Source organism: Odocoileus virginianus, chromosome 7 (genome assembly GCF_023699985.2).
Source record: "Odocoileus virginianus isolate 20LAN1187 ecotype Illinois chromosome 7, Ovbor_1.2, whole genome shotgun sequence".
In the NCBI taxonomy this organism is placed as follows: Eukaryota; Metazoa; Chordata; class Mammalia; order Artiodactyla; family Cervidae; genus Odocoileus; species Odocoileus virginianus.
This window is the reverse complement of record NC_069680.1, coordinates 4,537,508-4,680,731: the sequence shown is the minus strand read 5'-3', so window position 1 is coordinate 4,680,731 and position 143,224 is coordinate 4,537,508. Positions and strand designations below refer to the sequence as shown.

Sequence of the window (143,224 nt, the reverse complement as noted above, 5' to 3'; positions counted from 1 at the left end):
TTATTTCACCCTTTCTGTGTTGAATGATAATTACTTGAGTTATAGTTCTTTGTGTTGACAGTAATTTTCCTTTAGCTGTAATGACTTATCTTCTGATTTCTGTTGCTCCTAATGAGAAGCCTATCTAATTGTCATTATTCTGTTAGCTTTTAAGACGTTTGTCTTTGATATTCTACAATATCACAACAATGTGTTTAGGTGTAAACTTCTTTTTATTTATTCTCCTCAGAAACTCAGTTGTATTCCTATTTAGTAGGAATTTTTGCATTCAATACTGGTCAATTCTCCACCATTGTATCTTCTTCATATACTGCTTCTCTCTTCCTTTGGAATTTCTAATATTTCTATTGTACCTTCTATTCCTCATGTCTCAACTTCTTCATATTTTCCCTGACTTCAAATGCAGCTCTATGAGCTACATTTTGGGTACTTTTGAATTTGTCTTCCAATTCACTAACTCTCTTTTGAGCAGTGTTATCAACTGTTCAAACCTTCCATTGAATTGGTTTTATGTAAATATTTTATTTCTAGAAATTCTACTTGGTTCTTTTCTGACTCTTCTTTTCCAGCATGTCTTATTCTTGCCTTTTGGATTCTGTTCTTTCCTTTTTTGAGGGAACATTTTAAAGTATTTTCCATATTGTTTTTATTGCCTATACAGTTATTAAAATTCTTCAGTGTACTGTGTTTGCTGATTCTCTTTCTTGTAGTGGTTCATTTATTCTTGTGGTTTGTAGTTTTTGATTATGAACTCATCTCTAGCAAAACTTGGTTTCTGGAGAAGGCTAACCTGCCCTTGGCCCTGGAGGAGGAATCATGTCAAAGTTTTGCCTCTATCGGAATTCTATGGGTTTCATCATTTATGGACCAGTTTGTTATTTTCTTGAATTAAGTTTCCCACATCTTGTGAGTAGTACAAAATTTGCAGTGTGGAACCATGTTTGGCACAGACTTGGAGTTCTAATTTTTCACAGATGACTCTTATTCTACCCTCAGCCCCCCAAAGATGACAAGCTTCTCTACTGAATCCTTATCAATGAGTGGAGTTTTCTGGTTCCTGTTGCATAGATAAATAGCTCTTCATGGTTCCTAACTTTATGAAGGGAGCTCATGCGGAGGTTTTGGGCTTGCTATTCTATCCTCATTACTATTAAACTCTAGCTCTTAGGACATATTACTGGCTCTAAGAACTCTGTGAAATCCCCCTGGACACTTTGGCTCTGAGTTTTATTTTTCATTCCTGGCATTTAGGCTCTTCCATTTATTGCTTTAGAATGTGATTATATACTTTTCAATTATTTTACTTTATATTTTTAAAGTTTATCATATATACAATTATAAAGTTTCTGTTTCTAGTAGGGGACGTTTTTCATATATCAGTTCAGTCTGTGACATTGACCTGAAATCCCCTTACATTCTTGTGCTTATGATCCAGTCCATCTTTTCCACTAGGTTATAAGCTCTTTTAAGGTCAGAGTATTTATTATTTATATTTTTATACTATTCAAGTACATAACCCCATTCTCTTAACTGAGTAGGTCCTCAGAAAATGTAATTTTTCTTATTATTTTTACTATCTCCAACCTCACTGTTCAGGAATGAGGGAAAATCAGGTTCTGGATATGCTATGAGCATTCAAACTATACAGTCAGTCTGTTCAGCCTTTGGCATTGCTCATTTGAATTTCATTATTCATGAACAACATCTTTCTCAATCACCTTCAAGGACAATTCATCATCTATTAGACCAGTGTTTCTCAAAGTGCAGGTTGCAATCCATTAGTAGGTCAAGAAACCAATTTAATGAAATACAATAAAACAGAAAAAAAATACCAAGGTGCCTCACATATGTAAGTGTAGGTACTGATTACAGAAACTTTATTTCACATTTGTATGTGTGTGTGCACACATGCACACATGCATATACACACACTGGGTCACCATGCACAATGTATTTCAATCTGTAAGTCAGGGTGAAAATGTTTGAGGGTCATTAATTAGACTTTTCTGAGCCTCTACTCAACCTACTATCCATTTCTAGCAGGCCCATCTTCAAGAGCAAAAATTAATTGCAAGACCTATCTTTTCCATATGAAGTTCTTCTGCCCCATTGAGGAGGGCAGGTTTCACAAAGGCCCACACTGCCCTGGACTGGAAGCCCCACAAGTGGTCAAGAATACCCAGTGTGACCTATGAATCACAGATATTCTCTGTGCTCCAGGCCCCTGTACTTCACTCCACTACTCCTATCAGAAGTCTGGACAGGCCTTTCAGCTGATGTTTAGCAGGCCTTTGAGACCCTTAAATGCAATTATTCTAGGATCATGACCCTAGACAGCTCCTTGAATGTAGTTCTCAAGGCCACCATATAATATCCACCTGGAAGGACAACTGGGCAATTACTCCCCTGCACTCAACTCCCGGGGAAATTACCATCTGGAGAACTCCCCTGCAGTCTAGAAGGTAAAAGTATCAGATGTAAAGACTCTGTTTGGAGCATCAGCATTATTGAGAAAGGCCCCAGTACTTGTTCCTTCTCTGTACCATTCTGAATATCTGCAAACCACACAAGTATTCAACCCATCTCATATACAATGATCCCTGGCATGAAGGGATTTGAGCCTCACTTACTTGCACATTCAGCACATTCCAAGGTTCCAAATTGAAAGAAAGAGCCAGTTATCTCTAAAAATCAGACTGGCATTTTTTGAGCTCCTACTATGTGTCAAACACTTTTACAGGCATCATCTCATTTAATCTTTACATCAACCCTATGAGGTTAGTATGACTATCCCCATTTTATAAATGAGTGTACGAGTTAGAGCTGTTAAGTAACTTGCAAGAGGTCACCTAGCTAGTAAGTGCTTTATGAGCTGGGATTTGAACTTCAGTTTGGCAGACTCTTGGCCTGAACACTTAACCACTATTCCATACAGTTCTCAAATCAAGCCCCTCTGCCCCTGCCAGTAAAGACATAGACTCCAGGACTGACTCATACAGACCAGTGCTTTCTCTGCATGACTGGCCTAAGAAATGAAATGATCAGAAGTGGATGCCTGTTCCCTGGCTAAGTCACTGTGTCCTTAGGTAAGTTACTTACCTCTCTGAGCCTCAGATTTCCCATCTATATTAATAGTTGGACTATCTCCTTCAGAGAGCTGCTCCAAGGAAGATGTAAAATAATGACATGAAAGTATTTTGTAAAGCCTAAGTGCTATACCAATGAAATATCTTATACAAAGCCATATAATTAATTAGCTGAATGTGTCTGCATTTTTCCTGTTGGATTAGGAGCCCCTTCATTGGTTCCAATTGCTTTTCAAATGAAATTCAAAATGCCAGCTTGGCATGTGAGGCCTGCATGACATGGTCCTTTGTTCATAGTTCCTTTCTCAATGTATTCCAACTTTACTGGCCCCTCTGTTTTCCACCTCAGGGCCTTTGCACATGCTGTTTTCTCTGCCTAGTACATTTCCCACCTCTAGCCACCGCTCTCTACTCCTACTTTGCCTAACTGCTCATCTTGTAAATATCAGATTAATTTCTTTGCAACAGTCTTAACTTGACTATGCAAGGTCACTTTGGAATACTTTATATGGCATCGTGAGGATGGCTGTTTGCAGTTTAATAGTATCTTCCCCATTGAAAGGGAGGCTAGATGAGAGCAAGGACCATTTATATTTCAGCAAGTCCAGTATCCCCAGCACCTGGCAAAGCACTTGGCACAAAGTAAGGGCTTCATGGATATTAATTGAACATATTCTGAAAATCAACAGATGTGAACAGAGACTGCTTTACTCATATTTTATCACCTATTAGGTGTGCCACGAAGGTTTGATCTGCTATAACCTCTTTAGACTGGCATCTCTGAGCATGAGGCCCATAGGGTATAAACAATTGTTGCATAATAAAAAGGAATCTGGGGTCAAATAATTTGGGAAACAGAAGGTTAAAGAAATATAAACAGGATTTTAACTTCTTTAAACCACAATGCTTCTTAAAATCATGCATGGGTCCTTCAGAGACAACAGTGCAAAGCTGAGTCCCCAGCCCAACCATGATGCACACATAGTATGAGTGAGAAATAAACTTTCCTTGTCTTAAACTACTGAAATGGGGGGCTGCTACAGCCACATACGCATCTATCCTGACTTATACAACTTCCACATACAGGTTTTTTTTTTTTAATTGGAAGATCCTCAGACATAGAAAGCCAGGAGGTTTCTGAGAACCCAGGAACAATGAGTCCATTGAGAAAGTAAGTAGCTAGATGAGTTGCACTTGCTCATTCACTAGGGTCAGGAGGTGAGAGTCATTCTGTCCCACCCATGGTCAGAGAGACAGAACCATTCTTATACAGCAGATGAAAGTTAATGGGTAGTAGGTTAGACTTTCAAACTATGCATTAAATAAACAATATTTACTGAGCACCTAGTTCATAACAAACGCTGTTAGGTGCTTGGACTACAGCAGTGAACAAGACATAGCTTCTCAGGGATTAGAGCCTAGAGCAAGAGACATATAACAAGTCAATTTCAGTATGATGTTTTGAAAGCTAAAAAGGCACCCAACACAGAGGAAAGGAAGGCACCCAGCATAGATGTATTGGAGAAGTTTCTTGCAAGAGGTGACATCTGAGTTGTGATCCACAGGATAGTTAAAAGGTATCTAGGTAAGAAAAGAGGGAAGGGCATTCCAGGCAGAAGGAATTAGTTTCAGGAGGTGAACAATCTGCTCCAGACCATGGGAGGGATCCAGCAGGAGACAGTGAGGCAACAACGAGCACACTGCCTTCTTTAAATAACAAGGCAAAGGAGACACCAGACCCAAGCACCAGTCAGGAACCTGAGTGAGGAAGAAAACTAGCTTAAACTTCAGTCAGTAGGAATGCTTTAGGTAATGGGATTTAATAGGGCAGGGAGAAATGGGCCTTAGGAGGTAGAGCAGAGCCTCTTCTAAGGATAAGTCACCCAAGAAGCAGAAGAAATGGCAACGGTTGGAGAGAAGGAAGACAGAGGGGACTGAAATAGAAGGATGAGCCAAACCTTGACTCTTCTTCCTCACTAGGAGACTAGGTCTCTAGGAGACCAGTGGCTTTGAGGTACATAGGTTTGCAGCTGGCCAGGGGACAGATGCTTAGGGATAGCAGCTAAGAAGGAGGCCTGGGGAAGAACTGAGCATCCCCCTACACACACACCCAGCCTCGGTCAGACCATAGTGCCAGCCTGAATCCATCATGCTTGATCCACCCAGAGCTGAGGTGAGAAACAAGAAGGTGTTTGGCCCATAAGCTACAGCAGCCAAATTCAGCTTCTAGTCCAGGCATTGAGAGTCTAGCTTTGCTATTTTCCCTTCATTTGGTAATTAAGATTTTAAAATTCTAGGCAGATTCAGTTGAAATAAAAGGTAGAACTGAACTTAAGGGAGGCCACTGGTGATGGTGGTCAGAAGTCTGGACTAGATAAAAGAGAGGTGCCCCACATTTCCCAGCACCAGATGTAGGCCTCCTCTAGCACCTTTGGTGGGTCTCCCCCTCTCCCTAGTCCTCTAAGAACAGCTAACGCTCTTCTTCAGAACCCCTCTTACCTCAAGAAACTGCCAAGGGTGAACCAGTTGGTCTTTGAGGGATACTTTTGTGACTGTAGAAAAATATCTCCCAACTTCCAACCTTACCCTGTTCTCTGTATACTTTCCTGCATTCATTCCTTCATCCATTAGATATATACTGGAAATAACATGGGCTTCCCAGGTGGGTCAGTGGTAAAGAATTTGCCTGCCAATACAGGAGACACGAGTTCAATCCCTAGGTTGGGAAGATCCCCTGGAGGAGGAAATGTCAATCCACTCCAGTATTCTTGCCTGGAGAATCCCATGGACAGAGGAGCTGGTGAACTGCAGTCCATGGAGTCACAAAGAGTCAGAAACAACTGAGCAACTGAGCATGCAAGCACACGGAAATAATACAGTGCAGTACATAAAAGCACAGATTTTGGAACTGGACAGAAACTCAACTTGACCACCTAAAAGCTGTGAGAACTTATAGAGCTGTTGCACTTAATTGAGCTTCAACATCTTTACCTATAAAATGGGGATCGTACTTTCTTTAGGTAGGATTAATTGAGATATGTATAGAAGCATTTAACATGATGCCTGGCACAGTAAGCACTTGATAAGTCTTAGTTATTACTAAGATTATTAAGTTACTGGTATTATTAAAATGGAACTTCAACCTGCACTTACCTGGCTCACTGGCTAAAGTGACACCATCAATTCTTTTGTAAAACATACTAACATTCATGGCTCATCAAACCTTCATGGCTAGGAAGCTGTACACTTGTGACCCCCCATTGGGTTGAACTGCATGTTTACCAAGAGTCATTTGTTTTTAACTCTGCCTATTTATGCCAGCTGTGCCTATTATTCTTATTATCTAATTTAAATAAATACTACATAAGCCATTAAAACATGAGTGCAAAACTAATGTTGCTGGGACTTCCCTGGCAGTCCAGTGGTTAAGATCCCCTTATAATGCAGGGGACGTGTATTCAATCCCTGGTTGGAGAACTAAGATCCCACATGCCATGGAGCAACTAAGCCCATGTACCACAACTACTGAAGTCTGTGTGCTCTGGAGCCTGTGCACTGTAATCAGAGAGTCTGTGCGCCACAGTGGAGGATTCCACATGATGCAAGCAAGATCTCACATACTGCAACTAAGAGCCAATGTAGCCAAATTAACTTCAAACAAAAACAAAAACTAATGTTGCTGTTTGGAAAGTTTCCATAATGGCAAGTTGCTAAAGAATTTTGTTATCAAATTTGGTATGGGTGACACAACTGAAAAAGAAGAAAAATTATTTAAAGTCTAAGGCTCTGCATTCAGATTGTTTCTCTCTTTTTTTTTAAAGTTTCCAATCCATGTGAAAGAAATCAAAACTGAAAATGGCAGTCAATACATTCTGGGTATAACTCATGCAGGAAAGATGATGGTGGAATGCTAGCTGGCACACCCATATACAAGGAAAGGTCTTAGCCATACATCTAAAAAAACTACAGAGTAAATAGTCTTTGTTTGAACTCAAAAATAAAACATTTAACGTATGCAGAGGCAAACTAAGAAATGATCTCAGCCTTCAAGAAATGTATGGTCTGGAGGGGGAGACAGAGAAGTAAGTTATTAATCATAGTAAATTGTGATGCAGGTTAATGGAGCAGATGGAAGGGGATACCTAACTTGGGCAACTGTGCAGAGCATTCCAGGAGGGGGTGGCTCCTGAGCTGGCTCTGTCCTCCCTCACATCTGTCCCTCAACTCCTTTCATATCTTCCTCCAACATAAAAACCAGAGACTTGCCCTGCAGCTTTGCCCTATGCTTCCTTGAATTTCAGGTCCCGTATTGACAGAGTCCCACAGAGTGTCACAGGGAACATGGCTGTCCTCCCTGGTATGAAGGAAGAACCCCAAGGATCAGAGAATGACTTCAGACCTACCATACAGGCATTTATTTAGACTTACTTTGATTCTGTATATGTTTTCAGCTGTGCCTTATCTTCCAGGGTAAGGTTTACGAAGGGCTTGTGTAAAGTAGTTGCTGACTTTCTTTGATCATTTTAAAAAATGTATTTTTATTTGTTTATTGATTTGGCTGTCCCCGGTCTTAGTTGTGCCACACGGTATCTTCAGTCTTTGTTGGGGCATATGGGATCTTAAGTTGTGGCATGTGGGATCTAGTTCTCTGACCAAGGATTGAACCCAGAGTCTTTAGCCACTGGACTACCAGGGAAGTCCCACGTTGATCATTTTTTAAAATTAAACTTTTTATTTTGAGGTAATTCACATGCAGTTGTAAGAAATAACACAATACTCTTTACCCAGTTTCACTGAAATGGTAATACCTTACAAAGCTGTAGCATAGTATCCCACGATCAGGATATTGATACTGATAAAGAAAAGGTACAGAAAACTCATCACAAAGATCTCTCATCTTGCCCTTTAAGCCACACTTACTTCACTCTAGCTCTCATTACCTCCTTAACCCCTTACAACCACTACTCTGTTCTCCTATTTTGTTCAAGAATATTATACAAGTGAAATCACATAATTTCACTTGTATAATATTCACACAAGTGAAATCACCTTTGGAGATTGGTTTTTATTTTTTTTAACTTGGCAAACTTTTCTGATGAGTCATCTGGATTGTGCTATGTATCAGCAGTTCATTCCTTTTTATATTGATGAGTAGTACTCTACAGTGTGGAGTGGCACCCCACTCCAGTACTCTTGCCTGGAAAATCCCGTGGATGGAGGAGCCTGGGAGGCTGCGGTCCATGGGGTCGCCAAGAGTCGGATACGACTGAGTGACCTCACTTTCACTTTTCCCTTTCATGCATTGGAGAAGGAAATGGCAACCCACTCCAGTGTTCTTGCCGGAGAATCCCAGGGACGGTGGAGCCTGGTGGGCTGCCGTCTATGGGGTCGCACAGAGTTGGACACGACTGAGGCGACCTAGCAGCAGCAGCAGCAGCATTCTACAGTGTGAATGTACCACAATTTATTTCCCCACAGAAGAACATTCACTTATTGAAAGACAATTGGGTTGGTTTTGGTTATTATGAATAAAGCTGTTACGGACAATTGTGTACAGGTTTTGTGTAGACATAAATTATTATCATTTCTTTAGGATAAACGCCTAGGATTACAGTTGCAGGGTCATATGATAGATAGATAATTTTAAGAAACTGCCAAACACATCTCCAGAGTGACTATATAATACATTCCCACTAGCAATGTATGAGTGATCATTTTTCTGCATCCTTGCCAGCATTTGGCAGTGTCACTTTTTTTTTTTAATCTTAAGCCATTTTGAAAGGTGTATAATCTCTCATTGTGGTTTGGTTTTGCGTTTGTTTTTGTATTACCTTGAATATCTTTCCATATAATTATTTGCTGTATGTATATCCTCTTTGGAGAAATATCTCTCTTCAGGTCTTAAGTCCATTTCTATTGGATTGCTTGACTTTTTTTTTAATGTCAAGAATTTGAGTTTCTTATATATTTCATATACCTATCATTTGTTGGATATATGATTTGCAAATATTTTATCACAGTCTGTAGCTTGTGTTTGCATTCTCTTAACAGTCTTTAACAGAGCTAAAGTTCTAAATTTTTATGAGGTTCAGTTTATCAATTTTTCCTTATATGGATCACGCTTTTGGTGTTCAGTCTAAAAGCTCTTTGCCTATTGAGATCCTGACAACTTTGTTTTTTCCTACATATTTTAATTTTACATTTGAATATGTGCTTCATTTTGAGTTCACCTTTCTATAAGGTGTGAGACTTAGGTTAAGGCGGTTCTTCTTTTTTCAAGCCTATGCCTTTCCACTTGCTGTAGCACCATTTGTTAAGAGAACAATCTTTCCTCCATTGGATTGCTTTTGTACCTTTGTCAAAAATCAGTTGGACACAACTGTGTGGTTTATTTCTGGATTGTTTACTCAGTTCCATGATTTGTACCTGCTGCTGCTGCTGCTAAGTCACTTCAGTCGTGTCCGACTCTGTGCGACCCCATAGACGGCAGCCCACCAGGCTCCCCCATCCCTGGGATACTCCAGGCAAGAACACTGGAGTGGGCTGCCATTTCCTTCTCCAATGCATGAAAGTGAAAAGTGAAAGTGAAGTTGCTCCATCGTGTCCGACTCTTCGAGACCCCATGGACTGCAGCCCACCAGGCCCCTCCATCCATGGGATTTTCCAGGCAAGAGCACTGGAGTGGGGTGCCATTGTCTTCTCCAGGATCTGTGTCTATACCTCTACAAATACCTTACAATCTTTGTTATTGTAGCTATATAATAGAACTGGAAACTGTACAGACAAATTCCTCCTTTAAATTTATTAAAATAAATAAATTTATTCTTTTTAATAATGTTTTAATTATTCTAGTTCCTCAGCTTTTTTACAAACAAATTTTGGAATAATTTGTTTATATTTATTAAAAAATCTTCCTGGGATTTTCATAAGAATTGTGTTAAACCTGTATATCAGTTTGAGAAGAATGGACATTTGTAGTATATTAAATCTTCCAATTTGTGAATATGATACATCTTTTCAATTTTTAAAAAGACCCTCTCAAAGAAAGAAATACAAACATACAAATCCTGCGCATGTTATTTTAGCTAAATGCTTTCAAACTGTGGTGCTGGACAACACTCTTGAGAGTCCCTTGGACTGCAGGGAGATCAAACCAGTTAATCCTAAGGGGAATCAACCCTGAATATTCATTAGAAGGACTAATACTGAAACTGAAGCTCCAGTATTTTGGCCACCTGATGCAAAGAGCCAACTCACTGGAAAAGACCCTGATGCTGGGAAAGAGTGAAGGCAAAAGGAGAAGAGGGTAGCAGAGAATGAGATGGTTAGATAGCATCACTAACTCAATGAATCTGAGCAAACTCTGGGAGATAGTGAAGGACAGGGAAGCCTGGTGTACTGTAGTCCATGGGGTTTCAAAGAGTAGGACACGACTTAGCGACTTAACAACATTTCACTTATTTTTGAGCAATTATATAAATATTTTAAATTTGTGTCCATATGTTCATTGCTAGTATATTTTTAAAAATGAGTTTTATATATTTATCTTGTATCCTGCAACCTTGCTAAATTTACTCATTAATTCTAGGATATTTTAAATTTTTAAAAAATATTCTTGGGATTCCTTAAGTAGACATAATGTCTTCCTTTCTCATCAATACAGCTTTTCTTTTCTTCTCTTGCCTTATCATCCTGGCTAGAAGTTTAAGGAACATGTTAAATTGGAGGGGAGAGTGGATATCCTCGTTTTGCTCCTGGTCTTAGGGGGAAAACATTCAATCTATCACCATTAAAAATAACGTTAGCACTAGGACTTTAATGGATGCTCTTTATCAAATTGAGGAAGTTCCCCTCTATTCCTATTTTTCAGGGAGTTTCTTTTTTTTTTATCATAACTGTGTATTGAATTTTATCAAATGACTTTTCTTTATCAACTAATATGTCTATGTGATTGTTCTTCTTTAGCCTGTACATAGGATAGAATACATTGACTGATTTTAAAATATTGAACCAGACTTTCTTGACTGGAATAAACTCCAATTGCTTGTCATATAATTCTTTTTATATATTGCTGGATTTACTTTGTTAGACTTCCCTGGTGGCTTAGATGGTAAAGCATCTGCCTACAATGCGGGAGACCTGGGTTCAATCCCTGGGTTGGGAAGATCTCCTGGAGAAGGAAATGGCAACCCACTCCAGTATTCTTACCTCGAAAATCCCACGGACGGAGGAACCTGGTAGGCTATAGTACATGGGGTCGCAAAGAGTTGGACACGACTGAGCAAGTTCACTTTCACTTCACTTCACTTCACTTTGTTAGTATTTTGTTGAGGATTTTTGCACATACTCATGAGGGATATTGGTTTGTAGTTTTCTCTTTTTTGGATACAGTCTTTGTTGGTGATATCCAGGTAATATTAGCTTCATAAAATTAATTGGGAAGTGTTCCTCCCTCTTCTGTTTTCTAGAAGAGATTGTGTAGCACTACATTCTTCTTTAAACGTTTGGTAGAATTCCATAGTAAAACTGCCTGGGCCTGGAGATCTCCTTTACAAGAGTTTTAAAATTATTAATTCAATTTCCTCAATAGTTAGAATGCTATTAAAATGATCTGTTTCATATTGGATGAATTGTGGCAGCTTGTGTTTTTCATTGTGTTTAAGAATTGTTCATACTACTCCCTCATACATTTGATGTCTACAGGGTCTGTAGTGGTATCTCCTGTTCATTCCTTATACTGGTGATTTGTCTTTTTTTCTTTGTTGATTTTGCTAAAAGTTTGTCAGCTTTGTTGATCTTTTCAAAGAACTAGACCTTTGTTTCATTGATTTTCTCAGTTTTACTGTTTACAATTTCATTAACCTCTGCTCTTATTTCCTTCTCCTGTTTGTCTTATGTTTATCTTGTTTTTCTTTCTCTAGATTCTTGAAGTGAGAGCTTGTAAAACTGATTTGAGACTTTTCTTCTTTTCTAATGCATGACTTCAGTGTATAAATTTTCCTGCCAGCACTACTTTAGCTGTGGCCCATACATTTTGATTTATTGTATTTTCATGTTCATTCAGTTCGATGTATCTTTAAAGTTTCCTTCGAGATGTCTTCTTTGACCAATGGATTATATACGAATGTGTTGTTTTATTTCTAAGTGAAGAGTTTCTTGTTATATTTATGTTATCATCAGTTCTGTTTATAAAAAATTTTATCTGTGGTCAATGGACACACCATAAATGATTTCAATTCCTTTAAGTTTGTTGAGGTTAGCTTTATGGCCCAGGATGTGGTCTATCTTGGTGTATGTCCCACATACACTTGAAAATAAGGTGTATTCTGCTGTTGCTGGACAGAGTGTTCTGTAAATGTCAGTTGGATTCTTTTGGTTGATGCTGGTGTTGAGGTCTGATTTTCTTTCTAGTTGTTTGATCAGTTATTGAGAGGGGATGTTTACATTTTCAACTGTAATTTTACATTTGTCTTTTTCCTTTTAGTTCTATCAATTTTTGCCTTAACGTATCTTGCAGCTCTGTTGCTTGGCACATACACACTTAGGATTGTACATTTTCCTGACGGAGTAACCCTTTTATCACTATATTACACCCCTGTCTCTGGTAATTTTATTTGCTCTAAAGTCTACTTTATTTGATATTAACATAGCATATGGACTGATATACATATGAAGTCCTGCTTTTTTGATTAATGTTTTAATATTTTATGATAATGTTGTATGATCTTTTCCATCCTTTTGCTTTCAATTTGCCTTTATATATAGGAGATATGTTTGAAGTGAGCTCCTTGTAGACAGCATATAGTTAAGATTTTTAATCATTCTGTCAATCTTTTAATTTGTATATTTATACCATTTATATCTAATGTAATTATTGATATATTAGGTTCTGCCTTTTTATTTTCTGAGGATTTTGTGTGTATTCTTTTTTTTTCTGTTTTCATCTCCCTGCCTTTCTGTGGTTTACTTGAGCATTTTTTTTTGAATTCTGCTTTTATTTTCCTATTATGTTTTTGAGGGTATTTCTTTGCATAGCTTAAGAAAACACTTGTCTCTGTAGGTATTACATTATATTTGCAAAACATCACAGTCTACTGGTGTCATCATTTTACCCAGCTCGAATGAACTATAGAAACTTTACCTCATTTTACATTCTTTTATCCTCTCTCATTTATAATATCATTGGCTTAAATACATCCTTTACATACATCAAACAGTTATAATTTTTGCTTCAACAAACACATTTTAGAAAACTCAAGAGTAGGAGGAAAGTCTATTATATTTACCCATATTTTTACTTAGTACATTCTTCCTTCTTGATGTTCCAAGATTCCTTCTTTTATCAATTTCTTTCTTTTTGAGAATTTTCTTTAGCCATTCTTTTAGGATAAGTCTGCTAGTGACACATTATCTTCATTTTCCTTCATCTGAAAATATCTTGATTCCCCCTTCATTTCTAAAGGATATTTTCACTGTATATTCTAGGTTGACAGTTCTTTTCTTTCAGCACTTGAAAAAATGTTGTACTACTTCTTTCTCATCTATATGGTTTCTGAGGAAAAATCCACTGCATTTGAACTGGTTTTCCTCTATAGGTAAAGTGTCATTTCTCTCACTTTTTTCAAGAGTTTTGTCATCAGTGTTTAGAAGTTTGACTATGATATGTCTTGCAGTGGGTTTCTTTAGGTTTATCCTGTTTGGAATGTACCAACTTCTTGAATCTGTGGGTTTGTACCTTTTGCTGAATTTCTGGGAGTTTTGGCCATCTTTGAGTACTTTTCCAGCCCTGCTCTCCTTCTTTCCTCCTTCTGGGGCTCCAGTGACAAATATATTAGACCTTTTGTTATAGTTCTGCAGTCTGTTTTCAGTGTTTTTTTCTCTATGTTGTTCAGATTGGGTAATTTCTAATTGTCTATCTTCCAGTTCACTGATTCATTCCTTTGCTCTCCATTCTGCTTTTGAGCCCATCCATTGAGGTCTAAAATTTGTTTGGTTCTTTATATTTTCTATTTATTTGCTAAGACTTTCTATACTCTGGCTTAAATTTTCTATTTTTTCCTTTGTTTCAAGTATGTTCATAATTGTTCATTGAGACATTCTTGTGATGGTTGCTTTAAACTTTTTGTTAATAATTCTAACATTTTTGTCATCTCAGTGTTGGCATCTATTTAATGTCTTTTCTTTCATTCAGTTTGGCATCTTCCTTGTTTGTGGTATTATCAGTGATTTGTTTTTATCCAAACTTTAACACTTTGGGTATTATAAGACTCTTGCTTTTATTTAAATCTTATGTTTTTGCTGTCTTCCTCTGACACTTCTCCAGCTGAAGAAGGGGGAGAACACTGTTTTGTAACTGCAAGGTGGAGTAGAAGTTCAGGTTCTCCACTTTGCTTCTGATCTGATTACTGCTGGATGGAGGTGAACGTTCCAGCTCTTCACGAAGCCTCTTCTGATACATCCCTGGATGCAAGGGGGTACTTTGCTACTGCTACGCACATGGCTTCCATTGACATCATGGAGGCATGAAAGTTCTAGCTCTCAGTAAGCCTCCTCTGATACCACCCCAGTGTGGAGGAGAAGTGTTGCTTTATTGCTGCTGGGTATGGATGAAAGCCCAGGCTCCTCATGTGGTCTCCACTGATACTGTGCAGTGGAGATGGGGAGCTTGGTACCACCGGCCAGTATGAACTTCCAGGCTCCCTTCTTAGCCTCCTCTGACACCATCCTGCAGAGGGTTGGGATGCCACCTTATGGACTAGTGAAGGTAGAGGTATAGACTCAGCAACTGCCCTTGCTGGAATAGGTGAGAGGCGGATCTTAGGTTTTTCTGTGGCATTTGGCTGGAGTTGAGCAGTTTTTGTCTATAAGTTGCCTTCCTAAGCTGTCATTTTCCTAGTTCTTTGACTAAAGAGAGCAAGCTTTCATTGGAACTTAAAAAAGAAAACCTGTACTTATTAGTATTTCTGGGTCACTGCCCTCTTTAGCTCTAGGTCTGGGATATATGAGGTGAGACAAAAAGAAAACTCAGGGAACTAACCATCATGTTGTTCCTCAGGTTTCAAGTTCCCTAGCTGATCTGCCTTCTTATTTCTACTTTTCAGAGTTTTCTGATGTTTGCTCTATGTATTATGTCTAGGAGTTTTAGTTGGAAGAATGGAAGAAACTGGGGAAAGTATGTCTACTCTGCCATCCTAGGATAGAAACTTCTCTTTGATAATCTTAATACTCATCCATTGGCAGAGACTTCAGGACTATATAGTCACTGCGGTGTGGCAGAAGTATGTAAATTATGGCTCTTATGTATCAGGACCTCACCACTTAGGGGAATAGATAGCCATTTTTTATTTAGTCTGGCACATAGCTAGGAACATGGTTTGGAATCCGATAGGACTGGGTCCCAGTTTCAGCTCTGCCACTTCCAAGCTCTGTGCCCCTGGGTAGGTGAGTAAACCTCTCCGAACCTCAGTCTCCTCACTTATAAAATATGGGATAGATTAGTACCAATCTCATAGGTTGTTGGTGGATTAAATTAAATGAAACAGTGCATGTACATCACTTTGCATGGTGTCAGCATATAGCAAGTACTTAGTAAATATTAGTCGGTGTTGTTGTCATTGTTACAAAGGCAGGCTGGGCCAAGTGTAATTATACTCCCTCAGTCTGGTCCTCTCCAGACAGAGGAGGTCCTTTGGCTCCCTTTGTGCTCACTGCCTTTCTCTCCTCCTTGATCAACTGTGGGGATCTTTTAAACCTTGTGAAGGGATCTGGATGGATGCCGCACAGGACGAGGAGAGAAAATAATGTTTATTCCTTGTTTTCACTTACTCATTCCTTTATTCATGAATTCTTTCAGCAAATCTTTGTTGAACAATAACCCTGTGCTTGGCACCATAAGGGGAGCTCATGATCTAGCAGGATAGGCATCTGAGTAATAATTTGAGGTAAACTCTAACTGCCAAGAAGGATACAATTAGAATACTCTGAAGTTCAGAAGAGAGAGAAATCACATTTGGATGGAAGAATCAGGGAGGAGGATTCGTGGAGGATGGCACATCAGAGCTAGACTTCAAATAGGTAGACAAAGAGAAAGAGCATGAGATGAGCAAGGAAACAGAAATCTTTAGAAAAAATAGTGTGTTTTTTTATTGGCCAAAACAACTCTGAAAAAGAACAAAGTTGGAAGGCTTACATTAATGAATTTCAAGACTTAGTAAGATATAGCAAGACAGAGTGGTACTAGTATAGAGACAGACAAACAGATCAATGGAGCAGAATAAAGTTCAGAAATAAATGCTCAATCGATTTTTGACAAAAGTACCAAGGCAATTCAATGGGGAAAGGAGAATCTTTTCAACAAAAGATGCTGGAATAGTTGGGTAGCCACACACGCACAGACACACACACACACAGAGCCACACAGACACACATAAAATTAAGCTTGACCCTTACCTCACACCACATATAAAAGTTAACCTGAAAAGAATAATATATCTAGTAAGAGCTAAAATCGTTAAATTTCTATAAGAAAATGTAGAAGAAAATCTTAATGACTCTGGATTTGGCAAGGACATCTTAAATATGTCCGGAAAAGTGCAAATAATAAAAAAATCAATAAATTAAACTTTATCAAATTAAGAATGTTTGCTCTTCAAAAGATATTGTTTAAATAATGAAAATGTAAGACATATATATACTGAGAGAAGTTATTTGTAAAACACATCTAACAAAGCACATGTGTTCTAGAAAATATAAAGAACTTTCATGTCTCAATAGTAAGAAGACAACAATGCAATTTTTTAAATAAGCAAAAGATATGAACAGATATTTAACCCAAGAAGATAAATGGATGAAAATATAAGAACCTGAAAAGCTGCTCAACATCATTAGTTATTAAGGAAATACAAATTAAAACCACAATGAGATACCACTACATACCCACTCGAATGATTAAGATTAAAAAGACTGATCATACCAGACATTTGTAAAGATGTGGAATGATTGGAACTCTCATACACTGTTGATGGCTGTGTAATATGGTGCAACCAACTTGAAAAAGTCTAGCAGTTCCTTCCTAAAAGAGCTAACATACTCTCACCACATGACTCACTTCACTTCCAAGAGAAATAAAATCACAAAGATTTTTACAGAAATGTACTCAGCAGCTTTATCTGTAATAACCCCAAACTGGAAAACCAAATGTCTATAAACTAGTGAACAGAGAAACAAACGGCTATATATTCATACAATTGACTAACAGTAACAAAAAGGAATGAACTATTAATACATGTAACAAATAATTATGCTGAATGAAATAAGCCAGAAACAAGAAAGAGTACATATTTAATGATTCCATTTACAAAAAAATCTAAACAATGCAAACTCATCTATACTGACACAAATAGGTTAACGGCTGCCTGGGGATGGAAGTGGAGGTTGAGGAGAGAAAAAGAGGGATTATAAAGGGAAACAAGGAGTTTGGGGGATACAGATATGTTTATCTTCATTGTGGTGCTGGTTTCACAAGTGTACTCTAATATCAAAACTTATCCACTTGTTCACTTTAGATATGTGTGGTTTGTTGCATGTCAAGTATACCTTGCATAATGCTGTAAAAAATATTCTCAGGCCCTCTGTAGGCCTACTGAATCAGAAACTGGGAATAGGTCCAGCAAACTGTGTTTTAACACTCTAGGCAATTCTAATGCACAACAAAGCCTGAGACCCGTAATTTAGGCAATAAACTACTAGCAAGTGCTTGAAATAATGCTCTGGACTGGAGTATAGACTTGAGAGTCACCTTCCCTCATAGCTCACTTAGTAAAGAATCTGCCTGCAATGAAAGAGACCCCGGTTCAATTCCTGGGTCAGGAAGATCTGCTGGAGAAGGGATAGGCTACCCACTCCAGTATTCTTGGGCTTCCCTTGTGACTCAGCTGGTAAAGAATCTGCCTGCAATGCAGGAGACCTGGGTTCGATCCTTGAGTTGGGAAGATCCCCTGGAGAAGGGAAAGGCTACCCACTGCAGTATTCTGGCCTGGAGAATTCCATGAACTGTATAGTCCATGGGGTCACAAAGAGTTGGACATGACTGAGTGACTTTCACTTCACTTCCCTACTTGGAGGTCACAGCTGAAGCTATAGGATGAAAGGATTTAGAAAGTAAAGAAAAGAAAGCAAGAGGGACTAAAGAAACCTACCCTCAGGAAGTGGAAGGGAAAGAAAGAACAGGTGACAGAAGCAAGGAAGAATCTGCCTGAGGTTGGAGGAAGAACTAACAGATGCCAAGGAAGGGATTTTAAGATACAGGATGATCAGTAATGAGGATACCAATGTGGTATCTTATATTTGCAAAAGTGCTATCCAGTTTCTAAATTGTTTTCACATATTTTCAGTGCATTAACCATGCCAGGGATGAGCAGACAGACATCAATAGTACTATCCCTGGTAGGCAGCTCAGTTTACAGGGAAGAGCCCAGGATTTGGAGTTGGACAGATCTGGGTAGATTCTCTAGCTCCTTCACTTACTCATGTGTCAGTTTGGTCAAGTTTCTTGAACCAAGTCTCCATTTCCCTGTTTTCAAAATGGAGATAATTCTACCTACTAACCAGGTAGAATACTTGTGGTTTGTATAATAAAATGCCTGCTTCAGATGACTTGCAAATTTGTTCATTTCTTTATGGCCTCCATCTCATGATTCCTCATCTTACAGATAAAGAAACTGAAGCCAAGAGTGGGTGAGTGATATATCCCAGGTCATAGGACTTCATTTGGAAGTACCTTCTTGGCTTGAAACCCATGGGACCACTAGACAGGCTCACAGATGAGCCTCAGTGGGTATGAAACTCCTGAAATCACATGTAGACTGAATGTGAGTGTGTGACACATGTTCTTCTTGGGGCAAGTGTTCATTATTTACATTGTACCCACAAGGGATCTAGGATCTAAAAAGGCTAAGAATTTCTGCTCAAAGGTCAGTTGTATTTATTTTTCCCTAAATCCCTTGATTCATGCCTCCCTATATACTTAGCTAACCCTCTTGCCCTCACACATCTTCCGTCAGGACATAATTTCACTATTTCTCTGCTGACTGACCAGTCTACAAACCAGGAAACTTGCTTCCTGGTCTCACCTCAGATGGTTCATTCCCTCAAGAAGGAGCTGCTGATTCCCTGCCCCTCCAGTCAGTACCATCCATCTGGTACAGAGAAGGACCCAAACATGGATGAGGATCCCAGCTTGAAGGCGCTTCTGGTCCAGTAGACACATAGGAAGGAATAGAGGTAACTATGACAGATACAGATGAGAGGAGGGCACAAGCAGAGGTCATCTGGAAAGACTGTATTTGGACAGCCTCAGCATGGACCTTGGTGAATCTCTCCATCCATATATCTGTTCATTCAGAGATATACAACCCTCAGCTTCATCTTTACTCTTCAAACTACCACAACTTACCTTCCAACCACCACTCTGATGATATGCTTTCCTCAGGGTACATCACCAGGAACCCCTTACCCTCTTCCATAGACTCTGCCACTTTCAATGTTGATGTTTTCTCTGTGATAATGAGCTGTGTTGGCTGTTCCTTGGGGGTCTCTCTCCTCCCTTGGCTTTCCCGACATCAGCATCTCTTTCTTTCTTCTGCTTCTCTGAGATCTTTTCTGTCTCACTCCCAAGTTCCATCACAGTTCCCTCCGCGGCCATCTTCATTGCTCTTTCTCCGGGTCTCTGCCCATCCCAATCTAGCCTGTAATAGCTAATAACAACAGCTAATCTTCACCAAGGGTTGCCACATCCCAGTTCTATCCATACTATCTCACTACATTCGTACAATAACTCTAAGAGGCAGGCACTACCATTGTCCCCCTTCTACAGAGGAGGGAATTGAGGCACAGAGAGATTAGGTCACTTTTTAGGAACATAGCTAGCAAGTGGCATGTCAAGATTATTCTAAAGTGCGAATTTTAATTATGCCCCACACTGTCCTAAAATCCTTAAAGGCCCCCCCACCTCCTTAATACTCAAACTCAAATTCATCCCCCTGCCCTCCACCACCACTTGTACTGCACGGCATGTGGGATCTTAGTTCCCTGACCAAAGATCGAACTTGTGCCTCTGCATTGGAAGCGTGGAATCTTAACCATTGGACAATTAGAGAAGTCCTCAAAACTCAAATTCTTTACCACAGCAGTGCAGAGCTTCAGATCTGAGTCCTGCCTACCTCTCCTACGTCAACTTTGTCTTTGGGTTTCAGTACATGCTGTTCTTTCAACTAGAAACTCCCCTTTGCCTACATGTTCCCCTTCTTTTTTTTTTTTTTTTTTTGCCTACTTACACTTCTCAAAGCCCAGGAACTGTCTCATACACAGAAGCCTTCCTTCATTGTGTGAGTGCCCTGTCCTGCCCAGCTCAGGGAGGTGACTTAGCAAACACTATAATGTGCTGCCCGATCCCTTTCAGTGAAGGACTTACCCCAGTTGCTGGGAGTGCTTGCGGACAGTCCTCAGCTTTCTGTTACCATGGGGGAATGGCCTCAGGTGAGGAGAGCTGCCCAGCCTGAGGTCACACCCACTTCCGGGACTACTTGTATTCCATGACCCAAGAGTAGAAAAGGTAGAAAAGGGTAGAAAATCTGGCCCCAACTTGGGGAAAAGTTCAAGGGCCATTCTATTCCCAGAGGGGCCCAAAGGGTTGGCCTCTGCCCAGTCCTGCTTCCTTCCTCTCCCTCCAAAGGTTTTGACCCCAAGAGCTTCCTGATAACACTCTGTGTATTAATCTCTATCTCCGAATCTGCTTCCTGTGGAAGCCCTCAGTTCTTACGTCTCCCAGTTAGGCTCCCTAAGGACTCAGTGGTCCAGGGTGAGTGCACTACTGGAGAAAGGCAACAGTCCTCATGAACCCCAGCAGTGCAGCTCTTTAAATGCAGGGCAATAAGTGGCAAAACCCTGTCTCCATTGATCTACCTGGTCATGGCTTCTTTTTTTATTTATTTTTTTTTCATTTATTTTTATTAGTTGGAGGCTAATTACTTTACAATATTGTAGTGGTTTTTGCCATACATTGACATGAATCAGCCATGGATTTACATGTGTTCCCCATCCTGAACCCCCCTCAACTCCCTCCCCATCCCATCCCTTGGTCATGGTTTCTTAACCAGATAATTCATCTCCAGGTGGACCTGGATTTCCTGACCTCAGGCAAGGCATTAATTTGGTGACTCTTGCTGTCTTCCAATACTCACCTGACCCTCACCCACTGGGAACCCCCAAATCATACTGTGAGGCCAGCATTGATTTCAGAAGGCAGAGGGTGGGGATTTATGGCAGGGAGGCTGCAATCCCATGTCACACACTCTAAGCACTCTGAAAACAAGCTATTCATATTTCTCAGTCAAGGTAACGAGGACACCCAAAACACCAGCATCCCGATACCTCATATCCTTGAATTGCTAACTCCAAATCCTAAACTCTTGATCCACAAATTAAAGAAACATCACAGTGTCTTGGAAAAGGCACAGCTTTTGAATCAACTAAATCTGAGTTCAACTCCTGAATCTTCCCCGTACGGGTGATGAGGCCTCTTGCAAGTCACATCAGTTACCTAACACCTCATCACCTTGTTCAGGAAACACGTGTGGTGACAGTTCCATATCACAAGGTTTGTTTTTGTTTGTTTTAATTGAGACTCCACATATAAGACCCTCAGCATACTGAGGCTGATAATTATCTTCCTCTATACTTGAGAATTCTGAATTCCTAGAGTCAGAGCATAATAAAGTGAGAAGCAGAACTCTCACTTTTATAGTATTGACTATATGTCAGGGTTCCAAATAGGAAATGGAGTATGTCAAGGCTGTATATTGTCACCCTGCTTATTTAACTTACATGCAGAGTACATCATGAGAAATGCTGTGCTGGAAGAAGCACAAGCTGGAATCAAGATTGCTGGGAGAAATATCAATAACCTCAGATATGCAGATGACACCACCCTTATGGCAGAAAGTGAAGAAGAACTAAAAAGCCTCTTGATGAAAGTGAAAAAGGAGAGTGAAAAAGTTGGCTTAAAGCTCAAGATTCAGAAAATGAAGATCATGGCATCTGGTCCCATCATTTTATGGGAAATAGATGGAGAAACAGTGGAAGCAATGTCAGACTTTATTTTTTGGGGCTCCAAAATCACTGCAGATGGTGATTGCAGCCATGAAATTAAAATACACTTACTCCTTGGAAGGAAAGTTATGACCAACCTGGATAGCATATTAAAAAGCAGAGACATTACTTTGCCAACAGAGGTCCGTCTAGTCAAGGCTATGGTTTTTCCAGTGGTCATGTATGGATGTGAGAATTGGACAGTGAAGTAAGCTGAGCACCGAAAAATTGATGCTTTTGAACTGTGGTATTGGAGAAGGCTCTTGAGAGTCCCTTGGACTGCAGGGAGATCCAACCAGTCCATCCTAAAGGAGATCAGTCCTGGGTGTTCATTGGAAGGACTGATGTTGAAGCTGAAACTCTAATACTTTGGCCACCTGATGCAAAGAGTTGACTCATTGGAAAAGACGCTGATGATGGGAGGGATTGGGGGCAGGAGAAGAAGGGGACAACAGAGGATGAGATGGCTGGATGGCATCACCGACTCGATGGACATGGGTTTGGATAGACTCCAGGAGTTGGTGATGGACAGGGAGGCCTGGCGTGCTGCGATTCATAGGGTTGCAAAGAGTCGGACACGACTGAGTGACTGAACTGAACTGAACTGGTATGTCAGGGACTGTTCTAAGCACCCTTCTCATATCAAATCAATCCTCTCAACAGTCCTGTGAAGCAGGTGTTAATACCATTATTAATCTCATCTTGTAGATGGGGAAATGTGGCTCAGAGAAGCTAAGAAATTTGCTTGAGGTCACACAGCTAGGAAGAGGTGGAGCCAGAATTACAACCCAGGCAGTCAGGCTCTAGATCTCTGCCCTAAGGGTGGAAGGAACACACTCTACACACAGTAGGCTCTCAAGAAAGCTTGTTGATGTTGAGAAGAAAGAGGAGGAGCAAGGGCAGTGGAGGAGGGGAGAAAGGAAGGGTCAGTGTCTGGGCAGATAACGAGCAAGGTTGAGGGAACACATCAAGGGCCATAACCCAAAAAACATACTAGGGCCTCTTTGTTAAAAGTGGAACTGAGAATATGAAAGGTCAAGGGGATGAACCAAGAGCCTGCAGGAGCCTGGACTCTGACCAGAGCAGAGAAGAAAGCACAAGACATGGTGGAAGAATTTCTTGATGATGATATCAACCTAGTTGGAGGTCAGTGTGCACGTATACAAGGGGAGGCACATGAGGCATGAGGAGAAAGCAGAGGGGGAGGACATGGGGAAAAGGAAAGGAGAAGAAAAGAAAAGAGAGAGAGAGGGAGAAAAAGAGAGACAGAGGGCAGAGATAGGAGAGAAGGTAGGGGAGAGGGAGAGAGTGGGCAGGACAGGGTAGAGGGACAGAGAGAATTTCTCCCAAAAAAAGAAAATTACATAGTTTTAGGAACAAGGAAGTATCTAACAAGTGATAAACATAAACATGAGGGTCAGAGTCTGATTGTATTTCCAACTGTCTGCTGCCCAGTTTGTTTCTCTGTCCATCTCCGTCTATCCATCCATTCATGTACCCATTTCTTTTTGCTTTTAAATTTGTCTAACTAGCCATATATCTACATGCCTGAGGTTTGACTACCTGTCTGTCTTTTGTCCATCTGCCCCTTTGTTTTTCTGCCTGTTTTTGATCTAACTATTTGTCTGCCAATTTGTCAGTTGATTTGTTTAGCAATTAGGATGCTTTGGGCTGCAAGTGACAGATGGCCCTACCAAAAGTGGCTTAGATGATTAAAGAAATATATTATCTCAGATAACAAGAAGTTTGGGGGCAGGGAGATTCCTAAATTGGTTAATGTGTCTCTGGGGGCATCGTCTGGCACCCAGATTTTCACAGCTATCCTCCGCCATCTCTGGCACATCGGCTTTTGACTCAGGAGAAGCCTCAGGGTTTCAAAAAGGCTGCAGCAACTCAACACATTACATCTTCACACAGCAAAGTCCAAAATCCAGGAGAGAAGAGGGCATATCTCTTCTGTGGGTCTTTGTATAAGTTTGAGGTAAAATTTCCCCAAAGTTTCCTTAACAGACTTCCTCCCACATTTCAGTGGTCAGACTTGTATCATATATCCATTTCTTAATCAATCTCCAGCAAGGGGAATAGAATTATCACGAGTTTCCTGGACCAATTAAGAGTCACCTCTGGGGCAAGGGAGAGATTCAACCTTCCCCAAAGCACTTGGTCTCCAAGCACCAAACAAAAGAGTGGGTTCCACTAGGAAGGAGGGAGGATGGAATATGGGGCATGGCTATTGGGGAGGCCCATTCTATATGGTGAGCTATATATCCATCTTCTCTGTGCAATCACCTGTCCATCTAGCTGTGTATCGATTGGTCTGCCTGTCTGTTGATCTGTCAGTCACTCCTGGAGACTGCCTGCCTATCCATGTCAGCCTGTGTGTCTATCTGTACACCTGTTTATCTGTGTCTCTATTTGTCTTTTGGTCTGTCTATAAATAAATCTATTAATGAGTTCGTGTGTTTACTCAGTATGCCTATCTGTCTCTGTCCATCCATCCATCTTGAATTTCTGTTCACTTCTGCCCTTCTCTCCCTCACCTGTCCCATATTTTTAAAATGGATAGCTCATTTCTCTTTTTCACCACCAGAATAACTCTTGAAACTCATCACTCTGGACAAAGCACTGACCACAGGGCCCACATCTCCTAGCAAAAGAGACAGAGGCAAGGAGAGCCTGCCTGAGTTCCCACCCTCCACACTTCATGCTGTATACCATCTTCCCTCTTCCCAGGTCCTGCCCAGAGACTGGGATGCTCATGGTCTCTACCCATGATGATCAGGTCCTTCCTAAGCTATGTGATCTTCCAGAGTGACTTTGTTCATTCATTTGTTCTTGAATGAATATTTATTGGGCACCTACTATGTGCCAGGCCCTTTCTTAGGTGATGGAGCTACAGAGAGGATACTTGGTCTTGCCCCTACAGGGCTTACAGTCTATGTGTAGACACGGCCATACACAGCCACACTTACACAGGCTTATACACCATAATGGATGCTCCCATTGTGTGTAGACACAGGTTCTCAAATATACATTTAAAGACAAACACAGCCATACCCAGGCCTTGCTAGCCTCTGCAAACATTTGTTGAGCCTAATATGTATGTGGCACTTAAGTTAGTCCTGTTCAAAAGCACATCTTACACACACACACACACAAGTATACAGTTACGCATTTTACTGCCCTGGGACCCTGATAGCAGGACACAGGGAAGTGGCACAGAATTACTTCTGTCCCCACATCTAGTCTTCATCTTGAATTATCACTTTTTGACCATCAGTATCCCCTGGTACAAAAGGAACAAGACCTGGCCCAGGGATGATCTACACCCTCTCGTTCTCTTGAACCACTCATGTTCATTTATGGTGTAAAAGTTGCTTCTGATCTGTCACTGGGAGCACATGTTTCCTTCCTCCCCTCTCTACCTGTCTGGTTCCCTTCATGTCTCCACCGAGACTCCCCTGACAGTGCTCCTGCTTTTGTGTTTCCCTTCAGAGTGTGACTGTCTCTATCTTTGTGTGGTGTCTGAGTATTAGGATACAGTGTTTGAATTTATGTCTGAGTATACATTTCAGCTGCTGTGTATTCCTAAGTGTGTCTGCTGTGGGTCTCTGCATGTTCTTCTCCAAGAGTGTGGGTATGTATACACACACACACACACACAAGGGCGCACACTTGGCTCCCCTAATATGCTGAACAGGCCATTACGCCTCTTGCATGTGGGGCTGGGGGTGGGTGGGGAGGAGGAACAGAGGGAGGCAGCAGGATTCTGTAAGAACATTAAATCCCAAATAAAGTAGAAAATATTTTTTAAAACTACCGACTTCCCGTTTTCTCCGAAATGGAGTGAAACGAGGCTGGTCCCGAGGCAGGGGCTCCGCGGGGCCAGCCACTGGAAAGGGGCAGCGCTTTATTTTTTATTTTTGTAATAAGAGGAACTGAATTAGAAAAAACGGGGAAGGAAGAGCAGAGTCAGATTGTTAAAGGATTCAATGAGCTGTGGCCAATGTATTCGAAAGGTGCTTAAGGCAGCAGAGCCGCTCACCAAACACACACGCGCACGCACACACGCACATACACTGTCACACACAGCCACACCACGGCACCACATACCGCCACCACACTCACGCGACTGAGACAAAGGCACATTCAACCACACTTGCATTGGGACACGCACCGAGACACACGGACACGCAAATCCATCCCCGCACACCCCCACACGGCCACCGTACACTCCAAGAGGCACCCGTTCACTGCAGGTGCCAGGACAACTAACTCAGATACACCCCGAGACACAAAATCACCTACTGCCAATGGATACATGGGATGACGCAGATACCTAAACACGCACATTCATGGTCACACACAGACACACTCACCACTCTTGGACCTACACAGATATTTTACTACAATTAGCAAATACATTTCAAACACCTGTATACTCCCTCCCACAACAGTTCATTGCAAATAAAGTTCACACTTACTAACACACTTGTTCTCTCACCCACGCACCCACTATGGCCGATACCCACCATGACACTCAGGCCTCCGGACACACCCACACCTTCACACACAGTCACCCAGCACACCCCATGTGCAATTATTAACAATGACCCCAAACATTTATAGAGAGACTTACAGTTGAGCATGAGCTCAGGGAGATTAAACGAACTTCCCAAAACCACATACTAACAGGCCAAGCCAGGACGAGAGCCCTGTTTAAAAATTTAAGTTGCCAACAGCAGAGAGCTGAACAAACACAAACACACAGGGTCTTGGTCTTGCTCACACGTTCTTTTGAACTCAGCCTCACGCTCATTTATGTAGCTGGTTCAATTTCTCACACAAACACACACATACACACTCCCACCTGACAGTAACCTGCATGTGCTGTGCCCACATTTGTACACACGGTCACCCCCTTCTACCCGCCTTTCTGGTTTTCTGTCTCTCCAGCTGCTTCCTAACCTTGCCGTCCCTGGATAGTCTGAGCCAAGGTGTTTAGGGGACAGCGTTTAGGGCATGAGCCTGGCTCTTCCTCTCAGTTACACCTCTGATGGCTTCCCTCCCACCCCACCAAAAGCAACCCCAGCCCCTCCCCCAGGGCCTGGGAAAGGTGAGCTCTGTTTCCCTTCACCCCAGTCCCCCCGCACACTCTAACCAGGGGGACATTAAAAAGTGCTGACAGGGCAGGGGAGAGGCCACCTGCCTGCTCACCAGTCGGGCCGCTTTCATCTCAGCTGCCTCCTGCCGCAGCCGCCACCCTGGCCTTCCCTCCCCCGGGTCCCTCTTTATTAATCTGGCCTCGTCTGGCCAGCCCAGAGCCGCCTAGTCGCCCCTATAACCCCTCTCCCTCCAGAGCCAGTGGGGGAGGCTCCAGCTCCCCAACGTCCCAGGGCCGCGCCAGGCGGAGGCTCCATTCCTGCATCAATCATCCGGGGGCCACCAAGAATGCCTCCAACAGTCCGGGAAGCTCATTCTCCTCCAGATTTACGGCGGGAGATGGGGGTCTCCCATGGCCCCCACCAACACACACACACATCACACACCAAGCCTCACCCGGCTAGGCATGCTTGGCATACCCTGACAGTCCTACATTCACACTGCACAGCCACACATCCACACCCTCAACCACACCCACTGTTGTTATATTGAGTGACACACAACACCCATGATGACAGTCACATACAAGGACACCTAGGGGAGACATACACCAATAGTCATGGGGTAACAAAGCCACCTGCAGTAACCATCATTAAAAGCACACAGCCAACACATTCACACACAGGCACCCACACATGACGACACAACACACCAACATCACACATGAGGACATGCTATCACCCAGCTTATTGGTTGCCCATAATGATAATCAAATGGTACCTGGCTCAAGTGTGCGTGTTCAGTATTTCAGTTGTGTCCGACTCTTTGTGATTCCATGGACTGTAGCCTACCTGGCTCCTCTGTCCATGGGATTTTCCAGGCAAGAATACTGGAGTGGGTTGCCATTTCCTACTCTAGGAGATCTTCCTAACCCAGGGATCAAATCTGCATCTCTTGGCGTCTCCTGCTTTGACAGGCAGATTCTTGGGCATTCACTAACTTAATATTTATTGAATGAATAAATGATACAGTCATAGCACATTCACACACTACACTGCACACATATACCTTAGAGCTGAAATGCATATGCCATAAAAAATGGAAACAAACTCTGCTAGTACCACCCCAAGCAGCATGTAACTGAGGTCAGAAAAGCAGACAGAAGAAGATGGAATGAAAGGAACCCAGCTGGGACAGAGTAGGGCACAAGTCATTCAGTTACTTTTGCAACTGGAGACAAGTTTCTGAAACACAAATCTAATTCCAGTACTTCTCAACAGCCTGCACTGCCCCGTCTTGGACACAACCCGTCTGCCTGCCCAGCCACAGCCCTACTTCCTACGCTCAGGTCACATTGGCCTCCTTTCATTCCTCATCCCACTCAGCTCCCTCCTTCCACTGGGCTTTGCTTACGCTGCTGCCTTCACCTGGAACTCTTCTCTTCTCTGTTCTCCTAGTTTACGTTCAGCTTTTGGCTTCAGGTCACTTCCTCACTAGGTTAAATCCCTCATGCTGTAGACTGAATGTCTGTGCACCCCTCCAAATTCATATGTTGAAATCTAATCCCCACATGATACTATCTGGAGGTGGGGCCTTTGGGCGGCAATTGGTGCCCTTATGAGAGGGACTCCAGCAAGCTCCCTTGCCCTCCTGTAGTGTGCAGACCCAGTGAGAAGACAGTCATCTATGAACAAGGAGGGGGCCCTCAACAGAAACTAATCCTGTTGGTGTCTTGATATTGGACTCCCCAGCCTCTGAAACATGTAAGAAATAAATTTCTGTTGTTTATAAGCTCCTCATTCTATGTGTTTTGTTCTAAGAGCCCCAAAGGACTGAATGACACTTATAAGCCCTCCTTATTAAATTGCTGATCTCTCCATTATGGTGCTCTTCACAGATACAGTTTTTCAGTTTCCACCACTGGACTGAAGGCCCTATGAGAGCAGAGTCTGCTTTTGCTTTCACTGACTCCCAGGACTGCTACCTAATAGTCCTGAGGGCCTACTCTGTACCCAATGCATAGCAGGTGCTCAATAAACATCTAAATGACTGAATGACAAACACAAAGTACATAAAAGAACACTAGAGGGACAGCTTGGCTAGTTAATAAATCCTAGAATGCCAGAACTGGGAAGATCATGGGGAAATCCTGAGTGTTTGCTCTTGCTGTGTGACTCTGGGCAAGTCTCTTCATCTCTCTGGGCCTCATTTCTTCACCCGTAAATGAAGACATCAGAATGTGCTCTGTGGAGCTCCAGGGGCTCAGGAATACCCAAGCTGCTGTGGGCAAGGATGGGAGCGAAGGTGAGCAAACTTCAGCCACAGCATTTCTGCTTTTATGTGTGTGTGTGTGTATTTAGAATTGAAGTTTCTAAAATTTAAAATAGTCTTTGAAATCCCTGAACCAGGTGATCTCTAGCTGCCTTCTGGAATATTACAATACAACAGAAGCAGAATAGCTCCAAAACAGGAAGATGCCAGAGCACGTGCTGCTTTTTATCTGCAAAATCAACAGAGGAAGTAACAATAAGAATTGAATGAGCCCAATTGGTGGAGGATTCCTCGAGGAGAGGAGTTTTCAACATCTTTTGCTGATTCCTAAGTCTGGTGACAGACTCAGAGACCAGGGAGTTGGTGGGGGAGGGATCAAGGAACCATTTCTCAGAAGGGACTGTGATCAAAGCAACATACAAAAAAAGGCAAGTCCTGCCTGAATAGGACCAGCAGAAGACAGTGGGGGAGGGGCAGAAGGGCACAGGGTGGTCCACAAGCTTTCTGAAAAGCCCGCATGCGCTGTGGATGGCAAACAGGAAAGAACTCTGTCTAGTCCCCTTAGAGGAGCTGGACTTTATCCTGGAGAAGGGAAGGCTGAGGGCACAGGAGGTGAGAGCCGCTGAGTCGGGAGGGCAGGGTGAAGCCAGATAAATCAAGAAAGCCACAGGACATAGGCTGTTTTTCTCTGTGTTTCTTGAGGCATGGAGAGAGGAAATAATAGCTTAAACTAGGGGTTAAAAGAGGAGCAGAGAAAGGCCAGAGAATGGGAGCCAAGAGAAATCTACTACTTCGTACCTGTGGTGGGGGTGGTTCTTTGGGAACCCCTCAGCTCAGAGGAGTGCTCCCTCTCCTACTCCATCAGCCTCAGTGTTTCCTCTCTCATGTACACCCCCTTTACAACCTGCCTCGGGAACCTCAATTCTCTTTTTCCTTGAGTTCCCAAACTTCTCCAGCCCACCAACCATCCTTCCTTTAGTGGCCCTTCTGCCTGTCTCTGGCCTCCACCCTACTGCTGTCCTTAAGTCACTTGCTCTGGAAGCAGCCAGCCCCAGGCCTCTTCTCTGGGGTATCTGGCGCTGGTGATGCCCCCCTGGAAGCTTTCTGCCCTCTCCTAGTTCTCCAACCTCTCTGATTCTCTCCCAGAAACTCTTACCTGCAGAAGGGGCCAAGGCTCAGTCTGAAGGTTTTCAGTGCTTTCCTCTCCACACTCTCTTCCCATGACCAACTTATCTACAAGCAGGACTTTAAATTCAACTAGCAACCCCATAGGAATGACCCTCAAAGGGGCCCATTTTTATATGTGTATTGAGTGTACTCAATAATATGGATTAATGACTCCCAAATCAGTACTTCAGTCCTGACTTTGTACCAGCATCCCCAGTTCCTCACCAGATATCTTGTTCCAGATTCCCCATCACTACACACTAAATTCACTGTGACCACCTGAGTCCCAAACCAGCTCACCTCTCCCAGAATTCTCTCCTAGGTCATGTGCCTGCTAGGTCAGGTTCAGCCCACTCTCCATTCATGCATCTTCACACTGGGAGTTTTCCTTCAAGTGTCCCTTAGGTTGCTGCTTATTCGCACACTTCAGCCCCAAATCTAGTCCAATTCATGTCTTTCCTCCAGGGTTTGGTCCAGATTCTCCCCCTCTCAGCCACTGTCTTCCCTGACTGCATGAGTGGTCTCCCTAAGTATGCCATGCTCTCACCCAGAACCCCATGGGTTTCCATTTCTCTGCTCAGTGTCCAGAGCCCTCAGTCTGACCTTCTGGGATGTGCTCCCAGCTTCCTCTGCAGCCCTAACCCTTCCTTTCCCTCCAGGAACACTTGCCTCCAACAGAGTCTAATTCTCCCCAGCCAGGCAGATCTTCAAGCTCCTCCCGACACTTGCTCGAGCAAGCTGCTCCCAGTCTCTGGAACTGCTACTCTTCTGAGGAGTTAAATACCAAGCATCCTTTCTAGCTAAGTTTCTCCTGCACATTCTCAACTGGGAAATGACTGCACACTGTTAACACTCCTGATTCCATCAAAACCCAGAAGCTCTTCCTGGCCACATCAACAAAAACGTCCCTGGTTGAGAACCACTGGGACGATACGGTTCTCTCACTTTTCTCCCACTACTTGATCCTCTCTAAATTACCTGTATGTTCCAAGATCTTCCTTCACTTTCCTAAAAGTCCTTAGCTTCTTGCTGGAGGCTATCACGATTAATGACAAATATTAATAATGATGGAAGCATCCTCTTAAGTAGCACTTTCTATGTACTAAACCCTGTTTTAAGTCCTTTACATATATTAATCTATTTAATCCTCACAAAAATCTATGAGCTAGCATTATTATTATCCCTACTTTTCAGATGAAGAAAGTGAGGAAGATATTAATTTGTTCAAGGTCACTTACCTAGTAAGTAGTGATTAAAAGGCACAGCAGAAAGCATATGCTTGGGAATCAGAAAAACCAAACACTTAACTCTGACACCAACTGGCTGTGTGACCTCAGCTAAGTTACTTCCCCGCTCTGAACCTCAATTTCCTCATTTATAAAATAATAATAATAGCATCTACCTAATTCATGGAGGGGTTTCCCTGGTGGCTCAGTGGTAAAGAATCCACCTGCCAATGCAGGAGATGCAGGTTCGATCCCTGTCTACACCTTGGCTCTTCCCAGTGTTTGCTCAATCTCTTCCTCTTCAACAGCTCCTTCTCCCTTGTCTTCTGTCCACAGATTTACTCCTCTCCCCCAGGCTAACAAAGCTTTGCTGCAGCTTGTTTTTCAGACTACAGCCCAACTCCAGCCCTGTGTATATTTCTCAAAGGATAACCTACAGTGGTCTACACTTACTGCCCCATTTCTTATCCACCAACTCACTCTTTTAACCCCTACTATTCTGCTGACCTCTTAATCACCAACTCTAAGGACCTTCACTGGTCTTCACCCCTACCTCCTGTATCAAATGAAGCTACTAGAGTTTGATCTGTGATTGCCCCTCCTGAGTTCTCTCCAGCTCAACGACTTCCATTCTCTGGGTTCCATTCCTGCTTCTTTGAGCAGTGCTTCTCTGGATGGGATGTATGTTCACACCTGGCCCTGGAAACCTCTTCTGTCCTCTGTCTCCTGGGTGCTCTCAACTGCTCCTCATGCCTCAACCCTCACCATCCCTGCTGTGAACCCAACCCCCAGTGTCCTTCCTCTGGCTTCCAGTCTCGCCCCTCCCGCCACAGCCAGACCACTCTGTCTTCCTCACTTACTCTGCTCTGACAGTGGTCCCAGCTCTCTAACCAAGGTGGTCTCTCTACTGTCTTCCAAACCTCAGATGGATTCAGGCTCCCCTACAGACAGATGCCTCACCCTCTCATCCCAGTATTTTTTGTTTCCTTAATTTTCATAAAATCATTGAACAAATGTAACTAAAAATAAATTCCACCCATTTTAATGTGTAGCTCCAGCTGCCTGGCTCTAAGGAGCCCTCTATAGGCTCTCATCTAGGTGTTTACCAGCAGAACCCACAAACCCCTACCTTACTCTACCGAGTCTCCCCTTTCCCTAGGTAACGCATGAGTTGTCTCCCACACCATGCTCTGGGATATCCAAAGGCTTAGAAAGTAGAGTGTCCTCACAAGGTCTTTCCAGGACGAAACTGAGGGAGACTGCATCAGGTGGCATCTAAGATCTCTTCCAATTCCAATGCTGAAATTCGAGGGTTCTTTCTAGAATTTTCCTCTGGGAAGATCTTCAGAGCTTCTGTAAGGTGTTTTCAGTTAGCAGACATCCTCATGTTCATGAGTAGCCGACAAGGGTGCCTCCTTTTGGCGAGTTGAACCCCAAGAGAAACCAGGCAGGTTAAACATTATTTTGTATGTGAAGGCAGGGGAGAGGAAACTGACTGGCTGAGTAGAGACTGACTCCCTCTCCTCAAGTCAGTCTGGAAATTCAGGGAAAGACTTTTCAAAATCTCATCACATAAGCTCACCTTCCCCTCCCCATTCTCTCGGTCTCTCTCTCTCTCACACACACACACACACACACACACACACACACACACACACACTTAGCTGGTACATTATGGGAGCAGAAAAGTTCCCCCAGAAGCTTAAGGAGCATTCACCTCCCCTCTTAGAACCAAAAAGAGAAAAGTCAGAAGCCTGGGCTTAATGTCTCACCATAAATCACGAAGCATGACTGCCCCCGTGGGGCTTCACTGAGCATCACAGTCTCCACCACTTCATCTTCACGACCTCATCATGATATAACAAATCTGCAGCTCCAGCTTCTCAAGAAAACGCCAACGTACCCCAACCCACCCTCTCCGCTCCTTCCCCCCAGTGCACTTTGATCTCATTCCCTTCAACAACACATTACATTCAGCATTACAATACACCGACACACACTCATCGCTCTCCAACAATGCCAGTACCCCAGCTCCCCCTATGGCCCTCCTTATATCAGCCTCCTCAGGTCTCAAACACCCATTCTGGGCTTAAACATTGTGTCCCTGTCCCCAGACCCATCCTCCTCCTCCCAACATCTTGGCTAAATAATCTAGACAGCAAGACTGTGTACTCTTGATCGCCACACTGTCCTTGTGTGCTGAGAGACAGAACTAATGCATACTAGGTAGTCTTGTATGTTCTAGGTCAGTTTCTCAAAATGCCATGGACATCGGAATCACCTGAGAAGCTGACTGAACAGATTTCTGAGCTTCATCCAGAACTACCAAATGACTGCTGATGGAGCCACAAATCTATATTTTCAACAAGCTCCTCTGGTGATTCCTGTAACTGTTCAGAATATTGCCCTAGAAGCCTGACTCATTCAGTCCTAACAACTCTATGAACTTGGCAGTGTTATTCTACTTCAAATAGTTAAGGAACTCAAGACAAACAAAACTTAGTTTGGGTAAACTGCGAACAGTCAGTTAGCCAACCCATGGCAGGGGATTTGGGTTGGTCCATGACCCCACAGAGATGAAGCTCTTGGTGCCAAGGAACCCTCCTGCCAGAGAATCAGTTCTCTGCACCCTGGGCTCCGTGCCAGGGCAGACAAGAGGCCGCATGCACAGTAGCTCAGGCCAGAATGCTCAGCTGTAACAGGAGCCACACCTGAATTCCAAGTCTGTTTGTCTTCTCACCACACGGGAGCCCCAGGCCAGTCACACATCAGGAGAGAGGCCCCGCGGGCTCCCTGCAGTGGGGAGTGTGGGAAGGGCAGCTGCGGCCTTGCAGCTCACTTGGCTCCCACTGTGGACTCGGGATCTCGGCATGGAGTGAGGGCGCCACGCTGTGACAGAAGTGAGGACTACATGTCCTGGAGAAGGACGCTGGGAACGTGCTGCTGAGGTCCAAGTGTACAGATTCCTTACTGCCACACTGCCCCGTTTCTCTACCTGCTCTCACACTAACCCCGTCCTAGATCCCTTCTAAGTGATCCCCAATTGCCCGACTTCAGGAAATCCGGGATGATATTTGCAGGCCAATGCTCTGGGTACCCATAGGAAGTGAGGAAAAGTAGGTCCCCATGTGTGTGTATTAGTTGTTAAGTCGTGTCCAACTGTTTGCAACACCAGGAACTGTAGCTCTCCAGGCTCCTTTGTCTATGGAATTCTCTAGGCAAGAACACTGGAGTGGGTTGCCATTTCCTTCTCCAGGGATCTTCCCAATCCAGGGATTGATCCTGGGTCTCCTGCATTGCAGTAAGATTTTTTACTGTCTGAGCTACTATGGAAGCCTCCCAAATAGCAGAAAAGTGCTCCAGATACAACCGTCTTTGCCAGGGGTCACTCCTGCCCTTCATCCCAGAACCTCAGTACCACAGAATTTCCGGAAACTTTCTGGCAGTATTCAAGCCTAATGCCACACTGGCTGCTTGTTCAAAATATTCTCTCATTTGTCACTGACCTCCTTAGGAAAATGGACCTCAGAATTGGACCCAGTATTCCAGAGGTGGCCTGACAATCTCAGAAAGCAGTGGGGTAAGCATTTCCCTTTATCTGGCTGCTCCTTTTTGGTTAATGCAGTTTGTGATTGTATTTGAGGTTTTAGCAGTCACATCACATAGCTGACTCATATTGAGTTTGCAGTCAACTAAACCCCCCAAGTCTTTTCTTCATGAACCGCTGTCAAGTTTGGTCCGCCCCCATCCCCCACCCAGTACTTATGTCATTGATTTTGTTTTAACCTAAGTGCAGGACTCTACATTTATCCCTGTTAAATTTAATCTTGTTGGTTCCAGCCCAGTGTTCCAGCCTGTTGAAATCATTTTGAATCCTGACTCTTTCATGCAAAGTATTAGCTGCCCCTCCTAGCTCTATCACCTGCAAAGTTGATAAGCATGCCGCCTTGGTCAGTAGTCAATAAAAATGTCAGACAGGACACAGGCCCAGACTGAGCCCTAAAGCATACTGCTGCAGACATCTTTCTAGTCTAGGCTGATGTGGATCAAACACCAACCCTCACTGGGTCTCATTTTCACCAAGTTTCATGACCATTTGGTTCAAATGTTTCTACTATGTCTACAGATACTGCGAGATGCTGCTGGCTGCACCGCTGGAAATTTCTCCTGCCCCGGGTCCAGCCCCACCATGGCCATGCCCTCTTTCTACGCTCCTAACCTCTAACATCATTTTCTTAACCCTAACTCTGGGGGACTGCAGAATTCCAATCGTGCCCACTCCTGCAACTCTTAAGGTGTTAAGATGCATCTAAGCGTCAGAATCTCCCTGGGTGTCACCAACTATTGCTATTTCCTATCTTATCACCCTGCGCCTCCTCTGTGACCTTCTCACACCCGAATTCTCTCTCTTCTGCTGCCTTCTCCTCTGTCTACAACTAGGCTTGCTGGCCTCCCTCACCTAAAAAGCCTTCTTCTGTCTGCCTCCTTATAGTGATTGGCTTCAGCCTCCATCCTTCTCTTGAAAGTGAAAACACTTCCAACCTCACCTTTCATGTTTCCTGAACCTTCAACAGTCCTCCATTCCTTAGCTGAGTAATCACACTGCCCAGTGAGTGAGCAGTGATGGCAGAGATGGGTTGGGATTTGGGAGTCTGAATCGGAAGATTCACAAGCAAGCCTGACAGACCAGGTCTAGTCAGCTATGGGAGCTTCATAAAGCAGAGCCTGGGAACACTAAACCCCAAAGCGAGGCTGTGGTTAAATAACCAAGGTAAGCAGGAAGGTCACATTAACTGAGACGTGAGGTCAGAGCCCAGGCAGATTGGGCAAGAGAATATCTGGAAGCAGTCTGGTTATAAATAAGAGCAGCAAATGTGGAGAAGTTTGAGCCAGGGAACTTCCAGTGTATTTCCTCCACAGGCTGAAGCCAGCCATAGGGTCACGTGGATGGGAAAAGAAGACCCAGCCAGGGTAGGGATGATGAGAATAGAGAGGCAGGCAGGGACTGCACTTTTCCTGAGCCCTTCCCTCAGCTACTGATCAGCTGTTAGGAACCTTGAAAAATCTCTAGTTCAGGGTTGACATGCAAAAAAGTCAGTCACACAGGTCACAGAAGTGAGATAAACCAGGTATTAGGTACCAAAATGAAGAGTGGTGACTGGCAAGCTGGAAGGAAAGTGCCGAAAGTGGTGGTAGCTACTCAGCTGGAGCCAACTGTTGTCAAATGGGAAATGTGATTTAACTGTTGCCAGATCTTCTAATTTTCCAGAGAAACCATTTTTGTTTGATTTTCAAGTTTACCCTAAATGTTGCCAACCAACTTCAAAAGCTTTCAAAACCCATGTCTGTAGCTATGATGTGACCCATGGTGGCCATTTTAACTGCTGCCAGTGCTTGGAGAACGACTAGTACCTGGAGAGGCTGAGTGGGTGGGTCTGTTATAATACTAATGCTACATGCAGTTTCCCTGGGAGGTGTCTGATACTTTTGTGTGTAGGGATACTTTTGTGTGTAGAAAATAATTATCCAGAAATTACTTTGATTTTAAGAGTAATACTCAATTTTCAAAGTTCATATTCAAAATCCTAGTTCTTGCCTAAGCTGTTAAGCTCAGCTTACAAATCTTATTGTTTATACAACAAGGAGTTATATGTAAGGTTAATATATTTTATTTCCTTAAGTACTTCACTTATCAGACTAAAACAAACCTTCCCAAGTACTTATCATATCACCAATAAATCACACTAATACAGCAAATCTCAAATCATTTCAAATCTTCCAAAACAACAGAGACTTGGCAAGATTTCAACTTAAAATTCAAGCCTAAATAAATTATTCAACACTCTCTAGTTGGTATTATAAGGCAAACCTATCAAACTAAAAGGAAAATTCTCCCTCTTGTTAAAGGATTTAAAAACAAACTGCATAGATTCCTTCAAGTAAACATAGTAATGCTGCAGGTTCCATGTTCTTAAACATGCCTATCCTTTATTATAAGTTCTCCAGAGTTAAAAGATGCTTTCCTGTCAAGGAAACAACTGATACTGCCCCATATATATTTTGGAGGGGGCCTTCTCAGATGGTTAAGACGGTAAAACAACTAGAAACACTGATTGGGCTACTGACTATATTCTAAAAAGGGATCCAGAAATTCCTTATTGTCTCTGAAAGCCTTATCACAGGGCCTCCATTACCTAATGAGTTGGTCCCCAGCTCATATCCCTGAGTTTGGTGTGCTTCAGTACCTACTGCATTTTCTCAGACATCTTGAACCCCACCTAGGTTGTCAGATACCTTGTTTAGGTCGTGCATTTCCTCGGCTCTGAAAACACTTAAAAGGCTTTCCATCTTGAAGATTTCTGCTTTCTTTTTATATTCTTCCTTTCTAGAAAGACCACAAGTTTTAGAGGTATTAAGATAACAGTAGCTGAATGTAAGACTTCCCTCACAACTTTGATTTGCAGTCACAGTTCCTAAGGTTTTCCTGGCAGAATTCTGATCTCATCCATAGCTCACCGACCTGTCCCTGTCTTCCACTCCGCACAGCCTCCTCATCGACTGACTTTTCCTTCTAGCATTCAGCACCCACCTTTTCTTCAAATTCATTTCTCAACACCATGGTTTCTTCACCCACCCCCATGCCAATGAGATGACCAAAGGACCCCTACTCCAGCTCCAATATAGCAGAGCCCTGCACTCTTCTCCCTAAATTCTTTCTCACACTCCTTAGGGCAACTGATCTCATCCTAGAAAAGGGAATTCTGATATTACTTGTTCACACTAAGGCATGGACAACTGAGTTCCTTTTACACTGGGTAAACTAGACGCTTCCTAAAGGGACAGTAGGGAACTGAGAACTTCCAGATGGATTTAAAAGGCAGAGGAACCAGAGATCAAATTGCCAACATCCGTTGGATCATAGAAAAAGCAAGAATTCAAAAAAACATCTACTTCTGCTTTATTGACTACTCCAAAGCCTTTGACTGTTTGGATCACAACAAGCTGTGGAAAATTCTTAAACAGGTGGGAATACCAGAACACCTTACTTGCCTCCTGAGAAATCTGTATGCAGGTCAAGAAGCAACAGTTAGAACTGGACATGGAACAACAGACTGTTCCAAACTGCAAAAGGAGTATGTCAAGGCTGTATATTGTCACCCTGTTTGTTTAATCGATATGCCGAGTACATTTTGTGAAATGCTGGGCTGGATAAAGCACAAACTGGAATCAAGATTGCCAGGAGAAATATCAATAACCTCAGATATGCAGATGACACCACCCTTATGGCAGAAAGCAAAGAGGAATTAAGCCTCTTGATGAAAGTGAGAGGAGAGTGAAAAAGCTAGCTTAAAACTCAACATGCAAAAAACTAAGATCATGGCATCCAGTCCCATCACTTCATGGCAAATAGATGGGGCAACAATGGAAACAGTGACAGACTTTCTTTTCTTGGCTCCAAAATTACTTCAGATGGTGGCTATAGCCATGAAGTTAAAAGACATATGCTCCTTGGAAGAAAAGCTATGACCAACCTAGACAGCATGTTAAAAAGCAGAGGCATTACTTTGCCGACAAAGGTCCATCTAGTCAAAGCTATGGTTTTTCCAGTAGTCACCTATGGATGTGAGTTGGACCATAAAGAAAGCTGAGCACTGAAGAATTGATGCTTTTGAACTGTGGTACTGGAGAAAACTCTTGAAAGTCCCTTGAACTGTGAGATCAAACCAGTCAGTCCTAAAGGAAATCATTCCTGAATATTCACTGGAAGGACTGATGCTGAAACTGAAGCTCCAATACTTTGGCCACCTGATGCGAAGAACTGACTCATCAGAAAAGACTCTGATGCTGGGAAAGATTGAAGGCAGGATGAGAGGGGATAACAGAGGATGAGATGATTGGATGGCATCACCAACTTGATGGACATGAGTTTGAGCAAACTCTAGGAGTTGGTGATGGACAGGGAAGCCTGGGGTGCTGCAGTCCATGGAGTTGCAAAGAGTTGGACACGACTGAGCAACTGAACAAACTGAAAGTAAGAGAAAGGAAAGAAAAGGGAATTTATATTTATTGGGCACTTACTAGGGAGGCTTTCTTGATAGCTCAGTCGGTAAAGAATCCTCCTGCAACGCAGGAGACCCTGGTTTGATTCCTGGGTCGGGAAGGCTACTAACTCCAGTGTTCTTGGGCTTCCCTGTGGCTCAGCTGGTAAAGAATCTGCCTGCAATGCGGGAGACCTGGGTTCGATCCCTGGGTTGGGAAGATCCCCTGGAGAAGGGAAAGGCTACCCACTCCAGTGTTCAGGCCTGGAGAATTCTATGGATTGTATAGTCCATGGGGTCGCAGAGTCGGACACGACTGAGCGACTTTCACGAACTACTAGGGAGGTACTCATCACCGAGTTGTTTACTTGAGGTGTCTCATTAATTCCCAATAGCCAGTCAAAGGGGCCTGCTAAGAAAGCAAAGGTCAGAGACAGTATAAGTAATCTGACCATCTCAGCACTGGGAGCAGTGAAACTGATTCAAACCTAATCCATGGAACTCCAAAACTCAAGACCTTTCTCAGCACACTGTTTTTCCTTCTTAAACCAAAACAAAATCCTTACCAGACCAATATTAGCAGAGTGAAAGTACAGTGTTTTTGTGGGAAACAACATTGCTTTACTGTCTCCTGTTGAAAATGCGAGAGGCTCTTACCTGTGAACTCCTGCAATTCTATGACCCACCACTCTGGGAAAGCTCCCTAAACCCCGACCCCAATCACCACCCAGGTAACAGACAGTGCTCAGTTTAGATAGCATTCTCACATATATTGTCCCATCAACAAAAGGAGGCAGTGGACACTGTTAAGGAAGAGGAGACTGAAGCAGAGAGACAAGTGTGCCTGAAGTCACTCGGCATATGAAAAGGACATCTAAGAGTCACACGTAGGTTCATGGCCCCTGAACCTTGTGTTCCTTCCACTTAGCCACACCGTGTGGTCCAGACACCCTTCTGCCCCACTTCCTTCATTCTACAGGAATGGTAGAATGTACTGGATGGTAATCTAGAGCCTAGGTCTCTGCTTCTGTTCCTTAAAACCCCATCCTAGCCAAACCATCTTTGCCCCCATCTCTGCTTTTCACAGACTTCATCTCTTTCACAACCTGATCTTTTCCATTTTGCTTCCCCCACCCCAATATATCTGTGATTCCACTTCATGTATTGAGAGTCAGGGTAGGATCAAAAAAGCCCAGCCCTCCAAGCACTAACTAAATACTGAGTCTTCATAATAAACCATTTTCTGAGTGCCCATACTGAATTGAGTGTTTTTAAAACATCATAAATGGGACTTCCCTGGTGGTGCAGAGGCTAAGATTCCACATTCCCAAGGCAGGGGGCCCAGGTTCAATCCCTGGTTGGGGAATTAGATGCCACATGCTTCAGCTAAGACCCACTGCAGTTAAACAAATATCTATTTTTTAAATCATGAGAGAGTAGCATGGAAACATATACATTACCATACGTAAAACAGACAGCAAGCGGGAATTCGCTGTGTGATGCAGGGTGTTTGGCCTGGTACTCTGTAATGGCCTAGAGGGCTGGGATGGGAGTGGAGGGGTGGGGGAGGGTTTGGGAGGGAGGGACATGTGTGTGCCTGTGTGGCTGATTTGTGTTGATGTGTGGCAGGGGCTGGCACAGTACCGTGGGGAAATTACCCTCCAATTAAAAAAAAAAAATCATCACAAACGCTCATAACGATGTTGCAAACCATGTGCTATTTTCAATCCCTCACAGGTGAAGTGGCAGAGAGAGAGATTATAGTTAGGAAGTGGACAATAGGGATTTAAGCCCAGGAGTCACATCCAACGCTTGTCAAAACATCACATAAGGCCTGTGAGAACAATGACTGTACTGACTGCAAAGTGAGTGGGGTTTTGCCCCAACAAATCAAAAGCTCACTATTGAAAAACTTAGAGGGAAATTTAACAAGCCCATGTGCTGCCTCTAGATGAACACAGCAGCTTGTGTGTCAACCTCCTTGCCTACATGCCCCTGCCACACCCACCTTAAACCTCTTGTGCCAGCAACCCACACACTTCCAGTGCCTCTGATTCCCTTGGTGGCAGCAGGTGAGGTTTTTTATTTTCACTGACAGTGTGTTTCAGGTATTTTTAATATAACTGAAAACAACTTTCACAAGATCTTTCCCCAGCAATGGCAGTATAGTAGATTAGAGTCCTTGTTAAAAATAAGTTGGAGATCACCAAGAAGGGGTGCTTAGTTGCTCAGTCGTGTCCGACTCTTTGTAACCCCATGGACTGTAGCCTGCCAGGCTCTTCTGTCCGTGGGGGGGCTCTCCAGGCAAGAACACAGAGGTGGGTTAACATGCCCCTCTTCAGGGGATCCTCCCAACCCAGGGATTGAACCCAGGTCTCCAGCATTGCAGGCGGATTCTTTACTGTCTGAGCCACCAGGAAAACCCAAGAAGGAGTAGTAAATGGTAACATGAGCAGGAAATTTATGCTCCCATCTCTGCTCTGCTCATGACCTGACAACCAGACTTTCTCTAGGAGTAGTGGCAGGACCTTTGTTAGAAAGCGAGATGGGAAGAGAAGTAAAGGCTCTGAGAGACAAGGCTGGGGCCAATGACAAGTAAGTCTGAGCTATGGAACATTCACCCTGCTGAGCCTTTCTTTACATACCTGATTTCATGTAACCCTGACAAGGTAGGTAATTTATACATATATATATGAAGTTTCAGACAGTGTCATTTGCTCAAGGTCACATAAGAGGACAGACCTAGGATTCAAAGCCAAATATGCCAAGTGTTCATTCTCAACCATGACCCTGTATTGCACCATACACTACACATTCAAGAGGTAACAGAACCTAGCTCAGAAGTAGCTTGGATTTGGAGATAAGTAGTAGAGCTTTCCTGAAGGGCAGGACTGACCTCAACGACCAAGTAAATTAATTTTAAGCAAACTGAAAAAAACACAGCAACATTTTCTGTGGCCAGAGAAAAGACTGTCAAGGTCCAGGGTGAAAGACTTCTAGATGTGACTGCAAATTGACTACAGAATGGCCTGCAGTCCAAAGATGGCTTGGTACCTGCTAGAGAGGTCTTCTTCACCCACAGGGCTGGAGACCAGGGTCAGGTGCAAAGGGATATGAGTGGCTCACAGTGGGGAGGGGCGTAGCAGGGGGTGAAGGCAGAACCTAAGAGATCAGTGGGTATCAGTGTGGAAAAGGCTGAGCATTCCAGGCAATCAGAGTACATCTCAGGCTGACACCCAAGTACTGGATCCAGCATTTCTTCCGGGCAGAGAGGCAAGGTGTATCTCGAAAGGCCAGAATGCAGTCTTCTGAGAAGGCAGTGATGGGGTTACAACTGAGCAAGTCAAATCCATTTGCACTCCAGGACAAAGCTGGGCTGACAACCAAAATGATTTTCAAAGGTTTCTCTGGCTAACCAGAGGGTTTTCTTCTTTTGGGGGTCTACTGTCTAGCTCCTTCCTAGAAGTGATTCCTAAAATGCTTAAACATGGAAGAAGAGAGTGTTTGCTTTGCCAACTGGGAGAGAGAGAAGACAAAGTAGAAACTTAAGCCTTTCACTTCTCCCAAACCCAGGCTGTCTTCCATGAATCAGCTTAGACTATGTGACTTCTTGCAGGAAGCCTGTGAACACCTGAGCCTGTCAGGTGCTTCTCCTCTGCAGACCTGACACCAACTGCCTGCTTGATGGCCACGATGAACTGAGCACACGTGGGCAGAGACGAGCCCTGGGTCTGGAACAGAAATGCTCCAGGGGCTTCACAAATGGTAGCTATTAAAGATCTCAGTCTCATATTTTTCTGAATTCTCTTCTGAATGCCCTCCTGTCCTAGAATAATCTTCACACACATAACTTAAATACATGAAGTAACATTGCACCAAGGAGGCCTGACTTAGCTGCTGCAATGTTTCATGGTGTAAGGTTGGCAACAGCTTCTTCAGGTGTAATGGACACTCATCCAGCTGCTTTCAGCTCTGAGTCGAAGGGGAGCATGCACCTAACATCTTCTCACGCCGGCCCTGGGCTGGTGTAGAGGAAAAGTCCTGCTGACCAAGCAGAAGGCATCAAATTCTACCGTTTCCCTCTCTCTAAGGTGGGTTTAAGATACCAAGGCTCTTCTGTCTCCATAGCAACATAAGCTTCTCCAGCATATTTTATTCTTCCTTAATTTTCTTGAGTGAAGGTATCACTAAAATTAAGTTTCTGAATAAGTCATATAAAAAATACAACCACAACTATCACAGCCATTTATTAAGTGCTTGCCAGGCACTGTGCTAAAGCTTTACAATCATTGTTTCCATCAATTCATCAGCCCTGAGGTAGATATTTTCAACACCCACTCCCTCTCCCTACACACATATCATTAATAGTTGAGGAAACTTGAGGCTCACAGAGGTCAACTCAATCAACAAGGTCCAGCCCGGCCAGTAGGTAGAACTAGAGATCTGAACCAAATACAACATCCGATTCACAAACCCATGCTTTCATACACTACACTCGATTGTTATGCTGTTTCTCACTGGAAGTTAAAAGATACATACTCCTTCCTAAAACATCACCTGAAGACCAGATTTAGGTGGGGAAGGCAAGGCCCTATTTTTTTTTTAAACTCCTCTAACCACCTATTGTACTAAACACCTGGAGGAGTGAAGTGCCAGTCTGGCTATATAAGCTGACCACTGGGTCCCTGTCTCCTGCTACCCCGGCTTCCGGCGTCTTTCTTGTCTAAGACCTTCCACTCCTGACACATGACTACTCAGTGTGCTTTCTCCCTCTCAAACACTGAAACGCAGAAGTGAGCCAAATTTGGTGACTCGGATCATCACCAAAGATACCTGAGAGAAATCGGGGGACATTCGCAAAAGACCCACCATCCCTCAACTGCTGGACCCTAAGGCATACGGATCCATGTAGACAGAAACACAAACTTCAGTTCTTCCCTCCAGGCTTGCCAGGCTCAGCTCCACTCCTGGGGAGTCTCCTGCTCAATCTCTACTCACTGGTCCTCCACTGTCCATGACTCTGGATTCCCTCCTCTCACTCCTCACTGGAGGTCTCACTAACCACAGGCCCCTGGGACTCAAGGCTGCCCACGTGTGAGGTTTTGTCCCCCAGAATCACACCAAAAGTGCTCAGCAGGGCTCTGCTGAGGACCCTAAACCCTATAAGGATTGAATGGAGCTGGCTGAAGACTAGCAGAAAGGGCTCCCAGAGTGAGCAAAGCCAAACCAGGATGTGCAGACATGACAAAGGAATGGATGGCAAGAGAACACAGCAGACAAACAGGTACACAGAATTACTGCAGATCAGAAAAGAAAGATGAAGGGACCCTAGAGAAAGTCAATCCAAACACCTGCAGCCAGGGATCTTCTGAGAAAGTGACTGTTTACAAAAAGGACTTTGGTGAAGGGACTGCTGGAGAGACTAGGTAGGAAGAGGATGAGTAGGAGAAACTGGGGGAGGGGGTACTCTGGAAAAGGAAGCTGGAACATCTCTTTAGAGTAGGCAATTTGAGAATACCAGAGAAGCAGGCTGGGACTGGGGTGTTGGGGCAGTGGGGGAAGCACTAGAGGTAACAGAAAAAGGCAAGATGACACAGGCAGAAAGCCCAGGGCATCTGGAAGTCCACAAGCACTTCTTAAGTGTATCCCTATATCCAACTTGTTTGGGTAAAACTGACCACTGAGGACGCCTCTCTGCCGTCCTACCGACCTCTGCACTGGATTTTGAACGGTAGAAGACCCAGAAGTAGGGAAGTTACTAAGGGGAGAGACAGTCCTATCCACACAAATTCCCATTCTAAGGAGACAATGAACCACCACCACCGCCATCCCTGCCTCCAATCCCTGAGGGAGCCTCTGACCTAAGGAACCACCAACATGTAAGTCACAAAACTGAGAAATAACAATTGTTGCAAACACTGTCCATGATCTTCGAAGAATCAGAAGGATGAGACGAGGTGACATGGAGACATATGATCCAAGAAGGGACTCTTCACACTTTAACACTCAGCCTGTTAGTTCATCTCATCACCTGCTCACACACCAGGGCCTCCACATAGCTACAGCCACAATGACAAGTGAGGGGGGAGGCCCAGGGTGAAGCGTCCTCCCTGATGAGCCCAAGGACCGGGAGGAGCCCGGAGGCTGAGCTTTGCTCTCCACTCATCTTCTTCCTCTCTCAACAGCCTCTAATCTTGTCCTCACAGGGTGCATGACACATGGCTTCATAACCTCTGGGTATTTCGTGTGCTTTCCTCTCCAACTAAAGAGGCTCCTGGAGGATAAAACAGCAGGTTTTCTCCACATCCTTCAGTGTTGAAATCTAACAAATTGTCACAGGTGGGTATCTGGAGTGTTGATTACAAAAACATTTTCCACAAACAAGAAACACCATGTCAGAACCATTCTGTTGCTACTCTTTGCCCTATCGCTTGCGTCTGACACTCCTTGTTGGCTCACGCCTCTAGATGTCTGTTCCTGAATCTACCGCAGCCTGGGGACTGGGACCACCCAACCTTTGTTAAGAAATAACAGCTCAGCCTATGAAGAAAACAATGAAAGGGTATGTGGCCCAAGAGTCTCTGGGGGACAGAGGGAGGGTATCCTCACATTGGGTTGGCCCATTGATAAGGATCCTTTCCCTCTGTCTCCTAACAGATTCAGATTAATGATTGCTCATTCCTAATTGTCAAATTTCTTTTCCTTCATCCTGTGTCTAATCACCAGTGACAGAAACCATTACGCAAATGAGAGCAGACGACTTCTCCCAACTGTTCGCGTTGGTTAAAACCTTGTAATTTAGAGCTCTGATTTGTAGGAGAAGCTGGTCTCCCCCAGGCATCCTGGGCATCTGCTCAACTGATGCCCAGAACAGCCCCTCCTCCATACCCCAACTCCAACCCCCCAACAAATATTAGACTTCACAAGAGAGTGGTTTCCTCTGTACCTGCTGGTGTAAAAATAGGAGCATGCAACATGGCTGACCTCTATACAGGCCCAAACCCCCACCTTTCCCTCTTGTCTGCCCTCATGTTGCTAGTTAGGATAGGTGTAAGCAACAGGGCAGAGACGGTTCCTCTGCAACGAGCAGAATTTGTGCCTGAACAGCCCTAGCCTAGCTATGTGAAGGGAAGGGCCTCAATCTTTTCATCAGGGGAAACGCAGGCAGCAGAACATGAATCACAGTTCTCAGTGAATTTCCAGACCTAGATCTTCAACACTCCAGACGCACAAGCATGCTGGGAGAAGTGACCGGACCTATTCAAGGATACACAAGTCATCAATGGGATCCAGAACTGTTTTCCGGTAACTCATTTCAGAACTCTTTTAACTCCATAGTACGGCTTCCTGGCATCTTCTCCAAGAAGTGTTTGCTGGAGCCCAGAGAGCTTTTACCCTGAGCTGTATCTTCTGTATTCTTTTGGGCTAAGCCTGTCTGTAATAGATACTGCCCAGTGGGTAAGATCTGAGCAAGGCCTGTAGTTCAGAGGAGGTATGGTAGGAAAACCAACATAGTTTGCTGGAGAAGCACAACAGGGGGTTTGTAGCCCAATAGTACTAGGTTTGAATCCTGATTGCCACCAATCACTTACTCTTGAGCTGTAAAATGAGAATACCTACCTTGCAGGATAGCGAGGAACAAAGACAAAAGCACTTGCCACTATCAGGTGTCTTAATAGTCAGGGGTTCCTATTATATTACCCAAGGATCAGGACCCAACCTGTGAAGGCCCCTCCACCTCAGTCAGACACGGGTGGGCACAGCACCCAGAGAAGATCAGCTGAGAGGACCAAGCCATCACCCACATCCTTGAGGAATGAGCCAGGAAGGCTGCAGACATGCTGAGGAGAATGAAAAGAATGTGCTATATTTCAAAATGTGAATGTGGTCAATTTATCCTTCTTCTGTCCTGTTTTCTTTGCTGTGTTCCTTTTTCCCAAAAGAGATGGAGGGATGGAGACCACTGCGGTCACATTTTCCAGCATTGGCTATATTTGAAAGAACTACATTTTAGAAGGTACCGTGTTTGAACACCCACACTGCATCAGAGAAACCCAGCATGGGGTACTAAAAATAAACACCCCACCCCAAAATACACACAGGTGCGCTCATGCACACACACGCGGCATCCTCTCAGTCCATCAGTGCACTGTAACTATAAACTGAGCTCTGGGGGTGAGAGCCACAGCTCAGACACTGGAAGTAAACCTTTGGCAAAAAAAAAAATGAACCCAGAGACTTCCAACTCCTTTTTCCTTCCAGAGAAGGGGCGTGGAGATGGGAGTGGAGGTGACAGGACGCAGGGCCACCACACTGCCCAACTCCAAGGGCCCCACTTCCACCACACAGGTGTGAATGACGGCCCTTTGAGTTGTGCAGTGCCCAGTGGCCCAGCTGTTAGCTGCAGCCCTGAGAGGGGTTCCCACAAGTAACTATGAACAGAAAAGGAATTCCACTCCATGCTCCACCAGTTGCCCTCACTTTTGAGGGTGTTTGTGGAACATTACAGTGGGGTCTGGCAGAGGTGCTGGCTTCAAGAGGCAAGGCCACATTTTTGCCCTTGCCACGAGGTGGATGACAGGTGGTGAGTTAGCTGCCTCGGCTTGACCCCACTTAGTCTACTTGAGCCAGGAAACTCCAGACATAGCAGAGGACTTGGCCTGGGCGGGGAGGGTCATAGGACCTGGAGGCTCTAGCCAGTCTCAGGCAGGTTGTTGCAGTGAGGCCTGACCATTATCCAATGGCTAAAAATGAGTTTAAAAGCTTTAGACCAGGTCAGGCAGTATTGCCTTGGAGCTCCCGCTGTATGTTCCATCGGACAAGGTTAAGCAGTAGAAACTTGGTAAGCAGGGAGACAGGCCAGTGTAGACACACATGCACACACATCCACAAGAGGCTTGCACCCTTAGAACCTACAGAAGCCAATGCTAGAGGACTCCCCTGGCACTCAGGACAGAGAGCAAGAGCTGGTGCTGAAGAGAGAAGTTGTCTGTAAAACTCCTGTAATGTGGAAGTTCTGCACAATCCTTGGTTCGTTTGTCCCAAGGCGCTTTTCTGTGTATGGCTTGAGCTTGAAGGTCCAAGTTGGAATCCTGCCTAATGCGCTCTCCTAGGAAGCCATTGAGGCTCTCAGAGGGACGCCTCCCCCCCCCCCTCTCCCATTAGAGTCCCAGTAGCACTCCTACCAGCCTAGAGCCTCACTCTGTGAAAACTGGGAGGGGGCAGACTGACCTCACAGACAGGACAGCTGTGGCCCTGTAGCCCAGATGTGGGGGCATCCGAGAGCATCTCCTCTCTCTCAGGCTGAGGCACTGAGGTTCCAGGAGACAGAGCCGAGAGCCAGAAGTGGCACCCTGACCCAGAAGGAGGGAGCAAGAACAAACACATACACGCGTGTGCAGGCACACACACGCACACACACCCCGAGGTTGACAGGCTAACACAGACATGATGACAACCAGAAGCTGGGGACTCCACACACTGAATGCAGGACTTTAGGGGGCAGAGAGGGAAGGTGCTGGGGCACAGAGGCAAGGGTAAGAAGTCCCTCCGAACGGGAGTGGAGTGCCAACCACCCTGCCTTGCCCCAAACACCTGCCTCCAGGGCCATGGCAAGAGTCCAGTCCATTAAGTGCAGCGTGCAATACTAGCGCTTGGAGTCTCCTGTCCTCATCAATGAAGCGGTGTGGACGGGCTAGCAGTCACCTGGCAGGAGGCCTTGACTCCTGGCAGGCTAGTTGTATCTGCCCTTGATCATTGTGTTCAACAAGGGCCCCACCTGTGGAAAGACATGAGGAGCCAGTCAGAACTGTCTGTCCTCTAGCCCCAGAGCAGGACAGGGTGTGTCTGGAGACATCAATGTCTAGCCAAGGGCAAGGACAAGACTTTCATTCAATCTTGTAAGCCCTCTAATCAACTCTCTTCCTGGAGGTCAACCCAGTATTCTGGGGCATGGTCCCCTCCTCTGGGTCCATGTTGGATTACCTTCCCTCTCACAACACCCTATACACATAAGCAGCACCAAACTGACAGACACATGGTCAGAGGAGCTAACACTCCCCAGACACCTCAGAGTGTCTATCTGCGTGCTTCATAAATGCGCCTTAAGAATCTTAAATGCTTCTTTATCCTGAAAGGATCACTTGCAGTTGGGGCTGGTGCTCTCCCCCCACAGGTGCTATGGATGCAGAGGCTATCCACAGGACAGAGGTAAAGAGCATCACAAACACAAATCTCCCCCATTTATGCCATGGGCCACTGGCACACCTGTGTGAAAGTAGGTCTCAACATTACCTAGAGCAGCCTTGGCACAGCTGGGAGCATGCCAGAAGATGCTTTACTGCTCGCTTTCCGTTCCAGAAGAATCCCCTCAGGGGTCCCCAGCTGGCACACAAGCCCCATGAGGAACATTACTACTAGCATGGAACAGATTACAACTGATCTGCCAGTCAACCCCAGCTCTCACCAAAAAATCAAAATTTTCTGAACACACCCATAACCTCTATGAAGAGAGAGGACAACAGATACTGAAACAGACGAGCAATAGAGAACATGACACCAACCCTGACTTTCCCTGGTCACTCTGCCCACTGAGTCACAGGAGTGCCCCTCTGGGGTAGCCACATACCTCTTGTGGGTTCCCCAAGGCCTCTCCAAGCATCTTCTCAATGTTCCTCATGATGGCCACTTTCTGATGGGCTTTGAGAGGATATTCAATCCTCTTAGGAGTCGGGGCCCCCTGCAAAGTAAGCAGCAGCTCAGGAATGTCTTCAGCAGGCTCCAGAGTCACCCACTGTGCCAAGCACCACCCTCTCTTAGGAAACCCGTTCAACCCCAACCCTCTTCATCTCTCCAAAGACCCAGTAATCACTTCCAGGATAGCCAACCTCCCTGCCCTACCCCGAAATAATTCATCACACCTACCTCACCCCACTCCCATCTAGAACAAAAAACCATAGTCACCTTATACCAGAAGTTCACAGTGATGGTTATCCCCCCATTTAGTAATGACTCTATGTGATGCCACCTGCAAGAAAATAAACAGGTTGCTGTTTGCCACTAGTACTCTTCAGAGGGACAGATCCTCTGAAATTAGGTAGAGTGCAGCTAGGGGATATAAGGAAGACAGTATCTTCATACTCATCCTATTAAACACACCCTGGAGCTAGAGCGAGTGTGGTGTTTGCTCTTCAAATACCACAGAGCCAAGTTTCAAGCCTCTGGGGCCTCTTTGGACCAGAGGAACTGTTATCTCATCTAGAGACAGTGTTGTCATTTCCCCCACATTAAGTATGCCCATCATCTGGATATGCCAACCTTCCTGTACATCACATTAAGTCCAATCCTGCCACAACTCAAAAGAAGGGACATGGATAAGTCTTTCCAGGGAATGGGAAAGAAAGCTCCCCAGAAGCCCCCAATCCTAGCCCCATCCTCACCAGTACATTGGGATGTAAAGAACATCACCGGGGCCAACCACTGTTTCGTAACCAACCACGTTCTGGAAATTGGGAAACCTCTCGTAGTCAGGATTGTCAAAGTCCACCTGAGAGGTTCAAGAGGAAAAAAAAAAAAATCAGTCAATAACCAAATTTTTATCTGTTACTTTGGTAATCAAGAAAGATCCCTTAAAAAGTCTTGAGAATTTTTTTTTTAATCCAGCAAAAGACACAATACACATTAAACATATGCAAACTCTCTCAGAGAATGACATAAGAAGATGGGCACTGCTGAATGTTAAATGAATACTAGGCTTCGTGATCCTGAGGTCAAAAGCCAATCATCAAGGTTTACAGGTCAGAAATCTACTCATGGCCTGCAGATTTAAGGAATTAGGACTCATCTTCCAGCCAAACTTTCAGAAACTTTCTCCCAAACACATATTCTAACCAGCAAAGACTCCTACACAAGGCAGCTAAGCAGCTTTCTCCTCAAGGAAGAAGAGGAGCTCTCTGGTTGGCCACAAAGTCAACTACATACCTCACTGAGATCCAGAAAAGACCTTAAGTGACATATCTCAATTCTATTCATCCTTCTCTTTATCAAAAAGAAGTAGCATCTGTGACAAAAGTAAACAATCATAAAATCTAATGGAGACATACACATTTTGTTTCATGAATCTATAATCCAATCAAACAGAATAACCAGAGCCCACCAGCATCAGTGAGGGCTTTGCCCTGAACATCTGGGGACCGGCACAGGCCAGGAATATGTAAGCTACATTTTGAAATTGTCCTCTGAGTTTATCAAAACCTGGCATACTGCCACAGAGAAGGGGGACCCATGCCCATCTTGGACCTCAAAGGAGTTCTAAACCCTCCTCGTATCACACAAGCTCACCTGGCTCTGTCTGTCACAGGGATGATGAACAGGATACGGGTAGAGGCACTCAAACTGATCCGGAGGGAACAAAATGCATCGCTTATAGCCTTTTATCTGAGCAAAGAAGTTCTGTTGCTCATCATAGTGAGCAGGTGTCACATTTCCTGTAGGAAGAAAGACATTTTCTTATTCAATACAGTAGCTCTACTGCACAGGATGGAACACAGGCTTCAATGTTACAGAGAAACCTAGTCGGCCCTCTCAGCAAAAGGTTCCAAATCAAAATCAGGGAGACTGTAATCACAACTCATTCAATTAGGTGTTACACTTTTTAATAGGTGATAGGTCTAGTAGCAAACATCACTGGCTAAGGGTTCACTATCAATTAGCAGAGTAGACTTCCTTAAATGATGGCTGCTGCCCTTACTGTATACAACTGCACATCAAAATGATACAAGCATGACAAAATAATACACTCCGTACAGCTATGCCCTGCTTTTGGGAAGTTCACTTTATACCACTTTGCTTTTACCAAAGACCTATATTTGCACCTATTTTGCTAACTGAAAGAAATTAAAAAAGAATTTTCATTTTTACAAAGAAAAAGGCAAAAGTATCATTCAGTGTTTGCTCTGGAGTAAGCCATTACAGAGGCAGCGAGCACGAGCAGCAAGAGTGGCACTGCCAACCTCCTCGCCTGGAAACTACACTCAGCATCAAGCCACCATAGCTCTGATTGTGTCTGTGAGCATCTGTGCTTTATCTCTATTTACTTTGTGCATCCGTTAGCAAGATGCGCCCTAGGATGATTGCTTCTTTGTTTTACATCATCTTGGCTCATAGAAGGTTTCACAGGGATGGTCTGCTTTCAGACAGCTAGTGGGAACCTGTACTTGTACTCTTCTTGACAAGGGCACAAATTCAAGGGAAACACAAGCAAGAGTTAGAAATAGCTGAAATGACTGGTATCAGCAATGCATACATGCTCTTCTTTGATGGAGTTAACCAGTCTTTTTAAGTTGTATATATGTACTTACTTTGGGTAGCTCTTCTGGAGCTCACCAGGGGCTTTCCTGGTGGCTTAGACAGTGAAGAATCTGCCTGCAATGCAGGAGAGGTGGATTCGACCCCTAGGTCAGGAAAATCCCCTGGAGAATGGAATGGCTACCCACTCCAGTAATTTTACTTGAAGAATTCCATGGACAGAGGAGCCTGATGGGCTACTGCCCATAAGGTCGCAGAGTCGGACACAACTGAGTGACTAACACTTTCTGGAGCTCAAAGATTCTCAACCTTTGCTCCCACTTTAACACACCTGTTGGACCGCAACACTTCTTCAGATGAACACTGGAGCTGTTGACTCTCATGGGAGCCAGGGGAGCATAACAAACTCCTGAAGAGTGTTGTGTACTCCGAATAACGCAAATTACCTAAAATGCCATCTTGAATTATCTGCCCTTGTGTATGCATGCTCCTCTTTTTAACTGAGGCTGCATCTGACAGTTATAAAGAGCCCCAATGTTTCTCTGCACAGTCCCTGAGAGCTCAAGGGACCTCTGCAAGGCATGGAGTTTAGAAAACATTCCCCAGTCTGCCTGAGTGGGCCAAGACAGCCACTTTACTAGGTGCAGAGTCCATGTACATTCCTGAAGAAGACTTGCTCACTACCTGCTGGATCTGCTTTCTTGCCCTCTACCACAGGATAGAAAGGCAACATTCAGAGTCAAGTAAATAAGAACTGGCTCCTGGTAGGTCAACCAACAGTTGGCTTCAAAGGGGCAGGCTAAGGGTCAGTTCATAAGCTGTGATACTAGAAGCTTTCATTAATACTAGCAGTAAAAGATATAAATCTGGAGAAAAGACAATCAAAGGGGAAGAAGAGACTTCAGAGCCTAGTGGTGACTGATAATGAGTAATTACTGTGCTTCCTTGTTCAACTCAATTTACTCACCATTTACAAAGCGCCTCTACAATGAGCCTGGCACTAAGCTAGTGACAGAACTGAGACAAAGACCCGGGTTGGTAAATAAGTTTCTTTCTCCTCATTGGAGTTTAAAGGTGTCTCTTTTTAATTAAAAAAAAAAAGAAGAAGTATTCAAGTTTTGCTTATGTAAGTGTACAATCTTCTAGCAGGATACAGAAGCAGCTAACAACATTTGGTGCCTCCAGGGAGGGAATGGAAACTGGGAGGCTGGGAAACTGGAAAGTAAGAGATTTATCACTACATACTTATTTATACCTTTTGAATTTAACTCCAAAAATGTATTACCTGCTCAAAAGGTAAGTTCAATTTATATTTGAAAAATATTTCTCTTCTACTAGGATAAAAATCTGCACACATATCCAACAGAAAACAGCAGAATTTTAGAGAGATCTCCAGTATCTGAGTGTATGTATCCACAAAGCAGCTGAGGAAGGGAAAAGGGAACTTTCTTTTTAGAGTGCCTGAAGCTAGTTTAAAGATGTAACATATTAATCTCATTGAAACTTCATAGTCAATTTTAAGGTATTACTGTGTCTGTTTTACAAATTAGGAGACTGAGGCTTAAGAAAGTTACATGACTTGTTCAAAGTCATGGATCAAGTAAGTGGTGGGGAAAGGATTAGAAATTAGTTCATGTGACCCCAAGTCGTGCTGCTTTCTGAAAGATTTCTTACCTTCCATGCCAATAAGCAGCAGATTAGAGGTCAGCTGACCCCAGCCACGCTTTCCCTGTTGCTTATTAATCCAGTTCCAGTTAAAACCCAAGAAGTCCATGACAATCTTCCTGCCGACAGTATCATTGAGTGTTTGCTGTAGATACAACCTATGTTCCCCAAAAAGAAAATCCCATTAGTGCATGTACACACTGTCTGTGGCATGGCCTCCCTACACCTGGAAATTCAAACCCAAGCCCATACCAATATTTCTAAGAAAAACAGCTGCAGTCATGAACTCTCACAGAGCCAAATCCTCTCCTATCCTTCTTTGAGCTCTGTTCAACATCAAATTTTGTATTTTAAAGAAGTGATTCTTGGCTTTTCTGGGTTACATTATGAATCTTTTATGAATCCAAGAGGGGAAAAAAGTACCCAAGAGAGGTTCCCCATAAAAAGGCATATACACTGAACTTTCATTTAATTTCATAGATTCCTCAAAGCCTACCCATAGACCCTAGAATGACGACTCAGCCTGTTCCAGAAACTCTCAGGGCCTGAGAGGTCTCCTTTGGCCTCCAACAGCCATTGTGGCAGATTGTATTCCCTCCTTGTGAGAGTTATTCTCCTGCACCTCCTTGAAGTAAGGTTTGCTTATCTAACTTCTTTGACCACCAAGTTGTCCACAGAAGTGACTGGAGCTGCTTCCAAACTTTACTACCACCACATTACTTTCCCTCTGCCACAGCAACTGCAAAGTTTCAGATAGCAACTGCTGGAGCAATCTGGGTCCCAAAGTGGAAAAGATGACCTAAGAGAAGAGTCTCCAGGTGACCCAAGATGGACATGCAGCATGTGTGAAAAATAAACCTTTGTTGCTTCACGTTGCTGAGTCCTGGAATGAAGCCTAGTTTATCTTAACTGATTCAGCCACCTATCTGTAGCAGCCATCTGGAGCTGAAGGAAGAAACCTCACTAAACTTTCTGCAGACTCAGGGCCCCTAACACGCCTGAGGAAGGTAAGAAGTTACTTAATACATATGAAAACCCAAACATAGTTGCTCAAGTCCCCAAAGAAATATTATTTAGGAGGCAAACATGAAGGAAAAAAAGTAATGGTGCTAAAAACATTATTTCAAAAGGCTCAAAGGTATCTCAGTGCCTGATGATAACCATGATGTTTTAAAGCAACCTTAATTAAAAATTTTGCTAACTTGAAAAGAGCTACCTGTGTGGGGACATGGTATTCAAGACTTGAATACAACCTTGGAATGCTCCCCAGAGATTATGAAGTACGTATATTCACACAAATATTTCTCAAGTAACTCTGAAAGACTGAGAAACACTTCCCAAACAGGAATCTAAACAATTCCTCTGAAACCTTAACAGTAAATGCTCAAAACAGCTCAAAGAGGATCCTAATACCCTTTACCTCAGAATCGTAACAACTTATATCATTATACAATGGGGTTAGTTGATGCTAAAGTCAGCTGGTAGGGAAAAATCTGCAAACAGTAAAGAAATTTTCCTTAAGTCATCCACAAAGTACAGACTACACTCCTAGCTCACATTTAGGCAAAATGTTCTCACTATGGGAAACAAGAACGCTAAAATGACTGAGAAATCAGAAGACTCATATCTTATCTCATGCTCACTGTAGTGCATATGTTCACCCAACAGATTTACACTCCACCAGCATCATCTAAATCAACCTTTCTTCTCAATGTTGGTTGTGTGTGTATGTTTGTGTGTGCATGAGTACACACTGTGGTATATTTGAGGACATTAATGCATGAACGGATTCCACTGCAACAGTCTCTATAAGACATAAAGAACAAATCTATTGTAGTTCAGGTTCTAGAAACTCTTTTGGTCAAAGTTCCAACATTATGACAATAGCTAAGAGTTAGGAAGACAAAAAAAGGGAGGGGGGCAGATATTTCAAATCCTTTCACTCTGCCACATACTGCTAACAGAGTCTGAAAGAGAAATGGGACTGGAAACTGAAGAAAAGTCCCGGGTTGGGCACCAAATGTGAGATGGAGATAGTCAGTCACCATCAAGTACTCAGTGACAGCAATTCCCCAGGAGCAAAGTTAAAGCAGGACTGAATGCTGTCTGAGAACTATATAAGAGAAGGTCCTCATAAAGAGAGTTCAAAGGGAGAGAGAAGTCACTCCCCTATGTGTGTGGGTGTCTTGTGTTTGCTATTGTCAATATAATGCACAACATCAATATTCTCCCTACCCTCACCTATGCAACTTTTCAGCCTGCGCTGCCCCCATTCAAATATTTTAGGACAAAGGCTGCAAACCTGCAGTCTCAGGAAATTCACTGACATTTTAAACTGGCCTCTTGCAGCATTTTTAAAAACTTGAATTAGCTGCCTACATTTAAAGCTTAAATTTTTTTAAAAATAGAAATCCTGATTTCTAGCTTCTCCTGGCAGGAGACGGGGGAGGGAATCAGACTATCTGGCAACCCTGGGGCTGCACTCCAAAATGGAAACAAGAGTTAAGTAATGACTTCTCACTCTGAACAGGGCATATGCCTTCAGCTTCATCAGAGCTTTCACCCAAACCTTCACTCATTTCATTCACCTACTAGAGTCTGCTGCTGCTGCTGCTGCTGCTGCTAAGTCACTTCAGTCGTGTCCGACTCTGTGCTAGGCGAGTGTAATTCTCACTTTATGAAGACAACAAATTTGAGTCACACTTCAAGTCGAGTCATTCCATCATCCCTCCAGCTAGAGAATTCAGCCTCGAATAAATACAGGAAAGAAAAATGGATGCCCTAGATTCAATGGAAAAAGCCATGATCTCAGAACTTACCTCTCTTCACCTCCTCGCTGCTGTATATCCTGCAGTTTCTCGACAAACTCATAGAATTTCATTTCTTCCCTGTTGGACCTTGGCTTAAAGTTCTGGAAATTAGCCATCTTCTTCTCATCATAGTACAAGAACTTGTGGGTGCTGGCACTGTACACGGAGAAATCACCGTTGCCAATATTTTCTTGCAGGTATTCAAGGTCCCATTTTAGTGCAGGATACACAAGATTTGTGTCAGTCAGCACCACAGGCTCCTATATGGAAAAAACAAATCAAGTTGTCCCAAGGAGCTGGTGGGTTCTTGTCCCAAGATTTCAACTATTTCCCGACTTCAAAATAACTTCTGTTAATCAGCATGAACCCCGCAAGTTCCATTTCTCCTCGCTTTCCTCTCCATCCCCGCTTAGGCCCTAGTCCACAGCCCAGCCGGTCCCTTCCTTCTACCACCACTCGCCTTTGACCTCTCCTCCCAACCTGGTCCCTTCCCCCTCCCGCTTCGAAAGCGGCTCCGCCCCCTACCTCATTCTCGATAAGCTCCTCCGCCCGGGGGTCGCTTTGACTCAGACGCGGGATGGACCGGGTCGGGAAAGTGTAACTGCGCAGCTGGGACTCATCCCAGGCGGGGCCAGGGCCTTCAGCCTCTTCCCGCGGTTCTCCAGAGGCCGAGGACGCGGCCTCCGTTGCTGTCGCCGCCATCTCTACCGCTAGGGATGGCCCCAGCGGAAGCGGAAGCTGCGCCTATTCTGGAGTATAATACAACGGAAACCATAGAGATAGGCGGTAAGAGAGAGCGGCCCAAAGAAATTAAGAACGCCGGCCCGAGCCCTTTGGGAGTGCCTCCTAATGGTAACCGGTAACTCTACGCTAGGTAGAGCTTAGTTCTACTTCACTGAGTAGATTGGGCTAACCAAGTCACAAAATATTATTGCTTATGCGTCCAGGCCTACACAACAGGCAGAAGGCAAGTTTAGTGAGGCATTAAATTTTACCCTGACGGATGGGGGGAGACACAAACTTGACCCACCTAAGGAAGTCAGAAGGAAGAGCAGATGTCCAATACATAGATGTTGAGCAAAGTTTGATCTGAAGCCCTCTGCAAAAAAATGTATGGCAACTTGAATTCTTCTGAAATCAAAGGCGGGTCTTTTTTTGGTTTTTTTGTTTGTTTGTTTGTTTTTCTTCTTGGCACCATTTGCTTTCTCTATCTCACCTACTTAAAAGGCATTTTTGCCTTAGTCCAACTCTGTTTCTCGACTGAATTAGATCAGGGTTTGCTATTGATCGAGTGCAGATGTCCCCCCCCCATTCTGAACATCAATTAGTTGCTCATTTGCAAGAGGGCAAATTGCTGTAAAGTAATTCTCCCCCAAATTTCATATACTGAAGAGTATATATGTTTTTATTGCTCTGATATATATTTGGGAATGTCTATAATAATGGATTCTACTCCAAAACAGTGATCACTCTAAAAGTTCCTGGAAATATGTGCATGCATATACTGTAAATTATGCAAATCATACTTGTGTATGTGTAATAATGTATAATAAAATGTGTAAATAAAAACATTCATATGCGAACAATAATGCCCCTCCCATTCTTTTGTTGGGCTGTAAAGTGAAGTCGCTCAGTCGTGTCCGTCTCTTTGTGACCCCATGGACTGTAGCCTACCAGGCTCCTCTGTCCATGGGATTTTCCAGTCAAGAGTACTGGAGTATTCGCCAATTGTGGTTCGGCTCGAAGTGTGTTTATCCAAGTCTAGCAAATCTGAGGCGGGTTCAAACAATAGGACTGGTTTTATATTTGTTGGGTTGAGGTGACTGAGACATTCGGATGTAAACACGGGACTGAAACTGAAGAACCATTTGGGAGGCGGGGGATAATTCCCTGGTGGTCCAGTGGTTGGGACTCCTCGCTTTCAAGGCCAAGGGTGCGGGTTCAATCCCCGGTCGAGAAATCGAGAAATCGGGATCCGCCAGCCGCGCGGCCGAAACAAAACCACCAGTTTTGGGGGCCAATTTGCCTCTAACTGAAGGAAATAATTAATGTGGAAAACAAAACATGAACAAACAAGACCAAGCACTAAATTTGAAGAATGATCACGTTTGAATATGGAAAGAGGAACTGCCACTGAAGGAGAAGAACAAGGCAAGCAAGCAGTCAGAGAAGAGATTCTCTCTCTTCAGTCGCTACGTCGTGTCCGACTCTTGCGACCCCATGGACTGCAGCCTGCCAGGCTCCTCTGTCCATGGGATTCTCCGGGCAATAACACTGGAGTGGGTTGCCATTTCCGTCTCCAGTGGATCTTCCCGACCCAGAAATCGAACCCGGGTCTCCTGCATTGCAGGCAGATTCTTTACTGACTAAGCTATGAGGGAAGCCCTAGAAAAGAGATTAAACAGGCTCATTTTACTGTCCTGAGGGAGGTGGGTCAGCTATCCACCCGAGATGCTCAGGTTCCGAATGCCCGCTATTCCGGGAGGCGTCTAAGTCAGCAGAGGGAGAAAAAGGAGTCAACAATCAGAAATGTCAAAGCAGTGACCCGTTTGTTTTTCTGTCCTTCCCGCCTTGCCTTTCAGCCTCTATGGAACCGCTCACCATCCCTGTGGCTTCCCAGCACCGTTTAAGCCCCGCCCTTCCTTTAACACTTTTCTCCCTAACCGCGTTTGGCCCGGCTCAGCCGCCGTGACAATGTCTTTGCGCATGTGCGGGGTGAAACGGGAAGAAGGTGAAGATGGCGGCGGCCAGGGCTGGGGTCCTGGGAGTCCGGTGGCTGCAAAAGGCAGCCCGAGACGTCGTGCCGATGGGTGCACGGACAGGTCCGCTAGAACGGGCGAGGCCTCAGTGTGGGTGGGTGTGGGGGGGGGGGGTGCCTGAGGTTTATTGTGTCGGGCGCAGAGTGGATTTGGTGGGGTACCACGGCCACCGAGTTCGGGAAAGGGCGGAGGTGGAGTTGGGATAGCCACAGAAACGGAAGGAAGGTCTGCTGGTCCCTCGAAGCCTCGGGCTCTGACCTGAAGCCTGAAGCCTTTAGAGTGGCAGGAAAAATGGGGCCGCTTCTGACTTGCCCTCGTCTGCCCTGCAGCCTCCCACATTACCAAGGACATGCTCCCGGGACCCTATCCCAAGACCCCAGAAGAACGGGCTGCTGCCGCCAAGAAGTATAATATGCGGGTGGAAGACTACGAGCCGTACCCGGATGATGGCATGGGGTAAGATAGGGTCTGCTCGCACCCGGGTAGTAATGGGAGAGGTTCGGACTGGGTGGGTGGCTCTGCTCTGACCCTTTTCCCCGAACCTTTTCGTGACCCTTCAGAGTCAGTGGTGTGGGTACTTTTCTCGGTGGAGAGAGGTGGGAGGGGATGGGTGAGCAGCTGCAGTCGAGAGGACTTTAATTTTCTCCTTGGCTCGGATTGTTTCCTCAGATGAGGAAGCCGAGGTTTTAATAGCTCCCTTGAGGACCCCTGAATAGCGGGAACCTTCCTTGGTTCATCCAGAGAGCAAGGTTTCATTTAGATCGAGCATCTGCTGGGCTCAGGTGCTGTCTGTCATCCAGGCACGTGACCAGGCTGGAGCTGGACTCCTGTCATGAGAACCTTATTTGTAGATAGAGTACTCTATATTTATATGTGTATATTTGTATATTTTTTTTTTAAATCGTTACTGTTAGCGTTGTGGAAATCTTAGCAATTTTTAAAGATTAAATAGCTAACTCTTACTCCAGTTGATGGTTTCCCCCCATACCCCATAACATCTCTGTGGTTAATTACCTGAATTGATTACTGTCACCCTCATTTTCTCCCTAGCATCACTCTTTCAGCGGTGGTTTCAGCAGCTCCTATTCATCTTGTTGTTTTCCAATCACTTCCTGTGACACATGTCCTAGTTGTCATCATTTCCTATGACTTCTTTTTTTTTTTCCCTATGACTTCTATTGTGTTGTGGACAAGAGCAGCCCCGGTAGCAGTCTGTATAAGTTGAACCTGCACTTGCTGGTGAAAAATCCAGCCTATCACGCCCATAAGGTGTTTGAGGCTTGAAGATGTATGTCAGTTTTGTGGTTGAGAAACACAGTTGCTATGAAGAGTGCTTCTCTCATCTATACCTTTTTGTTTTTATTCCAGTAGAACTGGGCAACCTTAGGTTCAGACTCTAAACTTCAATTTCTTTTTCTGTCTACTCAGGAAAACAGAGTGATTGATTGTTGAATTCCCTTCCCTTGCTAACATTATAACATGGCGTGACTTTTTTTCTTTTTGTTGAAAGACGATAAGAAAAGCTGACATATGTTAAATAATGTTTCAGAGTTTGACATGAATTTTTAATAACAATTTGGACTTCTGCAGTTAGCGTTGTGCTTAGTGAGTGAAAATTGAGATTTAATAAAACAATAAAATAGCAACTATTTTATTTTATTAATGATAATTTTGATACTGGAAAGCATTCAGGAAAATTAATCTCTTATACCATTTGCAGGAATATAAATTGTCACAGTTTTTCTGGGGGGATATTTGGGATACTTACCAGCTGCCCTTTAACCCAACATTTCTCAATATGTACACCACAGGAAAACACTGAGATCTTGATTGGAAGGTTAGTTCCTCTGTCCTTAGTGGAAAGCCATTATCTTGTCACTTGGTTTCTCATCTCAGAGCTGAGGAGGCTGTGCCTTGTCTGAGGCTCTCAAAGCCGTGTCCAGAAGTTCTTGCTGTCTCTCAGGTATGGTGACTATCCGAAACTGCCTGACCGCTCACAGCAGGAGAGGGATCCATGGTATGACTGGGACCACCCAGACCTGCGGTTGAACTGGGGTGAACCGGTAAGAGAACCATGTCCCATTTGCCCTTCCTTCTTTTTCCCTATGTCTTCTGTAGATCAGATGGCACTTTTCTGCCCAAGTGGCCTTTCCTGGTGGCTCAGTGGTGAAGAATCTGCTTGCCACTGCAGGAGACATGGGTTTGATCCCTGATCCAGGAAAGTCCCCTGGAGAAGGAAATGGTATCCCACTCCAACATTCTTGCTGGGAGAACCTCATGGACAGTCCATGGGGTCGCAAAGAGTTGGACATGACTTAGCGACTAAACATCAAAAACACTAAGGTTTTTCTGCCCAAGGAAGCAGGGTCAAGTGCTCTGAGATCTAAGGTTCCCTGTGTGTGTGTGTGTGGAATAGGACTTCTGAGAATAATCGAAGCTCTTGAGTTGTGAATGTTCATGATTGGGACTGTCTCTGATCAGCCAAACCCAGACATAAGCCGGCATCCAGTCCTGTGGTCCAGAGTATCTCAGATGTGGCTCTCAGAATATTGCCCAGGGCAGGAGAATGCCTTTCAAGTCTTGTATGATGCTCTAATCACTCTGGACTGCCTGCCTTTTGCAGGAAGAGCAGTATGTGACAGTGATCTGCCTTTCTGTCTCAGATGCACTGGGACCTGGACATGTATATCAGGAACCGTGTGGACACGTCCCCGACTCCTGTTAATTGGAACCTCATGTGTAAGCACCTCTTCGGGTTCGTCGCCTTCATGCTGTTCATGTTTTGGGTAGGGGAGACTTACCCCGCCTACCAGCCTGTGGTGAGTATCTGAGGAGTGCTCCCTCAGGCACACTTTCCTGAGGGAATGCAGTCTCGGGAGTAGAGATCTACCTGATACCAAGCTTGGCTTCCTGGTGAGGCCTAGAGAGGGCCTTAGCTACTGGCCTGGAACAAGTACTAAAGCACAGCTTTTGCCTGTATCTTGGGTCAGTCTGAGTGAGAAGAAACTGTGGGACTAGGTGAGGAATGAGAATGAAGAAGCCAGCTAGCCTTTAGAGTTGCCCTTTGGTGAAGTGTACTTAACACCATATTTCAGCAAGTGATCTTTTAAGGTAGAGTCCAGGAATCTCAAGTTGAAAGCTTATCCTTTATTGGTGTGAAGGGCATTTTCTATAGGAAGCAATTAAATGTTTACTACAAGCATGGACAGTTAATTTTAGAGAACATGAAGGACATAGCAAATATACTGTCTGTATAGAACAGACTTGTTGCCAGGAGTGCACATAGGGCTGGTATGGGAAAGGGATGGATTGAGAATTTGGGATTAGCAGATGCAAACTAGTATAAATAGAATGGATAAACAACAAAGTCTTATTGTAAAGCACAGGGAACTATATTCAATATCCTGTGATAAACCATAATGGAAAAGAGTATGAAAAAATGTGTATACACACACACACACACACACACACACACACACACACACATAACTGAATCACTTTGCTGTATAGCTGAAATTGACAAACATTGTAAATCAACTATACTTCAATTAAAAGAAAAATGAAAATATACTCTCTAGCTTTGAGGACATTTAATTTGGATAAGAAAATTTAGAGATGTGACGTGAGCAACATTGGAACACATATAGGAATTTGGCACAGTTTTTGTGTATATATGTACATAGTGAAAATATGTGCTTGTGCTGTTATGGAGGATTATGCTAGATGCTAAAACATATATTTTTAGATGATGGAGAGAAGTTGAAGAGAACATTTGGGGGAAAAGAAAACAGAATGGAGGAAGAGGACAGTGAGTTAGCTGGAGTGGAATAGGTTTATAAATAGCTCTCCGACAACCAGCTGCACCTGGGGAACTGCTAAAAAGTCCAGATTCCTTAGCTCTTGGAGAGTCTAATTCAGTAACTCCACAGTGGGGTTCTACAATCAATATTTAACAGGTTCCCAGGTAATTTTGATGTGCTGGGAAATCAGGTGTGGAAACTGCTGTGTTAAAAATATTGTGAAGTGCATTTGATCAGTTTGGTTGAGCACCTTTTATTGCGTGGCTGAGAGATCTGGACTTTATGGTATAGTAATGCATTAATTCAATAAATGTTTATGAAGCTCCTGTCATGTACCAGGTACAGAAGGTGCTAAGGGTTGGGAATACACTGATGACTTGGCCTGCCTCTAGGAAGCAGGGAGCCATGTTGGGATTTTCAATAGAAGAATGCTGTAATGATGCCTAGGTTTTTAAAAGATTAACCTGGGAATAGTCTACAGGGCAGAGTGTGAGAAAGGTACTAAAAGCAGGAGGCTGCTGTGTCTCCAGTTGGCTGCACACTGCTACCTCTGCTGAGATAGGCAATGTCCTAATGGTAGCTCGTATGTCTGTGCACTGACACAAGCCTTCCTACCAAGCCCCAGGGGCCCCAGGCTGGAGAGTGCGCATAGGGCTGGTGTGAGCACTAACCACTTCAGGAGAGCAAGAAACGCAGTGTGGCTCCTCCATTTTTCAGTTCTGTAAGCACATCACCCTTTTCTCCTCCCCTTGAGCTGTGTTCTCTGACAGCTGTTTGTTGGTAAAGCCAGCAGCCCCTAAAGCACGTCCAAGCCATGTTTCCTCTGTGCTTTCCCCCACTACTGCTCTTGCACGCCTCATTTGCTAGGCCACTTTAGTGGTGGAACCATTAGAGGCTGAGTGACTTAAAGGAGATTGAGTCTGTCTCAACCCCGAGAGAGTAGGATGGATGGATGCATCGTCTCATTTAGAAAGCTTCCCTCATGCTCTCCCTTTCTCTCTCCCTTTCTCTCCCTCCTTCTCTTTCTCTCTCACACACACATACACTGTAGGCACCATTTTTCTTATACACACACATAGACACACTCTCTACTTCTCTAGGCACCCCTTCTCTTAAACACACACACACACACACACACACTCACTCACTCTCTCTATTTCTGTAGGCACCACTTCTCTTATAATCTAAGCTTTCTCACTGCCTTGGACTGAGGTGGGAAAAAGAGTGCTGTCCCTGCTGTTCTGGCCCAGCTGGGTCTGACCAGAAGCTACTGTGTACCTGTTTACTATGTGTGATTCTTCACTCGGGGTAGGCTGTGGCCAGGTGTTGGCTGGATATATGTTGTTCTTGCTGACCTGTGTTTTTTCCTTAGGGGCCAAAGCAGTATCCTTACAATAATCTGTATCTGGAACGAGGCGGTGATCCTAACAAAGAACCTGAGCCAGTGGTTCACTATGAGATCTGAGGAGGCTTCGTGAGCTTTGTGTTCCCTAACTGACTCCTTCAACTGGAGAAATTTAACTTTAATGAAACCCCTAATAAAACTTAGTGCTGTGGTATCTGTGCCTCATTTCCCCCGGGAATAGCTACTGCTTAAGCATGACTCATTTGAAAAGACCCTGATGATGGGAAAGATTGAGGACAGGCGGAGAAGGGGATGACAGAGGATGAGATGGTTAGATGGCATCAACCGACTCAATGGACATGAGTTTGGGTAGACTCCGGGAGTTGGTGATGGACAGGGAGGCCTGGCATGCTGCAATCCATGGGGTCGCAAAGAGTCGGACACAACTGAGCAACTAAACTGAACTGAAGCACAAGAAGATGTTGATTTGTTAATTTTGTTGGGAAAGGTAGTTGAGGGTTCCAGTTGTGTTATGGGTAGCTCCCCATTTACAGGGTTTTCGATTTCTGAAGTTGGAACAGATTTATTTTCCATAAAAAAACTTTTTAATAATAGTAGTTAGTGGAGAAGGAAATGGCAACCCACTCCAGTATTCTTGCCTGGAAAATCCCATGGATGGAGAAGCCTGGTAGGCTTCAGTCCATGGGGTCGCAAAGAGTCGGACACGACTGAGCGACTTCACTTTCAGTGAGATTTGTGAAATTGCCTTAGAGGAAGCTATCAAGTATATGATGAAGGGGTTTTGTTTGTTTGAAAGAATATTAAATTTTACTGATACCCCCCTCCTTAATTAAAAAAAAAATAGTAGTTAGCTAAAAAATGTGTACTCTTAACATGTTTCAAAATACTATAGGATAAATAGGTGTTCTATGACAAGCCTAGGGCTGTGATTCCCTCTAATTTTGTATGTATCTCTTATAAGAATATGTATTAACAACAGCATTGTAAATCAACTATACTTCATTTTAGAAAAAGAGAATATGTATTCCAAAGCAGCTTCTGAATCCTAGAGTGTTATAAGTTGACATTACCTATATTTATGAATTAGAGGATAGTCACTGAGTTATTACTGAAACTATGCATGGCTTTCATTACCTTAATGATTGATCCAAGCTCCTATAATAGCCTTTAGAAAGAGAAAAACCATATTTTTGAGGGTCTATCTCAATGTATCTGTTAAAGAGAACCAATTTATGTTCTTTTCTTCCCTTTAGGGACATTTTCTTAAATTACAATGATGCTGCCTAAAAACCTGTCCCATAAAAAAGTATACATTCAGCATAATCTGTGGAAGTGAGTCCATTCACGGTAGATAAGGGGTCCTTTACAGGTGTGAAGACAGTGAAAGACGTTTATGAGATCAGGGAGTGGGTCTGCTGAAATGCCTCTCTGAAGGCCTCCACTGCTTTTTATGTCTTCATTCTCTGTCCTTAGAGCATTTGATAACCATTTAACAAACGTCTGCCTAATATATATGACACTGATAGGCCTTGGGGATATAAAGTTGAACAAGAAAATAATTGCCTTCAATGAGTTACCTAGAAGAGAAGACTAGCATTTATAAAACAAGGTGAAAAGAATTTCTAAAATGTCCCAATTGCAGGAAGAGTGTTTTGTGTTTTTTTAATCATGTCCTACTTGAAACTAACCTTATGCCTTTGCTTCAGATTTCTTTCAGAACACTTCAGTGACACCTTGGCCTCATTCCCTCCTTTGAGTTGTTGCCTGAGGTTCAGTTTTCAATCCTGTTTGTTATCCACTGTTGTGCTGAGAAATTCAAGAAATAGTACATAAAAAGAGTGGGCAGGCACCACCAGTACCCTATATTCTTTTCTGTTCTGAGTTCAAAACTCCCATATCCATGTGAAAAGGAAATTCAGAGCTGTGTCACAAAGACTTGGGGCCCAGCCGTCAGCTCACCATCTTTGGAAGTATATCAGACTGGACTACAGTAGAATTCATGCATTATAAGTTTTGCATCAAAATAACTTAGGTCTAAAATCTTCAGCTGCCTACAGAACATTTTATTTGGAAATGCCATAATTCCCTCAATCAATAGATATATATGATCACAGATACCCCTGCCAACTGTTTACCTATATCAGTCACAAGAGCCTGTTCAGCTATTACAATCTATTAATCCAAGAGTTCATCACCTGGTACCTGAATTGTTCTGTTAGTCTCATAATTTGATTCCCTGCCTCCAGTTCTATTTTCTCTGTAAGGGGATCCATATTGCTAGTGATATAATCTTACTGCATGTTGTTCAGTCACTAAGTTGGTTCCAACTCTTGCAACCCCATGGGCTACACTCTGCCAGACTCTGTCCACGGTATTTCCTAGGGAAGAAAATACTGGAGTGGGTTGCCTTTTGCTTCTCCAGGGGATCTTCCCAACCCAGGGATCAAACCAGCGTCTCCTGCATTAGCAGGCAGCTTCTTTACCCCTAAGCTGCCGCATCTACCTATAATTTTCAGTAACTCCCAATTACCTGCAGAGTGGAATTAGTATTCCACAATCTGTAGTCAGCCCACTTCCCCAACAGTGGCCGCTTTCATTCACAGTATGGGAAATGCCAGGGTGCCTATCAGTCTGTTGGGCCCTTTTTTCCTTGTTGGGACATCACCTATCTTCGTCAAACTTAAACATGTAACACCTGTCTCGTCTCTGATACCTTCCGGGTAGCCCCTGGTCTACAGTACCTCGCCCTCTGCCCATACACAGCCCTTGGGAGCACCAGTTTTCGGTCTGCCGCAGAAAGTCACTCTGGTGTGCCTATGCGGGCTAAGTCGTTTCAGTCGTGACCGATTCCGTGTGACCCTGTGTACTGTAGCCCGCTAGGTGCTTCTGTCCACAGGCTTTTCCAGGCAAGGATACTGGAGTGGGTTGCCATGCTCTCGAATCTTCCCAACCGAGAGAAGGAAGCCGCGTCTCACGTCCCCTACATTAGTAGGTGGGTTATCGCTAGCCCCACCTGGCCTCGATTGCTTTTCACCTTTTCAGCTTAGTGGATTCCACAGAGCGCTCCTGGAGCTAGGACCAGGTCTTTTCCGCTTCAATTAGTATTTTTCCCTTTTCAGAGGATACCCCCGGAGCCTAACTCGAATATCCCAGAACTTTCATAGTCGTGGGATCTGATCCACTGCATAATCACAGGACAGATGAGGGAAGCCCCATTAAAAGTTACATTTCTACGAGGGAACGTTCTCCGTGGGTTGTCCGGGTTTCGGGCCTGGCGTCTGGCGGCGCCTGTGGGCGGCGGTGCCCGCGGCCTGGACTACTTTTGGCCCTCCGCAGCCGCCGTCCACAGCACCCGCTGAGCTCCAAAGCCCTGAGGAAACCGGCTCCTTACTCCAGCTCTGCAACGCCAGACCAGTGAGCCGGACTCTCCGCGCAGGTTGGTTTTCCCCGCCTGTCCGGGGCTCCTGAGAGCAGAAGGCGCGCCGAGGACCCAGAGCGCGGTTCCTCTCTCGCGAGAGTCGGGGGGCGCTCGTCCTCGGCGGAGACCCCGGCCCACCCGGCTCCCGCTTGGGGGCTCCGACCGGTGTGCCTCTCAGGGGGCCCCACGATGCCCGCCCTGCTCTTGGACTGCAGCCGGCTCACTCTCCTTGCGGCGCCCGGGCCCCGCAGCCCGACGACGATCTTTCTCCAGCGCTGCCCTCGCGCTTCCCTCAGCAGCCCTGGGCCCTGACCTGTCCGGGGCCCAGAGTCGGCCGCGGGTCTCTGCGTCCCGCCCGGGCGAAAATGCCCGTCGGTGCTGACGCCGGTGAGCCGCGGGGAAGGCCGACAGTCCTCCAGAGAGGGAGTGGACAGCCAAGGAAGGCTGGCTTTCCCCCTTCACTGCACCAGTGTATCCAGCTCTTGGTTACATGATCCATAGCTCTCCCCACCTTTGACACTCCCAGGCCCCACCATTCTGACCGCATCGGGGACCATTTTTGCCAACCATTTTTGCCATCTACTCTGAACAAAGTAGATGACAAGCCTATCTTCTCAATTTGTAGGCTGTCTGGGATTGAAACACTATGGAGTTTACTTTAGACTGGTATAATGGTTAAAAGCAACGGGCTCTGAAGGCTGGTTGGGATTCACAGCTTGGCCTAGCTAGTTTTCTTCCCTGTAAAATGGGGATAGTAACAGCACGGAACCATTGTTAGAATTAAATGGGAGGTGCACGTTAAGTGCACTGAGCTAATTGTAGCTCCCACTTAAAGAGATCTTTCTCCAGAAACGTGAAAATAATCTTGACCAGCAGGTGGCACTGGTGACCGTATAGTATGATGTGCAAACTCGTCAGAGGGGTCCTGGTGTAGCCTGAAGTGTTTAGAGGTGCCTGGGAAGTCTTGGTTGAGTTGGCAGCCCTAAGCTTTCTTCAAGCTGGACAGTACATTCGAGATTAAAAAAGCTTTTGTTTTTTTTTGGTCAAGACTAACCTGGCTCTGGCTTGCTCAAGCAGGTCACAGTGGGTCCCAAGTTTACTCCATGAAGTTGTTTTTTTGTTTTTGTTTTTTTAACTTTCTTGCTGCTTTGCTAGCCTGTTGGAATGGCACCTTGAGTATGTGTTAGAATTGGTTTGGAAACCCAAGTTAAAATAAATGTCTGCATTCATTCATAAAATATTATTGAACACTTACTATGTGCTAAACATTGTTCTGACACTAGGTATAACATGGTGAGCAAAGCAGACACAGTGGTAGCCTTCATGGAGTTTACTTATTAGTGTACAACACCAACAATGTAGATGTAAATAAATATACAATTTCAAATTGCTAAGAAGCAAAAAATACTGTTTTGGATTGGGTGACTCACCTCCTTGAGGAGGTGAGAAGCTGAGCCCTGAAAGATGTGGTAAGGAACCACTTACTCAGAGAATGAAATAAAAAGCTTTCAAAGTATAGCAAACCTAATTTACAAAGCTCTAAAGTGGGGAAAAGTCAATAAATTAAAAGAAAAGACTAATGCAGATGGAACCAAATAAGTAAGGGGGAGAGTAGCAAGAGAGGAAGTTGAAGTGGTAGTTGTGAGCAGGGCTAAAGGGGGTTTGTGTCTTATTGAGTGTGATAGAAGCCACTGAAAAACTTTAAGCATGGAATGCCAAAATCCTATTTTTGATTTTAAAAGTTTACTCTTACTCTGTGCAAAGAAAGAATTGGGTGATGGAGATGACCAGTAATCTAGGTGATAGATGATAGTGTCTTCAAATAGAGTAGTGCTGGTGAAGATGGAGAAAAATAGATTAAGATTTATTTTGGAGGTAAAATCTGGAAGACTTAATGATAGATTAGAAGGGAAAGAGGGAGAAGAAGGGATCTAGGGTGATTTGCAGGTTTTGAGGTTGAGCAATTGGCTGTTTGCTGAAATGAAGAAACCTGAAGGAACAACAGATGAAGGGGTGAGATGGTAGAATAGAGAATTCCATTTTAGATAGACTAACTTTTAGGTATCTTTACTATACCCAAGTGGAAATATTTGATTAGCAGTTGTATATAAGAACTTGTATAAATGGCAGTTGTATAAAAGAACTTGTAACTCAGAGGAGAGATTGTATTGCTGATAGAAATTTGGCAGTCATCAGCATATGGATAATGTTTAAAACCAAGGGAATGGATAGAGTGACTGAGATTTTCTGGTTTGATGGTCATTATCACCATTGGGCCTGTGGCAACCAGTGTGGTTCAGTATCTTTTAGGATTTAAAGCACTAGATTTCAGTAACTGGGTAAGTTCAGTTCAGTAGCTCAGTTGTGTCCAACTGTCTGCGACCCCGTGGACTGCAGCACACCAGGTTTCCCTGTCCAACTGGGTAACTGAATTGTCATTACAGATCTGCAGTCGATTATGTATTTGTCACCCTGTATTGCCCTCAAATACTCCATCCTATGGTGGAGCGAGAAAAACAGGTGCTCGTGTCCACATGTGTCCTTGATCTGGCCCAAAAGCTTGTGGTTTCTACTGTTGTTTTCAGTAGGCTGAGGATCATGTCACTTTTCTGACACCTACAGAACAGACCATGAAGCTGAAGGAGCTTGAGCGACAAGCCGTCCAAGTTTGGAGCCCAGCCAGCCAGTACCCTGTGTATCTGGCCACAGGTATGGTGGTACTGTAGGTGATGATCCACTGAATAGGCTGAAGGGAAACTTAGTATCCAGTGTTCTTGATTGTGCTTCAGAGAAAGTTTCAGAGTCATGGAAAGGTGGGGTTGACTAGCAGCGTAAGCAACGGGATATTAGGAATTTTGGTCCCTGGGAACAATCTTGGATTATGGCTCAAGGCTAAGCACCTCATGCTTTCTTGATTTTTTTTGGAGGTACCACTTGAAAAAGGGTATATCCAGTTCTCTCCTATTCCTCCTTTTCTCTACTGCCTAACCATTTATACCCCAAATCCATGCATATATTATTGCTCACATGCTGCCTCTTCCTGACTTTTCTTGTGCCTAGGAACATCTGCCCAGCAGCTAGATGCCTCCTTTAGTACAAATGGCACATTGGAAATCTTTGAGGTTGATTTCAGGGACCCCTCTCTGGACTTGAAACGCAAGGGAGTCCTTTCTGCCTCCAGCAGGTACTATGTCTGAACTGTTGATGGGAATGCAGGGCCGATCCTGATAGACTTTGATGGGGAATCTCAGGAGTGGTGTGTGCTTCTCAGGGCTCATGAGGAGACAAGTGAGGGGAGAATGATCTTTAAGTTAGAGAGAAGTTAATTCTGGGTTTATTTTGCAAGAAGAGTTTGAAAACTCCCATTCGAACCTTTGTGGTCAGCAGCAGCATAAGGCAGAATGATGTGATAGAGACGCCTCACACAAGCCTGGACCCACAAGTACCTGGTCTATCTCTGGAACCCAGAGATGTTGGCTTCTTCCTCCCTTGGCTCTTGTGAAAATAACAGCCGTACACAGTGTCTCCCTTTTCTGCCAATGAGAGGCGAATGAATGGTCCTTTCCTCATTGCTGTCAGGCACTGATTGGTCACTCATGGATTTCATGGCTCTGCCAGACTTACAGGGCTGGGTATGAACATTCACTGAGCCTGTGTACACATGCCAGGCACTATGCTGGGGCTCTGTATATTGTATTCATTTCTCAAAATAAGCCTAGCCAATAAATACCATTATTCCCATTTTACATAGGAGAGAACCAAAACCCAGGGAAGCTAGAATTTAAGTCTAGTCCTAGCTGACTCCAAGACCTGCTTTCTATTATTCAACTGTTCTTTTATTAGTTTTGTAAAGATGAGGCTTATAGTCTGAATCAGTGATCCCCAGATTTTTGCACCATCAGGAGAAATGTGAATATTTACTGCACTCAAGTATATTTTCAATATAAATAATATACATGTATTACTGTATTATTTTTTAATATAAAAATATAAATCCTTTTCTTACAGCCCAGAGGATTTTCTTGCTATCCCCCGTAAGAGATTGCTGGTCTGTTATGTAACTTTTCATCTTATTCATTTTTTGGTTCATCTGAGTGATTAGATTAAGATACTTAGAAGTACCCTCCTCTTTCTTTTCATGGCTTAACTTGAATAATGAAAATTAGTTATTCTTCTTACTTTCTTGAGCTCGTATATCACTTTATCACTCCTTTATTATTTATCACTCCTTTATCACTTTATTACAGTATCCCTTATTTTGCAGTTTTTTGCATTTCTTTGTATTTCCAGTACCTGTACCTTTTGAAGAAAGGCCTTAGCAATTTTACCAGTAATGATGAGATATTGTTAGCCTGTAAGTAGGCATTTCAGAAAGGGCTGCTGAAAGAGGAGAGCTAATTTAATCATGTTTATACTCCTGAAAGTAAGAAAAGGCGCAGTGGGCAAGGGCTCTTTTCTTCAACCAGCCAATAGCAGCTTCAGCACAGTAGTGGCTCCTTAAGGCCAAGAGTTCTTAAGAAAGAGCTAATTGCTTAAGAAACCTTGAAACTGAATCCTGAGAACCACATAGGCAGAGATTTTTGTCTATTTTATTTATTGCTGTATCTCTAGCATCTAGAATAGTGCCTGGCATTAGGTAGTTGAAAAAATATCTGTGGAATAAATGAGTGATATTAGAAACTTATGGATTACCAAGCTGAGCAGTCTTATCCACCACTTCAGTTAGTTATGGTCAGTCTTCTGTTAGTGCCTGAAGAGCTTTTCAAGGGTAACAATCTGTTTTGCAGTCAACTAGGTTTACAGCTTCCTTTTTTCACCTCTATAATTGTGTCTAAAGACTGATTCTCATTCTTGAAGACCTAGGGGATTACCTTTGATGCAGTTCTATTGAAGCCTTTCTGAAGAAATCATCTTAGACACTCCAGGGTCTAAGGCACTCACTTCTTGTGAGTTAGGTTAGTAGGTTAGGTCACTTACTCAAAAGTCAGCATCACAAACAATTGACCAAAATGATCAGGGTAGATAAAGGTCAACCCATCCTTTGCTTTATGCTTTCCTCTTTTCTGTGTCATCTTCTGCATGGTTTAATAGAAAGCACAGTTGTGTTGGATTGTTGCCTTGCCTAAAACTATGTAACTTCGGGCAAATTTAATTCCATCAGTGATCTTAGGTTTCCTCACTTATGTATAAAGAAGAGGTTGTATAAAATGACTTCTAAGAACCTACTGAACTCCAAATTTAGGTCTTATATTCTTCCCTTTTTCTAGCTTAATTTCCTTCCTTTTTCCCTTAAAAAACAAAACAAAACAAAAACCCTCTCTTATTATTGATTTAACATACTTTTCAAAATCTTCCCCCTTCCATTTCCAGACCTTTTTACCAGACCCAGGCCTCAACTACATTTGAATCCTGAAGATCCCCTTATACTCAATCCATGATGCATCAGAGAAGTATTATCTACTTAGAAATACCTGACTGAAAGGAATGTTCTGAAAGCGATGCGTGTTTGAGCGTAGATAAGAGATATCTATAGAAGAGAGATATCTATAGATAGAAGAGAGCATATGGATAAATGCTGCTGGATGCAATCAGCATCCATATGGATTAGCATGTGCACTGATGCAAGTGATGTTTGGTTTGTTAAATGAACCCCACTCAAGAAGAAAGCTTTGAGGGAGAATAATACATTGTTTATGTATTGACTTTTGTGTTGAGGACACGGCTGCCTATGCCTGAATGAGTTCAGAGGTCAGTGGGTGATTTGCTGCACTCTAACTCTGTCTACACTGACGTTCTAGATCTCTGAGTGGCCTCTGTAACCTATGTCTGACTCATCTTCTAGTAACATGGAGAAAGTAGGTGATCTATCTTCCAATACATTTATGTCAGTTCAGTTTCTTGGGGGGCACTATGACCCCTCTTTAGGTACCTCTGTAAGGGATAGCACCAAGCAGTTAAGAGATCATTTTGTTACCACTCCTAGTTTTCTTGTTTCTAAGACTTGCCTTCTCTTTAGAGACATCAGGATCACAGAGTAGAGAGAGCATGGGCTTTGTTGTTGGGTTCAATTCCCAGCTTTGCCATATTCTGTCCTATTGGGCACCTTATTTTAACTTCTCTGACTGTTTTCTCTACTGTAAATTTGAGATATATAGTCAGCACATTGTAGCCTAGTGCATACTAGGCATTCAGAAAAGTAGTTCTCCTCTCAGACATCCATTGCTCCACCCCACTGTCCTCATCCTCCAGCTTGGAGCACTGCCCTCATTGCTCTGCTTAACTTCCAAGGAAACTTGGATTTCCTCAGTTATTTTGGCCAGGATGTGGACAAACTCATTTTCACTTTAACCCACTAACATGATGTTGGGGTTTTTCATAAGGAACTTTACTAAGCAAAGAAAATAAAAATCCAAAATAGAGAAGTACAGAAATCATGGGAACAATCATTTATATAGCTTGTATTCCTAATCCTATGGCAGCTGAAGCTTGGCCTCCGGTGAGCTTAGCTGGTACGATAATCTGATCTCACAGGTCTCAGTTTATTCCCTCCAGCCTTGTCTTTTCCTTTTTACCAGAAGTGTAGCCATGAGTTGATTGTTGGGGCTAGTTCTTTCTTTATGAATTCAACTACTTCCTGTTGTTCTAGGCTGGTATGCGGCCTGATGTATCTCAACCTTGGCAACTTGTTAGAATCACGGGGGGCACTTGTTAACAATGTGGATCCTAAAGGCCTGAGTCTGGAAATTCTGCTTCAGAAGGCCTGGGAGGGAGTCAAGGAACGTGTATTTTCTTCAGGTGCCTCCTGTCATTCTGTGATGCCTGTCACTCTTTAGCAAAGAATTCCACCTGTATTTTCATGTTTGCAAAGTTCCCACCTTCCTATACAAACTCTTCTCCCTATACCTTCTCCTTAAATCTTGTAGTTCCTATTTTCAGGCCATCTTTTTTGTTGTTGTTTTATAACTTTTTGTTTTCAAAATATTCAAACAGAAAAATTGCAGAATATTACAATGATGAAGGCTTCCCAGGTGGCTCAATGGTAAAGAATCCACCTGCAATGCAAGAGACTCAGGAGACGCAGGTTTGATCCCTGGGTCAGGAAGATCCCCTGGAAAAGGAAAAACCAACCACTCCAGTCTTCTTGCCTGGGAAATCCCATGGACAGAGGAGCCTGGCGGGCTGCAATTCATGGGTTGCAAAGAGTCAGACATGACTGAGCAACTAAGCACACACACCTTCACTTAGACTCATCAGTTGTTATGTTTTAACATAACATTTGCTCACATCTTGTGTGCTCTCTTTGTACATACACACACACAACCAAGTCTTCTTTGCCAGGCTTTCCCAGGTGTTCCCCTCTCCCAGGTGTTGTCTATCACAGCTATTCAGGCTCCGGTTCCACTCTCAGTGAAGTGTTAACAATAGGAATGTACTTTCTACATGCCTACACAAAGAATAGTGATTTTGTCGCACCCTGTATTCTGCAGTTCAGCCACTCTAAAGTAACTGGGCCCTCTTCTCTAACCCTGTGGTGACTCCTTTGAGGTCTCAGGTACCTTTCACTCTGATTTGTAAGTCATGTGCTATGACCATTCCGAGGTCACTGCGTTCCCATGTGAGTTCCCCTGGGCGTACCTTCCTCTTGTGTGACCTGTTTCAGGCTTCTCTGGGTAATCTGTTGTCTTGCTCTCTGCCCATGCTGAGCTCTAGCCCCTGGATGACATGGCATCCTCTGGAGCCAGCATGGAACATGTTCTTCTGCCATGTTAACATCAGCATAACTTTAGAAAACATAGCCTTTCTGACAGTAGCTTTAGACCCACTGTTTGTTCAGCTGTGCTGTTTCTGTTCAGATGCTGACCTTATTGAATTAGTGCTCAACTCTTCACTTCTGAGAGGTTGGCTCTGATCTAAGGACTGGCTAGACAGGTTCCTGCCTGATTTCCCCATTCAGTTTCTTTGCTGACTGTTCCCAGAGTGTGGAAACATTTAATTTCAGTTAGGGATCTTACATGACATTATTCAGTGTGAAATTTGCCTTCTCGGAAGGGCTGTGGAAATATCCTTGGCTAACAGCTGTGAAATGGAAGGAAGACCACCTGTGAGGCATTGGGGGTATCACATGCCTTCCCTACGGGCTTTTCAGAGGACCTATTCTTGGCCAGGGAGCCCAGGGTCCATCTCTTTCTTGTGTGCCAGAATGCAAGATGCTCAGAAAGCCAGAAAAGTGTTTCCCAAACAGTGCATTTATTTTTCATGCCTCTGTGTTTCTCTAAGGCTGGCCCACAGAATACATATGGCAGATCCAGTGGACTAATCACATGAGCATGGCATGGGAAGGGAAGGTCTATAGATCTTTTCTCACTTCCTATGTAAGAGGGGACAGCAACTGTTGGCCTAGGGAACCTGCTTCTATTCAGGTGTAGTAGAGTTTGGATCTTCCTCTCAATAGAAGACCGTATTTTATGATGGTTAAGAGCTCAGGCTTTGGCATAAGATGGGCCTGACTTTGAACCTTGAGTCTGTCATTTCCTAGCTGTTAAATGGGAGTAAAATTACTAGCTGTATAACAGAAGTTTTGTAACTTCTCTATACCTCACTTTCCTCAATTGAAAATAAGGTAAATACTTCATGGGATTGTTGATCAGCTAATACATGTAAAGCACTTCAAACAGTGCCTGGTACATAGGAAGTTATCAATAAGTATTGTTATTTGAGTTGGGAGGATTAAGTGAAGTAATCTATTTGAAGTATTTTTCTCAGCCAAAGGGCAGGGCCAGGCAGAGGAGACTTCTATTCTGCATCTGGGAAATGAAGGAGACAGGCAGGCCCTAAGGGTGGGGATGCCTGTGTAATGGCAGAGGCTGACAAAAATGCCCATTCTCTACTGACTGATGTGGACCTGAGTTGTTGCTGATGCCAGTTCCTCCTCTTTGTAGGTTTCACAAGCTGATCTGGGGGAGCTTTGGCAATGGGCTTCTGGAAGCCTCTGGGGTCATTGCAGGCGGCGGGGACAATGGCATGCTTACTCTGTACAATGTGACCCACATCTTACCTTCGGGAAAGGAGCCTGTGATTGCCCGGAGACAGAAGCACTCGGGGGCTGTCAGAGCCCTTGACTTTAATCCTTTCCAGGTACTACATCTCAATTGATCAGACCTTGGAGGCATGGAGCAACAGATCTGAAGGGAAGCGTTTACTTGTGACCTCTGGTCTGTAACTCTGAGCCTTCCCAGGTTGTTACGGGGGTGGCTTTGGACCCAAATGTGGGTCTCTTTCCCCTTTTTCTGCTCTCATCTCTTCCTGGGATGGTGTGTCTCCAAAGGCATATTCTTTCATACAGGGCAACCTCCTTGCCTCAGGGGCCAGTGCTTCTGAAATCTTCATTTGGGATTTGAATAACCTGAGTGTGCCAATGACCCCAGGATCCAAGTCACAGGTGAGGAGGCTCCCGGTGCTGCTGCTTAGAAGTGTGCACCTGATTTTCCCAGGGAGAATTAAATTCTGGAGGCAGCCAGCGCACAGATTTCAGTCTTCACCACTGGAGGGCAGTAAATCTCCACAGACTAATATGTTGCCTACCAGCCAGATAACAGAGGGAGGGAGGTGGGTGGGGACTGGTGGGAGGTCGGGGAATAGGGATGGGGTGGAAGTGGCTTGTGGTCATTAACTGTCCTAGAAGTTTCTGGAAGGCAAGAGTGAGGGCAGTAAAAGATACTGAGAGGAGGGATGACTGTACTATTTATCACAGTATAATTTAAGCAAGGCTGGGCCCTGGGTTTAGCCAACCAGGGGCAAGAGTAGGACACCCAGATACACCCTTGTCCTCTTGTGGAAAGGTCAGCTTTGTCCTTGTGTTCTGTTCCCCCGTGCAGCTGGGGGTCTCCTCTGTCTCTGTGTCTGAGTGTACCTGTCTTGTCAGTCTATAACTGGGCCCCCATCTTTTTCTTCCTGGCTTTTCTCTTATGCATACAGTATCGTGAGGTAAGTTCAGTATGAATTTGATAGCATCTTGTGTCCTAAAGTATCAATGGCTTTTCTCTCTACCTCATTCTCCCTGGGGGTCTTGGGTGTCTATATTTCCCTCTTTCCTATCCTCACCTTTCTCCTCTCCCTCTCTCTCTCGTCATAGTTGAGAAGGCTCTTTTTAAAATCTTGACTTGATCTTCTCAGGAGCATCTTGGGATAGGAGTAAAACCCAAGTGCACCTGTCCTTCTTTCAGCTTCTACATCATTTTCTAAAGGATCCTCTCTGGAAAACTTCCATTCCAGCTTCCTGAGACTGGCATGGTTTGGGTAGCCCCGCGTCTACTCTTGGCTTTTCTGCGGGTGGTTGGGAGCAGTGGCAGACCACTGTCTCTTGGTCCAGGGGTAACAGGTTGTCCTTATCCCGCCCCTTGCCCCATTCTGCCTTAGCAGCCCCTAGAAGATGTCAAGGCTCTGTCTTGGAACCGTCAAGTTCAACACATTCTGTCTTCTGCTCACCCCAGCGGCAAGGCAGTCGTGTGGGATCTCAGGAAGAATGAACCTGTCATCAAAGTCAGTGATCACAGCAACCGGGTGAGTTGAATACAGGCAGAATATAGGCTCAGGCTCTGCTGTCTCTCTCAGGCTTAGTATTGGAGCTGCTCTCCCCCGGGCCAGGGTTCTGCTTTCAGCTGTTACATGTGTGGATTCAGCCCTGTGGTAGATTTCCTATTGAGAGGGAAACCTCAGAGAAAACAAACTGAGCTGATCTGGAGGCTTCTAGTGCTCCTTGCTTATGGTCATCACTTGTTTCCCAATGGCTGTGGTGTTCCCGATTACATAAGAAAAGACATAAAACCCTCAGAGAGGTCCCATTTCAGCTTGACAAAAAGGGTTCATAAAGTCAGGTTGTATTGTCCATTGGGATCTGCTTTGTTCACAGATGCACTGCTCAGGCCTGGCCTGGCACCCAGACGTAGCCACCCAGTTGGTACTTTGTTCAGAAGATGATCGTCTTCCAGTAATTCAGCTGTGGGACTTGCGCTTTGCCTCCTCACCCCTAAAGGTGCTGGAGAGTCACAGCAGGTAGCATGTCATCCTTGGTGGAGGGCAGGGCATAGCTGACCTGGGTAGAAGGCAATACATGCCTCACTTTGGCTAGCAGACGTTCTCCCCAGCTTCAGAGCCATCCTGGTGAACACACAGTTACCCAGTTCTAGCCCCATTTCCAATCAAGAGGAGTTCCTGTAGACCCCGAGGTTATAGAAAAGAGCCTGAGATTCCATGTAACTTCCAGACATGTGAGTGGGGGTAGGGTCATGAGGAATATTGGAGCCAATATTTAGTTCCTCTGGGAGAGCCCCCAGGCTCTGATCTGAGGACATGCTCATTTCTTAGTTAATTAGGCTGCCTCCTCCAAGACTTCTTAATAAAAGAACCTTGGCTCCTGTTTTTCCTGTGAACAGGCTTGCCTCTGAAGCCTTTGCTCTTGGGCCTACAGTAGAAGAAGCAGCCCCATAGTCTGTTCTTTCTAACTCAAAGATCATGCCTTTGTACCTCCTCAGGGACTTCTGAGAGTTAGGTCCTTACTACCCTCCTGGGCTAAAAGCACCCATGGGAATGGGTGCTTCCCTGATTCATGCTGATTCAGAATTTCTACCCACCCTACAATCAGGGAAGAGAAGCAGGCCATCCTGCAGGGACCTGTGGGTGGCAGAGTGGTTATAGCACATTATGGCCACACTCTGAAATTTGACTTGGGTTCTGGCTGCATGACTGCTGCAAGTTCCTCAGTTTCTTCCCAAGCCTCATTTTCCTCATTTGTAAAATGAAGCCACACTGCTTATTTTGAGGGGATGACATTTACCCAAGATATGTAAGGCATGCTACTCGTAGTAGGCATTCAACAAATGTTAGTTCCTTTTTCCTTTCCTTTTTAGGGGGATCCTGTCAGTGTCATGGAGTCAGGCTGATGCTGAGCTGCTGCTCAGCAGTGCCAAGGACAACCAGATCTTGTGCTGGAACCTGGGGAGCAGCGAGGTAGGCTGGCCCTTCTGTGGGTATGCTGGGATGGTAGGGCAGTTCCAGATGCACTTCTGTGCTCTAGTTGCCTTACCTAAGTCAGGGTTTCCCTCTTGGTTATGTTCTCTCACAATAGGTGGTGTATAAACTACCCACACTGAGCAGCTGGTGCTTTGATGTGCAGTGGTGCCCTCGGGACCCTTTGGTGTTCTCTGCTGCCTCCTTTGATGGCTGGATCAATTTGTACTCTGTGATGGGTAGGAGCTGGGAAGTCCAGCAGATGAGACAGGCTGACAAGGTTTGAAGGGCTTGGTGGAAAATGCTGGAGGGAAGGGACTGTCTCTGTTCAGTGGGAGAACAAAGGACATAAGCTTGGGGAGAAGTGGGGACTACTGAAGACTTGGGAGACTAGGGCCCTGGGTTCAGGAACCCCAGGTTTGTGAACCTTTGCACCAGTGTCCATCCTCCTGCAAGGATGTCAGTTCCTGCCCAATACAAAGGAGGCCTTTACCTTGACTCTTGTTCTTGAATGTTCCTTGTGGTATTTCAGGGGAATTGGACTTCCATGCTGGGACCCTCCACTATTTTGAAGAATAAACTTACCTCCCTGTCTCCTATAGATACATTTTGTGTCACACTTCACTGTAGACATTGGATGCAGTTGGCTTTCCAGGAGCCTGCTGCATGGGCATCTGAAACTACCAGCCCCCTGAAATATGAGAGTCCTGACTTTTGTGGGCCAGACTCTGGGTATCTCAGGGATCCCTCCCAAAATGGACTTTGTAGGTGGAGTTCCTGGCTAAGCCACCACTTCACACCGGTGATGCAGGTGTCCTTTTGTCCCCAGATCTCCTCTTCCTTCAGCAAAGGCCAGCCTCTCCCACCATTGCAGGTGCCAAAGCAAGTGGCCCAAGCATCATTGATACCTCCCCTGAAAAAACCCCCCAAATGGATGAGGAGGCCAGCAGGTGTTTCATTTGCTGTAAGTGTAGTGTGTGTGTGTATAGCCTACTGTGTGCCCAGCATGGAGCTCTGTTCTATAAGAAGTTGATTCTCACTGCCTGAGTCTCATATCAGGTCCCATTTTATTGCTTAAGCAGCAATTTGCTAAGCTTTCTTCTCAACCCCTTTACCCTGCTTGCAGTGCCAGTCCTGTCTAAAAGAATTGATTGCTTTTGAGCTCTCACTTATGGAGAACTGCCTGCCATTCCATCTGATTTTCCTGGTTAGAATACAAAGCAAGAACGGAATGAATAGATAGTAGAGGAAAAAGAATGTAAATCTTCTCCTTTCCTCCGCTCAAAACCTTTGACCCTCCCCACTGCCATTGCCTTTTAAACTCAAGGCCAAATGTACACAGAGCCCCCATTTACCTCCATGGATGGTTAGGGGGTGGGGGTGTTCTTGTTGGTCAGTTGTTAAGTCATGTCAGACTCTTTGTAACCCCATGGACTGTAGCACACCAGGCATTGCTCTGTCCTCCACTATCTCCTGGAGTTTGCTCAAACTCATGTCCATTGAGTCAGTGATGCCATCCAACCATCTCAGCCTCTGTAGCCGCCTTTTCCTTCTGCCTTCAGTCTTTCCCAGCATCAGGGTCTTTTCCAATGAGTTGGCTCTTTGCATCAGGTGGCCAAAGCATTGGAGCTTTGGCATCAGTCCTTCCAATGAATATTCAGGGTTGATTTTCTTTTCTTTTTTTTTTTTTAATTTTCTTTAAGATTGACTGGTTTGATCTCCTTGCTGTCCAAGGGACTCTCAGAGGTCTTCTCTGGCACCATAATTCGAAAGCATCAATTCTTCAGTGCTCAGCCTTCTTTATGGTCCCTTTCTCACATCTGTACATGACTACTAGAAAACCATAGCTTTGACTATATGGATTTTTATTGGCAAAGTGATGTTTCTGCTTTTTAATACTCTGTCTAGGTTTGTCATAGGTTTCCTTCCAACAAGCAAGCATCTTTTAATTTTGTGGCTGCAGTCACCATCCACAGTGATTTTAGAGCCCAAGAAATAAAATCTGTCACTGCTTCCACTTTTTTTCCCTTCTCTTTGCCATGATGTGATGGAACCGGATGCCATGAGCTTAGTTTTTTGAGTGTTGCGTTTTAAGTCGGCTTTGGCACTCTCTTCTTTTACTCTCATCAAGAGGCTCTTTAGTTCCTCCTCACTTTCTGCCAATAGAGTGGTATCATCTGCATTTCTGAAGCTGTTGATATTTCTCCCAGGAATCTTAATTCCAGTTTGTGATTCATCCAGCCCAGCATTTCGAATGATGTACTGTGCATAGCAGTTAAATAAGCAGTGTGACAATATATGGGGGATGAGGGACACTACCCTAAACATTGTTTATTGTACTGTTCTCACATTCCAAACCCAACCCCTTTCCAAGTGGGGGACAGCAGAAGGAAGGATTTTCCTGCATGCCTCCCACCAACATCCCCTCTTAACCCTCAGTCCCTCTGTCTGTGGTCCGCTGAGACTCAGCTAGGGACTCGGGCCAAGGAGAAATGGAAATCTCTTCTTAGGAAGAACAGGAGGAAGAGGGCTGAGAACTTGATACCCCCCACCTCTCCTGCCCTAGGAGAACAGAGGTTAGCAAACAGTCCATACCATCCAGCATTCAAAAAAGAGTACATATAAACACTTTGTAAAACTATTGAGTATTATACAAATCAAAAGTTAAGATGACTGTGTTTAGCACTGATCTGTAGTATAGATTTTGTGCTGTAAAAGTCATGAGAAGAATTCTAGCAGGAAGCACTCATTAAAGAGGGAGAGTAGTGAGTGGTTGGGGAGTAGAGCAGTAGTTGTCTGGCCATGACTGCAATTGGAATAAACTGAAGAACTTAAAAAAAAATTACCAGTGCCTGGGTACCACCTCCAGAGCTTCTGAAATTTTTTGTCTGGGGTATAGCCTGGTGACTCTGGATAACTCCCCGGGTGGTTTTAATGCGCAGCCAAGGTGAAGAACTGCTGGAGTAAAGGAACGTGGCTGTGCTCTGCTTTTGTGCCAGGTGCTTTATAAAATAGAGTACCTAATTTGGTGAGAAGGATGCTCAGGTGGGAGCGTTGTGGTGGATGAAGGCATAGAAGCAGGAATGTACTGGGCACTTTGGAGACACAGAGTGATCACATGAATGAACAGAGAGAGCAGTGCTAGAGAGGCAGGTCTGGTCCTGATTTTGAAAGATCTTGTGCATTATAGGCAGAGGAGCTTAAACTCTCTCCCGTGGCCTTGTGAAACCAGTACAAGCTCCTGGAAAAGGGTGGTAGTCTAGGGCTTGGAATGGAGGAGGAAAATGCTAGCACAGGGAATGGGAGACAGTGAATAAGAAGCGGGAGGATTTTATTGTTGCTCAGCTACAGTGGGTAAAAAGACTGTGATAATGACAAGGGGTTTAGTCCAGAGTTACCTGGGATGGTGATAACTCTCAGTCGTGTCCAATTCTTTGCAACCCCATGGACTGTAGTCTACCAGGCTTCTCTGTCCATGGGATTTTCCAGGCAAGAGTACTGGAGTGGGTTGCCATTTCCTTCTCCAGAGGACCTTCCCGACCCAGGGATCGAACCCAGGTCTCCCGCATTGCAGGCAGACGCTTTACCGTCTGAGCCACAGGGAAGCCCCCTGCCTGGGATAGTGATAACTATCATGTAACTCTGGGAGAATGATGGCAGCAGAACAGGTGAGGAAAGGAATACCATGGACTGTACCTTTTAAGTTAATGGTGCTGAAAGTCCTGGGGTGGTTTTGGGATATGGACACATTCACTACTCAATTCCTGATTCTTTCCACTCCCAGGAGTTGTTTTTTTTGTTTGTTTGTTTGTTTTTTACTGCTTTCCTATCTTTAAGGGTTGACCAATAGATAGCCTCCCCTGTAATCCTGACTTGGTGTTAATTTTTGCCCTACTCTTCTTGTTTTCCTTTATCAGTTTGGGGGCAAGCTGGTGACCTTTGGCCTCCCCAGCACCCCTGTCCATCAGGTGCCACAACCTTGCCTCCGCCTAGTCTTTATCAGTCAGGTCACCACAGAACCTGAATTCCTGACACAGTCAGCTGAGCTGCAGGAGGCCCTGGGATCAGGAAATCTCCTGAATTACTGTCAGAACAAGATCCAGCAAGCATCACTGCAAAGCGAAAAGATGCTCTGGCAGTTCCTGAAGGTAGGAAGCCTGAAGGCTGACTGCTCAGAAGTGTCTCCCCAAAGCCAGATACCCCAGCCTTTGTCAACAACCACCCTATGGCCCAGATTACAGAGGCTTTAACCCTGCTGGGTTTTTTCCTACACAGCACCCATCCTGGGAACAAATCTTCATTTTACCAGAGGCTCAGAGACTCTCTATGGCTAGGGAAACTGAGGAATACAAGTGACATTGGCCTTTTTTCTACTACTGCTGATGTCCTGGGTACTTTACCAGATCCAAGGTGAAGGCTTTTCCAGTGCCATGCCATGGGGCAGTAGGAAGGGAAGAAGATCAGCTGGAAGGCTTTTGAGTTTTATCAGGTAACCCAAGGCAAGTCATTGTGACAGGCTCAAGTCCCACTCTACTCTTGAAGCATGGCTTCAGTTCCAGTGTCAATCCAATTTCAGGTTGCTTATGACACAAGGAGAAGTGCTTTACTTATCAAAGGAAGTGAATGCATGAGAGAGCTAAAGGAAGGAGAAGCAACTGGACAGGCAGTGAGAGGATTAATCAGATCTTTGGGATTATAAAGTAGAATGCAAAAAAGGATTTTTTCTGGGGATTTTGAGAAGAAATCGGAGTCTGTGCTAGAACTTTATGAAGGTAGATACCAGAAGTCTGAGAAGAGGAAAAGAATGTGAGAAAGATCATCAACTGTAGAGTGAAGCTGGAAAAAGATGTGGGAGGAAAATAATAAGAAATAATGCTTTTGCTGTAAGCAAGATACAGGTAATAACTCCAGGAATGATGGGGTGGGAAAGGGTGGAGGGAATAATCGAGAGTTCAGCCTTTACTCTGCTGAACAAAGGAGGCACTGGCGCCCATAGGACAGAGAGGAGTCTGATTTAAAGCTATGCAAGAGCTGTCTATCATAATAGTTCTGGAGCTGAGTGTGGATAAGCATTTCCAGAAGAGCATAGAAGAAGGAGGGGTCCCTGAGAGACTTTGTGAAAGATTATGGTTCAGTGTGGAATAAATGAAGGGCCCAGCTCAGCTAACCCATTAGGATAGGGCTTCAGGAAACCTTGGCCCTCAGTGTCTGGAACATGAGTAGGTAAGCTTACTGTTTACCATGCAGCTTCTACTTAGGAGTCTTTTCACCTAGCTATTTAGATTCACAGGACTGCATCAAGTGGTTCTCTTCTGTGGGAGTCCTTGTTGCAGTCCATGCAGTAGTGTAGAGTTCTCCCCTTCAGCTCCTCAGAAGACAGCTCAGGTGCAAGAAGATAAGATATACATCAAGCTGGTGTGTTAGCTGCCCTGGCTCAGAAGCCTCAGGCCCACAAGGGCCAATATCTCTTTTATGAACTCCAGAAGCATAACTTCTAGGGTTCCTGCAAGGGATTTGTTTAGTACAAGAGTCCTTGCTATCAGGGAAGCCCATAGCATCGTGTCCATATCAATTATTTATAGTTTACATAGTTCCAGTCCAGATGCAATTTACCAGTCACAAGCAGTGTTGCCTAGAAACACTAGCTGACATTTTACTCTTATCAGGGTACCAGCATAATAGATCTAGGAAGTCAACTTGAAGGTCCAGTTCTCATGTAGAAGGGAGAAAGGGTTTATTAACACATCTACCCATAACCCCACAGGAATCAAGTCTGTGGAAAAGAGGGGAGAGATGGTGTTGGCCTCAGGGGGCACTTCTGGTAGAGCTACATTTGAGGGTACACTAGCACAGATGTCCAACTGGTGCAGGAGAGAGTCATTCACATTCATTTAATGGACATTTCTGTGTTCTGTGGCTCCTAGGTGACTTTAGAGGAGGACTCCAGAATGAAATTCCTGAAGCTATTAGGATACAGTAAAGATGAACTTCAGAAGAAGGTAAGCTGCTTTCACATCAGAAATATGTGTTTGTTGCAGAAAAAAAGAATCCTGCCGGTGGAAACCATCTCAGAATACCTCTTCCTGGGCTTCCATAATGCATATATGAGCATTTTACCTCCTGGAGTTATTCTGTTTCCCAGGAAAATAGTACAAAGATCTTAGTAAGTCCAGTTGGTGGAGTATGAAGGTGGGAAGAAAAGCTTAATATTTATTTGATCTCGTGCTGGGAAGAGTGGTATTCATATGTTTCTCCCTGCAGGTAGCCACATGGTTGAGGAGAGATTTGAGGCTGGATGAGAGCCCTCAGTCCAAGGGAGATGACCTCAACAGTAACGGACAACAGGCCTTCTCCTTACAGGTATGTAAGGAGCCCAGCCAGCCCCATCTAGGGTAACATAGAAAACCTGCCCGTAGGGAATCTTGCCCCTCCTAGCCCTTCATTTTGCTCTCAATAAATGCTCAACTTCTGTGGAAGTTTTCAAACTCCTCACTCATTTAGAACCAGGACGAGACACAGAACCCATAAGGTTTGGAGCTAGGAGTGGAGCTCTTTTAACCATGAAGTATAGCACTTCCCAAACTTTACCTGGTTATTCTTTTAGCTTTACCCATTAAAGGCCAACTCTTTTTTTTTTAATTGAAATATAGTTGATTTACAATGTTGTGTTAATTTCTGCTGTACTACAAAGTGATTTAGTTATGTGTGTGTATATATATATATACATACATTCTTTTTTATATTCTTTTCCATTATAGTTTATCACAAGATACTGAATATAATTCCCCGTGCTGTACAGTAGAACCTTGTTTATCCATCCTATGTACATTAGTTTGCATCTGCTAATCCCACGCTCCCACTCCATCCCTTCCTCACCTCCCTCCCCCTTGGCAACCACAAGTCTGTTCTCTATGTCCATGAGTGTGTTTCTGTTTCATATGTATGTTCATTTGTGTCATATCTTCGATTTCACATATAACTGATATCACATGGTATTTGTCTTTCTTCATCTTGCTACAAATGGCATTATTTCATTTTTTATGGCTGAGTAGTATTCCATTGTATATGTATCACATCCTCTTTGTCCATTCATCTGTTAGTGAATGTTTAAGTTGTTTCCTATCTTGGCTGTTGTGAATAGTGCTGCTGTGAACATAGGGATGCATGTATCTTTTTGAATTATAGTTTTGTCCATATATATGCTCAGGAGAGGGATTGCTAGATCATATGGAAACTCTAGTTTTTTAAGGAACCTCCATACTGTTTTGGCTACACCAGCTTACATTCCCACCAACAGTGTAGGAGGGTTCCCTTTTCTCCATACCCTCTCCAGCATTTATTTGTAGATGTTTTAATGATGGCCATTCTGTTTAGTGTAATGTAATCTCTCACTGTAGTTTTGATTTGCATCTCTCAATAATTGAGCATCTTTTCATGTGCCTGTTGACCATTTGTATGTCTTCTTTGGAAAAATATCTGTTTAGGTTGTCTGTCCATTTTTCTGTTGAGTTGTTTTTTGTTGTTGTTGAATTGTATGAGCTGTTTTGTATATTTTGGAAATTAAGCCCTTGTCAGTCACATCATTTGTAAATATTTTCTCCCATTCTGTATATTGTCTTTTGTTTTTCTTTGCTGTGCATAAGCTTGCAAGTTTGATTATGTCCCATTTGTTTATTTTTGCTTTTATTTATATTGAAGGGACCACTCTTAATAGCACTCTCAAAGAGAGCGACTAAGCCGGCTCTCTGTCTTCTAGGCTCATTTCCCAAGTAGCCACTTTTGTCCTTCTTCGTACAGACCTCCAAACATACTACCTGGGAAGCCTCAGCCTCCTCAGCCTTCTTTGATGAGCTGATCCCTCAAAACATGACTCCGTGGGAGATCCCCATCACAGAAGGTACCCTGACCCCGAGGGAGAGGAACCCTCTGTGTGGGGGTAGGTGGGCTCAGAGTTCTCGAGACTTGAAGACCCTGCCTTCTTGTCCCTGGCTTCCTGCTTCCCCTCATGATCGCAAATGCTGGGTGGTCCTGTACCAGTCAGAGCTGTCTCTGGCTGAAGATTTTCATGAATGGGTCCTTCATATGGAAGGCTTTCTACCAAGGTAGTCTTCATCCTTCTGTCTTCCTGCTTAAAGAACTGTGACCCTCTTGTTGTTGAGCAAACACATGGCACACCTGTGATGCTGCCACGAGTCCCTCCCTTGTCTTTGGTTCTGTTCTTAGAGATTTACCACTGGACCTGGGCACCCCTGGACAACCCCTGCATTTTGTTGTGAAGGAATGAATCTTGGGAGTTCAGGGTGAGGGGTCAGGGAGGCAGGGTATAGGAGGTGGGCACAGAAAGCGCTGGTCTGAGGGCAGGCTGATACAGAGGGGATGCTCTGCCTGCAGACACGGAGGGACTCCTGAGCCGGGCTCTCCTGCTTGGAGAACTGGGCCCTGCTGTGGAGCTGTGTCTGAAGGAAGAGTGCTTTGCTGATGCCATCATCCTGGCCCAGGCTGGAGGTGCAGATCTGCTGAAGCAAGCACAGGAGCGCTACTTGGCCAAGAAGAAAACCGGAATCGCCCCGGTAACTGCCCACCATGCAGAGAGGAGGAGGAAGGGATTACTTGGACCTTGTCAAGTGGCTGTCCACACTACGGGACTGGCGTTTAGAGGATCTGCCGCTCTCCCCTCCTACTCCAACCACCCTTACCTTACCCCGAGCCCCTAGTTAGTGGTCAAACAGGAAGGCTGCTTAGCAGGGGCTTGTCTCAGCACATCCCTGTGTGTGACTCCTGCTGCCTGTGCTGCATGAACAGCTGACGGTCTCCTTCCCTCACTGCCCATTACAGCTGCTAGCCTGCATTATACAGAAGAATTGGAAAGACATGGTGTGTGCCTGTAGCCTGAAGAACTGGAGAGAGGCTCTGGCCTTGCTGCTGACATACTCAGAGCCAGAGAAATTCCCCGAGCTCTGTGGTAGGTGGCCCTTGGCTCCAGGATGGAGTGGTGTGACTCTAGCATGGAGTCAGTGGACACACTGAGGGAGGAGACAGAGGCGCAGCCTGAACTCTGGGAGGCCAAGCCATGTCGTCAGGGACTAGAGTGCATCTCTGCTTTCTGTGGAGGGCATTTATTGTCCTCTTACTTTTTCTTGTCAGATCTCAGTGCAAAAGCTTTGCCCCTCACTGCAGAGCAAGATTAACCTCAGTGTTGTCTTAAAGCCACTGTGACTACTTGTCCCATAGCTCATGGTCCCCCACCTGTTTTCAAACAGGAGGAGGAGGAGAAGCACAGGGAAGCTGTGCCATTTTAAGAAGCTTCTATCTCTCTGCAGACAGGCTGGGAACTCGTATGGAGCAGGAGAGTGGCTGGGCTCTCGCCTCTGAAGCCAGACTCTGCTACGTGTGCTCAGGGAGCGTGGAGCGGCTGGTGGAGTGCTGGGCAAGATGCCAGCCGGCTTCATCCCCCATGGCTTTACAGGTACCCCTTCACTTCAGGGCCCTGGTCCCGCCATACCAGGCCTTCAGGAGAGGCTGGAAGTGGAGATTGCAGGGACATCAGAGGTGGGTCTTCTAGGTATCCAGGCTGGAATCAGGAGTTTTAGGGAAGAGGGAAGGGCCCTCAAAGTCTGGGACCTTTTCCATGGATAAGCTGTCATCTTCCCTCCTTCTCAGTCAAGGGAGATTGAGTAGCAGCTGCTTAGATATTAACTTTGTAATTTTTTCCCACTTCAGGTTTGGGTATATAAGTTTACTTTGTATTTGAATAATGCTGAGTTTGGGTCTTCTATTAGCATCTATGAAAAGTCCTATGAATCTAAGTTGTACCAAATACTCTGCGGTTGCCCAGAGAAAATGGTGATCACAGTCACGGGGAGACAAAGTCACACATGAAATAAAAGGATAACAGAATCTGAAATTGAGATGTATTAGCATAAAAGGTAAAGAATCCAAAATGAAGAGGCAGAAATGTACAAGAGTGTAAGACCCAAACAGCTTGGGAGGTGAAGCCAAGTGGCCCTTCTCTGGCTGTCATGTCTCTTACATGTCATATATCATCACCTGCTATCCATAGTAGGGAAGTCCTTGGTTGAGCTGCCTGAGCTAAGAGAGCAGGGTGTGCATTGATGAGGACTGACTGCCCTTTTTTTTGTCCCTCCAGGACCTGATGGAGAAAGTGATGGTCCTTAACAGGAGCTTGGAGCTACTGCGGGGTCCTGATGGGGTGAACCCAGGCCCTGCCACAACCTACAGAATCACTCAGTATGCCAACCTCCTGGCAGCCCAGGGCAGCCTGGCCACTGCCATGAGCTACCTACCCAGAGACTGTGCTCAGGTGAGTGGGAGCATGTGGAGAGAGCAAACCATTTCTTTCAGTCATCTTAACACTGGCTGAGCACTTCTGTGTTACAGGCACTATGCTAAATGCTAAAGCTCCCAGGATAAATAAGACCTAGTCCTTCAGGAAGTTCACAGTCTCTTGGAGAAAAACCAGATGTCAATAATTTATCCTGCCATAACAGAAGCTTATACTAAGCATTGTGGGACTTCACAGGCAAGGGGCTGGCTTTGTCTGGAGAAGCTGAAGAAGGCTTCTCAGTGGTTTAAAACAGTTGAGTTGAACCTTCAAAGAGAAATAACTAGTAAGGCAGATGTCACTTTGGCAAGGGTTAGAGACCTTTTGAGTTCTCTGAGATGGCTAAAATGTTGAGGGTCAGCTGAGGTTTAAAAGCTATGTAAGGCTAGGCTTATAAGAGAGGATGTTTGCTTGTTTTAATTTTACTAAACATAGTCTTTCATTATTGTAACTTTTATAGCCACCAGTTCAGCAGCTGAGAGATCGACTTTTTCATGCCCAGGGTTCTGGTGTCTTGGGCCAGCAGACTCCCCCTTTCCCTTTCCCCCGGGTTGTTGTGGGAGCTACCCCCTACTCTCAAGAGACATCCTCTCCCAAACTGAAATTCCAGTCTTCTCACCAGGTAAGACCCTGCTTATTCAGTCATTCAAAAATGCCTATTAAGTGTCTACCAAGTACCAGGCATGATAGGAATATATTAATTTTAAAAATGATGAAAATTCATATCTTCATAAAGCATAGATTCAGTTATTTTTAAATAGCTATTTATTGAACAACTGCTAGGCACTTAGAACAGAAAAGGATACAAACCATGATCCTTGCCCTTAATTTCCTCATAGTCTAGTGAAAAGATAGATATGTAAAAATTAACTACAGTAAAATTCATAAATGCCCTGATTGGGATACGATCAAAGAGCCCTGAGATCACACAGAAAGCAATTTACTGATATTTTATCTGAGTCTTGAAGATTAAAAGTTATTTAAGCAAAGGAAGAGGGAAGAAAGGTTATTTCAGGCAGAGGGAATGGCATCTGCCAAGGCAGTAAAGGGAAAGTAAGCAAAGCCTGTTTGAGGAAGGACAAACATTTTAATGAGGTTACAAAGCAGGTGTTTGTGGCAGTTGGATGAGTTAGTTGAGGCTGGGGTAACAGTATGTATAGTTAGATCAGGAGAGACCTGGCATTTCTGTGTTCAAGAGTTTAGACTTGACCCTGAAGGCATTCTGGAGCTATTGAGTGGTCTTATTCAGGGGAAGGATTAGCTTTGCCCTTCCTTCCTAGAAGGAAGGGCAAGGCTAGAGACAGTTAGGAGCATAGCAGGAGATGATGAAGGAAGGAAATGATCTAAAACTAGAAAGTGAGGTTGGATTTGAGATATTTAGTCAGTAGAATTGACAGAAACTGATGATGGTGTAGAGGACGGTGCCCAGATGGATAGGATGCTGTTAATTTGTGAGACCAGGAGCCTACCAGAGGGGAGCAAAATCCAGGGAGATTGTAGATAAAGATATTAGGCAGGAAAATTCTGATGATTTATCCTGTCCCATCTTTTAATTTCCATCCTCATTTTTGTCCCTCCCTCTGCTCCACCTCCTTCTATTTTTCCTACTTGCTCATTTTCTCTCCCACCTTCCCCAACCTCCCTCTCTCTTTTATATTTTGAAATAATCATAGACTTACAAGAAGACACAATGAAATGTACTGGGAAGTCTCATGCATACCAGGCCCATCACATCCCATGTCAGTATCTCAGACAACCACAATACAATAGCAAGACCAGGAAATTGACATTAGTATTATCCACAGATTTCACTGGTTTTACATGTCCTCATATGTGTGTGTGTGTGTGTGTGTGTAACTATGTAAGAATTTTTCTTTTCATCTTTTTAATAGTCCTTCACAGAGCAACAAAAACATTAATTTTATAAGGTCCAGTTTATAAAGTTTTCCTTCTATGGTTCATGCTTTTCATGTCAAGTCAAAGAACTGTTAGCCTAGTACAAGATCCCCTAAGTTTCCTACTGTTTTTTTCTAGAAGTAGTTTTGTTTTAAGTTCATGTTTCACTTTGGGTTAATTTTTGTGTAAGTGTGAAATTTGAGTCAAGGTTTATTTTTTTTGCCAATGGATATCCAGAATTGTTTCTTAAAAAGGCTATCCTTCTTCCTTTTTCCCAGATTACATGCCTTTAATTTCTGTTGCCTTTTTGTAGTATTAAAATGAGAATGGTGAGTGTGAACACCTTACCCTTGTTTCCAGTCTTAGAGGGAGAACATTCAGTCTTTCAGCACCAAGAATAATGGTAGCTCTAGGTTTCTGTAGATGCTCTTTGTGAAACTAAGGAAATTCCTTCTTTTCCTGGTGTGCTGAGTCATGAATCAGTGCTGAATTTTGTCAAATGTTTTTTCTGCATCACTTTGTATGATCAATTGATTTTTCTTCTGATATGGTGGATTGTGTTGATTGATTTTTTAAATATATCATGATGTACATTCCATGACCAGGAATAAATCCTATTTGTTGTGGTATATTATTTTTATATACATTGTTGGATTTGATTTACTAAAATTTTGCTGAGGATTTTTGTGCCTAAGTTTATAAGAAATATTGATCTGTAGTTTTATTTTGTGGTGTTGGTATCAGGGTAGTCCTGACCTCATAAAGTAAATTAGGAAATGGTCCTTCTGTATTCTGGAAGAGATTATGGAAGCTTTGTGTCAGTTCTTTGAAGGTTTGGTAAAATTTCCCCAGTGAAACTAGGTCTACCTAGAAACTTTTTGGGGAAGGGGGTAGGAGGAGGTTTTTAATTACAAATTTAATTCCTTTAATAGTTATAGAACGTTCAGGTTTTTGGTTTAATTTTGGCAGAGTTTTGGTAGTTTGTGGTTCTTGAAGAATTGGTCCATTTTTCTTTTTTTTTTCCCCATTTTTCTAAGTTGTCAAATTATTTGTAAAGTTATTTGTAACATTCCTTATCATCTCTTTCATGGATGCAGGGTATGTTGAAGTATTCTCTGCTTGGTCCTCTATCTTGATGAATTGTGTCTTCTTGCTTTATCTTTGTCAGTCTTTATAAAGGTTTATCAATTTTTTTGATTTTTTTTTAAATTAGCCTTTGGTTTCATTTTCCCTGTTGTTTTTCCATTTTCAGTTACTTAGTACCTTCTTTTCCTTTCCAAGATGCTGACCGTTTTTTCTCTTCCTGCAGGTTCCAATTCTACCTCCAAGGCCAAGGATTTTTACACCTCAGTCTTCACTAATGATGCCCTTGACACCTTCCCATCCTAGCCCTTATCAGGGCTCCAGAATGCAGAATACAAGTGACTACAGGCCATCTAGGGTCCAGGAAGCACAGCCCTTGCCTCTGGGCCCTGGGGTAAGGCCTGGTGAGTGACCAACTGAATGGAGATCTGTCTAGACAGAGCGCAGAGAAAAATAGCTGGCATGGCTGGCATGGATTTGGGAAGTAATATGTCCATCTAGTGGGAGGAGCTTGGAGTCTGAATTCTTAATACTGTCAGTACTTGGCTTTGTACTTTGGGCACTATACCTAGCCACTTTGTTTCTTTTGAAAATTGAGAGTGATTGTTATATTGGTCATTTCAACCCCACAGGATTGTTTCGAGGGTCAAATAAGGAATATAGTTAAAGTAGTTTGTAAATGGTAGATCTCCGTACACTTATATTATTTATTATTATTATAGTTTTGTTTTTATTCCTCCGTGATTCCTCTCTGATGTGGTCTGAATCTCTTCTCTGTCCCATTTCAGCTTTATCTCAGCCTCAGCTGTTACGAGGACAAAGGGCACAAGCTCCTAACCCCATGGGATTCCCTGGAACATGGCCTCTTCTGGCTCCACCCATGGCACCCCCAGACATTATGCAGCCTGGCTCCGTTCCCCTGCCTGGGGCTCCTCCAGTGCCCCCTCTGCTTCCTGTGAGAGCGCCGGGCTTCAGCCCAATGAGCTCCCAGCCACCAGCCCCTCCTGTCAGCTTCCCTGGGGCCCACCCTCCAGGAGGGCCAGGTACTCCACACGCTGGTGTCCTCCCGACCACTGGCATCTTGACTCCTCACCCAGGTCAGTCTTCTCCCATGGCCTCCCTCTCCTCCCCTCCCCACTACCACCTTGGGAGTCTCTTTCCTCAAGCCAGTGAACTAGGGTTAGGAATGTCAACTGAGAGTGTGGCTGGTCTGCAGAGGTTGTATGTGGACGACTCCAACTAAAACAATTTTACTGATCTTCAGACCAAAAATTTCAGTGTTTCTGGTCATGCCCCTAAATATTTATTATTTATTTATTTATTTATTTATACTGCATATTTATACTATGCAGGACCTCAGGATTCCTTGAAAAATGCTCCAGTGCTCAACGGAAACCTCCAGAGGAAAAAGGTGAATACATCTCTCCCAACTCAACCCTCATGCATTCACCAACAAGCCACGCCCTAGTTCCTTATAGAAGCAGCCTGGTCCTTCCCATTTTCAGATGGGCACTCTATCCCCTCTCTCTCCCCACTCACTCTTCTCCCTTCAGCCACCTCCTCTTTCCTTCTTATTCACCATCTTCTGACTTCTAGCTTCCCTACTCACTGTTCTGTGCCCTTGTTCATTCATAGTTTCTGCCACTCCCTCAAAGCAGGGTGGAAGGGTTCTTTCAGCTTAGACTCATGTGCCTGTCTTTTCTCTCTCTTTAGTTGCCAGAGGCATTTATGCCCCCAGCACCAATTACTACTCCAGTTATGTGCCTCGCTTCTGAGCCTCGAGGGGTCCTTTCCTCACAACCCACTGTCCCCAGTGTGAGTCATGTTCCCCCTGGAGCCCCACAAGAACTCAGCCGGCAGGTGACAGGAATGGTGTGTTTTCTTTCCTCTTGGAAACCTTCTTTTCTTGGGTATAGAAAAGCAGGGAGCATGGAGGATGACTTCATTCCTCACATTGGAGGCAGACTCTGGGCTGAAAGAGATGGGGTGGGAGGCAGATACCAAGTGTCCCTACTGCAGAGAAAGGGGATGCCCCTCCCCAGCTCTGCTTCAGTGGGAGCAGCATGACCCCAAATCACAGAGGACTAGTCCTGAGGGGAGCCATAAGCAGGACAGCTTGCCTATCTCTCCTGTCTCCCTGCTCCCTCCTCAGCAATGTCAGCAGACACTGGAGAAGATGGACAGGAAGGAGATGCCCCCTGAACACCAGTCCTTGAAGATCAGCTTTGAGTCACTTCTGCAGCGCTGTGCCCTGTCTGCCACTGATTTAGTGAGTCTGAACCTTCCCCGTGATGCTCCCTTCCGACCCCAGCTGGTCCCAGGATCCCTTAACTATAAGACCAGTTCCTTGTGTGAATCTTCTTACTGTCCCTGGACATGCTGTCTATAGCTTATAATTATTTGATATTGTCGGTGTGGAGTTGGGGAGGACTTGTCTGGTCTGGAGTTTAGCTCCTTGGTAGCAGGACCCAACAGCAGCGAGACTTAGCTCTTGGAAAGGCAGCAGGGAGTACTGGAAGGAGGGTGAGATCAGTAGTGAGGAGACCTGCCATTCATTCCTGGCTGAGTCAGTTAGAGCAAGTCACTTACCCTCTTCAGGTCTCCATTTGTCCTCTGTCAAATGAAAGAAAGAGCACTGAGCCATTCTAGCTCTAAGGTACCATGATTCTTTTTTTTTTTTTTTTTTTTTGGTACTATGATTCTTTATGGTCCTGTGTAGTATTAGGCTTAGGGGCTGGAATTAGAATCCATTTCCCTCCCTGCAGAAAACAAAACGGAAGCTAGATGAAGCTGCGCAACGTCTAGAATGTCTGTATGACAAGCTCTGTGAGAGGACAGTAAGTACACTCAGTGGTGCTCATCTGCTCCTGCTTTTCCACCCTTACCCATGGCCAAAGGGTGTCTCTTCCCATAAGCCTCATGACCCTGGGTTCCCTACAGAATATAGACATGTTGCCTGGACTGGGCTCCAGAACTCCAGAATGGAGTCCTTGCTTCTCCCCTCCATGCTTCCAGGGTAGGGGTGGAGTTGGGCTTGCTAACTCTGGGCCAATCCCTCCACAGCTCTCGCCTCCTGTGCTGGCCGGGCTCCATGAAATTGCCCGATGTGTGGACGCAGGAAGCTCAGAGCAGGGCCTCATGGTGCATGCCCAGGTGGTGGGCTGCAGCAGCTTCAGTGAGGTCTCCAGCTTCATGCCTGTCCTGAAGTCTGTCCTCATCATTGCTCATAAGCTGCACGTCTAAACCAGGCATCTCCTCTTGCCAGGAAACCACTTTTACTGTTACTTAATTCCTTCCTACAGGAAGGGAATTTTGAAACAGATTCTGTTTGTTTTTCCCAGCCTTCCTCCCTTGCTGCCAGGTATATGATGCTGTAGGCTTGGCTCCAAACCAGCAGAGTGCCTGCTCTCTACAACTTTATGCCTGGCCCTCTGGGATCTGCCCAGGGCTCGGTCAGCCTGTTCTCTTCACTTTCCCTAAAACTATACTCCAACAGGGGCTGACATAGGGTGCCTTCTCCCCCAGGGGTATTCTGTCCAAGTGGTTTCTGAGAGGGTGAGCAGGATCATTTTTTCAAGTCTACCTCTGCCATACCCATCGTGTGGGTCTTATGTGTTTCCCCTTATGTGGTGATGAGCCTGACTTTACCTTCTCCTTGCCTCTGACTTCATGTTTCCATACTTCTCTGAGTCCCAGAGACTGGGGTAGAGTTGACCGCTGCTCACCCTTTCAACAAATCCTAGACATGAGTGATGGGTGCTGAGCAGAACCAAGAGAAGGAACTCAGGCCCTTTTAAGAAGGGACTTCTCTGCCAGCATTGTTAAGGGTTAACTAGGTGAGGCGGAGGGTGGAAGGAGTGCACTGCCTTTTGATGAGAGTTGTCTTAAACTATGGGATAGGAGCAGAAGGACCACTGCCCATGGGGAGCAGCCCCTGACTCAGCCTGCCTGAGTTCTGGCCCAGGCAAGATCTAGACCCATTCATTCTGTGATTAGAAGCCTGGTTCTGGAATAGGAGCCATATTAATGAAAGGCTCTTCTGGTACACTTCTTCAAGACTTGGAGGCCCTTCTTCCCCACCCCCACACATCTCAGGGCTGCCTTCTCTCTCTGGCTGCACTTTCATGGTTTGACTCTGCACTGAAGCCCTGATGTACTTTATGTGCAATAAAGCTGCTTTAGTTTGGTTTCCTCAGTCATTTCCCAATTATTATCTCCTCTGGGTCCTATTTTGCTCTTACCTGTCTTCCCAGTCCTTTGTTCTTGCTTCCTGTACCTCAGTAAGGCAGGGGAGACACTTGGGGACAGATGGGAAGTCAGGAGAATTGAAGAAAGGAGGTGGCACTGAATTAGGCTCTCTCCTTGCAGCATTTATGGCCACTCGGAGGGTGTGTGTGTGTGTGTGTGTGTGTGTGTGTGTGTGTGTATGCGCACGCACGTGCATGTCTCCATCCGTGCCTGACATTCAGCTCCACACACTTCTTGTGTGTGTGTGTCTCCATCTTTGCCTGACATTCAGTTCCAGGGTTTTCCCCACATCACTGTGTGTGTGTGTGTGTGTGTCCATGTATCCATCCGTGCCTGACATTCAGCTCCAGGGTTTTCCCCACATCACTCTGTGTGTGTGTGTGTGTATGTGTGTGTGTGTGTCCATGTGTCCATCCGTGCCTGACATTCAGCTCCAGGGTTTTCCTCACACCACTTCAGGGCTGAGCTCAGCTACACAAAGGGGCCGGGTGTGAAGCCAGGGGTACGATCTCTAATCCTGTTGTAGATCATGTCTGCAGGATAGATGTGTGTGTTTGGGAGGAAGGGATTGTTAGGCAGTATTTGTTTGTAAAGCCACTTGCTCTTCAGATAATACTTGCACTAACTTCTATTGATAAAGCAGTGTGAGCCCCAGCAAAGTCCTTTCCCAAAGTGTCTTTGAAGCCAAGAGCCCATTGAAGGGAAGAAAGGCCGGGAGAGGGGATTAGTTTGTTCAGCAGCTGTGAATTTCAGTGGGAGGTTGATGAACTCTGAAGTCTTTGTTTAAATTAAAGTGGGGGAGAAAAAAGCCGCTGCTGGAGCGAGAGCCCCACTTGGGGCCCTGAACTAACACAAGGAGAAGTCTGAGCTGCGGGGAGCTGTGTACTGACTGCGAAGACTTTTCCCAAACACTTTCGGAAAGGTGTTGTGAGAAGGGAAGGGGGCGGAGTGGGGGATTAGCATGTGAAATGAAGTTTTCATTGACTCCGGTGGGGGTAGAAGGCTATTTTAATGGCATTTTGTTCTCTTATTTTCTCTTCTTGAGCTCTTGAGAGATATTGTTTTGCTAAGGCTGGCTTTCTTCCCCCTTCTTTCCAGTCTGCAGATTGCCTCTATGGGAGCCAACATAAATATTTCTCCTCCAGGAATGCGGGTTAATTAAAAGGAAATGAATGAGTGGAAGCATCCAATCCAGACCCACAATAGGCGAGTGCCCTGGCCTGCCCTTCCCTCCCACCACCCCCAGCACCGCCAGCGCTGAGCACGACCCTGTCTCTGTCTTTGCCCTAACCTGCTGCTAAGGCCAGTTGAGGCTGAGATTCTTTTCAAGGAAAGAAAGCCCTGCCTGTGTGTAGGCTCACAGGCCAGGGACAGGAAGGAGACAGTGTTTTGTCCCCTCCACCCAGCATCCTTGTCACTTCTCAGGACCTCCCTCTGCTTCTGTCCCCTGGCTGAGACAGATGGACTCCTAAGGAGCACACAAGAGGAGGGGAGGGGCCTGGGTTCCAGAACTCACCCCATGGTACCTTACTAGTTGGTGGAACAAGCCAGACATCTTTCTCAGCGTCAGTTTAAATCTGTAAAACAAAAGATTTTCCACTCGCTGACCTTGAAGTTGAATCTTCTCAAGCAGCCAGTCTGGTTGTCCACATTTATAAAGAGGAACACAGCACTGGTGATTGATTATAAGAGAGAACTTAAACTCCACGAATGCAGGAGGTCAGTATGTTGTTCACCACTGTATTTCTACTGTGGTCTTTGTTGAATGAATAAATGAATCAATGGATAATGTAAGGGGCTAGGGGAAAGTAATCCAGACCTAAGGTAGCTCAGTATTGTTTTCTTTATAGACACGAATGTGGTATCAATCATAGACATTTGGGAATATAAAACAATAACCTGTGAAAGAACTTTCTGGCAGTGTGACATGTTTCAAATACCAACCTGGAGTTGTCACACATGTCACGTGATAGTTCTCCTACTAGTCTGCTGAGAGACCTCCTGGGGAATGTCGCTTTCCTTTACAAGGTTTTACTTTTATATTTTCTAGCTGCCTTGCCAGATTTTCTTACTGAACACTGTCAAGCAATTCTACCAAGTGGGACAGCCAAGTTAGTGCATGCTACTCCTTGATTAGGGACAAAGGGCTAGTTGGGAGATCCAGGAGGCCCAGATCAAAGCTGAGGAAAGGAGCAAAAGGCCTTTGCTGGTAGAACTGGAAGTGAAGCACTCCCAACACCCTGGAGGGCAGCATGTACCCTGTAAGGAGGGAAGGTGAGCCTCTCTCTTCAGTAGGTGTTAGTGGGACCAGAAGACGTGTAGGGATGAGGCCAGGGATTTGAGATCTGCCCTTGCTGTTGCCTCAGTTTGGAGTATAGGAGCCATTCTGCTCTCACGATCAACCCTTAGAGCCTCCTCCCATTTTACCCACTTGGAGCCACTCTTTCCCTGTGCTCTCCTCTACAAGAGATGAGATGAAGTCTTCTAGCATTTGACCCATTCTGCTCCAGAGAGTTGCCTGGCACCCAAATCCAGGACGAACCTAGGGGAAGGAGATGACTGGGAGGCTCCTTGGGCTGCGGAGGGTCTGTCAGGGGTTAGTTCTTCCCTTCCCGAGCCCTATTCCATCAGCAAGTCCCTGCTGTACTGCTTCCTTCTGAGAAGAGAATCAGAAGCACCACAAGTAGCAAGGTCTTAGCCACTGAGTAAATGTATCAGTGGAAGATTTATGGGCATGATTTCCTAATACTTGGCAGATGAACCTCAGCCAGGCCAGGATAACTACTTAGGCCATCAGGGAAGTGAGGCCCACAGGAGGATAGTATCCAGGCAAGGTGGGAGGGAGGAAAGAGCCTAAAGGTTACATCTTCCATGCACCCTTCCCCATAGCCCCAAGAATACGTTCAATACCTGGAAAAAAAGATGTCACAGTGACTGCAATAAATTAAGGTTCAAGGTACTGAACTTCCTATTAAGTTTCATTGCAGGAAGTTTACATATTGAAGGAAAGTATCCAGTACTTGAATCCTGCCTATTTGAGAATCAGGTTAGTGAAAAGGAGGGATCCCAGCTTCTCATTCCTCATGACCTGTCTTCAGAGGTGCAAACCAGGGCCTGAAGGGAAATTAGCTTTATTTATCTCAGTCTTGGCTCAGGGGAATAAGATCCTTTGGGGAAGAGTAGAGGTAAAGTTGGTTGCTAGGAGAATGTAGGTTAGGAACACACAGAAGCTTATTTGAAAGGGTAGGAAATAACTGGCACTCTCCCCTTACCTCTTGCCTGGATGTTGTGGGTATATGTCTGGGGCACCTTGGATGATTGTCTAGGAAGGTCATTGCCCCACTGGCAAAGTCCATTAGAGACACGACAAGGGTGAGTAGCACCCTTGGTTTTCATCAAGTCAGCACTCAAGCATTCCCACTTCCTCCATCTTCAACTTCCGCCTCTAGGAACCAACCCCTAAAGACATGCGTTTTCTTGGGTCGGTTTCCTCAGTATCTCTTTCAGAGAAAGAAGGAAGGATAAGGGGAGGGAAAGTAGAGATTCTTGGGGAGTCTATGCCAGCAGTTAGGGAATCAGAAGCACAGGAGGGCCTCTGCCCAAGGAAGGTGTGGCTGTGGCAGAGAGCTGACAGCAGAAAATTGGGGAGTAGGGGTAGAGGGGGTAAGATGGGGAAAAAAAAAAAAAAAAGCCATGCTTTCTCTGGGCCTTGCATATCTCAGAAGGGTTCTTCCAGTTCTTAGGTTCCACAGGCTAGGTCAGGTAGGACCGGGAGAAGGAACGCCCATTCTCTTCGAAGTCCTGGGAAGATCAATAGCTCAGAGTCTCAGAACAGAGCGCTGCAGGTCTCAGTGTGGTGGGCAAACGATGCCGACAGCAGAGGAACTGTGGGAACAGGTGGGAAAGTGGCGAGCTCTGGAGAGAATGCAGCAGCTTTCCCCCACGGGATCCCTGGCCTTGGTAGTGTGGGGTCCCTATTCCCTAGATTCTCACTACTGGGGTCTCTAAAAAAAAAAAAGCCAAGGACCAACCGGGAAACAAGAGGGGAGAGGAGTCGCTTAGGGTTTTCTCCCGGGTTCGTGCGCCGCGCCCCCGCGTGGCCGGTCCGCGCGGCTGCAGAAGTACTTGGTGACTCGCCGGCGGCACTGCTCGCAGCGGACCGCGCAGCACCAGTGAAACTTGCAATTGCAACTGGACACGGTCTCGGCGCGGCGCTCCTCCACCGCCAGCCCGCAGTCCCCGCAGAGTCGACGGCAGCTGCGGCGCTCCCAGCGGCCCAGGGCCCGGCCGCGCCGCAGGCACTCTCTGCCTTCGGTGCCCAGCAGCCCTAGCGTCTTGTTCTCCAGGCAGTAGTCCGGGGAATCCTCCAGGTGCACCAGCTCCCGTGTGGAGATGGAGCGAAAGGTGTCAGCGATGGCGCCGCGGCCCGCCGCGCTGTTGCCTGCACCCTGCGGCAGGTCCACCTTGAGAGCCGCGTGGTACTTCTCTTTCAGGTGCGCACCCACCTCTCGGAACTCCGGCAGCTGCAGCCAGCAGGTCTGCGTGGTGCAGCTGCCAGACACCCCGTGGCACTTACACGTGCGTTTCATGGTGCCCTTCACCGCCTGGGGAGAGAGCTACGAGTGAGCGGGCCAGGGATTGCGTCCCTGGGGAGTCTCGCACTCTGGTGAGTTGCGAGGCTTCCTGAAAGTCTACCTGGCCAGCCGGCTTGGTACCACGTTTGCCCAGTCCGATTAAAGATTTGACGGGCTGTCCGCACCTAGGCCTGGTAGTAGATGGAGCCAGGCACCTGATTCCATGGGCTGCAGGACTCACCTTGCGGCCAGCCTCGTTGTTGTGCAGGTTCATGGCTGCCCGAGCATCCTGTCCTGTCTCCAGGGCATCGACGAACTGCTTGGATATTGCCTCTCCAAAGCCCACGTTGTCGCTGCAGCCTCCCCACAGCCAGCCTTGGCCCCCTGGAAAACGTGGTGGGCAGAAAGGCCGTTGAGCAGGCTGCACGGAGCCTCCTGGGCTGCTGGTTCTGAGTGGGTTAGGGGGATTGGGGAAGGATTCAGGTGGGGTGACTGCCCTCGCTCCAGATTAGTTTCACCCCAGATTTATTTTTGACACCTTTGTACTCCTACTCCTAGCTTCAGCCCATCCCCTGCTCAGGACTCCAATGATGTTAAGTAGCTACTAAGGGAGGCAGGTGCCTGTTCCCCAGCCTTCAGGCAGAGTGTACACATGCTCTGCCAGAGATTGACATCCAGAAGGCACAAAATGGTGTGGAAAACGTGAGGAAAGTGCAGACCTTGAGGGGGAGAGAGGCCAACTGAGATAATATGGAACAGCAGTTGGCAGTTGAGGTGGAGGGCAGAGGACTGCAGAGAACAGTGGAGGTAAACAGGGGAAATGAGATAGGGATAGGTGTAAGGTAAGGGAGTTAGGGCGAAGTTCGAGAAAAAAAGCACAAGACCGGCACTTTACAGGAACAGATCACCTTTAATGAGATGAGAAGGGGCAGCAGTCAGATGAGTGAGCTGCTGCGCTAAGAAGAGAGTAAGTGCATATAGAAAACATATATATGCGGAGATACATTGTTTTGAGGGGGTCTGTTTTTCCTCATGATTATTTTTGATTAGTTAGCTTTCAACAACTGGGGCAAGGAATTCCTGAGACCGGCCAGAGACTGGGATTGGCTGGGATTGAGCTGAACGTAATCAATCTTAAGGTCCCTTCCTTTCTTCTGGGGAGAAAGTTCTTTATTCTGTATAGAACTGTGGGGAGGACTTGGAGGGGAGTTTTAATTCCAGGCTATTTTGAGCCCTGTAGCTTTCCTTCATTAGGCAGTGTGGAAGGGCCCCCCTCCCATGGTTGAGACAGTAATAGGTTAGAATCTGAAGGGACTGTTCTTTTATCGCTATTGTATTTAAATTAAGGGAAACACCCTGTGAGAAAAGGGCTCCCAGTTAACTATGGCCTTGTTTGTCACTGTAGCGCCGCTTGGACTCAAAGTGGTCCACCTTGATTTTCCTCAGATTTAGAAGACTACAACCCTTCTTCACTCCACCAAGTACCTGCCAAGCTTTTCATTGCCTGAGTGAACTTCACTGGGCTGCCCTACCCACTCCCAAGCTCACTACTTACCCAGTTGCCCATTTCGGGAGTCATCACAGCCACAGTTGTCAAAATCCCCAAGGCTGCAGTTTCTAGTCAGAGTGTACATGACCCCGGCAGAACTGATGGCATGTACAAATGCTGTCTCCCGATTAGCTGGCAGGAACCAAAAATTGAGGGAGTTAGAGGGAGGACTTATAGCCCAAAGACATACCTTTAATATCATCATTATACCCTCCTCACTCTACTCCATTCTATTGGGTTGGCCAAAAAGTTAGTTCAGGTTTTTCCACAGGATCTTATGGAAAACCCCAACAAACTGTTTGGCCAACCCAATATCTTGCCATCTTTATAATGTACCTTACTGTCTTCCAGGATCTGCCCCAGTCCTGGTCTCGGCTCAGCTCTTCTCTCTTCCCATCTTTTCAGGTTACACATTTTACGACTGAGTGTTTAGAGTATTGTTGATATGGGTGGCATTTAGGTTGGAAAGAGACCAAGAAAGAAATAGGGAAGAATCTGAAGGTCAGGTTGTAAAGAACCCATCCCCACTTTCTCTTGGAACATCGAAGTCTGAGAGGCTTCTGAGAGGTGCCAGCTAGTCCTGAATCATTTCCGGGCATGGCCACTTTTCAATCTTCTGTATGGGAATCTGGTCTCCAAGTCAGTTTCTACTTGCCCTGTACCTCTCTACTGAGCCTGCTAAAGGAAGAGGCGAAGAAGTGTGAAAATATATGACCTCTACCTATCTATTTATATTTTGAGGAAGCTAGGAGGCTGCAGATGGTATAGGATTGGGGATGAGGCAAGGGCCATTTGTTGAGTAGAGAGGGTGTCAGTAAAGAAAAAGAGGAGCTGGAGCAAAAAACAGAGAAGATACTAGAGAGGGAGACGACCTGAGAGCAGAGACCAGCTGAGGAACAAAGGTAGAGAGGAGGCTAGGTTCCATCCCTGGAGAGTGGGGCTCTAACCTGTGGCCAAGGGGTCCAGGGACCTGTGGCTGAAGCTTTCCTTACCACTGCGAAGGCCACCGTGGCTGGACAGCTGCAGGGCTCTCTCAGGGCAGTTCCAGCGGTCCCAAGCAAACTGGTATTTGCATTCTTCAATTCCACTCTGGGCACCAGCTGCCACGCTGCTGGAGTAGATCAGGTAAGCCTGCAGGGACACAGGTGTCAAACTTCAGACTCATAGCAGCTGAACTTGGTAGGCGTTTGCCTTAAAGTGGCCAAGCGCATCTTTTCCTGCACACTTTCCCACTCCTCCAAATTAATGACAGAGTAAGCACTTTCAATATGCTGTCTAATGTAGCATCGCAAATAACCTTGTGAAATTGGTACCATTTTATAGAATAGTAACCTAAGGCTCAGGAAGGTGATTAAAACAATTTGCTCAAGGTCCCACCACTAGCAAATGGTGGAAGTAGGAATGAAACTGGTGTTTCATTAGACTCTAGACCTCACTACCTCTATTCACTGTACTCTGTCACTTCAAAATGAGACTCAGTTACATGATTCATGAATTTCCAACTGTTTTCATCCTATGAAGAGGACATTTTGTAGCTGGAAATATTCTTAGAGATCATGTAGTAGAATGCCAGCATTTTAAAGATGGAGGATGGCCTGCCCCCCTGCGCACCCCCTCCCCATCCCGCCCTGAGAAGGATTGCTGACTATAGCCTGACATTATGGAAGAAAACTTTTATTCTGGCCATAAATTCAGAGTCAATATTCCTGAGTTCTTGTCCTGGCTCTGACGTTAGTTTGCTGTGTGATTTGGAGTGTATCCCTTTCTGTGCCACAGTTTTTCTGCCTAAAAGATACACAGTATAATAAAAGATGTGGATATAATGAAAAGAAATTGACATGTGTAGTCTTCAGTCAAGAAGCTAAGTGAAGTCCAAATAAATCAAAGGAATTTTTTTCTTACCTTTGGACCAGTCATCAGGAAATTGTTCACTGACCTAGAAGAGAGAAAAACCACAGAGCATAATAGAGATACACCAACTCATTTCTGATGCCAAGAGTTTTAAGAATTACTTCAGCGACATTCCTGGTTTGGTTTCAGACCACTGCAATAAAGCAGATATTGCAATAAAGCCAATAACATGAATTTTTTTGTTTCCCAGTACATACAAAAGCTATGTTCACACTATACTGTTGTCTATTAAGTGTACAATAGCATCGTCTTAAAAAAACACAATGTATGTACCCTAATTTTAAAATACTTTATTTTTTAATGGATTTTACAACCTTGACATTTATGTATTTTTGGCTGTGCTGGGTCTTCGTTGCTGCATGCCGATTTTCTCTAGTTGTGGGAGGAGGGGCCACTCTTCACTGTGGTGTGTGGGCTTCTCATTGCCACCGCTTCTCTTGTTGCAGAGCACAGGCTCTAAAGCGCTGACTTAGTAGTTACGGTGAACAGGCTTAGTTGCCCCATGGCATGTGGAATCTTCCCCGAGCAGAGATTGAACCCAAGTCCCCTGCAGGCAGATTCTTAACCACTGGCCCACCAGGGAAGTTCTAAAAAAAAAAAAACCTATTGTTAAAAGTGCTAACCATCACCTGAGGCTTCCTGAGTCATAATCTTTTTGCTGGTAGAGGGTCTTGCGTTGATGTTGATGTCTGCTGACTGACCGGGGTGGTGGTTGCTGAAGGCTGGAGTAGATATGGCAATTTCTTAAAATAAGACAATAAATTTTGCCATATTGATTGGTTCTTCCTTTCATGAATGATTCCTCTGTAGTATGTAGTTCTGTTTGATAGCATTTTGCCCAGAGTAGAACTTCTTTCAAAATTGGAGTCAATCCTCTCAAATAATGTCACTGCTTTATCAACTAAGTTTATGTAATATTCTGAATGCTTTGTTGTCATTTCAACAATCTTTACAGCCTCTTCACCATGGGTAGAGTTCATCTCAAGAAACCATTTTCTTTGCTCATCCATAAGAAGCAACTTCTCATCCATTGAACTTTTATCATGAAATTGCAGCAATTCAGTCACATCTTCAAACTCTGCTTCTAATTCTAGTTCTTTTTCCACCTGCAGTTATTTCCTCCACTGAAATCTTGAACTTCACAAAGTCATCCATGAGGATTGGAATCAACTTCTTCCAAACCCCTGTTAAACTTGATGTTTTGACATCTTCCCATGAATCCTGAATGTTCTTAGTTATCTAGAATGGTCCAGCCTTTTCAGAAGGTTCTCAATTAACTTTGTACAGAGGACTCATTCATGGCAGTTATAGCCTTATAAAATGTATTTCTTAAATAATGAGACTTGAGAGTCAAAATTATCGCTTGATTCATGGGCTGAAGAATGAATGTTGTGTTAGCAGGCATGATAAATAGCATTAATCTCACTTTACATCTCCATCAGAGTTCTCAGGTGTATTGTCAGTGAGCAGTCATATTTTGAACATAATCTGTTTTTTTCTGAGTAATAGTTCTCAACATTAAGCTTAAAATATTCAGTAAACAATGTTGCAAGCAGATGTGCTGTAATCCAGGCTTTATTGTTCCATTTATAGGGCAGAATTAGCATAATTCTTAAGGGCCCTGGAATTTTCAAAAGGTTAAATGAACATTGACTTCAGTCTATATCACAGGCTGCCTTAGTCCCAAACAAGAGTCAACCTTTCTTTTGAAGTTCTGAAACTGGATATTGACTTTTCCTCTCTAGCTACGAAAGTCCTAGGTGGCATATTCTTTCAGTAGAAGGCTGTTTCATCTACATTGAAAATCCATTGTTTAATTTAGCTTCCTTCATTAATTATTTTGACTAGATCTGGAATCTGGATAATTTGCTGCAGATTTACATCAGCATTTGCTGTCTGCCCTTGCATTTTTATATTATAGAGATGGCTTCTTTTTCATAAGCCTCACGAACCAACCTCTGATAGCTTCAAACTTCTCTTTTGCATCTTCCTCACCTCTCTCAGGCTCTACAGAATTAAAAAGACTTAGGTCCTTGCTTTGGGTTAGGCTTTGGCTTAAGAGAATGTTGTGGCTGGTTTGATCTTCTATCCAGACCACTAATACTAATACTCTCTCCATATAGACTGTTTCATTTATCATTCCTTTTTTGGGGGGGGGGGGCTGTGTTGGGTCCTCATTGCCGTGCAGGCTTTTCTGTAGCTGCAGAGAGCGGGGGCCATTCTCCTGTTGCTGGGTGCAGGCTTCTCATTCCTGTGGCTTCTGCTGTGGAGCACAGTCTCTAAGGTGCGTGTGGACTTCAGTAGTTGCAACACATGGGCTCAGTAGTTGTGGCCCCCAGGTTCTACAGCACAGGCTCAGTAGTTGTGGTGCACAGGCTAGTTGCTACCTGGCATGTGGGATCTTACCGGATCAGTGATCGAACCTGTGTCTTCTGCCTTGATTGGCAGGCAGATTCTTTACCACTGAGCCACCAAGGAAGCCCCTCACTTATCATTCTTGTGTTCACTGAAGCAGCACTTTAAATTTCCTTAAGAACCTTTCCTTTGCATTCAGTGTTTGGGAAAGAAGCCTAACTTCCTCACTAAACAATAATTTATAGCTTTTGATTTAAAATGAGTGATTCTTGTTTTCACTGGAACACTTAGAGATCATTGTGGTGTTTTCAACTGGACTGATTCTAATATTGCTGTGTCAGGGAATAGGGAAGCCTGAGGAAAGGGAGAGAGATGAGAAGGGCTGGTGGGTGGATCAGTCAGAACCCACACATTTATTGATTAAGTTTGCAGTCTTATATGTCCTTTTAGGGAGTGACATAGAATATGGATTATAGAAGGCATAGTGAGTGTGTAATGTGAGGAGAGCCAAAGAGGAAGGAATTTAAGTGTATATGTGTGCCACCTAGGGACAGTAATATGATTAAAGGAAAGATGCTAACAGACAGTGGGAGACAGCTCTACAGAATGTGGTTCAAGCAGCATACTACTACTACATGGAGATGTAAGCTTCCCATTCCCTTTACATACAGTTGCTGATGGCACAACCCAGGCTGGTGTCAAAGGGTTTGTGTCTTTCTGGACCCTCTCAGCTCTTCTCAGACCTTTTGTTAAATTCCAGATTTGCATAAATGCATATAATATATAAAACTCAGTAGTGTCTGACTCTTTGTGAACTCATGGACTACAACCTGACAGGCTCCTCTGTCCATGGAATTCTCCAGGCAAGAAACCTGGAGTGGATTGCTATTCTCTTTACCAGCCGACCCAGGGATCAAACCTGGGTCTCTCACATGGCAAGCAGATTCTTTACCGACTGAGCCACCAGGGAGATTATATATATATTTATAAAGGAACTAGGGTTTGAAGCATTATTTATTTATATATTTATGTTTTGGCCATGCTGTATGGCTTACAGGACCTTACTTCCCTGACCAGGGACTGGACCTGGGACCCCTGCAATGGAAAGTCAGACCTAACCACTGGACCACAGGAATTCCCCCAACTATATTTCTTGACATCACTTCAGGCTTTAATGGGCAGCTCAAACTTAACATGTCCAAACAGTTTTGATCTTCACTGTCACCATTTCAAACCCGCTCCTCCCTTTGTCTTCCTCATCTAAGGAAAGAACAGTTCTTTCTTCCAACTGCTGGGTGTCATCTTTAACTCTTTTCTTTCTCTCACATCCTGTGTTCAGTCTGTCATCAGCTCCTGCCAGCTCCAGTTCAAAATATATCCAGATTCTAACCAGTTCCCAACACCTTCACTGCTGTCACCCTGGTCCAAGTTGTCATTATCTCTTGCCTGGACTGTTGTCATAGCCTGCTAACTGAACCCCTTGGTTCTACCCTTATTCTTCCCATAATCTATGCTCAAAATGATTGATCCCTTTAAAAGTGATCCCTTTAAAATATAAATCAAATTTTTGCCACTCTGCTCAAAACCCTCTAGTGTTTTGTTTTGATTCTTAAATCTCACATAGAATGATAGCCAAATTCTTATTGTGGTTTATGAGATCCTATGCAATCTGGTACCCAGTTATGCCTCTGGTCTAATCTCCTGCTACTCTCCCCTCACTTAATCTGCTCCAGCCAGACTGGTCCTCTTGTTCCTCCAGCACACCAGGTACTCTCCAGCCTCTGGGCTATTGCATGGGCTATCTTTTCTGTTTGGAATGCTTTTCCCATATAACCACATAGCTTGTTCCTTCACTTGCGCCGGCCTTTTAATCAAACGTGTCATTTTCCCTGAGGCTTTCCTGGATCATCTATTTAAAAATTACAACTTCTTCCACTCCCTCTCTCTGCTCTATTTTTCTCCATGGCACTTTTCATCATCTAAATGCCATGTTTTACATCTTTATTTGTATATTCTCCTTCCACTAGATTGTAAGCTTCATTAAGCAAGGGTTTTTTTTTTCCCCCTTGTTTTTTCTTTTGGTCTGTTTTGTTCACCAGATATTATCAATGCCTTGAACAGTGCCTGAGGATAGTAACCATTTAATAAATATTTGTTGAATGAAAGAACAAAGAAACTCACATTTAGGGGTGGGAGCAGGAAGAAGTATCATCTGAGGAAACTCAGAAGGAACAGCAATCTAGAGAGATGGGGAAAGGAGAGAATCCTTCATTCATGCTCAAGGTCTTACCACCATGAATATGCAATATCTCCCAAATCTTTACCTCCAACCCTGACTTCCATCTTGAGGTCCAGAGCTACGTTTTCAAACAAATGCTAGACTTCTCTACTGGGAATGCTTCAGATTGTGATGACAGTATGTTTATTTTCTTAATTTTTACCATTTAATATGAAAAAGCACACCTTCCAAATAACTTCAATGCCTATTTAAATATTAACAGTGAGAATATCATGTGAAGACTCATGGGATGTGGTTAAAACTTGAGTTTTTTCTTACAGGGGAAACACACAGCTATTAGAAAGCACCCTTAAAATAGTATATTCCTCATAGGTTGGGGTGGGATGGGCATTTGGTGCAAGGGACAAGAGAATAGTAGATTATCTGTGAAAAAGTCCTCCTGGAAATTATAATTAGCCTTCCTCCCCCTTCTCTTGCTGGTTAAAAGTCACTATTAAGAGAAAAACTCTAAGTACTTTTTTTTTTAAGTTAAAAAAATGTTGCTATGTGTTCTTGAAATCAGCAAAGTGAACGTAAGAAAAGTAGGGAACTATAATAAAAAAGATAAGAGCAAAAGTTAAAAGAGTTAGAAGCCAGAAAAATGGTAGTTTTATAGGGCTGTCTTTGAAAGATAAAAAGACAGCAAGTCTCTAGCTAGAGCCATCAAGAAAAGAGAAACACAAATACATACAATTAAGTTGGTGTGTGCAAAGAGAATACTATAAAAGATTTAAATATACCCTATTTTCTTTAAAATTTGTTTAAAGTACAGATGATTCTCTAGGAAACTATTACTAAATTTGCCTTATTATGAGGCAGAAAACCTGAGAGAGGAAGTTCTAGAGCCAGAGGGTTGGTGTCCTAGCTCTGCTACTTATTAACTGTGTGACCCTGGGAAAGAGACTAGTCTGTGCTCAGTTAACCTCAACTATAACTGATGGGGTTATGATGTGGCAACTTCAGAGGCTATTGAGAGGGTCAGACGACATAATACTTGTATAGGACATATGACAAATTGGGGGAAATGCTTACAATATATGACACATGAAGAGCTCTTACATATTAAAAGAACACACTTTTTTTTTTAAAAAAAGGACATGAACAACATAAATCCCAAAAGAAATAGAAATAGCCAGTAAACAATGGAGGACAGAATATTTAAAAGTTAAATCATCTTCCCTGTCAACTAGCCACTTCTCCTGGCTTCACTGTTTCCTCCCTGCCCTACCCCCACCGCCCAGTCTCTCTCAATCCATTCTCGGCATCCAACCAGTTATTAAAACCCGAGTGTATCTTACCTTTGTAATATTTTTCACATACAAGTTCCCTCTTTTCTTTCTCATTGTCTCAGTGACTCACTGTTGCAGCCTGAGTTGTGACCCCTGACTAAACCACTGTAGAACTCTAGTGATTAACCTCTCTACTTAACAGTTTTTATCCAGTTCCTGTCAGGTGTGGTCTGAGCTTGATCAATCTTCCGAAAGCCTGATTCCAGTGTCATCCTACTCAAGAATCTTTTATAGTTCTCCACCTCTGGCCACTTAAGACCCTCCATAATCTGACTCTACATCCCTTTCCATTGTCGTTTCCCATTGAACACCCCTTCTTGTCTAGTCCTCTAGTCAGGCCTCTGTGGTGCTTAGTAGCTCAGTTCTGTCCAACTCTTTGTGACCCCATGGACTGTAGCCCACCATGCTCCTCTGTCCTTGAGATTCTCCAGGCAAGAATACATGGAGTGGGTTGCCATGCCCTCCTTCAGAGGATCTCCCCAACCCAGGGATTAAACCCAAGTCTCCTGCATTGCAGGCAGGTTCTTTACCGTCTGAGCCACCAGGAAGCCCCTAGTCAGGCCTAACCAGTTGCTATTCTTGGAAATCCATGCATTCATGCCTCTATGCCTTTGATTATGCTGTTCCATTAATCTTATCTATTCTTAGTATTGTCAGCCAATAGTGCTGGGACGACTGGATATCCATATACAAAAGAATGAGGTTGGATCTCTACCTCATACCACATAAAAATTGACTAAAAATGAATTATAGACCTAAGTGTGAGAGCTAAACCTACAAAACTCTTAGACAAAAACACAGTTTTAATTTTTCATGACCTGGAATCAGGCAATGGTTTCTAAGATATACCAAAAGCACATATCATCAAAGAAAATATAGATAAATTAGACTTAGTAAAAATTAAAAACTTTTATGCTTCAAGAAAGTAAAAAGACACCCCATAGAATGGAAGAAAATGTCTACAAGTTATATATCTGGTTAGACACTACCCAGAACATATAAAGAGCACTTCAGCTAAAGAGTGAAAAGGCAAATAGCTCAATTTGAAAATGAGCAAAGGACCTATTGTATAGCACAAAGAACTCTACTCAATGCTCTGTGGTGACCTAAATGGGAAGGAAATCCAAAAAAAAGGAGTTATATGTATACACATAGCTGATTCACTTTGCTCTACACTGGAAACTAGCACAACATTGTAAAGCAAGTATACTCTGATAAAAATTAATTGAAAGAAAAATAAAATGGACAGAGAATCTGAATAAAAATTTCTCCAAAGAAGGTGTACAAATGGCCACTAACTACATGATAAGATGCCAAACATCACTGCATGCGTCCTAAGTCACTTCAGTTATGTCTGACTCTTTGCAACCCTATGAACTATAGTCTGTCCATGGGATTCTCCAGGCAAGAATACTGGAGTGGGTGCCATGCCCTCCTCCAGGGGATCTTCCCAACCCAGGGATCGAACCCACATCTTCTGTGACTCTTGCACTGTAGGCAGATTCTTTACTACTGATCCACCAGGGAAGCCACATTGTTAGTTATCATGAAAATACAAATAAAAAACACAGCAAGAATTCACACCCACTAAACTAAAAAATTAAAAAAACTATAGCAAGTATTGTCAAGGATGGAGAAATCAAAACCTTCATACATTGCTGGTGGGATTACAAAATAGTGTAACTACTTTGGAGAATAGTCTGGCAATTCTTCAAAGGGCTAATCATAGAGTTACTATATGACCCAGCAATTCCACTCCTAGACATTTACTCAAGAGAATTAAAAGCATGTGTCCAACAAAAAGTTGTAATACATGAGTGTTCATAGCAGCATTATTCATGATGGCCAAAAAGTGAAAACAACCCAAATGTCTATCAAGTGATGAATGGATGAATAAACTGTGGTCTATTCATACGATAGAATATTATTTGACCATAAAAAGGAATGGAGTACTAATGCTACATGAGTGAACCTTGAAAATATCATTCTAAATGAAAGTCAGACACAAAAGGCCATATGTTATATGATTCTCTTTATGCAAATGTCCAGAACAAACAATTCCATAGAAACCGAAAGTAGATTAGTAGTTGCCAAGGACTAACAAGTGGAAGAATGGGACATGGCTGCTAATGGATAAGGGATTTCTTTTTAAGGTGATGAAAATGTTCTAAAATAGATTGTGGTGAGGGTTGTACAGATTTTTTTAATATCCTGAAACCCATTGGTGTGTATACTTTAAGTGGGTAAATTTTATAATGCATGAATTATACCTCAATTGATATGTAAAAAAGAATAGCAAGGAGAGATAAGAAAGCCTTCCTCAGTGATCAGTGCAAAAAACTAGAGGGAAACAATAGAATAGGAAACACTAGAGATCTCTTCAAGAAAATTAGAGATACCAAACAACTTTTCATGCAAAGATGGGTACAATAAAGGACATAAATGCTATGGACCTAACAGAAGCAGAAGATAGAAGAGGTGGCAAGAATACACAGAAGAACTATACAAAAAAGGTCTTCATGACTCAGATAATCACGATGGTGTGATCAGTCACCTAGAACCAGACATCCTGGAATGCGAAGTCAAGTGGGCTTTAGGAAGCATCACAACAAACAAAGCTAGTGAAGGTGATGGAATTCCAGTTGAGCTATTTCAAATCCTAAAAGATGATGCTGTGAAAGTGCTGCACTCAATATGCCAGCAAATATGAAAAACTCAACAGTGACCACAGGACTGGAAAAGTTCAGTTTTCATTCCAAGGCAATGCCAAAGAATGCTCAAACTACTGCACAATTGCACTCATCTCACACGCTAGTAAAGTAATGCTCAAAATTCTCCAAGTCAGGCTTCAACAGTATGTGAACCATGAACTTCCAGATGTTCAACCTGGATTTAGAAAAGGCAGAGGAACCAGAGATCAAATAGCCAAAATCTGCTGGGTTATCAAAAAAGCAAGAGAATTCCAGAAAAACATCTATTTCTGCTTTATTGGCTGTGCCAAAGCCTTTGACTGTGTGGATCACAACAAACTGTGGAAAATTCTTCAAGAGATGGGAATACCAGACCACCTGACCTGCCTCTTGAGAAATCTGTATCCTGGTCAGGATGCAACAGTTAGAACTGGACTTGAAACAACAGACTGGTTCCAAATAGGAAAAGGAATACATCAAGGCTGTATATTTTCACCTTGCTTATTTAACTTATATGCAGAGTACATCATGAGATACACTGGACTGGATGAAGCACAAGCTGGAATCAAGACTGCCAAGAGAAATACCAATAACCTCAGATATGCAGATGACATTACCCTTATGACAGAAAGTGAAGAAGAACTAAAAAACCTCTTGATGAAATTGAAAGAGGAGAGTGAAAAAGTTGGCTTAAAGCTCAACATTCGTAAAACTAGGATCATGGCATCTGGTCCCATCACTTCGTGGCAAATAGATGGAGAAACAGTGTAAACAGTGACAGATTTTATTTTTTCCAGGCTCCAGAATCACTGCAGATGGTGACTGCAGTCACAAAATTAAAAGATGCTTGCTGCCTTGGAAGAAAACTTATGACCAGCCTAGACAGACTATTAAAAAGTGGAGACATTACTTTGCCAACAAAGGTCTGTCTAGTCAAAGATATGGTTTTTCCAGTAGTTATGTATGGATGTGAGAGTTGGACTATAAAGAAAGCTGAGAGTCGAAGAATTGATGCTTTTGAACAGTGGTGTTGGAGAAGACTCTTGAGAGTCCCTTGGACTACAAGGGTACCCAACCAGTCCACCCTAAAGGAAATCAGTCCTGAATATTCATTAGAAGGACTGATGCTGAAGCTGAAACTCCAATACTTTGGCCACCTGATGTGAAGAAGTGACTCATTTGAAAAGACCCTGATGCTGGGAAAGATTGAAGGCGCGAGGAAAAGGGGCCGACAGAGGATGAGATGATTGGATGGCATCACTGACTTGATGGACATGAGTTTGAGTAAACTCTGGGAGTTGGTGATGGACAGGGAGGCCTGGCATGATGCGGTTCATGGGATCACTAAGAATCAGACACGGCTGAGCGACTGAACTGAGCTGAACTGAATATGTAAAAAATCTTACTTATTCTTAAATTAGTATCTAACTCAAAAGCCACAACCAGTTTCTTGAAGACTCACAGCAACTTTCTTCTGCCTCATATAAAGGTTTTCCTTTATTCCCTTATACTCAACTTGAAGTAGAGGCTGTCTTAGTTATCATTGTATCCCCTCCAGCTCCCAATATAGTACCTTGAACATAGCAAGCACCCAATAAAAATAAAAGATTTTGCAAAAATAATGAGAGGATCATCAGAATCAACAGAAAAATCTAGGATAAAAAGGACTAAAAAAAGATTTGGGGGGATATGAGAAAAAAGTTTGTGGCAAGCCTGTGCTCCCACTGAGCAGATGAGTGTGGTACATTAGCAGATCATTCCACAAGAGCATCAATGAACACTGAGCATATGTGCACAGAGGTTGATGTTATAATCAAAACTTTTAGCAACGTTAATCTTACACACTTAATGCTATGTATAATTGTTATTGTGCTTCATAGCAATTAGGCATAAGTAGCAAGTAATTTACATAAATAACTGTAGTTAGTTTTGCTTTTACGCTGCCAAATAAAAATTTTACAGTTGTTTCCTCTCCTTTGGTTAGTCCTCCGGTATATATACTAATCCCGTATAAAGTTTAATTTTTATCACACAAGTAATAATTAGAATTTATAAGATATATAAGGAACTCTTTTGGGTGCTCTACCTGTATCATCATTTTCAATTTTTTTATAACAACCCCATGGAGTAGTTACTGCACGACTTATTGGGTGTTTATTCTGCGCACACAAAATACTCTTTTTAGTACTTTACATGTTTTAAGCTCACATAATTATTACAACAAGTATATGAGCTAGAAGCTAGTGTGTCTTCCATTTTACAGTCACAGGAACAGAAGCGGAGTGTTAGCCAGTGTCACACAGCTAGTTAAATGGTAAAGACGGAGTTGGGACCTAGTCGGTCTGATTTCTGGAGCATGTACTCCCTTACTGCTGTGCTTTTCTGCAACTCATATTTCTCTTGCTTTTAGTCCCACATGCTAATTGAGGACTCCCGATCCCTGAAAATTTCTTGATATTTCTTGGAGGTTTTAGGGGTGTTTTACCCACAGTCATAAAAGGTTCAGTTAACTGTCACCTTGTCTCTGCTGCTTTTCTATTATTCCATTGCTATAATGCTCTCTTTGGCTTCATGCCCACCAGGCACCCATATCTGCCAGGCTCTGCTTTGTCTACCACCACGTCCCCTGGGTACATTTTGGGTTACTGTTGCTGCGCACATTGGGCTCAACAGATGAAAAAGCAGGGACAAACAAATGTACCACACTAATGCAAGATATTAATAATTGGGAGAACTGTGCAGGGGAGAAGGGGAGCAGATAGATGTGAATTCTGTACTCTCTGCTCTAATTTTCTGTAAACTTAAAACTTCTCCTTTTAAAAGTCTATTTTTTAAATGTCAGGGCACCCCTTTTAGAGTTTTACTTTTCCACTTGGTATCAAAACTGCTGTTTGTGTACAAGTCTTACAGGGTTTCATGAAACTGTTCTTTTGTTTTTGCTTATAACCCCTTCCTGGTCACCCTCCAACCTCCTTCACTGGACTGAAACTGAGGGGCTTGCTCACAATTCCAGTGACCAGATTTAAGAGTTGATCTTCTCAATTTCCTTCCTTTAGAGAGAATACTCTCTTAGGAAGACACCATAGTTACTCCTTTAGATAAACTTCTGGGGCCTGAACCCTCTCAGTTTTCCTGATCTGCCTCCAATATGCTAAATCTGAGCAGTGATCCCAGCCTGAAACCCCTTCATACGGTGACCCTTTCAAAGGGTGTCATCTTTGCAAGGAAATGGGAAATTTTTTTAAGTATTAGGCTCTGTAGTGTTCTTTCAGTACTTTTCTTGGGATCAGCCTTTAGGGATCTCGTGAAAATAGTGCTTTGCCCACCTAAGAGCAGTGTGCTTAGTCTTGGCACTCTGGCCATTATTGATTCACCCACCCTGGACCACTTCCACTCCTATAATAACTCTAAAGGATTTCTGATTTTAGGGAAGACTATTACCTTGGAAGCTAACAGTTTCCAGTGGCTCAAAAGCAAAGACGCGGAGACTTGGATTTTAGCCAGAGAAGCAGGATGATTCCTCAATAAGACTTCAGTTGAAGCTCCAGCCCTTCCCTTGTCTTCAGATGCCTGAAGACGGTGAATTTGATGAGGGCGTCTCCTCAGACCTGCCCCGGCTTTACTGTTAGTCACAGTGGGAAATGGTGTAAGCCACAGACACACTGTACCAGTCCCCTTTAACTGTCAGGTGGCCATAGTGCCTGACCTGGACAGGACCTGATTCTTTCCCAACCTCCTTTCTCCTCCCGTCTGTCTTGCTTTGGTGATCTTTTAGAGATATTCCATTATCTAGGACAGTGAAGTGCTGACTGTGGTGTATGTAGAACTGGTAAAGTCTGAATAAGCTTTATGGATATCATACTATAGTTGTAAGATGTTAATGCTGGGGGAGACTGGGGAAAGAGGGCATAGAACTTCCCTGAACATTTCTTTGCAACCTTCTGCAAATCTTTTATAATAATTATGTAAAAATCACGACATGTATATATACATAATCTGGAGTGCCAAAGATTTGGAGAATGGACTTCATTACAGGCTTTGAAAATCAATCCAGATATATTATCTGTAGAGTGCATGAGAATCTTTTGGGGAGTTTATTAAACATGAAGGCCCGCAGGTCCAGAGACTTTTGTTGAACAGTAGAGTGTTGTTGGGAGAGTGGGTAGAATCTGTATTGCTGGTGATCCTGCGAGTCCGCTTTGAGAAGCACTGGTTAGGGGAGAACAAGGAGGTGCCGACAAGCATCCCATGCCTAGGTATAATTTGAGGGCCTGAGAAACTCAAATATTGCCTCGATCTTCTGGAAAATGGCTGCTCCAACTGCAACAGTAACAAACAGGTGGACATTCTCTTCTTTCCTGTCTGGATGGAGCACCTTCTGGTTTGGGCGATTTCCAAAGCTCTTGCTGGTCCCTGTCTTGAGAGGCTGAGTCTCTGCACTGAGAATGAAAACCATGGATCTCCTTCCTTCCCTGCAGTTTTTTCTTGGTATCAGTCTTTTCCTGGCGATTTCAGCTGCCCTGTTTATGCCCACCTTCCACATTATGCCCACCTTCCCCATACCAAGAGTAAAATATTTATTTGAAGAGAGTGGGATATGCCCACAAGGATTCTGGATCTTCATCTAGGGGCCCTCTGTCCTCTAGGAAACATGCTAACTACATTCACTCACAGAAGTCTTTAATGCCATAACTAATATTCTGTATTCTCAGAGCACCTCCACACTCTTGTCATTAACCCTGAAGGGAGTCTGTGACTCATGTTTTGCTTTATGCTTTTTCCTACAAGCTTCTAAAGCTATTTCATTCTTCTTCCAAGTTAATTTACCAACCAGACACATTTGAAAGAGTAATCAGATCTCCACCCCCTCCCCCCCATCATTCATTCTGAGATCTCTCCTGTTTCACTGGAAGTACCTCTGCTTTTACTTGCTCCCATCTGGGCTGACTGGCCACATTGTGTCCTTTTGTCTTGACTTCACAATCCCTGTAATATCAACATTAACATGTTCCTTCCCCTCCCTTTTAATGTGAGTTTAGGTCCTTGCTGTTTTCTTCATCATTAAATATCTTTTCAACTCCTGTTAAGCAACCATCCATAGATACAGATACATTAGCAGTTCTGAGGCTGTGAGTAACTGCTGAAGCAGAGCCCTATGGACTTTTTTTTTTTTTTTTTAAATCATTTCCCCATTGCTTCTCTGCTCTGGGGACCTTCTAAACTTGCAGTACCTCAGTAGCTGTAATCTGCCCACAATCTAACCACAATGCAAAATTCTTTGATCTAGAGCATAAACACCCACAGCTTCCAACATTACACAGCTTTTTTCATGGGCTATCTGGCCTCCTGAATTGGCTATTCCAGAATTAGCCTGATCACCAGCAAAATTTTCCCAGGGAGCTGGTACAGGACAGGAGGGGCTTTGGATCATCCCAAATGCAAATGCCACCGCTTCTCTTTTAGCTCTTGGAAAGCCTTCAAGTTTGTTTGTTTGTTCGTCTTTTTTTACCTAACATTTATTATCCATAGAGCCATACACTCAGATTTTCAAAGCCCTTCTTCACCTGATACTATTTGAAGAAATGTACTTTATTTTATCCGCTTAGGAAGTTCTAGAGTCTTCCCAGGTGGCACTAGCATAAAGAACCCTCCTGCCAATGCAGGAGACTTAGGAGATTTGGATTCAATCCCAGGGTCAGGAAGATCCCCTGGAGGAGGGCATGGCATCCCACTCCAGTATTCTTGTCTGGAGAATCCCGTGGACAGAGGAGCCTGGCAGGCTACAGTCCACGGGGTCACAAAGAGCTGGACATGACTGAAACAACTTAGCATTCGTGCATGCAGGCATATCTAGTAGAGAATGGGAACCTGCAATTTTCTAGAACTTCCTGTATGCATGCACGCTCAGTTGCTCAGAAGTTCTAGAGCCCGCCGAGTTCCTCTGTCCATGGGATTCTCCAGGCAAGAACACTGGAGTGGGTTGTCATGCCCTCCTCCAGAGGATCTTCCCAACCCAGGGATCGAACCCACATCTCTTATGTCTCCTGCATCGGCCGACGGATTCTTTACCACTAGCGCCACCTGGGGACTCTTAGTTATATCTAACTGTGGGCAAACACTATCCAATTAGTTTTACTTATTTCTCCCTGTTTGTAGGCTTTCTCCAAACTAGCATAGCCCATGAGGAGGTCTGTAGCCCATCACCTCGTGCTCTGAGTGGTGTGGCAGCCCTTGTGAGGACACATGCCTGATTCTGTAGAGCCCCACCGCACAGACCAGCGCAGGCCCAGGAAGGAGCACCCAGCATGCTACCTGCAGACTTACTCATCCCTTTGCATGAGCAGGACCTTATTACTGCACCAAGTTTGTGGGCACGACTCGCTCTCCCTTCAGTACGAGAGTGCCTCCCAGGAAAGAGCTCAGTCTCATGCAGCAAGGCTTACAGGCCAGCCTCACTGATTGGCAAGTGTAAGCAGATACATTGGAACCCCAGTGGTTGACATAGCTTCACTTTAAGTTAGGATTCCCTTTTCCCCTTCCACACACCTTTTCTTTAAAAAAACAAAAAACAAAGGTTCTAAACAAAATTTTCCAGGATTTGGTGTTTTCTTCTCAATGCCCAGGACGTTCATCTCTATGCCCTCTGATCCCCTCCTTGGTTCACTCTCCCCACAGGTCCTTGAGTAACAGGTTTGGCTTCTCTTTACTCTTTGAGGTCCACAGAGAGTCTCTGGGTCATGAAGCCCTAGGTGGTCTGCTTCAGGAAGACAGTCTGATAATAATAACAACTTTGGGGGAAGCCCAGGGAAGAGGAGAAGTAGTGGTAAATGAATGTAGATACAGATCTTCAGCTGGAGCTGGTGAATTGGCACAGTGAGAGTGTAGGGGAAAGGAGGAGAAAGGTTGAGGGGAGGGTCCAGACTAGCAAAGCTGCTGGCAAATGCCCCAGTGAAACAACTTTCTCTTAGAATGTATGTCTAACAGTCAGGTGTTTCACCCCATGGAATTTACAAGATGCACTGGGCCGGGGAAAACCCAAGGACAGCTCTTCCTGAGCAAATTTCATTGTGACTCTAGCCTCTGCAGCATCAGACCTGCAGAGCACGCACACAGATGTGTACATACACACAATTATATACATAGAAGGCAAGCCTTACTGGTGACTGCAAGAATATCTCACTGATCCAAACATTTTCACTCCCTTTGCTGATAGTACCTAAGGAGATTTGAGCTAGAAACAATTTACTGTACAGTTAGAGAGAGTTAAGTTTAAAATGCAGACTTTTCCAAGAGTGACCAGCATGATTAATTCTTATACATTGTAAAGTAGAAATAATTGAAATCGGGCTCTTTCCGATGTAGTCATTGGATGGGATTAGAAAGTAGAAGTCCCAAGATATTTAAAGTCTTGAAGGGAAGAGAAGGATTCAGGATTTCAAAGATAAGCTTCCTCCAACTTAAAAATTTGTCAGGAGGGAACAGAGGTGATATCAATGGAGAGATGTATTTCAATGAAGAAATAGAAGAGAGGCCAGATTACAGCGAGTAAATAGTTCTGAAATGAAAGCAACTAGCATAGATTCACTGAAGGAGTGTGGATGTGAAAGGAAAGAGAGAAATGACTGCGGTGAAGACTGGGGACAAGTGAAGGTTTTTTCCAAGATCAGTAGGAAAGGAAAAAGTAACGTTTTTGGCTATATCCCCATTATCTCTTTCATAGTTTTAAACTCCCTCTCGTTCTTCAAAGGGGGTTCAGCTCTATAAATAATTCTCAAACTGTTTTATATAAATGTGAATTTTCTATATTATAATGCAGTGTCCTAAAATACTAGGAAAAAGTGTTATACATCACTTGGCTATAAAGAAGGAAATGTTAAACAGATGCTTCAGTTTTAACAGTTGTCCTTAATGCTTGTATTAAAATCCCATGTTGTCTCAGATCTAGCCCTTGCCAAGTAACTACCAGCAAAGGCAAAGGCAACAGCAAAAATAATATATAATAGCCCACAGTAATATCCCACAGGCGACAATGTATCATGCGTCTCTGCAAAACAATCTCAGGCAGATTCCTTTCCCAAGGAAATCACAAATTTTCAAGGGATAATCTTTTCCCTTGAAACTGAAAAGGCATTTGTATTCGAGGATATTTTATAGAGCGGTCTTTCTGTCCTCATTTCCCTCCTTCTTTATGTATTGTAACAAACTCTGCTGAGAAACACTGAGCTACAAAAAAGCACTTCAACACTTAGCATGTAAATGAGGACTCTAACTGGGAATAAACTGAACTCATTCTCTGTTCTATGGTCTCTAAGTGAAAGCTGCTAAGGTACAGCTCAAACCACTGTTCCCAGAAAGCCTGGGATTGCAGGAACCTCTTCCAGGATTGTTATGAAGGCAGAAAACTTTGTTTTGTTTTATGATCTTTAACGTTGGTCCCTGTAGTATAGACTTTAGAAAATATTTGTGTTCTCAGTTGCATTGATGGGTGAGTCAATCGGTTTGTGTCAGGATCAAGGAGGAAAGTTTGTATGGAAACTGTAAGAATTATCTTACAACACGATTAGGTGACCAGTTCAAGATGGGAAAACTGGCAAGCGTTGGCACTTTGTTACCATTTTCATTACTTAATGGAACTAAATCCAAATGGATGGTAAACGTTTTCTTTCCTCAGTCTGACCCAACTATCAATTTCTGTTGCCTTTGCTAACCAGCCACAGCTCAAATAGAAATAAACTCAAATATCTGTTTGAATAAATTTTCTCTTTTCACTAATTTGTATTCTTGATTTTCCCTCAAGGGCATATCTGTATGATGTTCCCCAAGATTCACTCTAATTACTGGCTCAAGATCTCTTAGGCACAAGAATCCTTTTCCTAGCCTTCTTTTTCCTATTTTGAACCATGGCAGTATTTACCATGGAAGGTTTAGACAAAGAGAAATATATGCAGTTGACAATAATATAGAAAGTATAGATGAAGCAGGATGAGCCAGCAGTTGATAACTGTTGAAGTTGAACTATGGCAGTTCATTCTATATGCTACTCTATCTTTCTAAGAAAATGTTTATAATATAGAATTAAACAATAGAATAAACAGTCTGAACAGAACCAACTATCTGTGCAATCTAGTCTCTACCAGATGTCTTAGATTAACATTAAGAAATGCCGGGTGGGATAAAACGGTTCAACTACCACTATTTATTAACTTGGATATTAGTATGAAATGAAATCTTCAAAATCTGATATGGAGGGCCTGAGTAAAGCAAAAGGACTGTGATTTATGGTAGCAAAAAATAATTACAGTTTTGAATGAAGGGGAATTTCTCCTTCCAAAGAATGGTTTAAGCTTGACCTAGTAAACATAAGAATTTCATTTAGGGAATTGCATAGAAAGATTGAACTATTGTCTCACTTACAGGGTCTTTTTGAGATTGCTGGCACATAGCCTCACAGTGTGCTGGTACCAGAGGATGCTGAAGTTGGGAAAATATCCTATTAAGAAAAGTGTATTTGAACTGGTCAGATAATAGTGGATTTAAATGATCCCCTTATGGTTTGATTTCCCTTCATCTGGAGAAAGCTCTGATCTTAGAAGCATACAGTGAAATGATATGATCAATAACAAAAGCCAACAATAAAGATTGAGAAAAACAAACCGTAAAAGTTTGGCTCATAATGAGACTAGAGAGTCTGTCCAAAGTGGATGGTAGCTTCTTTCGAGAGGCCCTCAGAGTGTAGGTATATTTCAAATGGGAGGCAGTGGGGAATGTTGTTTATGTGAACAAGCTCAGAGTTCCCCCAACTATTAACCCAGCCTGATCTTTTTACCTAGGAAGAAAAAGCCTCTGCTTTCTCAAAAATGAGTTTATCCTAAGAAAAATTGTATTGCCCCCTCTCTCTAAACTCTATGAAATTTCCTCTGCCTTTCTGATGGAAATAGGGAAGAGTTTTTTGGGTGTGTTTGGTTTAAGATAAACACATATATTTATTCTATATTTCTCCTGTTGTGCAATTAAATTAGGAATATTGGGTAATTTATTTTTACTATTGGCTAGTTACTTTGATAATCAAAAGGCAAAAAAGTTCTAAAGATTCCCAAGTGTTTATTTAAAAACTGTTAAATGAAAAATGATGAAAAGGAGGATACCCATAATCATTCTTGGGCTCCTGGAAATTCTAACAGATGCTACAAATATATGTCTTTATTCTTAGGAGAATATAGTCAGAACTAGCTTCCTTATGTTGCAAGTAAACTTTTAACATCAGAGGCAATACAGATAGCACAAAAGTTTTTGCACTGATCTCCATACAAACACAAACCTGCTATCTTGAAAAGAACAGGTAATTTGAGTTTTGGGACAAAAGCCAGTACTTCATATATCTAGTCCAAAAAATCAAGAGGTAGAAGATAGTTTTCAATGAGATGAAAGGAATGAAATAAAAGTGCATTCTATGGATAATTAATGTAAGAGACAATTTAAGTAAGCTAACAGAAGAAATATTTTTAAAAATAAAAATATTAGCCAGGTATAAGCTTTTGTTTCTCAGTGCCAGACTTCTGCAAGTTTGTCAGACTAAATTTAATATCATTAAAAATTCCCAAAAGAATTGGAGTGCCAGACAGAGAAAGAAGTCTGGCCATAGTATGAAGGAGCACAGTCCAGTATTCTGGCTGCTGAGCTCAAATCATGGGCAGAGGAAACAAAGCAGTCCTGTCTGACACAGGATGGTTTGGTGGTTCAGCAAAGCAAGTGATGTTGAGTCAAATTCTTGTCTCACTACTAACAAGCTATGTGTCTTTGGCGAAGTTACAGAGTGAATGCTCACTAACTATTGGTTCACATCATTATTATTCCTGAGTATAGATTGTGTCCCAAGACAAATCTGGGACAAAGCCAAAGCTAATCATAAGCTCCCCTTTCTCAGGAGCCTATAGCTATATAGCAGTAATAACTTCAGTAAGCCAGGTAACTTCCTATTTTTAAACTACAAAATATGAAAAATGGAGGCAGAGGTAGCTAATTCAATCTAGGAAGACTTCCTGGAGGAGGGACTACCTGAGCTAAGTCTTTAAGGATGAGTAGATGGCAAGGTTCTGGTGGAATCTTTGGAATCTTTTAGCCAAAAACCCATTTCATCCAAATGTGAGCAAATGAAATCCTTTAGAAATGTCCTGATTTATAAAAGTAATAAACAGCCAGCAGATTAAGAGAAATTGATTATATGAGTTGGATTAAAAAAAAAAAGAAAAGAGTAAATGGAGTCCAGGAAAAAGGGATTTTATTAATAGTCCTGGAGATAATAGCATCACCCAATATAGAGTAGCATTAAACCAATTGTCCCAGCTGGGAAATAAGGGGAAAAAGTAAACTCTTTCCATGGAATAGAGAGGGTTTGGTTTGAAACCTCTTTTCTTCTGACCCTTTTAAAAAATACCCCTGATTTGCTTATTGTTGTTTAGTCACTAAGTCATGTCTGACTCTTTGTGACCCCATGGACTGTAGTCTACCAGTCTCCTCTGTCCATGGGATTTCTGAGGCAAGAATACCAGAGTGGGTTGCCATTTCCTTCTCCAGGGGATCTTCCCAACCCAGAGATCGAACCCTCGTCTCCTGCATTGGCAGGTGAATTCTGTACCACTGAGCCACCAGGAAAGCCCAATTTTCTTTCTATAATATCATAAAAATAAGATCTTTCTTTGTATAATATTATCATCCACACACACAAAAATGAAGATGTATCATGGAGCATTGTCATCATCACTTCTACAAACTGGTTTTGTAAGAAAAGCTGTAATGAAGTGTCTCCTCCAGACCTCACAGCCTCTGTAAATAATAATAATTATTGTATTAATATTATTATATGTGGCAAGAGATAGACTCTGAAAGAAACAATGCATGGCTCCACTGTTGAGACATCAATGACAAAATGGAAATTAAATTTCAGTAATCATGTTGCAAGCCCTTGGAAGGACTTCCTACTGTACAGCTGCCAACCTAATCCACCTCCACAAATCTCAAGCCATTTTTTTTTCAATGGACTATAAACCTTTTTTTATTGAGCAGGGAAGCTATTAGGTATGTGAATCTTTCATATTGGCATATTATTTTCCAGATTCCAAAGCAATTTCACACACCTTACTTTTTATGTCCCCAACTTTGAAAATCCCCAACCTCTGTGGGGATGAGAATCCTCTTAGCTTAAAGAAATGGAATGGATTCTCACCCAATCGCACCTGTTCTTTCCATATCTGTCAGTGGGAAGAACTCAACAAAAACTTAATATGCAACAAATTACCATGAATTCTATCATTTTTAAATGAGTTTGTTTTATTATTCATAATTTATATGAAAAATAGCTTCACATACATGCAAAAAATAATAAACTATAGATGATGTTCGGTGAGAATATGGCCTCAAGCCCCACTCCCAACACACACACATAATCTCATATCAGGGGTTTTGCATGTCATTATCAGATGAAACTTCAAGAGCCATAGAAAGGTTACCCAAAAAAATGCACCTGCAGAGAACCAAGGAATTATATATGTCAAAGATGCCTTAAAACCCTAAGTTTTCAGATAAATTCTTTCTCTACTGAAGAAAAGAAACTGACCCTGTTTAACTCCTTTGTAAAGAAGGAGAGGTAGTTAAAAACCTCTCTTAAAGCCTGAGGGCAGAGCCAGGGCTAACATCTGCATCCCAGTGCATCTTTCTGATTTGGTGATTGAGTGGAGCAGAAAGAAAGAGAAGTGGATAGTACCAAGCAAGACCTAGTATCATTATGAGACATCATTTGGAATAAAATGAAGGTAAAAGTTAAGAAAAAACATGTTCTAGGTCTGTTCACTCCAGATAAATACAAGTATTGGAAGTGAAAAGTCAAATTGGCTTATCTCTGGCCACCATTATAACCATCACCATCTGCTTGGCTGTGTCATGTGCTCATACATTCCCCTTCTCTCTCTTTCTTAAGTCATTAGGATTAAAACAAATTCAAAGAAAAGAATTTTATCTCAAGTTACTAAATTATTCTCAGAGAAGTCCCAACAAGAAGGAACTGTGGAGAATGCTTTTTTCCTCCTAATTGTCTTGCACTGAGATATCTAGTAAAAACTGCAGATTGTAGGTGAATGTCATCTTTATTCTCTTTTTTTCAAGCTCAGGAATTTCTGTTGATAGACTCCTTTAGACAGCAATTTCAGGAAAGCCTACAATTGAACAGCCAAGCAGAAATTGTGGTTCTCTATTTGTTAAATGCTTTTGGGATCCTTACATAAAAGGTTGATAATGAAGTATTAAGAGAAACTCTGAAAGGCTGCGGTTGGTCAAATTTCTCTGCATGGCACAAAGGGAAGGATGACCTTATGTAAAACCCTGATAGTTCCATTATAAGAATAATCAAGATTTAATGTGAAGCTTAAAAATCACTTTCAAATGCTACCCAAATCAGACTCTTGGCAAACTATAAATGTTGCATTCAAATTGGGGCTTATAGGGGAAAGGCAATTAAAATCTAATTGCATTATACAGGAGATTTGTACATTTTCTCCTCAAAGTCAGGCGAGGCAAGAAGGGGTTCTTAAACCCTGTTTTTAAATTAGAACTTTCTTTCACATCTCTTTTTTTCTTGTCTCTTTTTGAATCCAGACACTTGAATTTGGACAGACAAGCAACCCAGCCACCTTTCAGTGTGGCTGTGTCAGTATCGGAATGAAATGAACATGACCCCCTCCAGCAGGGAAGGAACACACAGTAAAGGTATTTTTATAGAACAATTCTTCACACTGCCCTGGTGACTGGGGAAAGGAATCTCGTGTTTCTCTTTTGCTGATACTGAATCAGCTGAAGAATACCATGAACGTCAGTAGAAATGCTCTGAAATAGTCTCCTCTCCCTTTTGTCTTTTTGTTCTCATGAAGGAGAGAGAAGACAGATTTTTTTCAACATGATATATTTAATTAAAATGCCAATTAAAAACTGACCAGTTATTATTGTGTTAGCTTGCAAATTGTTGTACTCATTTGACACACTTCTGATCAACTCTTTAATAAAGATGGCTTTACTCATTTAAAATTAGAATACACTGTCAACTAGCATAGGAAGCTGATTTTAGCAATGAAATTCCTATTTTTGTTTTCTCAGTAGTTTATGCAGCAATTGGATTTATATCTTGGTTACATATTTGGGCAAAGCTAAAATTGATAAAGAGAGAAACTGAGTTTATAATTTAATTGGGGAGAAATTCCAAACACCTCACGACATGTATCTCCCAGGTCTTTCTTCTTTATGTTATTCCATACTTGCTTGTTAACATTTCCTTATATAGATATTTTTATGGTTTTCAAGAGCTAAATGAAAAGGATGATAATATCATCTATGATTTATGTAATGGTTTATAGATTACAAAGCATTTTCAGACACATTTTCTCATTTTCTGAGAAATTTAGAAATATGTGTAAATGGAATAAATTAAATACATTTTTAGAGAAGTTTAGGTTTCTGAAACAGTTAATTTCAAACATGTTTGTTAACTTAGTACCAACTCAGTAACTTGGGTAAATTTTTCAGTGTCTAGGAAGTGTCAATATGAGCAGTTACTTAGAATATTCTGAAAAAAATATAAGTCAGAAAGTGCAAAAATAAGATTCCATTGAATTTTGTCTCCCATCTCCACCTCAAAGATCAGATTCAGTTTACAGTAGATCTTGCTCTGAACCACCTTCTTCTTCACCACAATGCTGACATTAGAATTTGGTAAAAAGGGCTCCTGTCCGTTTCCCCCAAAATGACTTGAATATATGTGGTCCAGCAATTTATAAAAGTAAGAACCCCCCATCTTATAATCCATTCCTATATTTCCAAGATTCTTAAAGATTTACTAAAACCAACCATAAATTTAGAAAGAGTCCTACTCCGTGGATCAATTTTTTTTTCCCTAGGAGAGATCCCAAGGCTTCCTACAGTTCTGGAAATGCAAATAAGCTCTCTCCAATAGATTACACACAATTACCTATTCCCAGTTCCAGGTAAGAGTCCAGGTTACTTACCAGGTATGGCTGAGTTGGAAGACACAGGTGAAAAGAAAGATGCACACAGAAGGCTTCACAAGCATCCTAATCCTTTGGAGTAACAAGGATAGAAAATTCTAAACTTTGGGAGACAGAGAGGTAAGACGGAAAAGTATTCTCCTCAGTGGTAGTGGGGTGGAATTCCCCTCAAACCCCAACTTCCTTGGTGTGTAAGTGATCTCAAACAGATTTAAGGGGAGGTGAAATGGAGCTGCCAAACTTCCAAAGAAGAGATTATCTCCTTAATTAAAGTTTTTTTTCCTCCCTAAGTCCTTCAGCCAATCAGAACTCAAGTGCCAGAGAAAGATTGATTCGATCAAAAGAACACTCCAGGATCCTCTCCCAGACAAATGCAGAAGAAGGGGACGAGGAAAAGGGGACAAAGAGAGGAACACAGAGAAAGAGGACAAAGAAAGGGGGGGGGTAGAAAAGGGACATAGCAAATCCCCTCCACATAATCACTGCATGGAGTCTTTCTCCTCCCTCTGCCTCCTCCCACCCCACCCCAGCCTCCCCCACCCAGGCGTACTCAACGCAGACACAGACGCACGGAGAGGGGAGCCTGGTCCCCAAAGGGATTTAGAAGGAACTGTGTTTTCCCGACTGTACTTTGTAGGGCTTTGAGACTTCATTTGCATTCAGTGTAGCTTTCTTCAGAGAAAAATATACCATGTACTGGGTGAACCTCAGCACTCTGATTTGAGAATGCAGGGATATGACTCAACTCTCTGTATTCTTCAAGTTAGAATGAAGCTTAGGCAACTTTAGGAGCCTGATGGTTTCCTCCTTTCAACTTTTCCATTAAACACTTACTTGTTGAACACATTACTTTCTCAACCCAACACTAGACATTGTGGACATTTTAAAAACTAAAATAGGATTTCTACCCTAAAGACACCTACAACCTAGTAAGGCGATAATACAAGAATGTCATTTAATAAGATATTAAATTGCTACAAACTGAGTATAAATCATGTAGGCTTATTTGGGAAGGTTTCCTGAAGAAGGTAGAATTCGAGCTTCAAAGAAAGGATGAGATTTCAAAAGGCAACCAAGTCCCTAAGGTGAAGCCAAGAGGGCACCCAAGCTGCTTCTTCTGACATCTCAGAGCTGCTTTCCCAGGAAGGGTCACCTGGGTCACAGCACAGGAACCCGCAGGGCCCCCAGCACACTTCCATGTGGTCACGTCTGCCTCAGCGTCCACATCGCCTTTCCTCGGGGCTCCCCGGAAACAATGGTCTGTCTCTGTTTCCTCCCCTTCATCTGTATTTCTCCTGCTTCAGAACGCTCTCTGGCCAGATCTGCACTGGCAAAGGGAACTGAAAATAAAGAGTTATTAGGTCCATTCATTATTGGATTTTTCAGGCCAGAGGATAGGACTCCTGAATATTTGACCATGAACTTTGTTGTCCATTTTGAATCTTCCAGATCTTTATTTGCGATCCCTTAAGATAAGGGATCTCAGTGAGATAAGCTCAGTCAGTTTTGACCCCAACACAAACAGCTTTAGGTCCTTCATTCTCTCTTTTTTTCTCCTAGGCTTTACTGAAGTATAATTAACAAATGAAAATTGTATGTACTTAAGGTGTCCAATATGATAGTTTGATATATGTCTGTATTGTGAAATGATTACCATAATCAAGTTAATTCATACATCCAACACCTCACATGGTAACAGTGTGTGTGTGTGTGAAGAGAACACTGAATATCTACTCCTTTAGCAAATTTCACGTGTACAATACAGTATTGTTAACTATAGTTACTATGCTCTACATTAGATTTCTAGAACTTGTTCATCTTGTAATGGAAAGTTTGTACCCTTTGTAGGTTTTTCTCTCTTTCATCTTTCAGAAAGGGAGCCACAGAGTCTGTTTAAGACCCAGAGTTAAGTCCTAGGAAAACAAGGCACGATGACTCATGAATTTCAATCCTAACTTCTTCCCTGACAACAGGGACAGAGTTCTCTACAGTTACTTGACTAAGAAATTCCCAGGGGAGGGAAAAACTTGTAGGAAGTAGAGCAGACTTGGGTGACTTTTCTGTGAAGAGGGAGACCTGGTTAAAAACAAGTTTTTTGATGTGCTTTCCTACTCCCTCAGAATTTTTTCCCACAAAGGAAAGATTTCATACCCATATTGTTTTGAACAAGGCTAATGCCTTCTCATTGTGAAAACTTAAGCCTAACAGAAACATATGAAGTAGAGAGCACACGTCCCCTTGCTGAACGGCCTTTTGCCTACTCCAGGATAACAACTAAATTTTGGATGGTGTTTTGGGTTTTTAAATAAATATATATATATATGTATATATTAATATAAACATGTATATTAAGATTTTTTCACAAAAATGAGATTATATAGATTATATTTTGCAAGTTGCTTTCCTCATTTAATATTTTGCAGCTCCCTATGCCAGGGCCTAAAGACCTCTCGCTTATTTTAAGACCATGATAATATAAATTGTCAGCACTCTTACTTGCTGAATCTTTGGGTTGTTTTCAGTCTAGCAAAGAAACTGGAAACTTCTTGACTTATTTCAATTTGGAGTTAAGGAGCCCAGCAGGCTACAGTCCATAGAGTCACAAAGAGTTGGACATGACTGAAGCGACTTAGCACACCCGCACACAATGCTGTTTTAATCACTTTGATACTGGAAAAAGGAGTTATCTCAGTGTCTGAAGTACAATGGATTATACATAAAGTTATGAGTTTCACAGTACTTTTGTGTTTGTGCTCAACTTTTTAATCTTCTTTTCTTAATTGGTATATAATTGCCATGCAACATTGTATAAGTTGCTGATTTGAAACATTGCAAGATGAGTACCATTAAGGTTTTAGTGCTTTATCATGTCACATAATTATAATTTCTTTTTTATTGTGAGAACAAATCTTAGTCTTTTAGCAACTTTGAGGTTTATATTACCTTCTTAATCTCCTCTCATCTTCTCCAAATTCTAGGTCTGGAGTGTCTACTTGATGTCCTCAAATCAGGGGTCTGACTTAAAGATGAACTACATTTGCATTATTCCTCTAAAAATAAACTATATTGCATTATTCCATAACTTTTAAATATTATAGATATTTGAAAATAAGATGTTCTTAGGTCTCCTGGAATTTTATAGCAGCCCCTGACATATTGAACTTATATCTAAGTTCATCTTATGACATCTTACATCTTACAACTAAGTTTCTTAATTTCCATCAATTCTAGTTTATTGTCTGAAGATATTTGCTTGATAATATTCTTTTAAACCTAAAAATTTGGAAATTAAGGCATATGCAAAAAAAGCAATATAATGAGTACTCTAAATGATATGAACTGTACAAATGATTGCTATTAATGTCCTGACGCTCTGATGTATTGTTTAATTCCTCTTTAAAACTTTGACATTAGCACACTTGCTTTGTGTAAGACCATGCATTATGAGGAGAGAGGAAGCTTTCATCACATTGATGGTCTTCTGGGAGAAACAGACGTAGAGACTTAGACTGAGAAGTGCCAAGGGAAAGATTGGTATAAAGTGCTATGGCAGCCTAGAGGCCATCTACATACAGGAACAGGAGAGAGAGGTAGGAAGACTTCCTAGAGTAGATAAAGACTTGTGTAGGTCTTAAAAAAATGAATGAGTTCATCAGCAGTCACTGACAGTAAGGGGATTCCATATAGAAGAAATAATAGAAGGTTTTGCAGATCTGTGAAGCAACAAGGTATGTTTGGAGAACTATAATTAGTCTGTTTGGCTAAAGTATGTGTGACATAAAGACAGAGGAAAGCCAGAGACACTTGGTAGGATACAGGTAGGGAAGGGCCTTGTGCTAAGTGTTTGGATTTTATCATGAAGGCAACTAGAACCCATCAAAGGGGGTTAAGCAGATATGTGACATGTAATGCATATATCAGAAAGATTATTTGGGGGCAGTGATGAAAGATGGCTTGGCTGAAACTATAGGCAGAGACAATTTAGGGCCAGTTGAAAAAAATCCAAGAGAGAGGAGACAGACTGAACTATCACAATGATTAAAAGAGGATGGAATTATTAATCTCCATTAATATAACAGAGGCTTCCATGAGTGCATATTTGCTTGGCACCTCATACTCATTAAGTATTCAAGATTCATTTGTTAATATTTACTCTATTGTTCTCCATAGTATTTTAAAAAATCAATTATTAAAGTTGATCTGAAGACAATTCATATGTAAGTAAAATCATCTTCTTAGATATAACCTGCCATCCAAAAAAAAAACCCCAAAACCCTCTCTATAAACAAAAATATAAATAGAACTATTTTCAACATAGATCTTAAAAAGTAAATTTTTTGTATATTAATATATAAAGAGCTATTATGTAGCCATTAGGATGAAAAAAGTAGCTCTATTTAAAAATGGCTGATTTATGTAATTAGATGCTTCAAAAACATAGAAGTAAAAATATCCCCAAAGCATATAAAAATATTCAGTTTTCTTGATAAGAGAAAAGATAGATAAAAACAATGAGACATCAGATTCATTTATCACATTGTCAAAGGTTAAGAAAAATAAGACCCGGTACTGACAAAGGAATTGCGTTTTACCAAGTGGTCATTTTGTAATACTGCTGATAGGAGTGTGAATTAACCCAAAGAAAAACAATTTTGATAACATGAATTTAAAACTTTAATCATAATAATATATTTGACCCAATAATTCTACCTTTAGGAATTTATCATAAGGAAGTAATCAGGTACTATCTATCAGGACATACTTACAAGGATATCTATTGAGTTATCATAAATAATAGTAAATAAAAGTTTTAGTAGAAAACTTTTGCAATGTCTACCTAGCTCGTGGTGACTGCTTTTGTGGACTGTCTTACTTCCAATGGCTGATGTCCAGCAGTGATCTCCAGCAGCTACAAAAGTACCGTGTAGCAGTCTTTCCCCAACACCCTCAGTGATCATAACTAAGTTGATACTCACCCCAGCTGAGCCAGTCACATTTCCTTCCCTGGAAATTTGGAAGACAGAGAGGAAACAGTACCTCTGTCAAGTTGAACTTCTCAGTGACTCCTGAAGAATCCTTTTTTTTTTTCCCCCAAAAGGAGAAGGATGCTGAGAACAGAAAGGAAAAGCATGGGATAGCAAAATGCTTTCTAAAGTAGATGGCTTAGGGAATCTAGAAATGCTGTAATAGCTTGTAAGTGGCTTCACTGGTGGCTCAGCAATAAAGAATCCACCTGCAATGCAACAGACTCAGGAGACACAAGTTCGATTCCTGAGTCAGGAAGATCCCCTGCAGAAGGAAATGGCAACCCACTCCAGTATTCTTGCTTGCAAAATCCCATGGACTGAGGAGCCTAGTGGGCTACATGGGGTTGCAAAGAGTCAGACACAACCTAGGGACTAAATAGCAACAATAGCTTGTAGGCACATCACCCCAATCTCTGCTTGTGTCCTCTATGCTGCTCTCCCTGTGTGTCTGCCTCTCTGTCTCTTCTCCTCTTCTTATAAGGATACCAGCTGTTAGATTAAGAGCCCACCCTACCCCAGATGACCTCATCTTAACTAACTACATTGGCAATGATCTCATTTCCAAATAAGGTCACATTCTGAGGTACTCAGGGTTATGACTTCAAAATATCCTTAAGGTATCACAATTGAGCCTATCACACATGACTCCAACTCTTATTCAGATGTGTAATCTCATATTTAACTCCTTGGATCCTTTCACTTGGGTGATCAAATCCCATGTATCAGATGTGGGAAAGTTCTGTGACTCTAGAGCCTGCATTTTTCATACTGAGCCTTTGAGCCATTTTTCTCATTGCACCTTATGGTTTATTTTGAAAACTTTTCATTTATTTGCCAAAGGGATAGATAGTTGACTGATGAGGGAGAGTAAAATTGATGGCTTAACTCTTGTGTAAATTGACTTTTAATTAATAAGTACCACATCTCACTTATTCCCTCTGTTGTACCTGGTGCTTCCCAGCTAAGAGCTTCTCTGGGATTCTGAGAAACTGGTTGGTGCCCTTGGCTGTATCCCTATCTCCGTACTCTGGGCAGTAACTTCCTCTTACTGGTTTCATTAATTACCCTTTCTTTATCCATTCTCTAATTTCCAAATATTAGTTGAAATCTTTCCTTTGCTTATAGACTCCTTCAGTATTTGTACCATTTAATTTATGTGTATTTCTCTGTCATAATTTTTTTAACCCAAACTTTAAACTTTTTATTTTGTACCAGCGTATAGCTGATTAACAATGTTGTAGTTTCTGGTGAACAGCAAAGGGACTCAGCCATACATATTCATGTATCCATTCTCCTCCAAACCCCGCTCCCATTCAGTTGGCCACATAACATTGAGCAGAGTTCCACGTGCTATACAATAGGTCTTGTTGGTTATCTATTTCAGATGTAGCACTGTGTACATGACCTTCCCAAAGTCCCTAACTATCTCTTCTCCCTGGCAACCATAAGTTCTCTGTCACCATTTTAATGGAGTGTGATGCCAATAGGGAATGGGGAAAACTATGTGTTCACAGCCATCTAAAACTTGTGTATATACATACTTAGTTTTCTGGTAGATACTACCAAATTGCTTTTTCTTTTCAATATTTGTATTTCTCACTTATTTTTCTTATTTTATTGCTTTGACTAAACTTGAATATACTGTTGATAGTAGTTGTTTTTATCTTATTCTATTTAGGTGGCTGCTGCTGTGGCTGCTAAGTCGCTTCAGTCGTGTCTGACTCTGTGTGACCCCATAGACGGCAGCCCACCAGGCTCCCCCGTCCCTGGGATTCTCCAGGCAAGAACACTGGAGTGGGTTGCCATTTCCTTCTCCAATGCATGAAAGTGAAAAGTGAAAGGGAAGTTGCTCAGTCGTGTCCAACTCTTAGTGACCGCATGGACTGCAGCCTACCAGGCTCCTCCGACCATGGAATTTTCCAGGCAAGAGTACTGGAGTGGGGTGCCATTGCCTTCTCCACCTATTTAGGTGGAAATGCTGCTAAATATTTCATCATTACATATGATTTTTGTTGTAGATTAATATCCTTCATGAGACTGAGAAATTTTCTTAATATTTCTGCTGAGTTTAAAAATCTGTTATGGGCTTTGATCTTATTAAATTATCTTGGTGGTATCTATTGTGATGATAGGTTTTCCTCCTTTACTATGTTAATGTAGTGAATTATATCAACATAGTTCCTAATTCAAAATCATTTCTGGGATGAACGTTTCTGGTTCATGATGTATTATTACTTTACTGCATTGCTGGATTAATTTGTTAAAATGTCATTTCAGATATTTCATCTATGAGTGTAAGTAAATTTAGCCCTACCTGCCTACCTTTTTAAAATGTTAAATGTCATCCTAGTTTGGTATTGGTAGCAGGATTATGCTAGATTTTTGGAATAAACTGAAGGACTTTCATCCTTTTCTAAATCCTGATACAAATAACGTAAAAATTATCATTTCTTTAAGATTTGTTAGGACTCATAAAATTATGTGAATCAGATGCTGTTGTCTTGAGTAGAACATATTCATATCTTTTGTAAATATCCGTCTTTTCAGGCTTTCTACATATTTTTGAGTCATTTAAAAGTTTAAAATATTATAAAATATATCATTCGGAGCTGAAACATAACAAACATCTGTATTCATCTTGCTTCCATCAAATCCAAACATTTTGTTTTACTTGCTTCATGGTGGTTTAGTTGCTAAGTCGTGTCTGACTCTTGCAAACTTATGGACTGTCAGATTCCTCTGTCCATGGGATTTCCCAGGCAAGAATACTGGAGTGGATTGCCATTCCCTTCTCCAGGGAATCTTCCTGACCCAGGGATTGAACTCGGGTTTCCTGCATTGCAGGCAGATACTTTACCAACTGAGCTATGAGGGAAGTCATAATTTATTTGCTTAATTTTTTTAAAAAGAAATAAAGGATAGCAGATATACTCGAAGTCTCTAACATACTACATCCCAATTCTCTTCCCTTCATTCTTTCCCCAGGCATATCATTATTCTGCATTTGGTGCTTATAATTCCCAAGCAAGTTTTATACTTTGTATAAATACATATGTATTCTTTATTGTATTTAAGAATACTCTTAAATAATGTGTAGTATTGTTTTGGATGTTTTCAATATTTCTACAAATGCAATCATATGCCACATAGTTTTATGTCTTCCTTGTTTTTTCTTTCTTCTTTAGTTATTTATTCATTTAGATTCATGTAACCTAATTTCTTCATTTAAACTACCACATAACATACCTTTCATGAATATACTAAATTTATTTATCCATTCTTTCTTGGTGAATATTTAATAATTTTTTACACAGATATTCATGTGTCCTGGAATTCCTATATCAAAGTTTCTATAAAATATATAACTATAAATATAATTGTTGGTCCCAAAAATATGCTTTCTTGGCTTTGCCAGATTCTGCCAAATTTTTTTCCATGGTATTCATGACAATTTATAGTCCCATAAGCAATATGAAAATTCTTGTTTCTTCACATCTTCATCCACATTTGGTATTTTCACAATTTTTTCTTTTTCATTTTTATTGAATGAAAGATTCTTTAGATTCTATAGTGGTTATTTTCACATTTTACATTTTTTCAATCTAATGAGTGTGAAATGGTATCTCTTTTGTAAAAATGGTATCTCATTTTAATTTGCACTTTATTGATTACCAATGACAGTTATTCAGATTGTTATTCCATGAGTTACTTCTTCCTATCATTTGTTTTCTATTTCATTTTGACTTTTAACTTTACTAATTTCATCTGCTTCAATTGAATTTATTTTATTTTTTAGAGCTTGTTGCATTATATGCTTTATTCATTTTCTATCATTAATTTCTAGTATATGCATTTAAATTTTTTCTGTGAGAACTGCTTAGCCACATCCCATATTTTTAAATTTCTGTCTTGATTTCAGCTCTAATCTGATTTAATTAAGCATTTTATATTTTCTAAATGGATGCATTTAAAAAAATTATTGTTAATCTTTAACTGTATTATATTGTGATCAGAAAGTGTAGCTTGTATAATCTTGACTTTTTTGAAGTTCCTTGAGATTTTCTTTCAAGTTACATGACTGTTTCATTTGTGTTTGAAAAGTAGGTGTATATTTTATATGTACTATTATATCTATCTTTTAAAAATTGTCTTTAGATATTAATTAATATGAAAATAAAATTTACAAAAATACATTAAAAATTTAAAGACAGGATACAATGAACACCTCTGTAGCTTAATACAAGTAATAGACTAATTCTATTATGTTTGAAATGCACTTTATATCTCATCCCAAGCTTATCTCCTTTATTCCCCCTTCAGAGATAGATAATATCTTGAGTTTTTTTCCTTTAACATGCTTTTGCTGCTCACATGTTTTATTCCTAAACAATGTTTGATTTGTGTTTTTGTTTTGTTTTTTCTAGTGTTTGTTTATTTCCCTGCATCAGTTCTTAGTTGCGGCATGCAGGCTCTGTCCTTGTGGCACAGGGGCTTTGTTGCTCCATGGCATGTGGGGATCTAGCTCCCCAACCAGGGATCAAACCTGCATCCCCTGCATTACAAGGTGGATTCTTAACTGTACCACCAGGGAAGTCCCCTGGTTTTGTGTTTTTGAACTTATATTAATGAAATCATACTGTATGTATTCTTCTGCAATTTGCTTTCTTAACTTAACATTACATTCCTGAGATTATCCATGCTGTTAATGTACAGCTGTAGTGCATTCATTTTCACTACGATAGACTATTTAATTGTATAAATAGTTTACAATTTATCCATGTTACTGTTGATAGCATTTGCCTGTGTCATATCTTTTACTAATCTGTAACAGAGGTGCTATGAATGTTCTTATAGATGTCTTTTGTACACATTCACAGTAGTTTCTTTAGAATATATACACCTAAAGTGAAATTCCATGATCATAGGACTAGTTCATCTTCCACTTTAGAAGATGATGTTAAATTATTTTCCAAAGCAATTATATTAATTTACGTTCCAACTAGCATTTTATACTCTGTTGGGTACTTTATGCTGTGTAATTTCAAATCTTTCACCTGTTTTTTTTCTATTGGTTTTATTTGTCTTTCTTCTTTTAATGAAGTATATAAATTCTTTGTATATACTGGATATTGAATATTTTAATCAGTTTATTTCTCTCAAATTGTCTTATGCATGTATGTACATAAAATCTATGTTTAAGTAAGTTTATAAAATATAAGGTTAAAAATCCTGATTAATAAGAAAACTGTCCTATAGTTTAATTAACATATTTTTCCTATTTTAAAAGTAGTGGTGCATCGTATAATCATTGGCATCTAACATTCTATGAAATTTAGTGTTTCTGTTGTTATTATTATCATTACTATTAACAACTTTGTACCTTTTTTGTCTTGTTTAAGAAATTATTTCTTATCCATAGGTTATAAAGATAATCTCTGATATTGTGTTATAAAAATATTACAGTTTGCCCTTTATATTTAGATTCTGAATTCACTAAGAATTGATTTTTGTTTATGGTGTAAGGTAGGGGTGCAATTTAATTACTTTTCATATGGATAACCAAGTATCTATCAAAAAAAGCTATCCTTTTTCCTCTGCCCTTTTTTACCAGCTCTATCGTAAGTCCAGTTTTCATTTATTCATGAGTCTGTTTCTGTGCCATTTTATTTCAGTGGCTACATTTCTATCTCTATATTAGTAAGATATAGTTTAATTATTTGGAATTTATAGTCATTCTTTATATTTTGTATGGCAAGTCCTCCTATCTAGTTCTTTAGAATCACTTTGTGAATTCTCTCCTCCTCCCAAAACTCTCTTAGGCTTTTGATTGGAATTTATCAGATCTGCAGATTAATTTGGGGGGAATTGGCACCCTTGCATCACTGAGTCTTCCAGTCCATGATGGTGATACATCCCTCCATTATTAGGTGATCAGTAATGTTACTCAGTGAAGCCTTATGATACTCTCCTCCAAGGTCTCAGATATATTTTGTCAGGTTTATTCCTAGGTACTTCATAATTTTTATGCTATTGTAAGTTAAATCATCTTTTAAATGTAAAAATTCAAGTGATTGGGACTTCCCTGGTGGTCCAGTGGCTGGGGCACCACACTTCCAATGCAGGGGGCCCAAGTTCGATCCCTAGTCAGGGACTGGATCCTGCATGTGGCAGCTAAAAACAAAAAACAAACAAACAAACAAAAAAAATCCCGCAATCCTTCAATCCTGCATGCTGAAGCGAGGATCAAAGATCCTGAGTGCTGCAACTAGGCGCTGACACAGTCAAATAAATAAAACAAATGTTTTTTTTAATTTAAAATTTAAAAAATGAATTTCATAAATTGACTTTGTATCTAGAAACATAATATTATTCACCTTAATTCTTTTATGTTGTGGTATATTTGTTTGTTGTTTCCTTTTTGACACATTATATGATCTGAAAATAGTGACTGTTTCTTCCTTCTGTTTCTTTTTTGTGTTCTTCTGTATCAGCCAAGACCTCTAGTTCCATATTGAATAGAAGTGATGAGAATGGCAACCTTTGTCTTGTTTGTGAAACTGCAATACTTCGAAAGCTTCACCACAAAACATTTGTCATATCTTTGTGATAACCAGTCCTCAGGATGGCTTCAAATGATTTTTGCCTAATGATATTCACAACCCAGTGCTGAATAGGGTTGACCTGTGTAACAAGATATCATGGAAACAACAGTGTGTTATTTCCATGCGCAACTTCTGAGGCTAGATTATAAAAGATACTGCTGCTTCCACTTTGCTCTGCTTTGGAAACCAGATGCTGTGTTGGGCGCCTACTCAAGCAGCCTATGGCAGGGTCAGTGTGGCAGAGACTTCTTGCCAGCCGCCAGCATCAATTTGCTAGGTCTATGAGTAAGCCTCTTTGGAAATGGGCCCTCTGGGCCTAGTCAAGTCTTCTGGAGTCTGCAATACTGGCCAACATTCTTGACTGAAACCTTGTGTGAAAGCCTAACTTCAGTTGTCCTGAATTTCTAACCCACAGAAATCATGTGAAAGCATGAATGTTTATTATTGAGTGAAGCTATTACATTTGGGGTAATTTATTGTATAAAATGAATAACAAATACAAGGAGATTTTGTAGAAGTTTTATCAGATTAAGGAAGTTCCCACTGATTTTTACTTTCATAAGATAGTTTTTTACAATTACGAATTGATGTTGAATATTATATGAATTTTATCCATCTAGTGAGTGAACATATTATCATTCCTTAATGTGCAAGCATGATTAGTTATGCTTCCCTGGTGGTTCAGACAGTAAAGACTCTGCCTTCAATGGGGGAGACCTAGGTTTGATCCCTGGGTTGGGAAGATCCCCTGGAGGAGGAAATGGCAATCCACTCCAGTATTCTTGCCTGGAGAATCCCATGGAGAGAGGAGCCTGGTGGGCTACAGTCCACAGAGTTGCAAAGATGCAGACACGACTGAGTGACACAACACTACTACTATGATAAGTTACACTGGTTGATTTTCTAATGTTAAAACAAGCTTGTATTTCTAGGATAAACCCAAGTTGGTTATAACATATTATCCTTTTTTACATTATTGGATTTAGTTTTTCAATACTTTATTAGGATTTTTACATCTATATTATTGAATGAGTCTGACCTACAATCTTCCTCTGCCTGCCAGGCTCTTCTGTCCATGGGAGTCTCCAGGCAAGTCTCATGGGAGACTCCATGGGAGTCTCCACTGGAGTGGGTAGCCATTCCCTTCTCCAGGGGACCTTCCTGAC

General features: G+C 43.1%; 4 protein-coding genes across 24 annotated transcripts; 2 read left to right on the top strand and 2 right to left on the bottom strand.

Moving 5' to 3' along the window:
- Nucleotides 1-44,269: 44,269 nt before the first annotated feature.
- HIF1AN (hypoxia inducible factor 1 subunit alpha inhibitor) lies at nt 44,270-58,567 on the bottom strand. The gene is made up of 8 exons (XM_020870619.2): nt 58,344-58,567; nt 57,828-58,078; nt 55,018-55,166; nt 52,378-52,523; nt 51,477-51,583; nt 51,001-51,064; nt 50,666-50,776; nt 44,270-49,816 (listed from the first exon to the last, which is right to left on the bottom strand). The coding sequence occupies exons 1-8, from the start codon at nt 58,518-58,520 to the stop codon at nt 49,772-49,774; spliced, it is 1,050 nt and encodes a 349-aa protein (XP_020726278.1). The 5' UTR covers nt 58,521-58,567; the 3' UTR covers nt 44,270-49,771.
- Nucleotides 58,568-60,506: 1,939 nt separating this feature from the next.
- NDUFB8 (NADH:ubiquinone oxidoreductase subunit B8) lies at nt 60,507-67,606 on the top strand. Of its 2 annotated transcripts, none has more exons than XM_070470033.1 (5): nt 60,507-60,640; nt 60,907-61,033; nt 62,541-62,640; nt 63,241-63,396; nt 67,450-67,606. In XM_070470033.1, the coding sequence occupies exons 1-5, from the start codon at nt 60,556-60,558 to the stop codon at nt 67,471-67,473; spliced, it is 492 nt and encodes a 163-aa protein (XP_070326134.1). In that variant the 5' UTR covers nt 60,507-60,555; the 3' UTR covers nt 67,474-67,606. The 2 variants fall into 2 exon arrangements, with proteins under 2 accessions (XP_070326134.1, XP_020726280.1); XM_020870621.2 differs by lacking the exon at nt 67,450-67,606 and adding an exon at nt 65,750-65,925 and having other exon boundaries at nt 60,508-60,640.
- Nucleotides 63,310-138,080, top strand: SEC31B (SEC31 homolog B, COPII coat complex component). 20 transcript variants are annotated; one of them, XM_070470024.1, is made up of 27 exons: nt 69,029-69,179; nt 71,784-71,870; nt 72,222-72,345; nt 78,101-78,296; nt 78,505-78,600; nt 79,578-79,721; nt 80,071-80,213; nt 81,068-81,167; nt 81,286-81,447; nt 81,997-82,131; nt 85,085-85,315; nt 87,092-87,166; nt 87,429-87,527; nt 88,965-89,064; nt 89,559-89,737; nt 90,003-90,129; nt 90,488-90,633; nt 91,315-91,488; nt 91,970-92,131; nt 94,715-94,892; nt 95,277-95,585; nt 95,841-95,899; nt 96,202-96,360; nt 96,641-96,757; nt 97,254-97,325; nt 129,030-129,140; nt 137,135-138,080. In XM_070470024.1, exons 2-26 carry the CDS (start codon nt 71,792-71,794, stop codon nt 129,099-129,101), a joined length of 3,438 nt encoding a protein of 1,145 aa, XP_070326125.1. In that variant the 5' UTR covers nt 69,029-69,179; nt 71,784-71,791; the 3' UTR covers nt 129,102-129,140; nt 137,135-138,080. The 20 variants fall into 20 exon arrangements, with proteins under 20 accessions (XP_070326123.1, XP_020726273.2, XP_020726264.2 ...); XM_020870614.2 differs by lacking the exons at nt 69,029-69,179; nt 129,030-129,140; nt 137,135-138,080 and adding exons at nt 67,630-67,713; nt 97,552-98,683 and having other exon boundaries at nt 79,581-79,721; XM_070470025.1 differs by lacking the exon at nt 97,254-97,325.
- WNT8B (Wnt family member 8B) lies at nt 101,853-130,785 on the bottom strand. Its single transcript, XM_020870638.2, has 6 exons — nt 130,430-130,785; nt 106,762-106,795; nt 105,852-105,990; nt 104,866-104,991; nt 103,552-103,694; nt 101,853-103,340 (listed from the first exon to the last, which is right to left on the bottom strand). Exons 1-6 carry the CDS (start codon nt 130,492-130,494, stop codon nt 102,795-102,797), a joined length of 1,053 nt encoding a protein of 350 aa, XP_020726297.2. The 5' UTR covers nt 130,495-130,785; the 3' UTR covers nt 101,853-102,794.
- Nucleotides 138,081-143,224: the final 5,144 nt, after the last annotated feature.

What these genes read in the sequence shown, in the direction of transcription:
- HIF1AN (XM_020870619.2), bottom strand. Translation starts at nt 58,520, where the DNA reads ATGGCGGCGACAGCAACGGAGGCCGCGTCCTCGGCCTCTGGAGAACCG. An exon ending in CTGTGAACTTCTGGTATAAG is followed by an intron (nt 50,777 to 51,000) that starts GTGACTATGGTT and finishes CTTACTTTGCAG; the next exon opens with GGGGCCCCGACTCCTAAGAG. An exon ending in CCTTGGGGAACCCACAAGAG is followed by an intron (nt 49,817 to 50,665) that starts GTATGTGGCTAC and finishes GTCTTTCCACAG; the next exon opens with GTGGGGCCCTTGTTGAACAC.
- NDUFB8 (XM_020870621.2), top strand. Translation starts at nt 60,556, where the DNA reads ATGGCGGCGGCCAGGGCTGGGGTCCTGGGAGTCCGGTGGCTGCAAAAG. An exon ending in GCCGATGGGTGCACGGACAG is followed by an intron (nt 60,641 to 60,906) that starts GTCCGCTAGAAC and finishes TCTGCCCTGCAG; the next exon opens with CCTCCCACATTACCAAGGAC. An exon ending in ACCCCGCCTACCAGCCTGTG is followed by an intron (nt 63,397 to 65,749) that starts GTGAGTATCTGA and finishes TTTTTTCCTTAG; the next exon opens with GGGCCAAAGCAGTATCCTTA.
- SEC31B (XM_070470022.1), top strand. Translation starts at nt 71,792, where the DNA reads ATGAAGCTGAAGGAGCTTGAGCGACAAGCCGTCCAAGTTTGGAGCCCA. An exon ending in CCCTGTGTATCTGGCCACAG is followed by an intron (nt 71,871 to 72,221) that starts GTATGGTGGTAC and finishes TCTTGTGCCTAG; the next exon opens with GAACATCTGCCCAGCAGCTA. An exon ending in AACAGGCCTTCTCCTTACAG is followed by an intron (nt 87,528 to 88,964) that starts GTATGTAAGGAG and finishes TTCTTCGTACAG; the next exon opens with ACCTCCAAACATACTACCTG.
- WNT8B (XM_020870638.2), bottom strand. Translation starts at nt 130,494, where the DNA reads ATGCTTGTGAAGCCTTCTGTGTGCATCTTTCTTTTCACCTGTGTCTTC. An exon ending in TCCTGATGACTGGTCCAAAG is followed by an intron (nt 105,991 to 106,761) that starts GTAAGAAAAAAA and finishes GTGTCCCTGCAG; the next exon opens with GCTTACCTGATCTACTCCAG. An exon ending in CCACGGTGGCCTTCGCAGTG is followed by an intron (nt 104,992 to 105,851) that starts GTAAGGAAAGCT and finishes GGTTCCTGCCAG; the next exon opens with CTAATCGGGAGACAGCATTT.